At 47.2% G+C, this 137,517-nt stretch overlaps 2 protein-coding genes across 9 annotated transcripts; both read right to left on the reverse strand.

The window, feature by feature from the left end:
• Window positions 1-5,120: 5,120 nt before the first annotated feature.
• SPMAP2L (sperm microtubule associated protein 2 like) lies at window positions 5,121-64,869 on the reverse strand. 8 transcript variants are annotated; one of them, XM_084627163.1, is made up of 10 exons: window positions 64,790-64,869; window positions 61,245-61,433; window positions 53,171-53,201; window positions 49,206-49,262; window positions 44,123-44,251; window positions 40,690-40,827; window positions 36,667-36,787; window positions 31,016-31,147; window positions 19,763-19,938; window positions 17,684-18,017 (listed from the first exon to the last, which is right to left on the reverse strand). In XM_084627163.1, exons 1-10 carry the CDS (start codon window positions 64,806-64,808, stop codon window positions 17,903-17,905), a joined length of 1,107 nt encoding a protein of 368 aa, XP_084483289.1. In that variant the 5' UTR covers window positions 64,809-64,869; the 3' UTR covers window positions 17,684-17,902. The 8 variants fall into 8 exon arrangements, with proteins under 8 accessions (XP_084483294.1, XP_084483289.1, XP_084483288.1 ...); XM_084627168.1 differs by lacking the exons at window positions 17,684-18,017; window positions 19,763-19,938 and adding an exon at window positions 5,121-5,686; XM_084627162.1 differs by having other exon boundaries at window positions 17,684-19,938; window positions 44,123-44,248.
• A 12,972-nt stretch (window positions 64,870-77,841) lies between these two features.
• ARL9 (ARF like GTPase 9) lies at window positions 77,842-112,394 on the reverse strand. Its single transcript, XM_084626608.1, has 4 exons — window positions 112,143-112,394; window positions 98,826-98,994; window positions 80,383-80,558; window positions 77,842-79,291 (listed from the first exon to the last, which is right to left on the reverse strand). Exons 1-4 carry the CDS (start codon window positions 112,296-112,298, stop codon window positions 79,112-79,114), a joined length of 681 nt encoding a protein of 226 aa, XP_084482734.1. The 5' UTR covers window positions 112,299-112,394; the 3' UTR covers window positions 77,842-79,111.
• Between the last annotated feature and the right edge of the window lie 25,123 nt (window positions 112,395-137,517).

The raw sequence follows: 137,517 nt of genomic DNA on the forward strand, positions 1-137,517 counted from the left end.
CGCACTAACTGTCTTTAAAGGGTTGCTGGCCATTTTGCAGGCCTTCTGCACATGGCAGACCTTGTGGCAGTTTCATGTCCGGAAGGATTTTGTCCCATCTGTTGTATTTTTAAAAAGTTTTTGGGTATGTATTGTTTGTCCTCCAGTTTCCATGCTCAGCCCTTTCTCATGAAAGGAGCAGAAAGGGGTCCCTCCCATTATAGCCAGCAGCCAGCGCCCTCCCCTGAGCTGTGAGACACCCAGATTCAAGCCCTGCTCTGACTGATTGGAGCGGGGACGTGCAGCCAGGGCTCCCAGCTCTCAGGAGACGACCTGGGCACCAGCCTGTGGGATATTCAGGGGAGGGGATGTCTCAGTCTCTTCTGTTAAAGTCATTTCACCAGGTATAAATAGTCACCTGGCCCAGAGAAAGCAAGTGAGGGATTGACTCTAATCCAGCAACTGGGGCCCTCAACTAGAAGATGCCAGAGCCAGGTTCAAGTCCCTTCTCCAAAGCAGACAGAGCAGGGATTTGAATTTGGATCTTCCCTCTCCCCAGCAAGTACCCTGTTCACCTGGCTCCTGGGACACATCCCCACTCACCCTGGCTGGGTGAGATCGGAGCACACCTACCAGAGTGGGTCCCTCACGGGAGAGAGGCAGAGAATTGCCTGGTTGGAGCATCCTGCTGGGGCAGCATCAGGACTTAGGCATGCACAAGGTTGCCCACCAGAGGAACGTAGGTGCCTGTGGGCATTGAGGTGGTGGCTGAGCAGGGCTTTTGGGCACATCAGCGGCACCTGGCTATCGAAAGAGGCAGTTAGGTGCCCATGTGAATCCAGCCCAGAAACCTGTATCATCGAGTGGCCTGGTCCTTGACAGGCTCAGCCCGTCTGCCAGGCACGTGATGGGTTTGGACTTGGGGCAGGTGACCAGGCATCATGTGATGGTAGCCCCAGGCAAGGCTTCCTGTGAGAGGGGGCTCGAGAGCCCAGGAAGGCCCTTGGTGGCCTTTGGAGTGGGGCTGGCAGCGCTCCCCTGCTCAGAGAGCTGTGGGGGCTGAAAGAAAGAGCTGGGGTGTCATGTCCTGATACAAAGATAAAAGGGGAATGTACAGGCGAGCAGACTGGGGAAGGGGCTCTCCATGCCACGCAGAGAGAGGGCAGGTAGCAGTGCCCGGCTGTGAGGGGCAGAAGCTACTGAAAGGGCGCATTTGAGGGAAGCATTCAGGGAGAACGAGCTGGCTCTGGGGAAGGAGGTATTGAAAAAAGCCAACAGCGTAGAGGCAATTTAGTGAGGGGGAGGGGAAGTCTCCCTTCTATCACCTTGAGTTGCCCAGTGCAAGGCCCTGGTAAGACGTAGCATGAAGTTGCAGGTGTCTGTTTTGTTTAGCTGACCTGGGTTGTTTTAATAACATCTCCTGGAAGGGATATTTGACTTGTCCAAGCACCTGGGATGTGATTTGAAAGCCTGAGAGCAGGGAAATTGAGGCAGCTAGGGGGAACAGTGCTGGATGAGGCAAGATCATGTTGCTCACAGTTTTCATAGAGATTTCTAAACATTAGCTGTGCTGGCTCACAGCAACTGCGTGGGGTAGGTTTGGGAATATGGCAACAAAAGTGAGAGGGAAGAACTATTGCTTGCAGTGTCAGACCAACAGGCCTGAGTGCAATGTAAGCTTTTCTCCCTGACAGGCGGTAGTGGGATCTCTGCTGTTCCCTAATTGGCTGACATTCATTCCTTTCCTATCTCAAAGTGGACCCAATCTGGCTGCTGTCATGAGTGCTAAATATTTATTCCCCCCCAGTGCTCTGAATACCATCCCTTCAAAGGGATGTGGAATTGCTTGTCCCAGTGCTGGGATGCTTCCCATCACCATGGAGAGTAGCAAAAGGCTAGACATTCATGCAGGAGCAGAGTTACAGCGCAAACAGCTAGAATCCTAGCATCCTAGGCCCTTGTATTTAAAGCTATATCACACTTGTCCTTGCTGGAGGAGGTCTAAATGATGCAGTGGTGTCTGAGTCACTAGAGGAGAGATAAAAGCAGCAGGTTGGGTTTTTGTTGGTTTTGGTTTTGGCGGCGGGGGGGAGCGTTTAAGAACTGAGGCAAAGGAGAAACACTGAACATCCTGTGTTCAGCTTCCAAACTGTGAGCATGAGTGTAGCCCATAAAGAAGGCAATATTTTGCCCTAGATTTGAAGGGCACCGCATGGCACACTCAGCACCGGAGCCAGAAGGTGACTTAGCATTGCAGCACCTAGCGTCAGCTGGCCTACTGCTCCGTGGAACGTTCAGCCTTGACTTAGCCTCCCTGCCCAGGACGCAGGGAGCGCCACAGTGCCCAAGAACGGGATTCACGAAAGCCGGCCTGCTGAGCGGGGGAGCTGCCCAAGCTAGCTAATAGAATAGAGTGAGGAGAGGGGAAGTGGCCTGAGCCCCACCCTCTTAGGGAAGTAGGCGGGTAACTCTGGGCTAGAGGGAGGCACCATCCTCCGCTTGGGATTCATGGCTGCGAACCCTCTGCTGGAGCCAGGCGCCCAATCCAGATCGGTCCATTCTTGCAAAAAACCAAGGTGGTGGTAACGGTGCCAGGCCCATCTCACCTCTTATGCCCAATAGCCCACTGGTTAGAGAATTCAACCCAGCATAGGAGAGACTGTGATGGGGCAGCGTGCTGCACCCCCACCTCTTCCACAACACAGACCTTGCTTGTGAACCTCCCCGCACAGTTCATTTACAGTATTTAACCGCTCCACAATACACAGCAGTATCTCTACAGTTTTACACACCGCATCTCAACTTTCACACCCCTTTGCCAAAAAATGGGGGGAGGAAGGTGTCTCCTCAGAGGACCCCCTTTATCAGGCTCTCCTAGTTTTCTGTTTCTCTCCCAACCACTCCTTCCTGTCCCCTTTTATACAGCTTCCCTGTTAACACGCTAATTGTCTCATTGACTCACCAGCCCCAACCTGGCCTGTTAATCAGGTACACCTCAGTCTAATTAGACTTTCTCCAGGGGAATCTAATTAGTACTAATAGTGACTAGCATGCTCGCTCAAGTGCTAGCCGTCAGCACTCCATCACAGGGACCAAGGTTCATCTCTTCCCTCAGCCTGCTTTGGAGTAGGAATTTGAACCTCCATTTCCCACCCCTGGTCACCAACCATGTTACCTCAACAGGTCCTGCTGGGTTTGACCCCTGCAAAAGAGCACGTTTCGGGAGCCTATGATCAGCGTGAGAACACAGTGACAGAGAAGGGCTTGTTCAAAACAAAGAATGATTTATATTTCCATAGGAAAACAGACAGGAAAAGGATCAAAACAACAAAATGATTTTCCACATGTTATCCTGCCTAAACCTTAACCTCTCCTTATATTTTTCCATAGGCTCCCTTGTCTCAGACACACCCCCCAGCACTGGGTTGGGTGAGGGCCCCCCTGCAGCCTTTACTGTCAGTCTGACCCCAGTCAGTATCTCGTTCACAGGCACTCTTTTATCCATTTCAAAATCCCTGTTTGTTTGGGGACCCTGAACCTGGGCACCCCACGTAACAAGGTCACCATTCACCATTAGCACGGCTCCTTGCATTCAAGTGATGGAACTTTGCTCCTGCTGCCTCGCTCTGCGATAGCTTTTCTTCTGGTAGCTTGGCCCTCTGCCAAGGTCACCATTTAGCCCACCCCTTCCCTGGTTACAAAGTTCAACAGGACCCCTGTCCAAATGCCACCTCCAGATGGTGTTCGGCCCCAGCTAAGTGATAAGAACACACCTAAATTCTTAAAGTCTAGGCCTTTACAGACAGGCCTGAATATCTATATCCTAACACGCCACCCCTTTCTTTTCTTTTGGGATCCTCCTGCCGAGGTATCCCTGGAAAAGCATAGGACATAGGGCGACACACTTCCTGATAGGGCCAGGCATCAAGGTGGAAGGTGTTGATGCTCCATCTGTCCCACTGCCCCTTGTGTAGTACCATGCCCTGCAGCTTCTCTCGTACGGGCATACCACACCTATTCCAATTAGTGTTCCAGACTTCCCAGTCTAGCAGGCCCAAAAAGGTTGGGTCTGGGTTGTCTAGCACACTGAGGGGTGGGGAGGGCTTACTACATTACTTATCGGTTATAATTACTGGCTGTTCTCTAGGGGGTTGTGCCCACCTTGTTCGTTTTCATATGCAACGTAACACAAATACAGTTAACAATACACCAGCTGCTATGATAATCCACAGCAACACTGAGTGTCCTGACCACTGCAGTATGGTCCAACATCCCAGCCACCACCAAAAACACGGCTTCTCCTCCTGTGATAGGGTTAAGATCCTAATGTGTCCAGTTGCTGGCAGTTGCAACAAACTGCCCCTGCAGGTTTTGCGTGCTTTTGTCCATATTATAAGTCCATTGAATGTCCACAGAGAAATGGGTTATTGTCCAAACCAACTTAACCACTTGGTATGGAATCAGGCCATATGCCCTGGCTCGATTAGTTACAGCAATAGGATTTACATATCCATTTGTGTGCCAAAGTCCAGATAGCAATGTGTAGATGTATGTGGTTTGGTTATGGGCTGGTGTAATTGTGCCCCCTAGTAATATGTACATTCCCAGCAAAAAACTTCATACACAGTACACCCAATTGTCCACCCCTTGCCAGAGGCCATTGGCTGTGCTCCTCCATGGCCATCAGGGAGGGGTACATCCAAACATCTTCTCTGGATTTACACCATTTTACACACCCCTGCATTGATTCCAAGTGAGCTCCTCCCCTTCTCATTATTCCCATAGGGCTTGTGGGGACCACCGTAGTTGCCGTTCCATTTCCAGGTACCACGGTAGCTATTACACAGGTGCTGGCCTCCTCGTTGAGCATTTTGCATTCCCATACACATCTTCCCCCCAGGTCAGCCTTTTGAAGCCATCCCCCACCCACATCATGAGGTTTTGTGTTCATTGAAACAACAATGCTAGCAACAAGACAAACACCACAGATAAACAACACAAAACATAGATCATTGGCATTATGGGTTATTCTTCTACTGGCGCCAGCTTGCTTGTAGAGTGTCTGACAAAAAGAAACAATTTCCACTCCCCTGGCGGAGACAGATTATTGCTTAATAATAATACCACTTCCTTTTACAAATCTCCTTGCTAATTGCAGGAAAACAGAAGAATTACCTCCAGGCTCTCCTTATTTTGTTCTATAGTTAGGCTAGTGAATTACCCCACTCACTGGTCATTTATGAAATTCATGAGGTGGTGTACCTCAGTTTCCCCTCTTGTACAACAGACCAGGTTTGCTATAGTTTTTCTGCTGTACCAAGCTTTAAGTTTATTCTCAGATAATAGCGGAGAGACAGCTTCAGATTTTAGCACTGCGCACACACACACCCACCCTCTTAAGGTTAACCTGTCCCCCTTATTTTCAGGCTTGACTTGTTTTTTCCACCTCCCTTTCCTGAGGGCCATAATTTGAGTCTTCTAGTAGCTTGTTTGCTGATCAGATGTATTTATTATTTGCAGGTCCTTTGTTTCTTTGTGCTGCCACTTCCCTTGCCCCATCAGCTAAGTAATTTGCATCCACACAGAGGCTTTTTGGCTTGCTTTTGGATTAGCAGCCCAGAGACTGTCTTAAAAGGGACACATTTCACTTCAACCAGAGTTCTGATTACTTTCCACTTTCATCTCCTGCTCCAAAACACACACAGATCTGAAAAAGAAAGCACAAGTTATTGTGGCTCCTTTTGGAGCCCTAATAGGATTATATTAAGTGCCATGTTTTGTTTGCATTTCTTTTACCCCTTCTCAAATATACACTGCACACGTCCTGGGAAAGTGCACATTCCTTCCATAGTTTAACCTCCATAACATTATATTAGCCATATTAATTCTACACAAGGTGTAACTGCCTCCCCCGTGCCCACAGAGTTTTCATGCACCCCCACCAAAGCGACATTCCGATCCCCCAGAGCCACCCCAAGGCTTAGTGTTCCAAGGCATCATTGCTACCCTTTTCCTTTTCTTTTTCCTGTGCGCACACACAAAGTTCTCTTTTGCCTAACATCCCTTGCACTGCGATTACTCTTTTTTACACAACTGTACCCCAATTACACTCCCATCTTGTACAACTAGAGACAGCCATGGGTAGCCAAGTTAAATTCCAATAGAAACCCCTTACATTCCTTTAGTGATTTTGATTACATTACCTAATAGTTAAATCATTTGATCAGATTATCTCTCTGCCTGCTGCCTGCAGCAGCCCCTTATAGACCATTTCTGGGGGGAAAGGGCCCATTTCCCCTCAGAATAGCTGTAAAGACTTCTGGGGACAGAAGCATAGTGCTGGTAGTAGCCACTCTACCTGACCCCCTTGGATAATTTAATTACCAAGCTTTCAACCTATGTGATTGCACAGAGTCGCACATACAGTTACATTTATATAAATGGGTTTTATCATTAAACAAAAACTTCCTTCTTGTAATACCACAATTGTTACTCTTTAACATCTTCACAACTGTTACCTTTTACCATTTCCACAACTACCAAATGTTTACTTTCCTCCAAAGTTCGTATTATTAATTTTTGCAAAAGCTATTTGTAACTTTTCACTTACTTCTTTAAATCACTTACTCCTACATTTAGTTCTTTAAGATAGTGCAATTTGTATGTAACAACTTAGCCACCAAGTACAATTATTGCCACACAGCTGCCTTAACCTGTGCTGTCTTTACCTTAAGACTATTACAAAATGCAGTAAAACATTTGTCTCCATGGATGCCCATGGATCTTATACTCCAAAAAATTCCAGTGGAATACAGTAGACCTCCATCATGCTTTGTCCAGAAAACCCAAAACCTTTTACATATGTATCCAAAGTACCCTCCATTAAAACTTCAGAAAAACAAAAGTGTGGAAAGGTGGAAGAAGAGGTGGAAAGAAACTAATTAAGCCTGTCAGGTCAGTTTAAAGTACAGGCTACCAGCAGCAAATTAAGTAAACTGAAAAAAGGAAGAAGGAAAAGAAGAAAAGGATACAGTTAACTCTGAGCCAAGATTAGGCTCCCTGGGTTGAAACACTTGGGAACCCTTACTCCCAGGTTTTCATCCTGGCTCTGGGACAAGAGTGGGGGTTAGTATCTGCTCCTGCAAACCCTGCCATTTTTCACTTTGAAACCTACTTTCCTCCCCCCACCCCACTCCCCAAGGGCCAAGTCCCACCTCATGTAATGCTGCCCGTACTTCAAACCTCTCACAAGCAGGCTGAAGTGCCTCCATTCCCTGGACAGCATCTAGTCCCCATGGGCAGGGACCTTCTTCCACTACCCATATACCAAGGAGGGTGGGCTTCTCAGCCACTCCCCATACCACTGGATTCCCTAACACAACCTCCATTTCCTTTTTAATCTCATCCCACGTTCACCCCTGCACCTGGTATGGGACCTGGTTCTTCCTTATCCATTTATCAAAAAAATCCATTACCCCGGCTTGCCAGAACCCGCAACTACCATTTCAAGAGTGCACTATACCCCTCCAAGTAGCTGCGCGGACTATTGGGGTGGGGGACTTACAGGCTGCCACTCACCTACCTGATGCGATGCATCCAAGTCATGGCACCAAGATGTTAGAGAGTTTATTCCTTCACTCTCCCACTTCCCTGGTCCTTCTCGCATGAACAGAGAGCAACAATACCCGAAGTCCAAAGGTGCAAACAATTCCATGTTTATTGGGGTGAACTTCCAGCAAGCTTAAATCCAAATTCTTTTCCTTATTTTTGAATCCCAACTTACTTCCTGTTTGCCCCTAATTTATATAGTAATATTCTCAGCTATACCTTAACCAATCATTTTACTGAAATTTAACTAACCAATCCGAACATATTGTAACATGATTAGGTAACCAATTATATCCCACCACCTTAATTAGTTTACACCCAGCAAAATTAATTATACAGCAGACAGAAACTATCACAGAACCAGACAGAGACCATGCAAATAAACAATAACAAAGTGGGAACTATAATGACAAAACAATACAGAAGTGAGGATTTTACAACGACATCTATAAAGACATAAGGGTTTCCCAGCTGTGTCTATTGATAAGTGAGTTCTTACCAAACAGAAAACTATCAAACTAAATTTGCTTTTACATCCTCTAAGCTCTTCCCTTTCTCTGGAGGAGATAGATTGGATCATCTTTCTAACAGCCCCAGATTGCCTTATTTCAATATGACTAGTTTGGGATGTGACCGTTCGCTTCCCAGCTTATGGCTGCTCCCACTGCTTATCCAAAGGCCTTAGCCTGAGAAGAGGGCCTCAGACTGTCACAGTGAGAGGAGGCCCTTACACCGACAGACAGTGATTTTGATTCTTTCTTTTATACCTCTATAACTAGCTAAGTGATAAGAACAAACCATCCCGATGTGTAGAAAGAATAGTAAATATGGCAGGCGACCAGCTTGGCTTAACAGTGAAATCGTTGCTGATCTTAAACACAAAAAAGAAGCTGACAAGAAGTGGAAAATTGGACAAATGACCAGGGAGGAGTATAAAAATATTGCTCAGGTATGCAGGAATGAAATCAGGAAGGACAAATCACACTTGGAGTTGCAGCTAGCAAGAGATGTTAAAAGAAGGGCTTCTTCAGGTATGTTAGCAGGAAGAAGAAAGCCAAGGAAAGTGTGGGCCCCTTACTGAACGAGGGAGGCAAGCCTAGTGACAGAGGATGTGGAAAAAGCTAATGTACTCAATCCTTTTTTTGCCTCTGTCTTCACGAACAAGGTCAGCTCCCAGACTACTGCACTGGGCAGCACAGCATTGGGAGGAGGTGACCAGCCCCCTGTGGAGAAAAGAGGATCCAGACTATTTAGAAAAGCTGGACAAGCACAAGTCCATGGGGCCAGATGCGCAGTATCCGAGGGTGCTAAAGGAGTTGGTGGATGTGATTGCAGAACCATTGGCCATTATCTTTGAAAACTCATGGTGATCGGGGGAGGTCCCAGAAGACTGGAAAAAGGCTAATGTAGTGCCAATCTTTAAAAAAGGGAAGAAGGAGGATCCTGGGAACTACAGGCCAGTCAGCCTCACCTCAGTCCCTGGAAAAATCATGGAGCAGGTCCTCAAGGAATCAATTCTGAAGCACTTAGAGGAAAGGAAAGTGATCAGGAACAGTCAGCATGGATTCACCAAGGGCAAGTCATGCCTGACTAACCTAATTGCCTTCTGTGATGAGATAACTGGCTCTGTGGATGAAGGGAAAGCAGTGGATGTGTTATTCCTTGACTTTAGCAAAGCTTTTGACATGGTCTCCCACAGTATTCTTACCAGCAAGTTAAAGAAGTATGGGATGGATGAATGGACTATAAGGTGGATAGAGAGCTGGCTATATCATTGGGCTCAACAGGTAGCGATCAATGGCTCCATGTCTAGTTGGCAGCCAGTATGAAGCGGAGTGCCCCAAGGGTCGCTCCTGGGGCCAGTTTTGTTCAATATCTTCATAAATGATCTGGAGGATGGTGTGGATTGCACCCTCAGCAAGTTTGTGGATGACACTAAACTGGGAGGAGAGGTAGATACGCTGGAGGGTAGGGATAGGATACAGAGGGCCCTAGACAAATTGGAGGATTGGGCCAAAAGAAATCTGATGAGGTTCAACAAGGACAAGTGCAGAGTCCTGCACTTAGGACAGAAGAATCCCATGCACCACTACAGACTAGGGACCGAATGGCTCGGCAGCAGTTCTGCAGGAAAGGAGCTAGGGATTACAGTGGACAAGAAGCTGGATTTGAGTCAACAGTGTGCCCTTGTTGCCAAGAACGCTAACGGCATTTGGGGCTCTAAAAGTAGGGGTATTGCCAGCAGATCGAGGGACGTGATCGTTCCCCTCTATTCGACATTGGTGAGGCCTCATCTGGAGTACTGTGTCCAGTTTTGGCCCCACACTACAAGAAGGATGTGGAAAAATTGGAAAGAGTCCAGCGGAGGGCAACAAAAATGATTAGGGGACTGGAACACATGACTTATGAGGAGAGGCTGAGGGAACTGGGATTGTTTAGTCTGCGGAAGAGAAGAATGAGGGGGGATTTGATAACTGCTTTCAACTACCTGAAGGGGGGTTCCAAAGAGGATGGATCTAGACTGTTCTCAGTGGTAGAAGAGGACAAGACAAGGAGTAATGGTCTCGAGTTGCAGTGGGGGAGGTTTAGGTTGGATATTAGGAAAAACTTTTTCACTAGGAGGGTGGTGAAACACTGGAATGCGTTACCTGGGGAGGTGGTGGAATCTCCCTCCTTAGAGGTTTTCAAGGTCAGGCTTGACAAAGCCCTGGCTGGGATGATTTAATTGGGGATTGGTCCTGCTTTTGAGCAGGGGGTTGGACTAGATGACCTCCTGAGGTCCCTTCCAACCCTGATATTCTATGATAAGCCCTGGCTGGGATGATTTAGTTGGGGATTGGTCCTGCTTTGAGCAAGGGGTCGGACTAGATGACCTCCTGAGGTCCTTTCCAACCCTGATACTCTATGATTCTATGAATACACCTAAATTCTTAAAGTATAGGCCTTTTCAGACAGGCTTCAATATCTATAGCCTAACACATCTCTTCCTGGGTCTGGGTTTACCACTGGAGTTTACTCTACTCCCTCTGGATACTTTACCCCTCCTAGCCTCTTTCCAGACTCCTTATTCCAGGACAGGGTCTGAGAGCTTACTCTCCCCCGTACCTCTTCCTTGTCCCTGATGAGACCTCCACCCAGGGAGTGACTGAAGATTCGATTCGATCCAGTCCAATCAATCCAATCCCAGGGAGTGATTGAAGATTCCTTCTCCTGAAGCCCCTTTCTACTCTCAGCTTCCTAGTTTCATAGTGCTGTCCCAGTCCTTCCCCAGCTGGGCTTTATTCTCAATTAACCTCCTTCTCTCAGGTGATGCCAGATGACCTAATTGGCCTCTCAGCGCCTTCTTAACCCTATCAAGGCTGGTGTGGGGTGCACAATCCATCACTGTCAGGTTTATGCTTTTCCTCAGGAAAGTTGGGGGCAGACCTCCAGCAGTAGATTTATTGTGTTGTTGTTAAGCAGCAGCAACTAAATTAGAGTCATTGCCTCATTCTGGGTATGTGTGGAGAGCTCCAGCTGGAACTACCCCTTGGTGTTCCATAGAGCTGGCCACACTATGATACTCAACTAGAGATACACATAATATTAATTAAAAAATACAGATATCTCCACGTTTTTCAAACCTTTGCAGAATACACAGCTTGAATCAAGCTTTTCTGGTATGAGTAAGAGTCAAGTTTCTTGTGAGTCTCACAAACAATGGCCCAGCTTACGATGCCAGAAGTGCCATATAAACCTCTGACATGAAATCTCACATGCATTCACAAACACATTTATCAAAGCATGAGTTCCCCAAGCATGGCTGTAGAGGTAATTTATGAAGTGTGTGTTCTGTATGAGGTTTCTTTGTGGGCCCAGCACTCACACCGGAAATTCCCCTAACCTAGCAACTATCTGTAGAAACCACAGGGTGTCCCATCAGAATTCACTGTTGGCAAAAGGGCTGGCCAACTTCTGCCTCCAAAAATGCAAAGTGGGTAAATGCTGGTATCTACAATCCACTACTGCAGCTCTGATTCCCATCACAGAACAGCTGTGTGTTTGGGCCACGCCTAGCAGACTTGCCCTGAACAGGCTAAGTCCTAGAGGCAGTGTTTAGGATACTTATGCACATGTTTCATAGTTGTATTGCAAGAGCACCCAACTGAGTTGTAATTAAAGAGTCAGAATTCTAAGCTATACGCTCCCATCTATAACCATTCTGGCATCTCCAGTGGGTGTATCAGGGACAAATGACTTGCATATGTCACCACCAGCCAGTAGTTCTTATGGCTTCTTTGCTTGGTCTCTAGTTAGTACCCAAAAATCTTCCCATTCACCTTGGACTTGCAGGCCATATTACCCAAAGCTTCCTGGTAACTAGCCTGAGGCCAGCAGAGAAATGTGAAACATACACACTTCTCTGCTCCTTGGAATGAGACCTGGCAAAATGGACTAGATCATAGTGATGAGGGATAGAAAACACCTTTCAGAACACTGAGTCTTTCCCTAGGCCAGGCCTGGCAAGATATTAGGGTCATGGGTTCGCAGGGCTGAAGGCACCCTCCTTCATATAAATACAAACATTAGTTGCTCTTCATAGTCTGCTAAATAACTTTTGTTGACAGGTGCATATGAATGCAATATGAAAACATACAGCATCAGCAGACAGCACCACACTGACAGGTCTGAGCAAAGTCTTGGCTCTGAGAGTTGATGGCTCAGGCCTCATGTAGCTTGGATTGCTTGCACAAGGGGCTATAGAATCATAGACAATCAGGGTTGGAAGAGACCTCAGGAAGTCATGTAGTCCAACCCCCTGCTCAAAGCAGGATCAACACCAACTAAATCATCCCAGCCAGGGATTTGTCAAGCCTGATCTTAAAAACCTCTAAGGAAGGAGATTCCACCACCTCCCTAGGTAACCCATTCCAGTGCTTCACCACCCTCCTAGTGAAAAAGTTTTTCCTAGCATCCTAAACCTCCCCCATTGAAACTTGAGACCATTATTCGTTGTTCGGTCATCTGCTACCACTGAGAACAGTCTAGATCCATCCACTTTGGAACCTCCCTTTAGGTAGTTGAAGGCTGCTATCAAATACCCCCTCACTTTTTTCTTCTGCAGACTAAATAACCCCAGTTCCCTCAGCCTCTCCTCATAAGTCATGTGACCCAGGCCCCTAATCATTTTTGTTGCCCTCCGCTGGACTCTCACCAATTTGTACACATCCTTTCTGTAGTGGGGGCCCCAAAACTGGACACAGTACTCCAGATGAGGCCACACGAGTGCTTAATAGAGGGGAATAATCACTTCCCTCGATCTGCTGGCAATGCTACTACTAATGCAGCCCAATATGCCATTAGCCTTCTTGGCAACAAGGGCACATTGTTGACTCATATCCAGCTTCTTGTCCACTGTAATCCCCAGGTCCTTTTCTGTAGAACTGACGGTTAGTCAGTCAGTCCCCAGACTGTAGCGGTGCATGGGATTCTTCTGTCCTAAGTGCAAGACTCTGCACTTGCCCTTGTTGAACCTCATTAGATTGCTTTTGGCCCAGTCCTCCAATTTGTCTATGTCACTCTGGACCCTGTTCTCACCCTCCAGCGTATCTACCTCTTCCCCCAGCGTAGTGTCATCCGCAAATTTGCTGAGGGTGCTTAAGAACATAACAATAGCCAGACTGGATCAGACCAATGGTCCATCTAGCCTAGTATCCTGTCTTCTGACACTGCCAGGTGCTTCCAAGAGAATGAACAGAACATGGAAATTGGAAGTGACCCATTCCCTGTTGTCTAGTCCAGCTTCTGGTAGTTGGAGGTTTAGGGATATCTGGAGCATTGGGTTTTATCCCTGACCATCTTGGCTAATAGCCATTGATGGGCCTATCTTCCATGAACTTATCTAATTCTTTTTTGAACCCAGTTATAATTTTGGCCTTCACAGGATCCCCTGGCAATGAGTTCCACAGGTTGACTGTGCGCTGTGTGAAAAAATGGGTGTCCCCTAGTTCTTGTGTTAGGTGAAGTAATAAACAATAAGTCCTTATTCACTTTCTCCAAGCCATTCCTGATTTCATAGACCCCCTATCATATTCCCCCCTTGGCTGTTTCTTTTCTAAGATGAACCGTCCCAGTCTTTTTAATCTCTCCACATGTGGAAGCTGTTCCATACTCCTAATAATTTTTGTTGCATTTCTCTACACCTTTTCAGATTTTTGAGATGGGGGAATCATAGAATATCAGGATTGGAAGGGACCTCAGGAGGTCATCTAGTCCAACCCCCTGCTCAAAGCAGGACCCATCCCCAATTTTTGCCCCACATCCCTAAATGGCCCCCTCAAGGATTGAACTCACAACCCTGGGTTTAGCAGGCCAATGCTCAAACCACTGAGCTATCCCTCCCTGCAGAAACAGAACCAGCACTGCACATAGTATTCAAGGTGTGGGTGTACCATGGATTTATTTTGTGGCTTTATGATATTTTCTATTTTATTATTTATCCCTTTCCTAATGGTTCCTAACAGTCTGTTAGCTTTTTTGACTGCCGCTACAAATTGAGCAATGGTTTGCAGAGAACTATCCAGTGACTCCAAGATCTCTTTCTTGAGTGGTAACAGCTAATTTAGACCCCATCATTTTGTATGTACAGTTGGGATTATCAAAAAGAAAAGGAGTACTTGTGGCACCTATGTGGATAAATTGGAGAGAGTCCAGCGAAGGGCAACAAAAATGATTAGGGGACTGGAACACATGAGTTATGAGGAGAGGCTGAGGGAGCTGGGATTGTTTAGCCTGCAGAAGAGAAGAATGAGGGGGGATTTGATAGCTGCTTTCAACTACCTGAAAGGGGGTTCCAAAGAGGATGGCTCTAGACTGTTCTCAATGGTAGCAGATGACAGAACGAGGAGTAATGGTCTCAAGTTGCAGTGGGGGAGGTTTAGATTGGATATTAGGAAAAACTTTTTCACTAAGAGGGTGGTGAAACACTGGAATGCGTTACCTAGGGAGGTGGTAGAATCTCCTTCCTTAGAGGTTTTTAAGGTCAGGCTTGACAAAGCCCTGGCTGGGATGATTTAACTGGGAATTGGTCCTGCTTTGAGCAGGGGGTTGGACTAGATGACCTTCTGGGGTCCCTTCCAACCCTGATATTCTATGATTCTATGATTCACCTTAGAGACTAACCAATTTATTTGAGCATGAGCTTTCGTGAGCTACAGCTCACTTCATCAGATGCATGCCGTGGAAACTGCAGCAGACTTTATATATACACAGAGAATATGAAAAAATACCTCCTCCCACCCCATTGTCCAGCTGGTAATAGCTTATCTAAAGTGATCATCAGGTGGGCCATTTCCAGCACAAAACCTGGATTTGTGCTGGAAATGGCCCACCTGATGATCACTTTAGATAAGCTGTTACCAGCTGGACAATGGGGTGGGAGGAGGTATTTTTTCATATTCTCTGTGTATATATAAAGTCTGCTGCAGTTTCCACGGCATGCATCTGATGAAGTGAGCTGTAGCTCACGAAAGCTCATGCTCAAATAAATTGGTTAGTCTCTAAGGTGCCACAAGTACTCCTTTTCTTTTTGCGAATACAGACTAACACGGCTGTTACTCTGAAATCAGTTGGGATTATGTTTTCCAATGTGCATTACTTTGAACTTATCAACATTGAATTTCATCTACCATTCTGTCACCCAGTCCCTCAGTTTTGTGAGACTCCTTTGTAACTCTTCACAGTCTGTTTTGGACTTAACTATCATGAGTAATTCTTTATCATTTGCAAACTTTGCCACTTCACTTTTCATCCCCTTTTTTGGATCATTTATGAATATGTTGAATAGTATTGGTCCCAAGATAGATCCTTGGAGAACCCCATTATTTCTTTCTCTCTCCATTGTGAAAACTGATAATTTATTCCTACCTTTTGTTTCCTATCTTTTAATCAGTTACTGATCCAAGAGAGGACCTTCTCTCTTATCCCATGGCTGCTTACTTTTTTTAAGAGCCTTTTGTGTGTGACCTTGTCAAAGACTCTTCCTCAATATATCATGTCCATCTATGAGTCTGATAATTCTGTTCTTTCTATCCATAGAGCTTCTATGGGACAGTTTGGTTTATTTAACATTTTTACTTTGACTATTTGACTCGATGCTTTCTGTTACTAAGTGTGCCAGTGTGCCCATCCCGCACAAGCACAAACTCCTCTGTCATTCTGATATATTTTGTACCCTGGTGTTACCATGTCCTACTGATTATCATCATTCCACCAAGTTTCTGTTATATCAACATCCTCATTTATTGCCAGGACGCTAATTCACTCTAGTATTTAGACTTCTAACATTTGTATATAAGCACTTGTACATTTTGTCAATATTCAGTTGCTTTCCTTCACATCTTATATTTAAATGGGACTCTTTTACATTTGACTGTTCCTCACTAGCTTCTACCTGTACTTTATTAGCTTCTTTCCTATCCTCTTTACTAGTACCCCCTTTAATAACTGCATCACTAAGGGGTGCTATTATCAATGGCTATTAGCCAGGATGGGCAGGGATGGTGTCCCTAGCCTCTGTTTGCCAGAAGCTGGGAATGGGCAACAGGGGATGGATCACTTGATGATTACCTGTTCTGTTCATTCCCTGTGGGGCACCTGGCATTGGCCACTGTCGGAAGGCAGGATACTGGGCTAGGTGATAACATGATTTTGGTAATTAATTGATCTTTAAATATTCATGGTAAATAGGCCCAATGGCCTGTGATGGGATGTTAGATGGGGTGGGATCTGAGTTACTACAGAAAATTCTTTCCCGGGTATCTGGCTGGTGAATCTTGCCCATATGCTCAGGGTTTAGCTGATCGCCATATTTGGGGTTGGGAAGGAATTTTCCTCCAGGGCAGATTGGAAGAGGCCCTGGCGGTCTTTCGCATTCCTCTGTAGCATGGGGCATGGGTCACTTGCTGGAGGATTCTCTGCTCCTTGAAGTCATTAAACCACGATCTGAGGACTTCAATAGCTCAGACATAGGTGAGAGGTTTTTCGCAGGAGTGGCTGGGTGAGATTCTGTTGCCTGCGTTGTGCAGGAGGTCAGACTAGATGATCATAATGGTCCCTTCTGACCTTAGTATCTATGAATCTATGGACCTTTGGTCTGACCCAGTATAGCCGTTATTATGTTCCCTACATGTGTGCTCCTCCACACCTATCAGCATTCCATATGGGATTTTGAGTCCATGAAGCAAAGAACAGATTACACTTGAGCATATACGCATCCCTTTCACCTGTTACAGTAGCAATATATGAATAATAGTCTTCATTTACAAAGTAATCCAAGTGTAAGTATAGAGCTGGTTGAATAACTGATTTTTCAGTTCAGTGGCCAAACTGAAAAAAAAACAGAAAAATGTTTTGTTTCGGGTCAACCCAAAATGACAATTTCTCACCCTAAAAGAAAAAAAAATATTTTTTTTTGTTTCGGGTCAAACAAAACATTTAGTTCAACTCAGAATAGAATGTTTCATTTCATTTTGGGAGTTTTTTATACTTTGGGGGGAAATTAGCTAAATGTAGCTAAATTTTTAAGCAAATCATCATTTTGAAACAAAAAATCAAAATGTTTCACTTCAGCATTTTCAGAATATTTTTTCCTTTTTTTTCCAGCCAAAACTATTCACTGAATTCAACCCAAATTTGCAAATAGTTTCAGTCAACCTGAAACTACATTTTTGGTGAATAAACTATTTGCCAAAAAAAATTCACCCCCGCTCTAACAGTGAATGGAAATCGCTTACGAAAAACATGAGAAAGGATTTCTGCATTGGGTTGTAAGTACCTCCCAGCAAAGTGAAAGGCATGTCTTTGCAGACCACGGTGGTTCTGGGCCTTCCCATGAAGATGAAACTAAAACATGTTATATATGGGCAATATGTGTGGGGAAGAGGCCAAATTAAGCACAAGGCGAGTATAAAGAATTTGGAGTTGGATGGGCTAACTCATGGAAGAAATCCTCTCATAGGGCACCTCTGAGAAACAAAGGAACTCAGGGCATGGGGAGTATGATCCAGCCCTAACTGTGCAAAGAAATACTCTGAGTTTTTTTAATTTTTGGACAAATTTTTATTTGAGAACTTGGGTAGAGACGCAACTTATTTAAAAGTAGCAGCAGTTGAATCACTGGCGGGCTTTTCCCCAGATCATCCATCTCTTCTTTATTCAAACTCTCCCAAGCATACAGTCTACCTACAACATGTAATCACATGCACGGGGGAGGGGAACAGCAGACAAGACAGCCATGAATCTTCGAAGGATTTAATGAACCTAAAAGCCAAGGGGTTCAGCGCTCAATAGGGTGTGCTAGTTTTTGAAGCCTGCTGGAGCAAACTGCCTTCTTAGCAGACTCCTTTACAAAAAAGGCATCTGGATCAAACTGAGCAAGGTTTGCAGTGGGCCTGAAACCGTGAAAACACAGAAGAAGATTGGGTTAGGAGTGTCAACGTGATTTCTGAAAACTCCCTCAGTTTTAACAACTGGAGCTTAAGTTCTGAATCTATAGCTACTAAGAAAAAGAGCTTATGTTTTCAGGAGAACTTCAAACTGCACCCCTTACCCTCTGCACAAATCACTGACGACCTCTCCATGTCTCTCAGCCAAGATTTAATAGCAGGCATCATTGAGAGGTCCCATAGTACTAAAATTTCATTATTTTTGCAAAATATATCACAGAGCATTCTGTAGTACATGCTGATATATTGCCACAGATAATTAAGGCTGTGATGCTGACAGGCCAGGTGCCTGTGCATGCCAGATTCTCAAGGCAATTCACTTGTATGTGAATATCAAAGATGTTGATTATATTGTTTTCATCTGTCTATATCCCATAGTTTGCTATTACGTTACTTCTACATTATGTATACTCTGTAATCAAAGGTGTGTTCGTGTAAGATTGTAATCAGGTATTAAAACTTCATGAAAACTAATGAAGGATTGTTGTTTGCTATTACCTTACCTTTTAAATTATGTATATCCCTGTGACTAAAATGGAATCTTGGAAATGCTAATGAAAGACTTAATGGCTGTAACAGAAAATGCTAATTTCAAAGCCAGGGATCATGGAGGAATAAAGACACTTATCAGATTGCCTCCTGTGGGGGAAAGCTATAAATATGGGTTCATGGAATGATCCTGCATCTCTGGACTGTCTGGATTCCAACAGGGTGGAAATACTGAGTGAACCGACAGAGATCCCCAGAGTTCTCCTGGGTAACCCTGAAAGTCTTTTGGAGACTGGCAGATTACTCCATCTCTGCTAACATTTGGACTTACAAACTTTGACTCACCTGTTAATATGTTTTACTTGCTTTAACCTCTCAATAACTCTCATTTCTTTTTCTTAGCTAATAAACCTTTAGTTAGTTTACTAGAGAACTGGCTATAAGTGTTGTTCTTGGCATAAGATCCAGACTACCAATTGATTTGGGGTAAGTGACTTTGGGATTGGGAGTAACCTAATGTGATGTGACTTTTGGTTTCTATAATTTTTTATCACAAAGTGCAGTTTGTCTGGGTGGCAAGATGGGCTGGAGAGTCTAAGGGGACTGTCTGTGACTCCAGGTATAGTGATCCAGGCATTCACATTTGTTACTGGCTTGGTAAAAATCTAATAATAGAACACACCATGAGTTTGGGGCATCTGCCCTTGTTTTCTGGCAGTCTGCCCTGAGATAGGCACTCACAGTTGTGAGCCACTCCAGACAGCCTGACAAAGGCTACACTACGATTAACAACATAAATGAACAAAGAGCATTGTATGATACATTAGCCTTACTTTTCTTACCGTATTTACTAAGTAATGTGCTAAAATCAGTAACTCAGAGTGGTTTTCCCAGCGCTGCCATCTCAAAAAATTTCAAAGCACTTTTCAAACTGTATATACAGTCTAATATACATTCACGAGTCGCTTCTTCCAATAGTAACATGCAAACATCTCTGGGGTGCAATGGCAGCTGTTTAACAGCACAATTAGCTTTTGGGTTCCTACAAGAACTAGTTCTGCTTAATACATTTCCGCATTCTGAGCGAAATGGCCATAGAAACAGCTGGTGAGACACAGGAACGATGACAAAAACGTGCTCTCTGCACAGCTGAGCAATCTTTCCCCTCTCCTTTTAGCAAGCCCCCTCTGGTGAGCACGTACCTTTTGCACGGCTGGGACAGTTCCTCAATCCTAGGCGTAGGCACTGCATGCTTTGCTGCCTTTGTCACTGGCCATTCGGTATCACGGGCAGGCAGATACTCGTGTGGCACCTCTTTTGCTTTAGCCAACTCTAGTGTCCGAACACTTGCTACTGCTTGCTGGGCAGCCCTGGATACCTGTGGGAGGAAGCATGGGAGGAGCTCCCCTAGAGTTCTGTCCTGAAAGCACAGCTGTTAGATTGGAGCCGACAAGCATTTGGCCGTGAAGTGCTGGGCTGAATGTTAGGTAGCCCCTGGGCAGCCAGTGCCAAGCCTGCAGCCCAGTGCCATACTCTCCTGTCAGGAGACACCACTTCACAAAACCTTCTGTTCCCAAAGGAATTTAAGGTGTACCCAATGCAGCCCAGCATAGCAGCCTAGAGGTGACAAAGGCATGGATCACAGTAGCAAAGTCCACAGCCAAGAGAAAAGGCTGGAGCCTAGTGCCCAGACACTGCCTGGCCACTGCTGTTATTTGATCCGAGGGAAGCACCTGGGAGTCTACCAAGCCTACTAAGTTATACACCCAAGTGACAAATGCTGCACCCATCCCCTCAATCAGAGGGGCTGACAGTGACTTTGCTAAACCCTGCAGCTGCTTCCCCCAACCTGCCGTCATAGGCTCAGTCTCAGCAAGAATGAACCTCACGTCCAGTCCTGCCCAGACCTGGAGAGAAACACACCACCGTACCCTGTGGCCTGGGCTAGATGGCCCCATTATAATGCTGGACGCATCAAGGCGACTCGGGGTAGGGACACAAAAGGGGGCACCAGCTAAAGGGGGGGGGCACATGACCTCCCTATGTGACCCCCCCACATGACTGTGCCCCCACCCACCCCCAGCCTAGGGCCCCCGCGCTCTCCCCGTCCAACGTTACCTGTGGGGGGCGGCTCTGTCCTCCCACTGCGCCAGCTTCCCCGGCATGTTTGACCGCTCTTCCTGGCAGCCAGGGCCCGGAGCCACTCCAGACGCTGCCCGGCGCAGCGCAGCAGCTGCCTGGAGAGCGCGCGGCTGTGGCAGCAGCTGGGGACAGCAGCTGAGAGAGCCAGAGCGCCCCCAGGGGCTGAGGCTGCGCAGGGGGCAGCCAGCTGCTGCCACAGCCGCGCGCTCTCCAGGCAGCTGCTGCGCTGCGCCGGGCAGCGTCCCAGGCAGGCAGCGAGGCTGGAGGAAGCGAGGCTCTGGGCCTGTCCCTCCTCTCCCCGCCCGGGCCGGCTGCTGGGGGCACTGGACGCTGGGGAGGGTCGCTTGACCCTTCGGCATACTGCAGGTGCTGCAGATACAGCTCTGCACTGAGCCTCCCACCGGCTCCTCACACGCACGCACTGAACAAGGGTGGGCAGAGTGGAGATGCCTGACACCCGCCAGAGAGCCCCCCCAAACAGTGCTAAAGTATCCATATCAAAGCTAGCCCGCTTCCCCAGCCCAGCTGGGAATCCATCTCTCCTAGCTGCCTCTCCCGCTACCAATTCCGTTCTCATAGCACGAGATAGGGTTGCCAACTGTCTAATTACACAAACCCAAACACCCTTGCTCTGCCCCTACCCCACCCCTGCCTCAAGGCCCCACCCCCCTGCACCTTTTCTGATGCCACGCCCTGCTCACTCCATCCCCCCTCCCTTTGTCACTCGCTCTCCCCCACCCTCACTCACTTTCACCAGGCTGGAGCAGGGAGTTGGGGTGTGGGAGGGGGTGCGAGCTCTGGGCTGGGGCTGAGGGGTTCAGAGTGTGGGAGGGGGCTCCGGGCTGAGCCTGGGGCAGGGGGTTGGGGTGCAAGTTCTGGGAGGGAGCTTGGGTGCAAAAAAGGGGGCTCTGGGTTGGGGTAGGGGGTTGGCATGCAGGAGGGGGTCTGGACTCTGGGAGGGAGTTTGGGTGCAGGAAGGGGCTCACGGCTGGGGCAGGGGCTTGGGGTTCGGGAGGGGGCGAGGGGTGCCATCTCCAGCCAGGTAGCGTTTACCTCAGGTGGCTTCTGGGAGGCGGTGCAGTGGGGCTAAGGCGGGCTCAGAAGCAGCACGTCCCTGTGGCCCCTGGTGGGGAGGGGGAAGACGGCTCTGCACTCTGCCTCCGCCCACAGTTCCCAGCCAATGGGAGCTGCGGAGTTGGTGTTCGGGGCGGGGGCAGCACGCAGAGATCCCCTGGCCTTTCCCACCCCCCAGGGGCCACAAGGATGTGCCGACTGCTTCCGGGAGCGGCACAGGACCAGGGCAGGCAGGGAGCCTGCCTTTACCCCACTGTACCACCAGACTTTTAGCGGCCTAAAATCTCCCAGTTTGGCTTCAGCAGCCTCCGGGTGTTAGAAACTAATTCTGGGAGACTCGTGGCGAAATGGGGAGGGTTGGCAACCCTAGCACGAGAGCTCACTAGAGTGGTGATATCTGGAGAGAGAGCTATAGGTGTGCACGGTGAAGTGAGAAGAGAGGCCCTTGGTCCAAAGAGCTACGTTAGATAACTCCCACAAGAGGAGTAGAGAGTGGGAAGGAGACAAGAGAAAATAAGGAAAGCAGCATTGTCCAATGAATAGGGCTAGGAACCAGGAGACACAGGATCTATTCCCGGAGCTGCTACTGACATACTATGACAGGTTTCAGAGTAGCAGCCATGTTAGTCTACCTGAAGCTAATACTCTGCAGCAACCACACAGCAAAAACACTAACCCAGGAACCTATCCTTGCAACAAAGCCCAATGCCAACTCTGTCCGCATATTTATTCAAGTGACACCATCATAGGACCTAATCACATTAGCCACACCATCAGGGGCTTGTTCACCTGCACATCTACCAATGTGATATATGCCATCATGTGCCAGCAATCATAGAATCATAGAATACCAGGATTGGAAGGGACCTCAGGAGGTCATCTAGTCCAACCTGCTGCTCAAAGCAGGAGCCATCCCCAATTTTTGCCCCACATCCCTAAATGGCCCCCTCAAGGATTGAACTCTCAACCCTGGGTTTAGCAGGCCAATGCTCAAACCACTGAGCTATCCCTCCCCCCATGTACATTGGCCAAACCAGACAGTCTCTGTGCAAAAGAATAAATGGACACAAATCTGACATCAGGAATCATAACATTCAAAAACCGGTAGGAGAACACTTCAACCTCTCTGGCCACTCAGAACAGATTTAAAGGTGGCCAGAAAAGCTTCAAAAATAGACTCCAATGAGAAACTGCTGAGCTTGAATTAATGTGCAAACTAGATACCATTAACTTGGGTTTGAATCGAGACTGGGAGTGGCTGGGTCATTACACATATTGAATCTATTTCCCCATGTTAAGTATCCTCACAGCTTCTTGTCAACTGTCTAAATGGGCCATCTCGATTATCACTACAAAAGTTTTTTTCTCCTGCTGATAATAGCTCATCTTAATTAATTAGCCTCTTACTCCACCTTTTTATGTTCTCTGTATGTATATATATATTGTGACAAATCTCTGTCCTTGCCTCCGTGGGTCCCGTGTTTCCTGGCAGATTTCGCTAGCCTCAGAGGCTCACTGTGACCCTCCACATAACCCTTCTCTCTCTAGAGACAAGGGTCATAGTCTACTGAGCCATTTGCATCATAAGCCAGCGAGGGAGGTGAGGAGAAGTTATCCTTCCTTGCACAGTCTCTGTTCTCTCCCAGTATCAGTGATTAATCAGGGGGCAAAGGTCGGGGGGGGGGAGCCCAGGCTCACCCTCTACTCCAGGCTCCAGCCCAGGGATCCTAATAGCATCAGCTATAGTAGCTGACCTTTTAGAAACATGACATGTACAATTCCCTGGGCTACTTCCCCCACAGCAGCCCTCACTTCCTCAAGCTCCACTTCACCCTTACCTCAGGGCCTCCTTCCTTGTGCCTGATATGGTGTGTACTACTCAGTCTCTCCAACAGCGCAACTTCCTCCCACAGCTCCTGACATCCACACCCATCTGACTGACTGGGAGGCTTTTAACTAGTTTCAGCCAGCCCCTGATTGGCTTCAGGTGTCCCAATCAACCTAGCCTTCTCCCTGCCTTCTGGAAAGTTCTTAATTGGCCCCAGGTGTCTTAACTGACCTGAAGCAGCTGCCATTTCACTTATCCTGGTACCAGGGATTTGTTTAGCCTGGAGCTAATATATTTATCTCCCACTACTTTTCTATAGCCATCTGGCCTTGCCCTGTCGCATATCCCCTCCTCTGCTCAACACCATAGAGTTGGGCAACTTGGGACGCCAGGCAGTATGCTCGTGACAGACCATGAGCGTTGCCATGGTGGCATCCACCCCTGTGCCATATGCGGAACTGGAATGGTTGGAGGGATAAGAACCACCTGGTGTCCCTGCCACGGGGCCAACAGTTTACTTTCTGCTGTGGGCACCAGTACCATCACCTGATCCCCTGGTTGGAACTGTCGAAGCTTCGCTTGGTGGTTATAATGGGTTCGTTGGGTCTCCTGTGCTCTCTCCAAGTGCTCCCGTACATGGGCATAACTCGGGCTATCCGATCTCTCATCTGCAGTACACACTCAACTATGTTCCTTCCGGGATTTGGCTCCTCTTCCCAGGCTTCTCTGGCTATATCCAATATACCCTGAGGGTGGCGCCCATATAGTAGTTTGAATAGAGAGAAACCCGTGGAGGCTTGCAGAACCTCCTGGATGGCGAACATGAGGTAAGGCAATAGGGTATCCCAATCTTTCCCATCCCGGCTCACCACTTTCCTGATCATGGCCTTGAGGGTCCTATTGAACCTTTCCACAAGGCCATCTGTTTGCGGGTGGTATACAGAGGTCCGTAGGGCTTGTACATGGAGCAATGAACAGAGATCTTTCATCAACTTGGACACGAAAGGTGTCCCTTGATCAGTCAATATCTCCTTGGGTAGCCCAACCCGGGCAAAGATCTGTACTAGCTCCTTAGCTATTGTCTTGGAAGCTGTGTTGTGTAGGGGAACAGCTTCCGGGTACCAGGTTGCATAGTCCAGTACAAGCACATGTTGGTGACCCCGAGCTGTCTTCTCTAGGGGCCCTACCAGATCCATGGCTATCTGTTCGAAAGGAACCTCTATTATTGGAAGAGGTATCAAAGGAGCCCGCAAGTGTGGGTGAGGGCTATGTAACTGACACTCCGGACAAGAGGTGCAGTATCGCTGGACATCTTCATGTACTCCTGGCCAGAAGAACCTCCGCAGGATCCGTGCCTGGGTTTTCTCTACCCCTAGGTGTCCTCCAAACAGGTGACTGTGGGCGAGACTCAATATGGCTTTTTGATGTTTTTGTGGCACCAGAAGTTGTATCTCTTGCTCCTGCATTTGCACTATGTGGTACAGGAGATCTTTCTTCACTATAAAGTAAGGTCCGGGACCCCGGACCTTCCCATCCATGGGTATCCCATCGATCTCAGCCACCTCTTTCCTGGCGTTATCATATCTGGGGTCCTCCGCCTGGTCCCGCCCAAAAGTCTCTCTCCCAGGACTAACCTGCCTAAGCTCCCAGGGGCCGGCTTCTGCTTATTCCAATGGCTCGCCGCCGTCATGGCTGGGGGCAGCCTCTGGCTCACCTTCTGTGGTGGAAGTTTCTCTGTTGGCTGCTCGCGTCCATCTGCCTACTAGGGAGGTCTTCTGGCCCTGGGTCAGGATCCGGGTTCCCAAGGCCTTCGCAGCCTTCCTCTCTTTTTTTGTCTTCCGCGTCTTTCGGGTGGCTGAGAACAGATCTTGAGAAATCTCAGCGAACATCGGGTGTTGACATTCCCCCAGTGACAAGTTGCTGTCTCAGGATCCCCACCTCCCTCCAGCCTCTCCAGGGCGAGTAAATTATCAAACCCTGGATAGTCCCTCCCAATGACTACAGGATATGGGAGTTTAGGAACTACGCCCACGGTCACCTCAATGGGGTTTCCCTGAACCTCTATCTCCCCTGGGATGGTGGGGTAATGGCTCATGGCCCCATGCACACACGTCACTGCTACGCGTTTGGCTTGTAGCAGCTGACTACTTTTTACCAGCTTCCCCGATATAAGGGTGATAGCACTCCCGGAGTCCACAAGCACTGTAGTCTCTGCTCCATTTATCCTCACTGGCCTGGTGTAATTATGCGGGGCTAATGCGACCCCCGCGAGGTGGATAAGGGAGCATGGGACCCCCCAATCCCCCAAGTTACATTGCATAGGCTCCTCGGTGCTGGGACACTGTGCTGCTATGTGTCCCCACTCCCCACATGCATAACATCTATAATTGCTTTTAATCACTCCCCTATCCCGGGGGCTAGGGGGTTTAGTCCTGGGGTTCTCCCCACTCAGGCCAATCCCTTCCTTCTGGGGTCCCCGCTGGTTTTCAGCCCCCCCCCTTCCACCTAGGACTCCCTGGGGGTTTGGCTGCCCAACCTTCCAGGGTTGGGGTCGGGTGCTTGCTTCGAAAGGGGCCTTCCTTGGGGAGTCGGGTCAGTTCCCTGGCTGTCATCTGTCTTTCTATCAGCGTGATCATCTCGTACGTGGAAGGATCGTTCTGGCCTACCCATTTGCAGAGATCTGGCGGCAGTCCCCGCATGTAATGGTCTATGACCAGGGTCTCCAAAATCTCCTCTGGCCTGCACACCTCGGGCTGTAACCACTTCAATGCGAGGTGTATGAGGTCGAATAGCTCGGACCTCAGGGGTTTGTTCTCCTGGTATTTCCACTCATGGAACCTCTGGGCCCTTACCGCTGCCATTACCCCTGATCGTGCTAGGATCTCTGCCTTCAGACGGGTATAGTCAGTGGCATCCGTGGCAGGCAAGTCAAAGTAGGCCTTCTGGGCCTCTCCACACAAAAAAAAGGGGTGAGAATGCTGGCCCACTGCTCCTGGGGCCACTCCTCACGCTGAGCAGTCCTTTCGAATGAGAGGAGATATGCCTCTATGTCATCTCCTGACGTCATCTTTGGCAGATGAGCAGTGGCCCTCAGGGTTAGCGTCCTGTCAGACCCCTGGGCCTGGGTGGTGAGGATCTTCAGCTGGTCCACCGCCTCTCTCAAGAGGGCACGATCTTGGGTCGCCTGGCTCATCATTAATTGATTGGTTTCCTGCTGTAGCCGCATAGACTCCTGTTGTGCCATTGCCTGAACCTGGGTGGCCTCCTGCTGGGCTGCCATGGCTTGTACCAGAGCTTTGACCACCTCCTCCACTGTGGTACAAAGCAAACAAACAAAAAACAAAAAAAAAATCCAAAACCCCAGTGCACTTTTTTTTAAACCTCTTTCTTCCGCCATGCTGTGAATGAAGTCCCACTCCTGACACCAGTTGTGACAAAGCTCTGTCCTTGCCTCCATGGGTCCCGCGTTTCCTGGCGGATTTCGCTAGCCTCAGAGACTCACTGTGACCCTCCACGTAACCCTTCTCTTTCTAGAGACAAGTGTCACAGTCTACTGAGCCATTTGCATCATAAGCCAGCGAGGGAGGTGAGGAGAAGTTATCCTCCCTTGCACAGTCTCTGTTGTCTCCCAGTCTCAGTGATTAATCAGGGGGCAAAGGTGGGGGAGGAGGAGGAGGAGAGCCCGGGCCCACGCTCTACTCCGGGCTCCAGCCCAGGGATCCTAATAGTATCAGCTATGGTAGCTGACCTTTCAGAAACATGACATGTACAATTCCCTGGGCTACTTCCCCCACAGCAGCCCTCACTTCCTCAAGCTCCACTTCACCCTTACCTCAGGGCCTCCTTCTTTGTGCCTGATATGGTGTGTACTGCTCAGTCTCTCCGACAGCACAACTTCCTCCCACAGCTCCTGACATCCACACCCACCTGACTAACTGGGAGGCTTTTAACCAGTTTCAGCCAGCCCCTGATTGGCTTCAGGTGTCCCAATCAACCTAGCATTCTCCCTGTCTTCTGGAAAGTTCTTAACTGGCTCCAGGTGTCTTAATTGACCTGGAGCTTCCACCATTTCACTTATCCTGGTACCAAGGATTTATTTAGCCTGGAGCTAATATATCTATCTCCCACTACTTTTCTATAGCCATCTGGCCTTGCTCCGTCACAATATCTTCGTACTATATATTCCATTCTATGCATCCAATGAAGTGGGCTGTAGCCCACGAAAGCTTATGCTCAAATAAATTTGTTAGTCTCGAAGGTGCCACAAGTACTCCTGTTCTTCTGACGTACAATGTGATCTTGGGCAAGTCACCTCCCTTCTCTGTGCCCCAGTTACTCCTCCCTCCCCTGTCCACTTAGACTGTAAAAGTTCTCTCACTGCGTGTGTGCAGTGCCCAGCACAGCAAGGCCTGATGGCTGAGGGAACCACTGTAATACCAAAGATAAGGCCCAAGGAGCTTGGGCAAAAGAGAATCAAGTCCAGGGCCAGGGTGTTAGTAGTTGGGATGGAGAGGAAAGAGCGGATTTCAGAGCTATTGATGGGAAAGAACCAGCTGAGGAGAGGGAAATGAAGGAGAGGAATTCCCTCAACTCCAGACCCTGCCCCTTTGTTCTGGTCCATTCCACAGACTCAGACTTCAGTCTCGAGCAACCCTTGGCTAGCTGAGATCCTGCAGTCAGGCCCCCTCTCCGATGAGACTAGATCACCCCGGCCTGTCAGGCTATCCTATGCCAAAGCACTTTCATTCCATGCCTCACCTTTGCTGCCCTACATGGTGCACTCTCCATCTTAACCACTGAGTCTCCCTCTTCCCATAAGCTGGACAAGCTTCAAATGGATCTGTACTGCTGCAACAATTGCTCCTTTTTCTACTGGGGCAAGTCCAAAGCGCAGTGCCAGCCTGTGAACCATGTCAGGTGCCAGGCAAATGCATGGGTGGGAGAAAGAATCCTTGTCCCAGGCTACAGACTGGCTGCAGGCCTGTTCTGCAGCAGTTACTTCAGCCTAATGGGTAGAGCAGCTTCTCTGGGCCCTTATGCATGGAGGAGAATGAGAGGATCTGTGCAGTGATAGAATCATAGAATACCAGGGTTGGAAGGGACCTCAGGAGGTCATCTAGTCCAACCTGCTGCTCAAAGCAGGACCCATCCCCAATTTTTGCCCCAGATCCCTAAATGGCCCCCTCAAGGATTGAACTCACAACCCTGGGTTTAGCAGGCCAATGCTCAAACCACTGAGCTATCCCTCCTCCCCTTCCAGTCCCCACTGTCCTCCAGTCTGTCCATCTCTTACCTACTCACCCACCCGCCATCTATCCGTCTGCCTCGTGTTCATGCCTTGCACATCTTCAGGGTATCTGAGCACCATAAGCCAGGCACCCGGGATCCAGCGGATTGCACCAGAACCATTGCCCAGAGGTTCTCTGCGGGCAGGGAGGAGGGTACTGGGTTGTGAAGCCCTAAGCTGTTTTTTAAACACTAAAAGTTAGCAAGAGATGTCAAGAGTAACAAGAAGGGTTTCTTCAGGTATGTTGGCAACAAGAAGAAAGCCAAGGAAAGTGTGGGCCCCTTACTGAATGAGGGAGGCAACCTAGTGACAGAGGATGTGGAAAAAGCTAATGTACTCAATGCTTTTTTCGCTTCTGTCTTCACTAACAAGGTCAGCTCCCAGACTGCTGCGCTGGGCATCACAACATGGGGAGCAGATGGCCAGCCCTCTGTGGAGAAAGAGGTGGTTAAGGACTATTTAGAAAAGCTGGACGTGCACAAGTCCATGGGGCCGGACGAGTTGCATCCGAGAGTGCTAAAGGAATTGGTGGCTGTGATTGCAGAGCCATTGGCCATTATCTTTGAAAACTCGTGGCGAACGGGGGAAGTCCCGGATGACTGGAAAAAGGCTAATGTAGTGCCAATCTTTAAAAAAGGGAAGAAGGAGGATCCTGGGAACTACAGGCCAGTCAGCCTCACCTCAGTCCCCGGAATAATCATGGAGCAGGTCCTCAAGGAATCAATCCTGAAGCACTTGCATGAGAGGAAAGTGATCAGGAACAGTCAGCATGGATTCACCAAGGGAAGGTCATGCCTGACTAATCTAATCGCCTTCTATGATGAGATTACTGGTTCTGTGGATGAAGGGAAAGCAGTGGATGTATTGTTTCTTGACTTTAGCAAAGCTTTTGACACGGTCTCCCACAGTATTCTTGTCAGCAAGTTAAAGAAGTATGGGCTGGATGAATGCACTATAAGGTGGGTAGAAAGTTGGCTACATTGTCGGGCTCAACGGGTAGTGATCAATGGCTCCATGTCTAGTTGGCAGCCGGTGTCAAGTGGAGTGCCCCAGGGGTTGGTCCTGGGGCCGGTTTTGTTTAATATCTTCATAAATGATCTGGAGGATGGTGTGGATTGCATTCTCAGCAAATTTGCAGATGATACTAAACTGGGAGGAGTGGTAGATACGCTGGAGGGCAGGGATAGGATACAGAGGGACCTAGACAAATTGGAGGATTGGGCCAAAAGAAATCTGATAAGGTTCAATAAGGATAAGTGCAGGGTCCTGCACTTAGGACGGAAGAACCCAATGCACAGCTACAGACTAGGGACCGAATGGCTAGGCAGCAGTTCAGCGGAAAAGGACCTAGGGGTGACAGTGGACGAGAAGCTGGATATGAGTCAGCAGTGTGCCCTTGTTGCCAAGAAGGCCAATGGCATTTTGGGATGTATAAGTAGGGGCATAGCGAGCAGATCGAGGGACGTGATCGTTCCCCTCTATTGGACATTGGTGAGGCCTCATCTGGAGTAGTGTGTCCAGTTTTGCGCCCCACACTACAAGAAGGATGTGGATAAATTGGAGAGAGTCCAGCGAAGGGCAACAAAAATTATTAGGGGTCTGGAACACATGACTTATGAGGAGAGGCTGAGGGAACTGGGATTGTTTAGTCTGCAGAAGAGAAGAATGGGGAGATTTGATAGCTGCTTTCAACTACCTGAGAGGTGGTTCCAGAGAGGATGGTTCTAGACTATTCTCAGTGGTAGAAGAGGACAGGACAAGGAGTAATGGTCTCAAGTTGCAGTGGGGGAGGTTTAGGTTGGATATTAGGAAAAACTTTTTCACTAGGAGGGTGGTGAAACACTGGAATGCGTTACCTAGGGAGGTGGTAGAATCTCCTTCCTTAGAGGTTTTTAAGGTCAGGCTTGACAAAGCCCTGGTTGGGATGATTTAATTGGGGATTGGTCCTGCTTTGAGCAGGGGGTTGGACTAGATGACCTCCTGAGGTCCCTTCCAACCCTGATATTCTATGATTCTATGAATGCATAAGCATTGTCTGCTTTGTCATCTAAGGGAGACCAGTGACAGCCCGTCAATAGAGAGGAAGGCCCTCCACGACAAGGAGCTGCAGCCACGTTGCCTTACTGGGCGGATCGCGGACTCGGGACTTCCCCGGTTGTAGCACAAAGTATTCTTCTGAATCTTCGGCTGGACAAGACGTTGTGTTCTTGGAGGGGTGAGAGTCATCCTTGCAGTGTCTGCAATTTGTGTTTCAACCTACAGAGGACAAATAAACCAGTACACAGGTCTGTTAGGTTTCAGAGTAGCAGCCGTGTTAGTCTGTATTTGCAAAAAGAAAAGGAGTACTAGTGGCACCTTAGAGACTAACCAATTTATTTGAGCATAAGCTTTCGTGAGCTACAGCTCATTTCATCGGATGCATTCAGTGGAAAAACTTATGCTTATGCTCAAATAAATTGGTTAGTTTCTAAGGTGCCACAAGTACTCCTTTTCTTTTTGCGAATACAGACTAACATGGCTGCTACTCTGAAACCTTTTAGGGTGGGAGTTTCAAAAGTGCCTAAGTGGTTGAGGAGCACAAATCCCATTGAAATCAATGGGCCCTGGAAATGCCACTCTGACTCCACAAACCAAGCCCCACTGAATGCTGTTTGGAAGTCAGGGTGTTGGCCTTCTTTATGAGAGGAAACAACAGATGGACCGAGGATCTCACAGAACTGCTGGAGCCACAGGCAATTGAAAGGAAGGACCTTAGATAATGGTTACAGTGGTGCGTTCACAATTCTGTGCTCAAGGGTGGATAAACAGCAACCATAGGAGGAGAATACAGGGATTATAAGTGAAGAGAGAAAAGGGGAAGTCCTTCCAAAGTTTGTGTGTGCGAGTGTACCTGGTAGCCAGCCAACCTGCTCAATGGAAACTCGCCAGGGGTGCCCCAGGCACACAAAGGCTAATCTATCAGAGCCATGTTAGTCTGTATCCACAAAAGCAACGAGGAGTCCGGTGGCACATTAAAGACTAACAGATTTATTTGGGCATAAGCTATTTTGGGCACACACTAATCTGTAAGGCAAGAGAAGCAAGGGGGGAATAAAACACTTCACACAGTATAGATGGCATGGAACTGCTTAGTCTGCAGGCCTGCAGCCAGCAGGGAAAAAGCCTGGGAAAAGTGCATCAGCAGGCCCAATGGGCCCCAGGGGATCCAAGTACGGTAAAGCCATTTCTCACCAGATGTACAAGGTACTTGTCCTGACATCAGCCTTTCCACTCGCCTCTCCACCACAATGCCAAGCTCTTTCTGGTCCACCAACCGCTGTACTGTATTACTTTCCCAGAGCCTCACAGACTTCGATCCTGCTACTCTTCCCCTGGGTCCTACTCTCTTGTCCTGCACTTTACCCTCAGCATTTAACCTTTCTGGCCATGTCTCCAGGCAGGCTACAGCAGGCTTCCTGCTCCTCTCCAGCTGTGAGCACTGCTCTCACCCCTCTCGCTGTGTGTGCGGCTTGATCACATCCCAGCCAGCTCTGGCCCCCACAGTAGAGGACCTGGCAGTGTGGTGGAGGAGAGGATGGAAGGTCTGATGTCAGGCACCTACTTCGTACACCTGGTTTGAACCGAGGCCTATTGGACTCGAAGAGAGGGGGCTGACAGGACTCCCGGGAAGGTAAAGCCACCTGGCATTCACTGAGCTGCATCCATTGTCATGGGCATACATGTGCTAGTATAACTGTAGACATTGATCTGGGGGGTTAGGACTGTGCTTCATTGACAATAAACCTGACCAAGTGCCTTGCCACCTTGTCGGATCTTGTGGTCATTGAGCATTCTGCTCGAGGTCTGCTGTGCCAGCTACCTGCGCAGAGCTGGGATGGCATATGGAGGAAACACACGCAACCAAACGTCTAACTACACTGGGGACCCCAACCACTGATCTGTTAAGTAAATGAGCTGCCCTCTGTAGGAATCACGATCTAACTTGGCAGAAAGCTATGAGTTAGGGAACCCTCTAGTACCTACCCTGCAAATTCCCACAAAGTTTGATGAAATTTGGACCCGATGAATTGCCAGCAAGGGGGGCCCCATGTGAATTTTAAAAAAGAAAATGGGGAAACATGACAATAGGTGCTGGGTCACTTTTAACCATTACTTGGCTTCCAATTTGCCATTGCTTAATATCACTCTTTTCATCAAATGCTTGATTCATTTTTTGCTGTTCTGCGGCTTGTTATGCTGCAGCAGCCCCTTGGACCATACCCAACCAGTGTTTAAGATTGTTTATCCTGATTGTTGTTGCCATTGCTTTTACAGTTTCCCAATCTGGGGGGTATAGCAAGTTTCTCCAGCCATGCATCGGTCTGCCAAAGAGCACCTCAGAAGGGCTAAATCTGGTGCAATTTGGACGGCTCCGGATTCTCACATGAACCCATGGTAGCACCATATCCCAATTTGTTCCCAACTCACTGCACACTTTGGATAATTCAATTTTAAGAGACTTGTTCATTCTTTCCACCTGCCCTCAGAGGATGGTAGGGAATGTGCAAAGGTAGGGGAATACCAGCCCATGTACCCATGCTCTGGAATACTTCCCCAATGAATGCAGGTCCATTATCAGAATCAATACTGTGTGGTAGTCCCCATTTGGGGAACACTTCCGTCATCAGCATTTTAGCAGCTGCAGGGCTATCTTCCTTCCTGGTGGGAAATGCCTCTACAAATAAAAATCTGTTCTTTCTCAGTGTGGTGAGCAATGGCCCCACAAAATCCACCTGCAAGGGACTCTTTAAAGCCTGGTGCATTAGTTCTCCCCACCTTTTCCTTCTAGCAGGGCTTATCGGGAATATATCTGGTATTCATCTATTCAAGAAAATAATCGTGTAATCCCTCATATATATCCATCTATAAACCTGTACTACTCTATAAAGTATAAACACAATACACTTATAACCGTGACCAAAGCCCTTCTCATCTATCACCAATTAAGTAGAAAGGCCTTCTCATGTCACCCAAAAGTTATCAAAAAACAACTCTAAACCCCACACATCAGTCATGGTCCCACGCCTAACACTCCCAGGTCCACCATAAGGAACTAAAAAAAATTAAAAAATAAAATCTGTCTATCAGTCGTACGAGGGAATGTGCAGATTATGGGACAGATGAGGCATGAATGTGTGGATGGTAAAGTAAGGTGACTACATAACACTGTTTAGTCCAATGGGTCATCTTCAGTCCATGAATTATGCTTTTCCAGGACAATCAATGGGTGAACATCCTCCCCATAAAAAGAGAAAAAGTGGGGGCATGTGGTAGAAAGAGAGTCTGAGACATAAGCCCTTGTATCAGAAGCCTGGAATAAGGCCTGAGGCCTGGGCTAAAGTTGTGATCAAAGTCAGGCTGTGAGCTAGGCTTCACTGAATCTGGCAAGAACAGGACTGATATTGCAGAAACACACATTCCGAAGAGGTGCTAGGCACAGGACACTCACACAAACACATTCCAGAAGGGTAGTACCGGAACAGCACCTCAATACCAGCACGTTCCCTAACGAGAACAGGAACACGCTGACCCATCTTAAAGATAAGGTCAGGATGACAGCATGATGGACAGAGATGTTTTGATCGAACTGTGTACAAGGTGATGGGTGGCACCTAACTACGTCAGCGGGGCAATACGTAACTTGTTTGCATTGAGGTATAAAATGGAGTCTTGGAGGAAGTGTCTTTGGTCAGCCAAGGGGATAGTGGAAAGTCCCGCCATTCATTGACCTGGTCCATAACCACGGGGCATACATGTGCTAATGTAACTAGACACTGATCCGGGGAGCTAGGACCATGCTTCATTGACAATAAACCCGACCAAGTGCCTTTGCACCGTGATGGATCTTGTGGTCATTGGGCGGTTTGCTCAAGGTCTGCTATGCCAGCTACCTGTGCAGAGCTTTGACAGCATACAGAGGAAACAAACACAGGCAAACATCTAACTACATTTATAACTATACGTTGTGGTAGCACTGAGGAGGCCCAGTCATGGACCAGGACCCCATTGTGCTAGGTACTGTACAAACATAGAACAAAAAGACTTAATCTAAGTGTAAGACAAGAGACAACAGATGGACACAGACAGACGGGGGAGTGCAAGGAAACAAAGACAATACAGGTCAGCATCATGGACAGTGGACTTAGCACACCAGCGACCTGACCTTTGTCAGGTTTTTTTGTATGCTTCATGGAAAAGGAGGGCGGTGCAGGATGCCAGTGAGGTGGCTTGGTGGGTATTTAGGGGAGCTCCTCCCAAGAGGGAGGTACAGCATGGGAGGAAGCACAAAGAAGCTTGTTTGACAATTTAGCAAGTAGAGTTTTGCAAGATCAGCCAGGGGACTTTCGGGGACATGAGTATTGTACTTGTCTTCTTTTGCTGGCCACATTGTATCTGGGAAATAGAGAGAATGGGATCTGTCATTTCAGCCAAATGTTGTTCTTGGCATTCACAGCTGGCATGAAGTAGGCAAACACCTGCATCCAAAAATATAAACTGGATATACATGTTCCCTCCCAGACAGCCCTACTGCTACACAACAGAAGTCACTAAAGAGAGGGAGGCATTGCTTTTCTAGAATACATCTATTTTTCAGCTACGACAGGAAATACTGTGACAAAGAAATATATTGACCATCAACAATCCACCTATTGCACAAAGCATCCAGATTTTTGTGGCTAATGGGATTCATGGTTGTTATTGTTTTTTTTATTTTAGCCAGCTGATTGAAATGAAATGATATGAAATGAAATCACTGAACTACACCCAAATAAAATTCACAGAAGCTATGTGAGCAAAATGCAGAAGTAGGTTTCTCCCTGTGTTGTAATAGTGCGAGATGTGGCAATGGCCTGCAATATCCTTGGAAGACCTTACTGAATTAAGTTTAAGTATCTTTGCGGTCCATTATATTAAATGCAAAGGTTATTATCGTGGGGCAGGATAGTATGTAACCTCTCTGGGGGCAGGGCAGCTGTGATGTGAGGCGTGAATGATCAAAGGACTATACTGAACAATGTGCCAGATGAGAATGGGCAATTGTGAAGGGGATTTCCTGGGAAATGCCTCGGGGGAGGTGAATGTAAATTCCCTGTCTCCAGTTACGCAAAAACCAAGCTTTTTGAAGCTCCATGCTGAGGAGTGGGCTTTTGTTTCACCTGTTACATGAGGCCAAGATCAAAGGCCCAAGCTGTATACAGGAAAGAGTGATGACTCCCCTTTTACAGTTACAGTGTGAGACCTATAAGTTAGCCAGTTTTAATCAATTTAATGTGTGCCATGTTAATTTTGTATCATATTTTTTTTAACCAAAATGTCATGCAGTACCAAGTCAAAACCCTTACAGAAGTTTACGTGTATTCTGTCACCCCTATTATCTTTATCAACCAACCAAAGCAATAAAAAAAAGACATCATGCAAATGGGCTACCATTTAAGTCACCACTAAAATACAAGAAAAAAGACACTTTAAAAATGGCATCAGTTAGTATGGCTAAGCAGCCACGGCAGGTCTGGCAAACTTTCTTAACCTAGTAATTAAAAAGCATATCAAGCAACTTCTGCCCCATCTCCTGAACTGGTGGGACCATCCAGCTGTTTCTGTAGTGCAAACAGGCCATCGTGTCTATTCCGGGGCTAACCTCGGGCTGCAGCAACCAAAGTGAATCTGTTGCTGAAAGCTGATACAGGGAGGAGCAATGGTTCCCCTTTCCCAGTTTGGCTGAACATCACCATCACCTTTCTGTCTAGCTTGAAGCCTGGATGCACTGATTTCGGACAGGCAAGTTCTTGAACTCGCTGGGAAGCCTCACAGGTGAGCGCAGCTGTTGGCACGGGCCACTCCGGAGAACTACGAGGCCTAGAGAAAAACACAAACATGCAATATGGACAGAGCTTCAGGGCGTTCCCAGAATAGGTTTGTTTATTTGAATTAAACTAGACACATTGTTGCAGAATTATTGTAGTTGTTTGTCTATAAGGATTGTGGTGGTAATGCTGTAACAACCAGCCCTAAAACTGGTTTTCATTTAATGCCTGGTGTAAATAAAACCAAACCCATAGAGACAATGTAACTTAAGGAGTACATGAAAATATCTGGAGTAGGTGTGTGCTTGAGGGACCCGTCACCCTGCTAAGCAGTGAGCTGGGTGTGGAGGCCCCACTCCACATGGACATGGGTCCAGTGTGAAAGGTCTAGTCCTACCCCACCAGCCCTGATTGAATTGGGGGGGGGCGGAGAGGGGAGCTGGCCCCAGAGCTCTGCTGGCTAAGGGATGGCTGGCTTGACTCCCTGAAGCCAACCTACTCCCCACTGGAGGAGGGGAATGCCACTCCAGAGCAGGAGCTCTGCCTGCAGCCCTGGCAGGCTTTGGGCCGATCGGTGGGCACAGGGGTGGGGCTGGAGAAGACTGTGGGGTTAGGTGGGGAGCACATGTTGCTGCGGGAGGGAGCAGGACCATGTACAGCCTGGCCCTGCAGGCTGGGGGTCAGCCCAGGGAGCAGGTTGGGGGCATGGGCACAGCAAGGCTGAAGGCACAACCTGGATCCAGCGAGGAGCCCAGTGACATGGAGATGGACACCAGGCAATGCAGCAGAAACCAGGATTCACCCTCCCAGCTCACACCCAACCAAGACCCTGGCCTGTGCTGCCAGGGGCAGGAGGTGCCTGTCCTGGGACTGGAGCTGGAGGTCAGATGGACTCTTATTTGGGCTAGTGAATGCTGATCTGTATTCTCAAGTTGCAGTGGGGGAGGTTTAGATTGGATATTAGGAAAAAAATTTTCACTAAGAGGGTGGTGAAACACTGGAATGCGTTACCTAGGGAGGTGGTAGAATCTCCTTCCTTAGAGGTTTTTAAGGTCAGGCTTGACAAAGCCCTGGCTGGGATGATTTAACTGGGAATTGGTCCTGCTTCGAGCAGGGGGTTGGACTAGATGACCTTCTGGGGTCCCTTCCAACCCTGATATTCTATGATTCTATGTCTGGGCTCTGGGGACTCAGTACTCCGTGCTCTGGCTGGAAGCAGGATGAGAGACTCACCACGGGCCCACAAATGGTCTCTTGTGCTATTTCAGGGTTTGTCCTGCCCCCATAAAGCCACTGACGTGATAGCTGAGTGCAGCCTTTATTTCCGGCTGCCTCCCCGAGGGCTGTTGAGGGACCCAGGGGTTGGGAGATTAGCAGGGTTCTCTCAGGCATGAGGCTTGGGATCTGGGGTCCACATGATGAACCAGGGGTGCTCCACCCTGAGACTGAATTGCCTCACATTACAGAACTGGGAAGCAAAGTGATTTGTTGCTCTCTTTGTTACCTACGTTACTAAACCCTCCATCACCGCGTGCCTCGCCATGATGCAAAACCATCAGCTCTACACCAAAATGTGGTCTAAGCCACTTTGTACATGAATATTTAGCTGCTCTGGTGCAGAACTCCAGTGGTCAAATGAACGAAGGGAACTAGGGTGACTGTGCAAATGAGATCAAAAGAGCCAGGGAATTACAATGAGCTGCTGTGTGGACGAGGGGAAACCCTGCCATCTCATTCCTCTCCCCGTCACAAAGCAAGGGGGACACACTCCATGTTTCAGGTCAAAGGCTGGGAACATTTTTTAACGAAATGGGGGAAGGGGTGCATTTTCACTCAGTGAAGAAGCAAAAGGCGGCAGCTGAAAATAAGGAATATGGGCATTCGAAATAGACCTGAAGTGGTGCCCAAATCCCATTGACTTTCACCTAACGACTCCAGCTCCCAGCTTAAAGGTGCATGCAGTGTACGACCTGGTGCTGCAAAGTTGGTGATGGACAGTTGCTAGTAAACTGCCTTCTACTTTTGATTGTCTGTTTCCCTAGCACACTCTGCCTCTGCTTCTCTTGGGAGACCCCATAAATAGGGCCTTCCTTTTTTTACACTGCAAATAACTTGCAGCCTGGTTAGCCCATCTCTCTGTGCTGAAAAACAGATAAGCCATTCAGGACTGCACTTTGCAGGGGAAAGCTCTTAAGAATTCTATACCTGTCCCCCAGCTGCTACCCTAACTGGACCCAAAGCAGAGAATTCTTATGATCAGGTTCACCATTTCTGATGGTTTCTGTCTACCCAGAGCTTGATAGTGGGGCCATCACAGCAGAATCTGTCTCTCCCCAAGAGTTATAACCAAGCCCAGGGCTTAATTTGTTTCCCTACTTCCCCAGAGGAAGTCAGGCAGTTTCCTTTCTTCTTTCCTTTTCGTCTTTTCTCCTCCCCCTACCCACCCCTGCCCCCCCTCCACTAGCTCTTCTCCCCTTTCTCTCTTCACCTCATTTTCCTCCTCTTCCTCTTTGCTTGAAGTTATACCAAACAGGTGAGTTATACCTCTTCCTCTTTGAGGAAGTTATACCAAACAGGTGAGTTTCACATGTCCTTCTGAAGGCAGCCAGATTAGTGGTCACTCATCTCCTCAGCCCTGCTCACACCATGTCTCCCACTCTCACCAACATCACCCTCAAGCCTGACAGCTGCACAGATGTTGAGGAACGCAGCTGCTAAGGGAGGTTATGGTCACACAGGGTTTGTCTAGACAAGGAAAAGAAGTGGACATTAGGCCAGGGGAAGAGCTGTTTGGAAAAAAGGAGGTTGTCTCCCCATGGAAAGAACATTCATTTTCATCTAATTTTCCATAGAATAATTAGATTTTTTTTGTCCAAAACTGAAAAAATTCTATATGGAAATGTGGCCACGGCACCCCATGGGAGGTGTAGTTCAGATGCCTCCTGCTCCCTTTCTCCTCCACTAGTTGGGCTCCTTGGTTGCACCAAACCTCCCTTTTTGGAGGCGGGAGGCAGTGTACCATGGAGTCCTTGGCCATGGTACACCTTGGGAGATGCAGTCCTACCAGGGCGCCTGGTAGATAAAGAAGAATGGAGACATGAGGGAACAGAACTACAATGCCCATGAGGCACCACTGCAACATTTCCAAATTGAAACACTTCCACTTCCGCCATTCTGGTTTTTGGCAAAACAATACATTTTTTCAGTGGAAAGCTTTTTGCAAAAAACTTCATTTTGTCAAAAACCCATTTTTATGTAAAAAAACCCAACAGTTTGGATTGACTATTTTCAGCCTGCCCTAGTCAGGGGCAGCTAATATTTGTTAGCTAAGCCTGACCTATCCTCACCTCTTTTCCTAATCTAGCCACGCCCAGAGAGAAAGGCACTCTCTTAGACCCTATGGTCAGTACTATGGAGGGTCTTTTCCATCAGGATTATGCTTTGAATATGACCCAGTGTTCTATTCTTTTCATCAGATGAATACGTGTTTATGGTAAATGTATCCTTGTCTCACATTTATAACCCTTGCCTATTCCAAGTACACCACCTATTTTGCCCTTGGAGTCATCATAACATAATGATGTGCTCTCTAGGATGGTTCGCAATCATTTTCAAAGTGTGGAGTTTGTTGGCCACACAAATACAGAAACTTTCAGCCCTCCCATTCACATCTATGCAGGCAATGTGAGGAAAGCACTGCATGTAACTTATATGCTTAGCTTCTTTCAACCCAATTTGGCAGCTGGAAGGAGGCAAGTCCACACGATGATAGCAGCCAGCTAGCTGCAGATCATCAGCAAGTGCCACACAGAGCACAGCACCTCTGCTCTCCCCCTTTTTTGGTTCTGTTCGTTTTGCTCCTACTCCAACCAGACAAACTGCTTTTGAATGCTCATTATGCTGAAAACCCACCTGAAACATGTGTAGCACAATAAGAGCTGTGTCATCTTTTACCTTTGTTTTAAGTACACTGTTTGGTATTTTTTAGGTTCTGCCAACTTCAATATTCGAGGCGACGGTAAAGCTAAATCCATCAACGGTGGGCGCTGCCAGATCTCTGACATCCGGCCACAGCTGTACAGGAAGAGGTGCCTTTGGGAATGTCATGGAAGAAGTAATGAAGAGAGTCAGCCAGGACCATAACCTCATTAAAACAGTGACAACAAGCATGCATGGCCAAACCAGGATAACTTAAATCCATACGCAGACATTCCACATGCAAAAATCCACATTTCTGTACTCAAACTAGGTACAATGCATAAACAAATGGGTACTTGCACATGGGATTACCTGATTTGGCCATGCAAATACCTGCTTGCTTGCATGCACAAAGGAGTGTGTGTGGGAGGAGTGAAAATGTAGTCCTTTCTATGGGCAGTTTTAAGAAACTACTTCATAATACAAATCCCACAATATCTCTGAAGCATGTAAATTAGAATCAGTCTAAGTATAACATTTAATAACATATAGAACTGTTATAGCTCCTTTCATGTCAGGGTCTCAGAAGCACGGAATTAATTTAGCCTCATAACAATCCCCTTGGCAGGTGGAGTCAGGATGATTATCCTCACTGTACGGATGGGGAAAATGAAACACAGCGAGGTTTGTTCAAGGCCAGTGGTGGAGATGGGACTACAATGCGGTAGTCCAGATACCCAATTGTTTCTCTGTAATTCTCACCTCACCTACCATACCCACTTTACTTAACACTGGCATTTTGTTTTGTATTTGTAAATCAGTGTTTTATATTAACTCTGAGTAGGAAAGAGACAAGAAACTAGTGGCAATGGCAAGAGAGAAACAAATACAGTTGTATTGTCATGACATCCCCAATCCTTATTCTGGCTACTGAGCATTATATTCAACAGCACAAGAAATGCAGAGACACTTTCTCATGGGTGTAATGGCTCCTCAGGGGCTAGAAATCTACTCTACACCCTGACAGAGCTTTGACCTAGTCTCCTCACCAAAACCACCCCCTCCAGTAATTATTTCAAAAATGAATTGAGACTTATAAGCACTTAGAGAAACCTTCCGCTAAAAAATCTCCAGTTATCCCCCTGGGATCTACAAAGCATCGGGGACAGTGAATCTTTAGGAAGGGACTGGTGAATTAATTCAATGATTAGCACCTGATAAGCAAAAAATATTGTTTATTCTGCTGTGACTTTATTGAAACTGCTACCAGAGAACTGCAAATTTGGGCATTGTCCCCCTGGAACAACTTTGAACTACATAACCGTACGGCCAGTTTGTCCCCGGCTTTGCCTTATTCCATCAAATCCATAAGTTATGAAAAACAATGATCATCTGGAGAAGGGAGTTTCCATTGGTTTTTTATGACAAATACAATTGGCAGATGTTAATGAAACTGAAGATTCATTACCTCAATATAACCAATAGTGATAATAATCATTCACCTACACCTCAAGATGGGCATTTTAAGTATGTACATGGCTTTGTGATCAATCCTATTTTGAAAGAGGAACTAAATAACACTGCTCAGTAATAACACTTGTTAGGGCCTGTTTTCTTCTTGCAAGCTGTTGGCAGTGGGTTGGTTAATTTGTTGCCTTACAGCCACATTCCTTGGACAATAGTGTGCTCTCATCTATGCCCTCATTTGGTGTACTGGCTCCTCTTTGATATCATCACACGCAGTCTGGTATGTTAACAAAACTCCATGCTACAAATTCAACCCTATTAATTCATATATCTTTCCATTCTCTTCATCAGCATGTGACACAGGGATGTTTGTTGAACACAGGGGGAATTTACACAATGTAGACGATTTGCTGAAGGATGCATATGCCATTATCTAGCATTATCCTTCTTCTCATGGAAGAACAGGGCCATGAAGGAGAGAGGGCTATGGTCTAGGAAAGCACACAGGGCCTTGCTTCCAAGGGTCTCAGCCATGGGGCATCAGACAGCATGTGCAAGACAGGACAGTTGTGGCTTGCTGAAGGCTATTGGGTACAGGGGCCTGCAGACCAGGGGAAATGGAGAGGTCAAAGACAGCGCCAACCCTGTGCAACTTAGCAAGTCACTATAGAGAACCCTGGGCTCTTACAGTGGTGGGGAGAAGGAAGGGGGAGTGGACAGCAGGTCCAGAGCTTCTGCCCAGGCAGTCCTCCCACCTGGCCCTGCAGACCAGCTAATGAATGATGCAGCAGGACTCTGCTCCTTCTACCCTCAAGCTGCTGGATCGTTATGCCTTTGAAGTGGCAGTGCATGTGGGACAGATAGTTGAGTAAATGGGTGAACAGTGAAGGGGTGATAGGTTGGGCGGAGGACAGTGCCACATAAATCCAGGTCTAATGCTGCATAGGATACAGGGCCTTGCATTGGGGCCAGGGTGTAACAATCCACACCCACGCACATTACACAGACACAACCACCACCAGTCAAATGTCATACAACACCCGGCGTTCCGTTCCAAAGCCACACGCCATGTGGAAACCAAGATCAAATTGGCACTAGACTGAACCTGGTGTCACTGGAATTCTAAGATGACAAATTGTTGCTCCAGCAACAACAGCTTCCCTTTACGTGAGTCATACCCTTCTCACAGCCCATCAGCAGCTCCACCCTTCTACCTAATCCCTGTATTGCCTGCCAGGTTTTGGAGGGAGCCTGAATTAAAACTGAAATACAATTTAACCTTCCCAATTTCCCTTTGGAAATCAACCTGCTCCCAGTTTTTGGAACAAACATATATTTAGGAGGAGACTATATTATGAAGAACCAAGATTTTCTATTATGAAAAATCGGGATTTTTCAGAAGTGACCAGTGATTTGCTGACTTGTGTTTGGGTGCTCAACCTGAGAAAACCTTAAAAGGGGGGCTTGATTTTCAGAAAGTGCTGAGCACCTGCCCTCTGAAAAAATGAGACTCCTTAAAGTGTCTCAAATTGGCCACCTGAAAATGGAGGCACCCAGAATCATTAGTCCTATGTTGAAAATCTCAGCAACATTTAGTGACCAGAACAACCACAAAGATGAAATAGATGGGAGCCATTGAAAAAACATTCTATGTAGAGACATTTATAATAAATGCTTTACACTTCTGCAGCCCCTTTTCATCCAGAAAATTGCAGAACTCAGCCAAACGTAGAGAGACCTTAAGATGGCAAAACTGAACAACTGCTTTACTCAGTAGCAGCTCTGCTGAGCTGATCTCAGAGGGAAGCTGTTCATGGTGGATTGGACTACAGTCATAATGTGAAAGTGCAGAAACTTCTGCTTTCTTCTCCTGTTCTAGATTCACCTCTGTACAGTTGTCATGTCTTTATTTGTATTGATTATTATCAGTAAACCCTGAGCTGTTGCATTCATTAGTGAATGTTTTCCAACAGAAGGAAGAGCGCTCCTGAATACAACCAACCTGCGCTGAAGGTTACCATCGAAAATTTTCTTGGGTTTGGCCAGAGACACAATTCTTGGCGTTGGCTGAGCCGTCAAAGCACTCAGGGAGAGGGGCCAAATTGTCTGCTGGTTTCCCCATTCTAACCTACTGTTAAAACAGGGAATAAAAGGGAAACAAAATTCACGGTTAGATGATCACTAAACTAAGCTTTGCATTGAGCCTCTGATGCTCTTCCAAATTTGCAAAACAACTGAGGAGCAACGTGCATGTTTATTGGTTTCAACCACTGTCGCTGCACAATGTGAGCAGCCCTCTCAATGACATTCCTGAGGAACAGCATGACCTGCTCCATCCCACCATCCCCAGCCAGGTCCACTTTCAGGAGAGGCCATCTTCCATCTCCCAGACCTTAAACACACTGGTAAGGGTGGTTGATAAGTCTCCCTTTGCTCTCCTCCCAACTGTCCAAAATGTGCAGGGGAACAAGAACTGGCCAGGCATGACAAGAACTGGCAAAATGCACAGCCACCCAAATGGCAGGTGAAACTTGAGGACTACTGTAATCCTGACCACAACCGGAGCTAAATTAACGTGTAGGCACTACATATTCAGGGCCCTGGATTGTCTTAGCCTGACCACAGCTGCTGTGGGTGAACTTTGGCCTGGTCTACAGTACGTGGTTATTTCGGAATTAGCCGAGTTAATTCGAAATAAAACTGATTCCGTCCACACGACCAAACCAGTTTTTTTTATTTAAAGGGCTCTTTAATCCGATTTCTGTACTCCACCTCAGCAAGTGGAGTAGCGCTAAAATCGAGATCACAGTTCTGGGTTACAGGTACCGTGGACACAATTCAACATTATTGGCCTCCGGGAGCTATCCCAGAATGCTCCCTTGTGACCACTCTGGACAACACTCTCAACTCCGACGCACTAACCAGGTAGGCAGTAAAAGCCCCAGGAACTTTTGAATTTCATTTCCTGTTTGGTCACCATCAGCACAGTCCACTATCACAGGCGACCATGCAGAGTCCACCATCACAAGAGACCATGCAGTCCCAGATTCGCAGACTAGCTCCAGCATGGTCCGAATGGGAGGTACTGGATGTCATCACATTTTGGGGAGACAAATCTGGTTTTTTTCCAAAAAAAAAAAAAAAAAAAAAAAAAAAAGCAAATACTTACGCTGCAGTCTCCAGGGCCATGACAGAAAGAGGCTACTCCAGGGACAAAGAGCAGTGTCGTACAAAAATCAAGGAGCTCAGGCAAACGTACCAAAAAGCCAGGGAGGCGAACGGGCACTCTGGGTCACAGTCCCATACATGCTGCTTCTATCGTGAGCTGCATGCAATTATGGGGGGTGACGCCACCACTACCCCACCACTGTCCGTGGACGTCTGCAAGGGGGGAGTTGCATGGAGCGACGAGGATGAGTTATTGGAGAATGAAGAGGAGGAGGACAGTACACAGGGGGCAAGTGGGGAATCTGTTTTCCCCCCTAGCCAGGAACCAGTCTTAACACTGGACCCAATAGCCTCCCCCCACTCCCAAGGCGGGCTCCTGGAATATGACCCTGGAGAAGGCACTTCTGGTGAGTGAGAGCCTGATCGGAGCCACGCAGTGGGGGGAAACCCAGCTGCGCTGGGCTGTTCGCATTTAGTTTAAAGGGCTCATCGCTGCTCAGAGCCTCATCGGAGCCACGCGATGGGGGTGTGGGGGCAGCTGGGGGGTGTTGTGTGAAGCAATCATCCCAGAGAGCCCGCAGGCCCTCCTTTGATATGGCAAACCCACCAGGCATTGCTTGCTATGGGAAAGGGGGCCTGGCAGTTTGAAAGCATTGAAATGAATGCGGAAGAAGCAGAACCCTGTGTGCCCCTAGGGCTTACCATGTCTGCCTTCAAGCTGAATTCTGTTGCCCAGCCACATGTGATGGCTTACTCACACCAAAGTGTCAGGCACTTCAGCATAAGAGGCAAAATGCGACCTTGTACAGAAAGAACATGTGCTGTGTACTATGAATTGCTTGTTTCGCTGAGAAAGAGTGTCCCCTTTGTTCTCTAAAATGTATCTTTTAAAATACTACCCTCCCTTTTTCTCCTCCCGCAGGTGAAAATGTTTCGACGCAGCCCCTATCTACTCCGTCCCAGAGGCTGGTCTAGATTAGAAGGTAGAAAAAACAAACTCGGGACGACATGTTTGCCGAACTCATGCAGTCCTCCCGCACGGACAGGGCCCAGCTGAATGTGTGGAGGCAAACAATTGCAGAGTCCCATAAAGCGTTAAATGAACACGAAGAGAGGAGGGACGTGCATGATGAGAGCAGGCAGGATGCTATGGTCAAGCCCACGGGGGAGCAAACTGACATGCTCCACTGTATGGTGGATCTAATGCGGGAAAGACAGTAGACCACAGACTGCCACTGCAGCCCCTGTATAACAGCCCTCCCTCCTCCCCAAGTTCCATAGGCTCCTCACCCAGATGCTCAAGAACACGGGGCGGGGGGCGGAGGCTGCGGGGACCCACACACTCAACCCCAGAGGATTGCACAAGCAGCAGAAAGCTGGCATATCCAAAATTTTGATTTGCTTTCCGGACTTGTCCTTCCCTCCTCCTCCACCCCCCTCCCTCAGTACCCCCTTCCCCAGTCTATCTTCTGATTTCTCTCAATGTGTTGTGCAACAAATAATAAAGAACGGTTTTTAAACAATTGTGACTTTATTTCCTTTCATATATATAGGGGACAGGTAACTTGAAGAGAAACAAACACAACTGTCATGCCGTACCCTGGCCAGTCATGAAACTGGCTTTCAAAGCTTCTCTGATGAGCAGCGTGCCCTGCTGCGCTCTTCTAATCGCCCTGTTGTCTGGCTGTGCGAAATTGGCCACCAGGCGAGTTGCCTCAACCTCCAAACCCACCATAAACGTCTCCCCCTTACTCTCACAGAGATTGTGGAGCACACAACAAGCAGCAATTACAATTGGAATATTGGTTGTGCTGAGGTCTAACCGAGTCAGTAAACTGAGCCAGCGCACTTTCAAATGTCCAAAAGCACATTCTACCACCATTCTGCACTTGCTCAGCCTATAGTTGAACTGTTCCTTACTACTGTCCAGGGTGCCTGTGTACAGCTTCATGAGCCATGGCATTAAGGGATAGGCTGGGTCCCCGAGGATAACTATAGGCATTGCAACATCCCCAACAGTGATTTTCTGGTCTGGGAAGTAAGTCCCTTCCTGTAGCTGTTCAAAAAGACCAGAGTTCCTGAAGATGCGAGCATCATACACCTTTCCCGGCCATCCCACGTTGATGTTGGTGAAACGTCCCTTGTGATCCACCAGTGCTTGCAGCACCATTGAAAAGTACCCCTTGCAGTTTACATACTGGCCGCCCCAGTGTTGCAGGGTCAAGACAGGGATATGAATTCTGTCTATCGCCCTGCCGCAGTGCATTAAAGCCATCCACTATGACGTGCACATTTCCCAAAGTCACTACCCTTGATAGAAGCTGGTCAATGATTGTGTTTGCTACTTGCATCACAGCAGCCCCCACAGTAGATTTCATAGAATCATAGAATACCAAGGTTGGAAGGGACCTTAGGAGGTCATCTAGTCCAACCCTCTGCTCAAAGCAGGACCAATCCCCAATTTTTGCCCCATATCCCTAAATGACCCCCTCCAGGATTGAGCTTGCAACCCTGGGTTTAGCAGGCCAATGCTCAAACCACTGAGCTATCTGTCCCCCGCTCCATTTGCCCACTCCAAACTGATTCCCAACTGACGGGTAGCTGTCGGGGGTTGCAAGCTTCCACAGGGAGATGGCCACTCACTTCTCAACTGGGAGGGCTGCTCTCATTTTGGTGTCTTTGCGCTTCAGGGCAGGGGACAGCAAGTCACAAAGTTCCATGAAAGTGGCCCTACGCATATGAAACTTTCGCAGCCACTGGGAATCATCCCATACTTGCAACACTACGCGGTCCCACCAGTCTGTGCTTGTTTCCCGGGCCCAGAATCGATGTTCCACGGCATGAACCTGGCCCAACACCACCATAATCTCCCAATCGCCACATGCTGTGCTTCTAGGAATGTCTGCATCCCGGTCCTCATCACTATCGTAATCGCGCTGCCGTCGCTTCCTCGCCTGGTTTTGCAGGTTCTGCACATACTGCTGGATAATGCGCAAGGTATTTACAATGGCCAAAACTGCAGCGGCGATCTGAGCTGGCTCCATGCTTGCCGTACTATGGTGCCTGCATGGGTAATCCTGGAAAAAGGGCGTGAAACGTAGGAGAGCAGAGTGGCAGCGGAAGAGGTGCTGTTCAGTTCACGATAGCGGAAAAATGCGGGAAATGGTTGTCTTCTGTAGCTTTCATAGAGACGGGAGCCCAGGACAGACAACATGGAGAAGCTTGGTAGCGCGGCAAGAGCGGGAGAGCAGAGTTGGCAGTGGAAGCTGTGCTGCTCAGTTCACAATGGCTGAGCAGAGTTGGCAGCGGAAGTGGTCGATGAGGAAGAGAGAGTGTAGATACTTATAGAGATTACATAGAAAGACGAGAGGAAATGCGAGGTGGATTCATAGTACCAGAAGAGAAGTGGTGCACCATACTGCACCATCTGCCGAAAGCAGTATGGCGTCTGCACGCCAAAAAGGCACAAAACGATTGTCTGATGTAGCTTTCATGGAGGGAGGAGCAACTGATGACACGCACCCAGAAACACCTGCAAGAATGTTTTTGACCCATCATGCACTGGGAGCTTAACCCAGAATTCCAATGGGCAGCAGGGACTGCGGGAACTGTGGGATAGCTACCCACGGTGCACCGCTCCAACATTCAATGCTAGCCTCAGTACTGTGGCCATACTCCGCCGAATTCACGCGCTTTAGTGGGGACACACAAGACCGAATGTATAAAGTCACTTCAGAAAATTCAAATAGAATAATTTCGAAATAATTTTGTACTGTAGACATACCCTTAGACTCTCTAGCACTGTAAACAAAAAGTCATATTCTTTTGTCTTTCCCAGATGTCAGATGGAGACAGCTTACCAGTGTAGAAGAAACCCAAAGCCCATACAGCGTAAGCTTTGTACTTTTTCCACTAACCTACTATAGTTCTCCCAAGCTGCTTTAGGCTTCTTTGGTCTTGCTAGTTCTCTGATCCTAGTAAATGCAAATCAAGGTTACATAAGCAATTAAACTCAGAGGCTGTTAAAACAAGCATAGAGCAGGCGTTACAGTATTCTGAACCTTAAATAATTCTTGAGTCACTCAAAGATTTTCATCATGAAGCCAACGTGACAAAAGAACATTCATTCATTTTTTTAAGTAATGGGCCTGGCTAATCATTGTCTCTATAACTTTACCTATCTTTTCAGTACATATATTGACGTAAGAATTCTTTCCCTCTCAGTCCAGTTTCTCCTTTGCTCAGTTCTCTGGTGAACTCATAATCCAGTTTTTTTCTGTTACAGTAGTCTGCTGTCTGGGCCAGAATTGCGCAGAAAAATTCAGGATTAAGACTTCAATGCAGAATCAGTGTGAGATGGGCCGATGTGGAAGCACTTTTTATTGTTTTAATACTGTGATATTAATACACAAGGACTAGGAGCTCAGAGATTCTCCCAGCCAACACAAAAATAAACAGAACAAGCACCACACAAATGTGCATGCATTATTATCATCATGATTATTAAATAACACCATTCACACAGTGCTTTACAAGTATAGATTAGGTCACATTCCCTGCACTAAGCTGCTTACACTTTAAGATCAATTTATTACATTACTGTTAATATTAATGTTGTTTGCTTGTTTCCGCTAGTACCTACAATGTGCAAGGCACTGCAGAAACACACAAAATGCATGGTCCTTATCCCAAAAAGCTTCACTGTAAAGAAGGTAAGATGGTTACATTGAATTATCAAGAATTCCCAACAAAGTATTGTCTGTCTCTGTTTATACAGTGTCTGGAGCATGGGCAGGCACACTTGACTGGTGTTTGCGGTTGCAAGATTAAATATTCAGACTGCATATCCAATCAGGGGAAGGGATACAAACAATTGATTTAGCAGTTCAATAGTATTTGCAAGGTCTTTGAATTAGAATCAGACTAAGTCCTCTGTCAACAACCTCTTTGCTTGTTGGAAGTTAGTGGCAAAAGAGTCTAATTAAATAGATGAAGTGCCATCAAATTCTTCCTCCTTCTCCATGAGTCCCATATTTCATATGTTGACATCCTTGGTGTCTATTCAACACTTTCTCCAGGCAGGAAGGGGGCTGGTGGCTTCCCTTTACTTTGTGACACTTCCCTTAGCAATTGAACAGAAATAGGTGTATAAATTATGCACTATGGGCCTGATCCAACACCCACTAAAGTCAATGGTGTCACTGGGCGTTGGATCAGGCCCTCCATTAGCCTGGCAATGGGAACACAGCCTGGTGAGGGGGTGGGGCTGGAGCAGTGTCTGAGAGATGCTGGTTAAGAATGCATGTACTATGTGATTATGCTATTGGGTTCTCTTAAGGGCACGTGGCCTGTCAGGGTTCCTTCCCCACTCTGAACTTTGGGGTACAGATGTGGGGACCCGCATGCAAGACCTCCTAAGCTTATTTTTACCAGCTTAGGCTAAAAACTTCCCCAAGGCACAAATTCCACCTTGTCCTTGAACAGTATGCTGCCACCACCAAGTGATTTAGACAAAGAATCAGGGAAAGGACCACTTGGAGTTCCTGTTCCCCCAAAATATCCCCCCCAAACCCTTACGCCCCCTTTCCTGGGGAGGCTTGAGAATGATAACCTAACCAAATGGTTACAGAGTGAACACAGACCCAAATCCCTGGATCTTTGGATACTGAAAAAAAAAATCAATCAGTTCTTAAAAGAAGAATTTTATTTAAAATAAAAAAGAAAAGGTAAAAATCCCCTCTGTAAAATCAGGTTGGAAGATAACTTTACAGGGTAACAAAAGATGCACAAAACACAGAGGAAACCCCTCTAGCCTTAGTTTCAAAGTTACAACAAAACAGGGATAAACCTCCCCCCAGCAAAGGGAAAATTCACAAGTTGAGAAAACAAAGATAAACTAATATGCCTTGCCTGGCTGTACTTACAATTTCTGTAATATGAGAGACTGGTTCAGAAGGGTTTGGAGGACATGGATTGATGTCCAGTCCTTCTTAGTCCCAAGAGCGAATGAACACAGAAACAAAGAACCCAAAGAAAAGCGTCACCCCATCCCCTCCCCCCGATTTAAAAGTATCTTTTGTCCCCATTGGTTCCTTTGGTCAGGTGCCAGCTAGGTTATTTGAGCTTCTTAACCCCTTACAGGTAAGGAGGAATTTTAGGCTACCCCTATGGTTATGACACAGCCTGATTTGAAACTGCTGAGAACTTCTTGCAAGATGCTGAGCACAGTAAATTCTCCCTGAAGTCAGTGGGAATGGGGGAGCTCAGCCTCTTGCAGGAAGTTGGAAAGATGCCTGCAATAGCAGATTATCTTTTAGGCAGTCTATTGTTGTTTACTTGATGCAAGAGGCAAGATAATGGACTGTGCTAATTATACTTAAGCTCTACCATCCTCACATCATGTACAAACTGCTTTCAGAAAGATCAGCACAACTCCCATGAGCTTCAGAGGGATTTGCTCATGAAACTCTGGTCCTGTGCCTTCAGCTCATGGCAGAACATGTCCAGGTATGGCCTTGTCTTTTAAGGATCCGAGCATCAGTTTCATTTTTTAACTCCCAGTCAAGTTGTTCTACAATGGTCTTTCCCTGAGAAGCAGCAAGGGGCCAATTAAAATTTTATATAGAACTATTTTTAGTTCCAGCCTTGTCACAGCATAAATTTAACAGTAGATAAAATCGTTTACTGAAAATGAGATTATTACTGGGCATCCTCGCAGCAGAAGAGGCTCATTAGTATCTCTCTAATCTTTACTCATCCACAATATAGTACGTTGGCCTAGATCCATTTTCTAACTATGTCCAGTGGATTATAAGGAAAGTCTGACTGTAATACTTTATGTTTTCCTAAGAATCAAATCACCTCACAAAGTATGTTCTGTGCAAAGATTCTTCTCAAGAAGCATGAAAAACACCAAGATGACCTTCTGCTTGTATGCTGTTTGTTAAAAATGACAGAATGGCTGTAATTTACATCTCACCTTCAGTTTGAAATGTAGACACTTTAAAGAAATAAGTTAAAAGTATTTTCATGTCCCACTCCTGCCCCTGAATTCCACTCACAATTTTTGTGGTTTTTATGAATCACATTTTCCTGTTTTTAAAAAAATGTCATTCTCTCCTCTGCTGTCACGTGAAAGACTCCCACAAACAGGAGAAAATGACTCTCTGAAGTCCCAGCCCAGCAAATGATTTAAATAAGTCTGTAACTTTAAGCACATGAGCAGTCATATTGACAGGAGAAATAATGAATTTGACTATACCGGTCTAGTATTTGGGATTTTTTACAAATTAAAATAAATAAGCCCAAATCCTCTGCATACAATGAATGCATTTCTATTCTTTATGTGGGCATTATAATCAAAACTAGCACATCTCCAGTTTTGTATGCATGGGAATTTCTGGTAAGAGATTCTTCTAGTTGAGACAGAATAGTCTTTTACATTAAACCTCCTGGATTCACAGGTTGCTCTTTCACAAGGCGCTCAGGGTCAGCGCCACATACCTGCACACTATTACAAGCATCTATATCATGGAATGGATTTATTTTTTGCAGGTGATACACTGAAATAATGTGAATAATTTCCCCTACATTATTTCTTGTAATAACCAGTTGACACAGACCTCCAAAAGCACATCAGCGTTGTAAGAAATGTTGTTGTGCCATCATAACTGATTTACTCATTCAAGTTCCCTCATCTGCAGGAGACATTTCCTCCTGATATTTATGACATTAGCCCCAGCCCCATGAATCCCCTTGGAGCCAGGCCTGCAGTCCACACTCAGGCAAAGCTCCCATTAGGTATGCTGGGAGCTCTGTCTGAGTGAGGAAGAGGACTTATGTACTTGCATTTCCAGATGCCTGCCAGGTTATTTTTTCTTACCTGTCACTTGAATATGAACAGAAGTAAGAAACTGCAAAGAAAACAAAAACAAAGTGGGTATTAAAAGGCTGGATAATGCCTGCATTCTGTGCTATCATTTATTTGCATTCATTGTAAGTAGATGACTATACTTTATTCTCTATAAAATAACTGGCAAGGGAAAAGAAGCATGTCCAACTACTTAAGCCTTAGTTATCGGACAGCTTTGGGTATGTTTTCCTAGTAGTTATCCTGAATGTAACTACAGTGCAATGTACACATCATCTCTCACACTTCCCTGTGATTAATTGTTGTAACAAAAAACATTCACATATTTCTTTGAACCATGCAACTGTAAGCAGGGTCTGAATGAATACTTCCCTGACAGCTAGCTGGGAGAGGAAGAGACCATGGATATGTTTATGTAAATACAGTTTGCTCCTGTTCTGTTTACATATTCATCATTTACAGCTGTGTCAAAGGATCAACTTTGGCTGGTGTTGGGTACAAATGATCTTAGCACTGAATGCAGGGGTAGTGAAGTATGGTTACCAATGTGGTAATTATTATAGGAATACAGGAAAGCAGGACTGTGCTTAACCCAGTGGTTCTAAGACTTTTGTATTGGTGACCCCTTTCACACAGCAAACCTCTGAATGCGACCCCCCCCTTATACACTAAAACTTTAAAAAAATATTTAACACTATTATAAATGCTGGAGGTGAAGCGGGGTTTGGGGTGGAGGCTGACAGCTCGCAACCCCCCAGGTAATAACCTCGTGACCCCCTGAGGGGTCACAATCCCCAGTCTGAGAACCCCTGGCTTAACCTGTCCCAAATGAGGGGGGGCACCCTCAGTTGAAAGAACCTCATTAAGCAGGGGCTCGAATGTCAGAGCCCTATGAAAGTAAAAGGGGTGGGGACAGGAGTCCTGGTGTCATGGTCAGGAGGCTGCACAACTCCCCACCACATCCCAGGGCTCCTCTCTAAACTGGCTTAACCTGTTCTTCTTCACTGTTCAAAGAATAGAGCTAAATAGGCTTCATTAGGAGCCTCTTTTTTTATTTTAAATGCTCAATCAGAGCTGAAACCAGTTGAGGTAGGACTATGTTTCTGCCCTGCCTGCTAACAGCTAAAATCACTGAGAGCTGAAATCACTTGAGATGGGGCTGTGTTTCTGCCCAGTCTGCAAAAGAACCAAAAATCACTGAGAGACTGATGTGCAGAGGTCACAGCAGAGAGGCAGAAGGTGACTTACAGTCAGCTGGCAAATGAGTGATCAGCAGGGTGGCGGCAGAGAGGCGTGACAAGCGGCCCACAGGGGGCGGTGGAGGGGCTTGAAGAGCGGTTGGCAGGGTGGCTGGTGGAGGGGTGCGGCGAGAGCAGGTTGCCAGTGAGTGGAGTGAGTAAGATGCCTCTTTACCCCCACCCGGGGGGGAGGTGAACTCTGCAGATGCACCTCTGAACTCTGGTCTGCACTGACCAAGAACAGCAACTGTGAGTGGGGTGCAGAGAAGGGTCGGGAATTTGAAAGGTACTTTTGGGTTGCTGGACGTAAGAACCTGAGGAGAAAAGGACACTGCCCAACTTACTTGGGGGTGGGTCTTTTATTCATGGTTTATGTTTATGAACCCTGTTTGCGGTGTTTTCCCAAATTAACTCCTGAATTACTTCCCTCTTTTTATTAAGTTTCTTTTCTACACTCAGACTCTGTGCTTGCAAGAGGGAAAGTATTGCCTCTCCGAGGCACCAAGGATGGTGTGTAAATTTCCCAGGTTAAGGGTGGGGGCGCGAGCCGGTTCTGTGTTGCATCAATGGAAAGGAGCCCCGAGATATTGAACCCAGCCTCGGTTGCTGCTGGCTCCACCTAGCAAAAGGGTTACATGCAGGGGTGAAAGTAACTCAGGACACTTACCGGAACGGGGCCAGGGCGGGGGGGGGGGGCAAAAGGGTGGGGACCTCAAAGCGCAGCAGGGTCCTTTGCCGCTGCTGCGCTTTAATGTCCCTGCCCCTTTTGCCTCCCCTAGCAGCAGCTCTGCCAGTACGGACCCTACCAGCAGGGAGAGGCAAAAGGGGTAGGGACATAAAAGTGCTGCCATGGCAGCGCTTTAATGGGGGCTGGGTACGGGCGGTGTGGGTTCTTAATGATAAGCCGTACCAGCCCGTTCCGGCTCACTTTCAACCCTGGTTACATGAGCAACAAGGGGAAATTATCATTGGATGTAACGGTAATGTACAAGTCCTTCTTTGGCTAAGTCTAATAATCTATTATGTGCTTTAACTAAAACTTCAAGGGAATTTTTCAGAGCCTTAGGTAAGCAGTATTATATAAACTGTACAAGACAAAGTACAAAAGGAATAGTGCCATTTTCAGAACTGGGATGCTTGAGAAACAGGAAAAATCCAGGGCCAATGATGTATGTTGTAAAGGCAGAAGTGAAGCAAATGATACCATACTTGTGTAATTATTGGGAAACAATGCATTATGAGGACCTCAACAGAAGCAAATCTGCAGATGGTGTGAGTTGTTATAATTAATTTCTTCAGACACTATTATTTCAACACCACTACTGGAGTCTTTATAGCTGAGGCTCTCATTTGTTCCACATCCTTTTAATCTGCTACCAAACACTATTTTTTACAAACTGATAAATATCAGCTTTAAATATTCATTCCAGGCAGTAGCCTGGCATGTAAGAAGAGCAAAGCAGGAGAAAAGAGCTCTGGTATTGCAATGGTGGGATTTCTTTGCAATTCCTAGCTGATTTCTACACCATTTAAGCTGTACGTTAAAAGGAAGTTGCTAACCCTTTCTTCTACAAAGACAACTTTCCAAATGCACTTTTGCACAATTAAGCCAGCCTTGCAGAATCTGTGCCCAGCTAGACAATTGCAACAACAAAACATGTAAACTGTTCCCCCACTTCACTCAAATGAGAGGTTTACTTAATTATTTTCCTGAGATCACTACAGTGCTGGAATCAGGTGTTTTTAAAAAAACACTTACCTTTCCCTTTGGAGACCAACAACCATGAATCACTGCTTGGGAGGCATGAGTGCCATATCACTCTCCCTGCTTCTTCCATCTACGCTTGTGATGTCGTACTATTCCCTGTAGCCCAGAGACTTGGAAAAGTGATGCCTAGGTTATGACCACAGTATTAGCAGACTAGTTGCAGACAGAGCGTTGTGATATCCAGTCTCACAGGCTTGGAGAGCAGAACTGGGTCAGGATTTCCTCCCACTTACATGAACAATGATGATTATTTCTATCGAGGTGGCACCAAAGGACCCCAGTCAAGGATCAGGGCCCCGTTGTGCTAGGCGCTGTACAGGTGAATGACTGCATATGTGTTCCATGTGGCCCAAAGACAACTGATATGGACGTAGAGGCAAAGTGAGGACAGACACATGCATGGAATTAAACGGCAGGCCGCAACTTTTATTAAACAAGAAAGGGGCGCTACCCACCCATCACCTATACCAGGCATTAAATTGGGGGTTACAGGGCTCCTTACCATATAGCCCATAACGAGGCTCTCCTCAGCCCACTCCCCAGGACTCAGTTCTCTGAGTCCTAGCACCCTCCCCCGCATGAGGGGGACAGATGGTGCAGCAGGATAAGGATCTCGGCCCATGTCGGCCACAAGTCCTGATCTCAGCCCACAAAGGCCACAAGGACTCATCTTATCACATAAGCCCATCACCCAAATCCCAGATATTTTACCTCTAGAAACCATTCATTTTGTTCTATTAATCGCACTGGAAACCAGTCGCAAGTTGTGATGAGTAAACACCAGCACCTCAGTACTGCAGTTAGGTGCTAAGCACGTTCCTATTCAACCCACTGTGGCTTGCAGGTGCTGCAAAGAAGGCCAAAAAAACCTCTCTGATCCTCTGCCAATTGGCCTATGGGAGAAAAATTCATTCCAGACCCCCTAAACAGGCAATTGGCTACACCCACAGCATCGATCAGGCCAGGCTCCCACTCCTAGTTCAGGGGGTAGGGTGGGCTGCTGGAACGGAGCTCAAAGAGGCTCCACGTGGCTCCTGCACCCTGGGAAGTGGGGAATGCTGGCCAATCAGCACCCCTCTCCTCCAGCTGGCCAATAGATGGCAGAGACTCCGGGGGAGGGGCTACCTATCGTCCCTTGGCCCATCAAGTTCCCCCACCTATTGTTGTGGGTGGTGGCATTTCACACCATCAAGGAAACCTAAAGTTCAGAGAGGAGACTCGTCCTTATTGCACCTTGTTGGCCACGACGTATGCATTATCCTAGGGAGATGAGGTCCCTAGACTTGCTTTTGTGGCATTCAGCATTAATGTCCCTTTTTAATTAATTTATATAAGCGGTCAACCCTCCCGTCAGAGAATCCTCTTACACCTGGGGAATTCTCTGCCAGTCCTTCCCAGCCAGAATCTGTTTTCTCTGCTGAGCAGCTGGGAGTAGCCAGAGCTATATGTTTTACCTAGAAACTGAGGACAATTGATATGGAAATCAGAGAGAGATAATCAACAGGGAGGGAGCCCTGCAGAGGTTCTCTCATTTCTGCATGGTCGCGTTCCAGAGCAGAACCTCACTTCAACAGGGAAGTGTGTTGTTGAAAACAGATTCTGGCTGGGAAGGACTGGCAGAGAATTCCCCAGGTGTAAGAGGATTCTCTGACGGGAGGGTTGAGGGAGGCAGAACCGTTCCTGCACCAGCTGACCTTGTTAAGAACTTTACGTAAAAGCTGTAATGCTTGAGCAAGCCCCAAGCAGCTATAGCTTCTGCTGGGGCTGGCTGGCACTGGGCTAAGACACCACTTGGGCCCCATTCCCCCCTGCACTCAAGCAAAGCTTAGGGGCCGGGGAGGGGGAGAGAATCCTGCCAATTGTTTTTCTAACTGCCAGCTCTGCACATTCCACTCGGATCCTAAAGCCAAAGTGGGCTCTTTCTGACGGCTGCATCATCCTCAGTCAGCCTCTGCTGCAGGGAGCACGACCAGTGTGCAAGTAAAATCAGCCAGGTGCCCAATTCTGTGAGCAGGGCCATCCCCAGGGTGGGGGCGAAGCTGGATGGTCCAGCATGGGTGAGGAATGAGTGGCAGGGTCATGCTGGATTGGGGAGTGTCCTGTGACTGAAGAGATGAGGGTCGGTGACTGGAGTGGGTTGAGAGTCTGTGAATATGGAGGTTGAAAGAAAGGGCACCTGGCTTTCACAGAGTGATATCTGAGAACAGGGTCACATAATTGTGATCAGCCTAAGGCAGGTACTGGTGTAAAGACAGGCTTCCTCTTCACTGGAGGAGAGGGTTAGGAGCGGCTTTCTGGCTTTGACAAGCACCGAGCCAAGGCCCCTGCCCTTAAGCAGAAGCCAGCTTCTCTGGTGCCTGTTTCCATGTGGTGAGCACCCCCCTCCCCACTTCCTTCAGGTACTCAGCGGAGACTGTAGCTCCAGCCAACAACCTCACAGAGCTCCCATCATCCATCAGCTGAGTTTGTAAGTTACACAAACCATGGCTAAGGCTCTCATGGAACCTGCAAACACAATAGCCACTATACATATTACTCCTAATGGCCACAAGGCTGGATTCTCCTCATGCTTACACTGGTGTTATGCTGTTGTAACTCCACTGACTGGAATGGGGTTTCTCTTGACTTAGACCCATGGAGCAGGAGAAAAATTAGGCCCATAATCTCCACAGAGACCTTAGTATAACTTCCAGAAATAAAAAATGTGGGATTGCCTTGCATCTTGAGGAGTCCTTTAGCCTTGTGCAAAGTGTGTGCAAAGCACCACCAGTCTGAGCTGGGAGCACTTCACACCAGTTCTGCACAGGAATAAATAACTCCACAAGGTGAAACAATAGAGAGAATCGGACCTAGCTCTAAAATTTTCAACGCAGCCTTAGTAAAAATAGTCCTATGCCCAAAGTCTCAAAAGTACTACTAAATACATTCCTAAATGTCCTTCTTCTCTCAGTTATTCTATTTTGTATCTATTAAGTAAACAAATGCATGCTGGAAGCTTTTACAAAAAAGGAAAGAACGCTTTTTTTAAAAAGTCTCTTATTGCAAAAATGATGAGCCTCCAGCTCCTTGGGTTAGAAACCGAACATGAAAAACGTGAGGAGGAAAGAAACATCTTCTGAAGAAGTTACACAGTTGTTTGTGTGCACATGGAGAACTGGGCTTACAACCTTAGCTGTGGAATAATGTAGCTCCACACCTCAGTGTCTAGTATCTGATGGAAAAGCTTGCCCTCTGCTGGAACGCTTTCTCAAAAGTCATGGTCAATGTAACATTGTACCAGACGTGATATAGGACAGAAATGAACACTATTTACTGTTCAAGCAGAAAAGGAGAGAGAGTCAAGACAGTGCAACATTCAGGCGTTATTCCTTCTTCTATGTATGCTGTTTTCTCATCAAACACTTCCTGTGTAACTCACCTAAAGGTTTACCATCCCCTGATGATAACCTAGGCAGGCCTAGTTTCTTCAGATACCTCAGCAAGTGCCTGGGCGTTAGCCTGGCTCCCCCAAACAACTCCCACCTCTCTTTCGGGGGGGAGGGATAGCTCAGTGATTTGAGCATTGGCCTGCTAAACCCAGGGTTGTGAGTTCAATCCTTGAGGGGGCCATTTAGGGATCTGGGGCAAAAATTGGGGATTGGTCCTGCTTTGAACAGGGGTTGGACTAGATGACCTCCTGAGGTCCCTTCCAACCCTGATATTCTATGATTCTTAAGAGAGTGTTCCTTTTTAAACGTCAGGATCCTTTTGCTCTCCTGGGTCCCTAGGCTTTTCCCCATTCTGGCATGGTCTCTTGGCAACCCTCAAATGCTTGCTGAAAAGTGCCTTACCGTGAGCCATTTTTTTTCCTTCCTGACAACCCCCTAGTAAACTAAACCAGAATATTCGCACAGCAAACATCCTGCTAACCAGACCAAGACACATTCATTGCTGCAGGCGCCACCAATTTGGGAGACTTAATGTACCTTTCTACACACAATACACTATTTGAAAGCTTATTATGTCCACTCTAACATGAGCTGTCAAGTGGTGCCATCACCATAGAAATAGGGATAAACAATGGTATCATCAACGTGTTGAAATATTAGCATTTGTTTTTGTTAGTTTAATGACTCTATGAATTATTTTCAAGACATAAAATTAGATTTCTTTGTGACCTCAAAGCATCATAACAAAAAGGGTAAAACAAAATCTAATAATAAATGTGTACAGGTACCATTAAAACGTAATCACGCTTGTGACATTTCTAGTCATTATCTAGTTCATCATTATGGTCTCCGTGGAGAGTGCATGGGATTCGAGAGTCTTCCTTGCTGTGGCAGTGTGCAGTTCTGTGCAGGGAAGATTGCGCCTGTAGTCAGAACAGATGATTGTGGAGTAACCTCTACTGGCAGAGGCACAAACAAGGTGTTGTAGAAGCTCAGATGCCATCGGGCCCTTGAATTCAGAAAGTAGTTCACTATCTCCATTTTCCCCATCCATGTTGCACTGGTGATCCAGTATCTGGCTTACCTATGTGCAAAGGTGTCCAAATCTTTGTTTGCCAACATGCTCTTTTGACTTGTTCTTCAGAACTATCCTCACATGGTGGGAGTCTGGCCAGTGACCTGTCCTTTTTGATGGCTAGATTGAGGCGCAAGCAATGTAGGTCTCAGGGTCTCCTTTTTCGCTCGCTCTGGTCTTACAGCACTGCTACCAACTTCCTTGCTGCAGAAATTGCAGCTTGTCCATCACTCTCACAATTTGACAAGATCTCTGAAGCAGTAAGCTCCCTTTCTTTTGACAACATTAAACAGATTTTTTTCCCCAATACCAAACAGGGATAACACAAAATCACAAGCTGTTAATGCATGTATAACAGGAAATATGCTGCAGAAATCAGGAGTGAGTGCATCACAGATTGCATGTACAGGCATGAAGCGATGCTTGTCAGTTGTACTGCTAATGGTGCCTGTTTCAATCCACACATTATCTCTGTGTTCCATTTTTTGAAAGCAGTGAACAGCAATGACCAAAACATCTCTATCAGGTCACTTAATTACAATGGTTTCTTTGACATCAAGAGACCCAAAAGACATACCTGGGAAGAGTTTTGTCTGCATGAAGTGCCGTCTGATTGAGCTGATGGAAGAAAACATCCGAGGATTGGAGATGCAGGTGGAAAGTCTAATTGAGTTTAGAAGGGGGTTCGAGTGGATTATGGAGCAAAGACATGAGGCGGCTGAAGGGAAAAGCTCAGACTTGCAGATGGAAGCAGGACCGAAGAACTCTGAGGTGAAGAAAATCGACAGTGGAAGCATGTAACTAAGAGAACCAGGCAGAGGAAAAGACGGGCTAGTGAAGGAGAAATAGAGCTCAAGAACAGGTTTTCAGAGTTGGAAAATGAAGAAGGGGCTCAGCAGGTGGTCACTGAAGATGGAAGGGCAAGGAAGAAGAGAAGAGCGGCTAGTCCTAAAGGAAAAGGGGAAGAGTCAATGGAGACTACACCAAATATGAGCCCCAGAAGGATACAGGATGGGTTGAAGAAGATTACAAGGGACAATAGGAATGGAAAGAACTTGCAGCCAGAGGGAACAGGGGATAGACCGGAGAATCGCACCATCACCAGGAAAAGGCAGGTCTACATGATCGGGGACTCCTTACTGAGAAGAATGGACAGGCCTGTAACCAGAGCTAATCCAGAGAATAGAAGGGTGTGCTGCCTTCCAGATGCTAAGATATGGGATGTGGACCTGAGGTTGAAGAGGATCCTAAGGGGAGCGGGAAAGAATCCACTGATCGTCCTTCATGTGGGAACAAATTTTACAGGTAGATTCTCACTTGAACAGGTTGGGGAAGATGCTCCACCAGCGGCGAGTGCACCCCGTAACAAGTAGGCAACCCCATCATTTCGCCAGATTGGCTTAGGAAAGGAATTTTGACCATCAGCCAATTTAACATGGCACTTTCCTCCCTTTTACAATATTAAAATTGAGGTCCAATCTAGAGCCTAAGAAGGAGTGGCAATATTCCCAAATTAGACATGCCCTCTCCCATCTGTTTGGCCCCATGCCTGAGCTAACCTGACTCACCTGAACTGCTTTCATTCCTCCAAATATTATCCAGATTGCCAAGATCTATGGCAACACTATATGCACACAGGGCCAGCAAATTTGAAATAAACATGAAAACCCCAAAAAGAAATGAGAGGAGGAACTAGGATTGAAACCAATTGAAACAAAATTTAGCCAGTGCTCCTTAGATCTCCATTTAAGCTTAATCCATCCGAAAATCATATAGAGTATGCATTGGACCCCTCTCCAACTGATCGAAACAGCTGCTGCTAAGGCAGACAAAGGTTGGTGCCATGATTCAGCAGGTGCTAACTTAACACATGTACTCTGGGAAGGCTCCTACACCAGGCAGAAGTGAATGGCAGAGTTAATTTTTTCCGATCAAATAAAATTTGTTACAAGCTAAACAGGTAATTTGAAACCTAATGGATGTTAATTGGAAGCTGAATAAAGTGAAAAACTTTGGCTAAGCAGAGTGTTAATAATTGCTGAAAGACTAGCACTACAAACATGGAAATCCAAAAGGGGACCAAAGACTGGAGCACAGACATGGTAAACTGGGCCCCCATGGAAAGAATCGTACACACCTTAACAGCAATAGCCAAGAACAACTCTCCGCCATGTGGGATGCTTTCCTGCAAGTAGCTGGATGATCTTATTAATAGGGCTGTCGATTAATCACAGTTAACTCACGTGATTAATTCAAAAAAATTAATCGCAATTAAAATAATTTACTGTGATTAATCACAGTTTTAATTCACTGTTAAACAAGAAACTACCAATTGAAATGTATTAAATATTTTGGATGCTTTTCTACATTGTCATATATATGTTGTATTCTGTGTTGTAATTGAAATCAAAGTGTATATTTTAATTACAAATATTTGCACTGTAAAAATGATAGAAGAAATAGTATTTTTCAATTCACCTCATACAAGTACTGTAGTGCAATCTCTTTGTCCTGAAAGTGCAACCTCCAAATGTAGATTTTTTTTGTTTGTTACATAACTGCACTCAACAACAAAACAATATAAAACTTCAGAGGCTATAACTCCACTCAGTCCTACTTCTTGTTCAGCCAATAGCTAAGACAAACAAAGGTTATTTCATTTACAGGAGATAATGCTGCCCTCTTCTTATTTACAATGTCACCAGAAAGTGAGAACAGGCATTTGCATGGCATTTTTGTAGCTAGCATTGCAAGGTAATTACATGCCAGATACGCTAAACATTCGTATGCCCCTTCATGTTTCAGCCACCATTCCAGAGGACATGCTTCCATGCTGATGATGCTTGTTAAAAAAAATAATCTGTTAAATAAATTTGTGATTGAACTCCTTGGGGGAGAATTGTATGTCTTCGGCTCTGTTTTACCCGCATTCTGCCATATATTACATGTTACAGCAATCTTGGATGATGACCTAGCACATGTTGTTGTTCGTTTTAAGAACACTTTCACTGCAGATTTGACAAAATGCAAAGAAGGTACCAATGTGAGAATTCTAAAAATAGTTACAGCACTTGACCCAAGATTTAAGAATCTGAAGTGCCATCCAAAATCTGAGAGGGACAAGGTGTGGAGCATGCTTTCAGAAGTCTTAAAAGAGCAACACTCAGATGCAGAAACTGCAGAACCCAAACCACCAAAAAAGAAAATCAACCTTCTGCTGGTGGCATCTGACTCAGATAATGAAAATGAACATGCGTCTGTCCGCACTGCTTTGGATGGTTTTTGAGCAGAACCCATCATCAACATGGACGCATGTCCCCTGGAATGGTGGCTGAAGCATGCGCATCTGGCACGTAAATATCTTGCGACGCCGGCTACCACAGTGCCATGAGAACACCTGTTCTCACTTTCAGGTGACACTGTGAACAAGAAGCGGGCAGCATGATCTCCTGCAAATGTAAACAAACTTGTTTGAGCGACTGGCTGAACAAGAAGTAGGACTGAGTGGACTTGCAAGCTCTAAAATATGACATTGTTTTATTTTTGAATGCAGTATTTTTGTACATAATTCTATATTTGTAAATTCACCTTTTAAGATAAAGAGATTACACTACAGTACTTGTATAAGGTGAATTGAAAAATACTATTTCTTTTGTCTTTTTACAGTGCAAATACTTGTAACCAAAAATAATAACAAGTGAGCACTGTGCACTTTGCATTCTGTATTGTAACTGAAACAGATATATTGGAAAAAGTTGAAAACATCCTAAAACCTTTAAATAAATGGGATTCTATTATTGTTTAACATTGTGATTAATTGTGCAATTAATCACGATTAATTTTTTTAATCGCTTGACAGCCCTACTTACTAATGCCGGGGTTTGGCGGCCCGTGAATGGCGCTCTGCAAAGCCCTGCCCCAGAGCTCCGCACGCGTCGGGGGCCAGCCGAGCCCGGCCCCGGTGCGGGCGGGGGTCAGGCTGGGCACGGCCAGTCGCTGCCGCTCTCCGTACAGCGGCACCCGGAGCACCAGCGCGGCCGGGGGAAGGTGCCGCTCCCCGGCAGGGCGGCTGCACGTCCCGGTCCCGGTCCCGCCCCGCCCCGCGCAGGGCCCTGCACCCACCTGGCTGCCGGCCCGCCATGCTGAGCGCCGGCCCCGCTCCGCGCCCGCCGGCCCGGGCTTGGCGCCGCCCTTTGTCCCGGTCGCCAGGGCAACCGCGTTCTCAGCCACAGAAATGGGGCGGCGCGCGCCGCTGTAGGTGCGTGGCTCGAGGGCAGCTCGCGCGCTGCAGCGCCCCCTGCTGCTAGAAGCCGGCTTGCAGCGCCCCCGCGGCCAGGGCTGGGGCCGGGGGCACCGGCTGGGCTCAGAGCCCCCGCGGCCGGGGCTGGGGCCGGGGTCCCCGGCTGGGCTCAGAGCCCCCGCGGCCGGGGCTGGGGCCGGGGTCCCCGGCTGGGCTCAGAGCCCCCGCGGCCGGGGCTGGGGCCGGGGTCCCCGGCTGGGCTCAGAGCCCCCGCGGCCGGGGCTGGGGCCGGGGTCCCCGGCTGGGCTCAGAGCCCCCGCGGCCGGGGCTGGGGCCGGGGTCCCCGGCTGGGCTCAGAGCCCCCGCGGCCGGGGCTGGGGCCGGGGTCCCCGGCTGGGCTCAGAGCCCCCGCGGCCGGGGCTGGGGCCGGGGCACCGGCTGGGTTCAGAGCCCCGCGGCCAGGACTGGGGCCAGGGGCACTGGCTGGGATGGGTTCAGAGTCCCACAGCGGGGGCCAGGGGGACTGGCTGGGGCCAGAGACCCCTGACCATGGCTGTGGCCAGGGGCTCCGACTGGGTTCAGAGCCCTGCGGCCAGGGCTAGGGACTAAGTTGTGATGGGATGCCACCTGGAACTGGGGTACCACTGAGCCCTCTGATCCACCAGCCTGTGCTCCCTTTCCCACTGTACTGCTGTGAGAAGCTGCAAAGCTCTCCAGCCTGCACTTTCACCAGCATACATACAGGCAGGAACACACCCAGCTGCAGTTACATGCAGGCTCTCTAACCGCCAGCTTCCCAGCCTAGGGCCACAGAGCAGTACCATCCTGCCCTGGTCAAATCTGGCTAGTATATGGGTTTAAATACCACATTTGCCTCTCCCTCAATGTGAAGAAAACAATGCACATTTGTGGTAACCAAGCAGAGCTTTTCCTCAAGCACTCCAGTCAAAGCTCACTGGTTTAGATTAAAACAAAAATAAATTTATTAACTACAAAAGACAGATTTTAAGTGATTATAGCAAACAGATCAAAGCAGATTACCTAGCAAATAAACAAAAATCACAAACTAAGCTTTATATACTAAATAGATTGGATATGAATTAGCAAATTCTCACCCTGAGTGATAAACAGGCTGGCAGATTCTTAAGGCACAAGCTACCTTTGCTTTGCAGCTTGGGTTTCCCAGGTTTTCATACACAGGCTAAAAATTAGGACTTTCAAGCGATTAAAAAAAATAATTGTGATTAATCGCACAATTAAAAAAAATCATGATTAATTGCGCTATTAAACAATAATAGAATATCATTTATTTAAATATTTGTGGATGTTTTCTACATTTTCCAGCATATCTATTTCAATTACAATACAGAATACAAAGTGCACAGTGCTCACTTTATATTTATTTTTATTACAAGTGTTTGCACTTTAAAAAGACAAAAGAAATAGTATTTTTCAATTCACCTAATACAAGTACTCTAATGCAATCTCTTTATCATGAAAGTTGAACTCACAAATATAGAATTCTATACAAAAAAACTGCATTCAAAAATAAAACAATGTAAAACTTCAGAGCCTACAAGACCACTCAGTCCTACTTCAGCCAATTTCTCAGACAAACAAGTTTGGTTACAATTTGCAGGAGATAATGCTGCCTGATTCTTGTTTACAGTGTCACCTGAAAGTGAGAACAGGCGTTCTCATGGCACTGTTGTAGCCGGCGTCGCAAGATATTTATGTGCCAGATGCACTAAAGATTCATATGTCCCTTCGTGCTTCAACCACCATTCCAGGGGACATGCATCCATGTTGATGATGGGTTCTGCTCAAAAACCATCCAAAGCAGTGCGGACCGACGCATGTTCATTTTCATTATCTGAGTCAGATGCCACCAGCAGAAGGTTGATTTTCTTTTTTGGTGGTTTGGGTTCTGCAGTTTCTGCAGTTTCTGCATCTGAGTGTTGCTCTTTTAAGACTTCTGAAAGCATGCTCCACACCTTGTCCCTCTCAGATTTTGGATGGCACTTCAGATTCTTAAATCTTGGGTCAAGTGCTGTAACTATTTTTAGAAATCTCACATTGGTACCTTCTTTGCATTTTGTCAAATCTGCAGTGAAAGTGTTCTTAAAACGAACAACAACATGTGCTAGGTCATCATCCAAGATTGCTGTAACATGTAATATATGGCAGAATGCGGGTAAAACAGAGCCGAAGACATACAATTCTCCCCGAAGGAGTTCAGTCACAAATTTAATTAACGCATTCTTTTTTTAATGAGTGTCATCAAAGCATGTCCTCTGGAATGGTGGCCGAAACATGAAGGGGCATACGAATGTTTCGTGTACCTGGCACATAAGAACCTTGCAATGCTAGCTACAAAAATGCCATGCAAATGCCTGTTCTCACTTTCTGGTGACATTGTAAATAAGAAGAGGGCAGCAGTATCTCCTGTAAATGTAAATAACCTTGTTTGTCTTAGCAATTGACTGAACAAGAAGTAGGACTAAGTGGACTTGTAGCCTCTGAAGTTTTACATTGTTTTGTTTTTGAGTGCAGTTATGTAACAAAAAAATTCTACATTTGGAGGTTGCACTTTCAGGACAAAGAGTACAATACACTACAGTACTTGTATGAGGTGAATTTAAAAATACTATTTCTTTTGTTTATCATTTTTACAGTGCAAATATTTCTAATAAAAATAATAATATAAAGTGAAAATTTTACACTTTGTATTCTGTTTTAATTGAAATCAATATATTTGAAAATGTAGAAAACCATCCAAAAATATTTAAGAAATGTCAATTGGTATTCTATTGTTTAAGACTGCAACTAATCATAATTAATTTTTTTGAGTTAATCGTGTGAGTTAGCTGCGATTAATCGACAGCCCTACTAGAAATCCCTTAGTCTGGGACCATCACTTCCCCCAGTTTAGTCTTTGTTCCTTAGATGTTTCCAGGTGTGTTGTTGTAGGGAGAGTGAGGTCCCATCATGATGTCATTTTCTCCCTTTTATATCTTCTCCCCACTTGCTGGAAAGCTCTTTTGCTGTGACCTGGGTCAAACAGTTCCCATTGTGCAGTGCTATCTCTGAGAGGTTTGTGTTGTACACAGTTCCTGGGGTAATCCTGGTGCTTGTGTGCATTTCCTCAATAAGCCATTCACATTGTTTGGCCTTTTTACTGTTGTACCTGGCAGGCTGCTTGTGGGTGATTTCAACCTCACAACAGGTTTCAGTAACACATACAGAGCCAAACTTCATAACTTCTCATACGATGATAGCACGTACCATCCAATGAGCTATTACTGTCTAGCGGATCAAGACATTTTGAAAGATACCTCACAAGGCATACTTTGGGCAAAACATATCTTAATTGTATGACAGTGGTGAATAAGGGGGTGCCAGGGTGTCACCGGCCAGGTTCAGAGCCCTGTAGCCAGTGCTGGGGATGGGGCACCGGCTGGTCCAGAAGCCCCAGGGGTAGGGACGGGGTCACTGGTCCGGTTCAGAGCCCTGCAGCCTGGGCTGGAACAGGGACAGGGGCAGCGGCTGGTCCAGAGCCCCCTGGCCAGGGCTGAGGACAGGAACCAGCTGGGTCCAGAGCCCCCGTGGCCGGGGCTGGGATGGAGGCACTGGCTCTGGACAGGGGCTCCTAGGCAGGCTCACCAAGCTCTTACACTCTAGCTGTGATGCTGCCCTAGGTGTGGGTGGCACATCCAGTAGAGTTCAGAGGTGCCCACCCGCATACAATGTAAGCCCATCACCCAAGGTCATGACCAGAGGGAGCGGCGGTTCCAACACCTTATTTGCCCAACACTTATTTCTTCTTCTCCAGCTCCCTGCAGCCAGGCCCAGTGCAGGCTGCTGGATCCTGCTGTGTGCACTGCCCCAACAGTTTAAACCAGTCCACAGCACAGGTAGGTCCTGTCTGCACTGGCCAGGGAACCTGTACTTAAACCTGAATAGCTAGAGAAGCCTTAACATGGGGCCTGATCTTACCAAGGACTGAGCATCTCCTGCAGTGTGCTGCTCAGCTTATGGGAAACAAAGGTGCTCAGCACCACACAGAATCAGACCCCCAGTTTCCCTGGCTATGTAGACTGGGCCTATGGGAGAATGAATCCAGGAAGTGCAGATCTGGGCTGTTAAACATTTTGGGTCGATTCTCCACCCTTACAACATCATTTGTTAAGGAAAGGTAAAGCACCTGTTATGCTGAAAGTATTTAAATCTTGATTTGAGAACTTTAAAATAACTCAGCCAGAGGTCATGGGTCTATTACAGGAGTGAGGAGCTGAGGTTTTGTGGACTGCAGTGTGCAGGAGGTCAGACTAGATGATCATCATGGTCCCTTCTAGCCTTAAAGTCTAGTCTATTAACCTACTAACAGGGAGAGAATTTTAAAACCACTTTACTGACAATGAGTTAAGATCAAGCATAGCATCAGCTTGCTATCAGTTATGCACCCTGTCTATAGATCATAAACTGTATTTACAGAGAAGGAATTCTTTGCACTGGCATTTTTTCCCTACTCTCTCAACTCTGATCTTATATTAAAATAATGTCAAATATTATTTTAAATTAGCAGATGGCATCAGGGCTCTGCCCTGTCTGTTAGGAATGGCATATTTTTTTTTCTTCTGACAGTATTGCAGTCCCAGTGTTGCCAACTCTCACAGCTTCAACAGGAGTCTCATGATATTCAATGCTTTCTTTAAAAACCCAGCTTCTGGAGTCATGATTACTTTGAGAATCTCAGCATTCACTTTAAAAATAAGTTTATAGCCCTCATGGATGTGAAGAAAAGCTTTAAAATGTGACCCCTAAAGCCTATGACACCAGAAGGCAAAGAAAAGGAACCCAAAAGTTATTTTTAAAATCTTGTAATTCTGAGTGCTTGGGATTGATAATACTGCATCCCCATGGTCTTCTCTTTCAACTCCTTCCAATTTGAGCATTTTCTTTTTAAAGATTTAAAAAAATTCTCTTGTAGTTGTCTATGAATTTGTCATGGCTATGGCTGCTGTAGTGTTTGCCCCTTGTGCCTGCCCTAGCTGGAAGAAGACGGAGTCTCCGATTCATAGATTCTAAGGGTACGTCTTCACTACCCACTGGCTCAGCGGGTAGTGATCGATCTATTGGGGATTGATTTATTGCGTCTCGTCTAGATCCACCTCGGCAGGAGGAGTAAGCAGCGTCGATGGGGGAGCTGCTGCGGTCAACTCGCCGCTGTGAGGACGGCCAGTAACTCGAACTAAGATATTTCGACTTCAGCTATGCGAATAGAATAGCGGAAGTTGCGTATCTTAGTTCGAACCCCGCCCCCCAGCGTAGCCCAGGCCTCAGGCTAGCGAACAGGAGCGGCTAATGGGAGTGTTGCAAGGGAGTTCTCCAGGTGAAGGAGGAGCAATTACATGACCCTTGGGGTAAGTTTGGCGTCTGTTGTGTGTGTGTGTTGTGGTGTGCTTGCTGCTGGACTGAAATATACCATGTGTTCTGTTTGTTTGGGGGACCGTGTGCTGAGCCTAGCAGCCTGCTAGGCAAAGCTGAGAGCGTCTTAAGGAGGCTTTGATCCCTAAGCCCTTTAGCACCCATCAACCCTTAACCAGGGGGTGGGGCTTCTCAGGAAGACCAGTGCTTTAAAAAGCCCACTCCTAAAACCAGAGGAGCTAGCGAACAGGGGAGTCTTGTGAGGGACTTTAGAGGAGTGTGAGGGGGGGGCTAGATACACTTAACATTCTTTAAATTTAAAGCCCAAAACACCCCCTGACAAAAATCAAAACAACAACAAAGGAACAAGCTGCAGGAGTAAAAAGAGAATGCAGGCAGAAGTCAAGCAACAGAGTGGGGGCTATCCAATTTATTGCATCCAATGCAGCTCTCTATAAATATATCAGAGGGATAAATACCACAGAGGGAGAAGAATTATTTAAGCTCAGTACCAATGTGGACACAAGAACAAATGGATATAAACTGGCGATCAAGAAGTTTAGACTTGAAATTAGATGAAGGTTTCAAACCATCAGAGGAGTGAAGTTCTGGAACAGCCTTCCAAGGGAAGCAGTGGGAGCAAAAGACATATCTGGCTTCAAGACTAAGCTCGATAAGTTTATGGAAGGGATGATATGATGGGATTAATTAATTGCCAAAATTAGGTTATCTTCAATTATTAGCGGTAGATATGCCCAATGGCCCGTGATGGGATGGGATCTGAGTTACTACAGAGAATTCTTTCCTGGGTGTCTGGCTGGTGAGTCTTGCCCATATGCTCAGGGTTTAGCTGATCGCCATATTTGGGGTCAGGAAGGAATTTTCCTCCAGGGCAGATTGGCAGAGGCCCTGGAGCATTTTTGTCTTCTTCTGCAGCGTGGGACACGGGTCACTTGCTGGAGGATTAGCTGCACCTTGAAGCCTTTAAACCACCATTTGAGGACTTCAGTAGCTCAGACATAGGTTAGGGGTTTGTTACAGGAGTGGGTAGGTGAGATTCTTTGGCCTGCTTTGTGCAGGAGGTCGGACTAGATGATCATAATGGTCCCTTCTGACCTTAAAGCCTAGGATTCTATGAATGATTACCTGCCCTATGGGCAGGAGGTGTATGTGTGTATTCGGTGCAAGGAGTTCCTGGCCCTCAGAGACCGTGTACGGGCTTTGGAGACCAGGGTGGCTGAGCTGGAGGAGCTAAGGGAGACAGAGAGGTACATAGATGAGACTTTCTGGGACACAGTAGAATGGTCCCACCCCCAGTCTGACAGCCTCTGTGCTGTTGAGGAGGATGAAAGTCTCAGGGAAGGAGAACATCCAACTGGAGCCAAGGGAAACAATCCCATAGTTGTGGAAGTCCCAGACGATTTTGTGTTATCCTCTTGCACTGATACCTCTCCAGAGGGAACTCCAGTTATTAAGAAGAGACAGGTATTAATAATGGGTGATTCAATGATTAGAAACAGATAGCTGGATTTGCAATGACTGCGAGAACGGCCTGGTGCGACAGTAAGTGCAGATCTCTCAAGACACCTAGATAGACTTATGTGTAGTGCTGGGGAGGAGCCTGTGGTCGTGGTACATGTAGGTACCAGTGACATAGGGAAGGTTAGGAGAGAGGTCCTAGAGGCCAAATTAAGCTGCTAGGTAAGAGATTGGAGTCCAGAGCCTCTATGGTAACATTCTCTGAAATGCTCCCAGTTCCATGCACAGGGCCAGTTAGACAGGCAGAACTGCAGGATCTCAATGCGTGGATGAGATGATGGTGCATGGAGGAGCAGTTGAGATTTCTTAGAAACTGAGGAAACTTTCGGGAAAGGGGGAGCCTATGCTGGAAGGAGGGGCTCCACCTAAACCAGAATGGAACCAGAGGGCTGGCACTTCACATTAAAAAGGTTGTAGAGCAGTTTTTAAACTAAGGGCTGGGAAACGCCGACAGGTGCGGAGGAGCACGTGGTTCGGACAGAGACATCCCTTAGGGGAGGCTCTATTAATAGAAATTCTCTATGTCCTAGTAAGGAGGAGGGGATGGAAGATGATAAAAGACTGGTAGGATCTGATAAGAAACAGTTAAATGAAAAAAAGCCCCATTCAATTACATCATGTAATCACAAACAGCTAAAAAGTGACAAGTTTTTAAAGTGCTTATATACCAATGCTAGAAGTCTAAATAATAAGATGGGTGAACGAGAATGGCTCGTGTTAAAGGAGGATATTGATATAACAGGCATCACAGAAATTTGGCGGAATGCGGATAATCAATGGAACACAGTAATACCAGGGTACAAAATATATTGGAAGGACAGAAGAGATCGTGCTGGTGGGGGAGTGGCACTATATGTGAAAACGTAGAATCAAATGAAGTAAAAATCTTAAATGAACCAAACTGTACCATAGAATCTCTATGGATAGTAATTCCATGCTCTAATAAGAATATAGCAGTAGAGGTATATTACCGACCACCTGACCAGGATGGTGATAGTGACTGTGAAATGCTCACGGAAATAAGGGAGGTTATTAAAATAAAAAACTCAATAATAATGGGGGATTTCAGCTATCCCCATATTGACTGGGTACATGTCACCTCAGGACAGGATGCAGAGATAAAATTTCTTGACACCTTAAATGACTGCTTCTTGAAGAAGCTAGCCCTGGAACCCACAAGAGGAGATGCAATTCTTGATTTAGTCCTAAGTGGAGCACAGGATCAGGTCCAAGAGGTGAATATAGATGGACCGCTTCGTAATAGTGACCATAATATAATTAAATTTAACATCCCTGGGACGGGGAAAATACCACAGCAGCCCAAATATGGTAACATTTAATTTCAGAAAGGGGGGGCTACACAAAAATGAGGAAGTTAAATAGAAATTAAAAGGTACAGCACAAAAAAATGAAATCCCTGCAAGCTGCATGGAAACTTTTTAAAGACACCATAATAGAGGCTCAATTTAAATGTACACCCCAAATTAAAAGACATAGTAAGAGAACCAAAAAAGTGCCACTGTGGCTAAACAACAAAGTAAAAGAAGCAGTGAGAGACAAAAAGTGAAAGTTAAAGTGAAAGTTAAATCGTAGTGAGGAAAATAGAAAGGAGCGTAAAGTCTGGCAAATTAAGTGTAAAAATATAATTAGGAAGGCCAAAAAAGGATTTGAACAGCTTGCCAAAGACTCAAAAAGTAATAGCAAAAAAAAATTTTTAAGTACATCAGAAGCAGGAAGCCTGCTAAACAACCAGTGGGGCCACTGGACGATCGAGATGCTAAAGGAGCACTCAAGGATGATAAGGCCATTGCGGAGAAACTAAATGAATTCTTTGTATAGGACTTCATGGCTGAGGATGCGAGGGAGATTCCCAAATCTGAGCCATTCTTTTAGGTGACAAATCTAAAGAACTGTCCCCGATTATAGCAGAACTACTAACTATAGTCTATAACCTATCATTTAAATCAGCTTCTGTACCAAATGACTGGATGATAGCTAATGTGACATCCATTTTTAAAAAGGGCTCCAGAGGTGATCCTGGCAAATACAGGCCAGTAAGCCTGATTTCAGTACCGGGCTAACTGGTTGAAACTATGGTAAAGAACAGAATTGTCAGACACATAGATGAACATAATTTGTTGGGGAAGAGTCAACATGGATTTGTAAAGGAAATCTACTAGAATTCTTTAAGGGGGTCAACAAGCATTTGGACAAAGGGGATCCAGTGGATATAGTGTACTTAGATTTTCAGAAAGCCTGTGACAAGGTCCCTCACCAAAAGCTCTTAAGCAAAGTAAGCTCTCATAGGATAACAGGGAAGGTCCTCTTATGGATTGGTAACTGGTTAAAAGATAGGAAACAAAGGGTAGGAATAAATTGTCAGTTTTCAGACTGGAGAGAGGTAAGTAGTGGTGTCCCCCAGGGGTCTGTACTGAGCCCAGTCCTATTCAACATATTCATAAATGATCTGGAAAAGGGGGTAAACAGTGAGGTGGCAAAATTTGCTGATGATACAAAACTACTCAAGACAGTTAAGTCCCAGGCAGACTGCGAAGAGCTACAAAAGGATCTCTCAAAACTGGGTGACTGGGCAACAAAATGGCAGATGAAATGTAATGTTGATAAATGCAAAGCAATGCACGTTGGAAAACATAATCCCAACTATACATATAAAATGATGGGGTCTAAATTAGCTGTTACCACTGAAGAAAGATCTTAGAGTCATTGTGGATAGTTCTCTGAAAACATCCACTCAATGTGCAGCAGCAGTCAAAAAAAGCAAACCGAATGTTGGGAATCATTAAGAAGGGGATAGATAATAAGATAGAAAATATCATATTGCCTCTATATAAATCCATAGTACGTTCACATCTTGAATACTATAGGCAGATGTGGTTGCCCCATCCCAAAAAAGATACATTGGAATTGGAAAAGGTTCAGAAAAGGGCGACAAAAATGATGAGGGGTATGGAACGGCTGCCATATGAGGAGAGATTAATAGGACTGGGACTTTTCAGCTTGGAAAGGAGATGACTAAGGGGGGATATCATAGAGGTTTATAAAATGACGACTGGTGTGGAGAAAGTAAATAAGGAAGTGTTATTAACTCCTTCTTATAACACAAGAACTAGGGGTCACCAAATGAAATTAATAGGCAGAAGATTTAAAACAAACAAAAGGAAGTATTTTTGCACACAATGCAGTCAACCTGTGGAACTCCTTGCCAGAGGATGTTGTGAAGGCCAAGACTATAACAGGGTTCAAAAAAGAACTAGATAAGTTCATGGAGGATAGGTCCATCAATGGCTATTAGCCAAGATGGACAGGGATGGTGTCCCTAACCTCTGTTTGCCAGAAGCTGGAAATGGACAACAGGAGATGGATCACTTGATGATTACGTGTTCTGTTCATTCCCTCTGGGGCACATTGGCCATTGTTGGAAGGCAGGATACTGGGCTAGATGGACCTTTTGTCTGACCCAGTATCGTCGTTCTTATGTTCTAAGGCCAGAAGATATCATTATGATCAACCAATCTGACCTGCATAGCTCACCTGCCAGAGAATTTTACCAGTAATTTCTGTATTAAGTCCATAACCTCTGTTTTGAGCTATCATCACTTCTTTCTCAGCTTAGGGCAAAGGGCAAGGAAACAAAGCAGTAGTGGTGTCACCGAATTTGGTTAAAGTTCTGCTCCAGTAGTCTATCTGGCAGAAAAATTAGTTTTGGTCTGTTCTTTCAGTCAGTAAAGTCCAATATTTTGGGTCAGATCTGCTCCTGGAGTAGGGTTCAGCACTATACAGGCGGAATGGTGAGGCTGGAAACTGGACACAGTCGGAGGTTTGAAATGAACACACTTTCTCTCTCATGCTGCTTGTTTGGGAGGGTGTTTGAATGAACACCCCCTTCCTTTCCCCAGCCAATCAACTAACAGGAGTGGCCCAAGCAACGGTTGCAGGCAGTCACTGTTAACCAGGGGGAGAGTGCTAGCTGCCTGAGCAGAGTCCAGGAAGTGGGAGGTGAAGCAGCAGCCTGGAACAGGAAATGTGTTCGAAGCAGAGGAAAGGAGGTCTTTGGAGAAAGAGTGGGAAGCCTGGGACCAGGATGGGGTGCAGAAAGGGAGGGGGAGAGAGAATGGTATCTGGGGCTGCAATGAGGAATTACAAAGAATCATAGAATCATAGAATATCAGGGTTGGAAGGGACCCCTGAAGGTCATCTAGTCCAACCCCCTGCTCAAAGCAGGACCAATTCCCAGTTAAATCATCCCAGCCAGGGCTTTGTCAAGCCTGACCTTAAAAACCTCTAAGGAAGGAGATTCTACCACCTCCCTAGGTAACGCATTCCAGTGTTTCACCACCCTCTTAGTGAAAAAGTTTTTCCTAATATCCAATCTAAACCTCCCCCACTGCAACTTGAGACCATTACTCCTCGTTCTGTCATCTGCTACCATTGAGAACAGTCTAGAGCCATCCTCTTTGGAACCCCCTTTCAGGTAGTTGAAAGCAGCTATCAAATCCCCTCTCATTCTTCTCTTCTGCAGGCTAAACAATCCCAGCTCCCTCAGCCTCTCCTCATAACTCATGTGTTCCAGTCCCCTAATCATTTTTGTTGCCCTTCGCTGGACTCTCTCCAATTTATCCACATCCTTCTTGAAGTGTGGGGCCCAAAACTGGACACAGTACTCCAGATGATGCCTCACCAATGTCGAACAGAGGTAGACGATCACGTCCCTCGATCTGCTCGCTATGCCCCTACTTATACATCCCAAAATGCCATTGGCCTTCTTGGCAACAAGGGCACACTGCTGACTCATATCCAGCTTCTCGTCCACTGTCACCCCTAGGTCCTTTTCCGCAGAACTGCTGCCTAGCCATTCGGTCCCTAGTCTGTAGCGGTGCATTGGATTCTTCCATCCTAAGTGAAGGACCCTGCACTTATCCTTATTGAACCTCATCAGATTTCTTTTGGCCCAATCCTCCAATTGGTCTAGGTCCTTCTGTATCCTATCCCTCCCCTCCAGCATATCTACCACTCCTCCCAGTTTAGTATCATCTGCAAATTTGCTGAGAGTGCAATCCACACCATCCTCCAGATCATTTATGAAGATATTGAACAAAACCGGCCCCAGGACCGACCCTTGGGTCACTCCACTTGATACCGGCTGCCAACTAGACATGGAGCCATTGATCACTACCCGTTGAGCCCGACAACCTAGCCAGCTTTCTACCCACCTTATAGTGCATTCATCCAGCCCATACTTCCTTAACTTGCTGACAAGAATACTGTGGGAGACCGTGTCAAAAGCTTTGCTAAAGTCAAGAAACAATACATCCACTGCTTTCCCTTCATCCACAGAACCAGTAATCTCATCATAAAAGGTGATTAGATTAGTCAGGCATGACCTTCCCTTGGTGAATCCATGCTGGCTGTTCCTGATCACTTTCCTCTCATGCAAGTGCTTCAGGATTGATTCTTTGAGGACCTGCTCCATGATTTTTCCAGGGACTGAGGTGAGGCTGACTGGCCTGTAGTTCCCAGGATCCTCCTTCTTCCCTTTTTTAAAGATTGGCACTACATTAGCCTTTTTCCAGTCATCCGGGACTTCCCCGGTTCGCCACGAGTTTTCAAAGATAATGGCCAATGGCTCTGCAATCACAGCCGCCATTTCCTTCAGCACTCTCGGATGCAACTCGTCCGGCCCCATGGACTTGTGCACGTCCAGCTTTTCTAAATAGTCCCTAACCACCTCTATCTCCACAGAGGGCTGGCCATCTCTTCCCCATTTTGTGATGCCCAGCGCAGCAGTCTGGGAGAAGCCTAGACTCTAGATGTCTGTGAAAGGGTCTGATTTTGACATTAGCAATACCAGAGTGTAATGAAACCTCAGACTAACTCTACCAGACCATCGTGAGGTTCTGGAATATCAGCTGAGCAGTCTGGTCAGATAAATGAAACTCAGACATGTGACTAAGATAAAATGTTCTGCTTTATATAACTGTTTCAGTGGACAAATGGAAAGGCTGCTGCTACAAAACCTTTGTACAGTATTTGCTGTTACAAAACCTTTGCTTGGTATTTACAGTATTTTCTAAATATTCTTATTAAGGAGATACATTCTTTAAATTAAAGAGACAATGGCAAGATGAACATAATGAACAAATTGTTTTCCTCATCTGTAAATAACCAAAGTAATTTTTAAAATGTGATTTATTTTTCATCTTTGATACTGTGTTTACTTTTTGGCATTTGACTTAGTTCAGGGCCGGTCAATTTGCCCTGAAATAACTTTAATTGTCTTTAAAACCAATATAGTTAAACTAATGCAAAGAGGGTGTCTGGACAGTCTTATCTAGTATAAGAATGGCTAATTTCAGTTTAGCTTAAATGAGTTCCTAACTGAATTAAAATAAACCAAAATAAGCCACTCTTAAACTAAAGTAAGTGTCCCTACAGCCGTCTGCATCACTTTAACTAAACAGATTTAAATTCACACCGTAAATTATACTGTTGAAACTATCTTCTATAGGCAAAGAAACCTTTAGACAGTGGTTTCTACCATCTCAGTTTCACTTCCTGGCTTTCACACACCCAACAAAAGGCTGCAAGCCAAGATTTTCAAAGGGAATTAGTGATTTTGGATGCCCAACTCAAGACTCCTTAAAAGGGCTCAATTTCCAGAAAGTGACGAATGGCCACCCTCTGAAAAAACAGCCCTTCTCAAAGGTGTCAAGCTGACACTCAGAAATTGGGGCATCCAAAATTGCTAGTCACTCCTGAACAATCTTATTCTTCTCAACACTGTGGGGGAATGTTTTCATATTTTTAAGTGCAGAAATCATTGCTATTAGGATTTTGTAAAACATAAAAACAAAAACTAAATTTCAGGCTTAGTTCCTCAGCTGGTATAAATCAGTGTCATGTAACTGAAGTTAATGGAGTAAGGTTGATTTATACCAGCTGAGGATCTGGCTCAGTGTGTCTAAACTGCATCTCCTATTAACTCTGTCTTATTGAAACTTCCCCTGCCCCACAAATACTAAAAAAAAAATACACTGCTTTTCAAAGATATTTTAAACCGCAAACCCTAAATAAAATAGATGTTCGTAACAAATTGACATCATTTTCATATAAACTCAATGCATTAGGAAAAATAAAGCCACATATTTTGATTTGAAAGTGGCTGCAAGCTGGCAATACAATAGTACAGTATCCCATTACTGCTCCCAGGAGAACAGTTGTCACTGAGTTTCTGAAACCAGCTGCGCAATCAGTTCCTTGGCATCCTTCATGCTGGAAGAGATCTCGGAGCCATCCTCTGCCACGTGGGTTCCAATCAGGAACATCTTTCTCTCATCTCCCATTTGAGACAATGCCAGAGCATCATGAATGTCTGTGATGCAATATGCACCTTTGAGATCCTGACCAACAAAGACAAAACAACTCTGTTACTTGCATCTCTTATAAGCACCAATTACACCATTCAGTCTCTGAGGCAAAGACAAGTACATTTGGATAATTGAGAGCGAGTACTGTGAATTGAGGGGAAGATTTTCAAAAGCGCCTAATGGATTTCGGAGCATAAATTCCTATTGACTCAGTGAGATCTGTGCTCCCAAACCCTTCAGCCTTTTGAAAATCTGGCTATCTCCGTTTTAATTTTTCTCTAGCATATAATCCAAGGGCATGATCCTGTTTTATGCTGTTCCAATGTCTCTGACACCAAGGCCCATCCCTGAACTTGAGAGTCCCCACTGGTAACGTGACCCAATGGATTTCTGGAAGTGCACACCCATCAGACAGATACATGACCCAAGTAAAAGTCAAGTCATTAGAAAATCTGAGGCAAAGCAGAAGAAACAAACAGGGTTTTATTAAGATAAAAGCATCTTGTTTTAGAAAAGAAAAGGCATTTTCTTTGTCATATTGATATAATATGGGTATGATTCAATTCAGGGTGCAGAGTAGCCAAGGAATACAAAGTTATCTTCTGTATTTTAGTGCATTAGGTAGAAGAAAATGTGCCTAGTTGAGAGAAAGCATATCGCAGTTTCCACGTTCCTTCAGCTATGCACCCATTCTATGACACAAAGTACCTAATATAAAGAATCATTTGGGATTCACCAAGTGGATGCTAGTAGGTAATGTGAAACATATAGATAAATGCCACCCAGCCCCTAAATTAAATAATATTTTCCCATGACACTGTACAGACACATTGCTGAGCCTTCAGATCCAAACTGTCAACCAGGGTTAGCCAGTTCTCCATTTTTGCACCTGCAAATTGCACACACAATTTCACATGTGCAATTATTTACACCCCGACTTAGGTCATATGGATATATAAGCACCTGACCTAAGTGCAAAACCAATCCTTGGATTGTTTTCATCTGCAATTGGGAAGCACAGAATTGAAGACCAATTTCTGAAATACCTGGCCTTTAAAGATTCAGATGTGCTTGGAGAGGTTTATTCTTCCCCTCCACTTTGAATGGTGAAGTTTCCCTTTTACCTGTTTATTGGCTAGGATCACTACGGGCAGAGTGGAGTCATTTTGGATCAGCTGATGAAGAAGCTGTTTAGCCAAAGGGAAGCGCTCATGATCTGCTGAATCCACAACGAATATCAGCACCAGAACCCTGGGCAGGTACATCTTCCAATAGGAACGCAAAGATTCACTGCCCCCAACTGGAAGAGAACAGTATAGCAGAGCACTCTGTTAGTAACCCTCGCAATGCAGCTACAAGATATGCAATGTGAACACAAGATATTCAGATGAGAGAATATTTGATTTTATGTACTTTTGTTATCCGTTAACAATTCCTAAATATAAAGGCATCTAATCAAAATACCATCTCCTTATTTTTCAAATGTTAAGCTGTCCTTAGTCTCTCTATGTTTTGCGGGGGAAGGGGAGTGGAGGAAGCTAGCTTCGTGCTACAGGATAGCAGATTCTCTCCCTGAAAACATTCCTACAAAAGACTACATCCAAGTGCTTGTTCTTTTATTAAGGTCTAACATTTTCAAACATTTGAGAAGCTTACTCACCTTGCAGTAACTGAGGTTCTTCGAGATGTGTCCCTGAGAGTGCTCCACTCCAGGTCACGGTGTGTCCCAGCACCATTGATCGGAGATCTTTGGCAGTAGTGCCTGGTCGGGACGAACGCACTCAGCTGCTGTCTCGCATCGTCGTTAGGATCTGCCTGAGGGTGCGCGTCCCGCACCCCACTCAGTTCCTTCTCTACCCGTAGAGTTGTCTGATTAGTACTCCAAAGTAGAGGGGAGGAGGGTGCGTAGTGGAGCACCCACAGGGGGACACATCTCGAAGAGCCTCAATTACTGCAAGGTGAATAACCCTCTCTTCTTTTTCGAGTGCTGTCCCTGTGGATGCTCCATTCCGGGTGACTGTGAAGCAGTACCCACTATGGTTGGTGGGATTTTGGAGTTGCGGCTGTAATAATGGTAGACAGTACTGTGTGGCCTACTATGGTGTCTGCCGTGGTATCCTGTGTGATAGCCTAATGTGTGGCAAATGTGTGGTCCGATGTCCATGTGGCCACCTTGCATACGTCAGTAATAGGTAAGTTGTGGAACAGATGTTGACATCACCCAAGTAGAATGAGTTCTGATGTCTTCGGGTGGTTGAGCATTCTGAGTCTGGTAGCATGACCTGATGCAGTCAGAGATCCACTTGGAGAGTCCTTGCTTAGAGATAGCATCACCCTTTGATCTCTTGGTAGTGGAGACCAATAGCCTAGGGGATTTTCGAAATGGCTTAGTTCTGTCAAGATAGAATGCAATTGCCTGCTTCCTGTGGAGTCTTATGAGGTTTGGGATAGAATGCAGGTAAGTGTATTGGCTGGTTAAGGTGGAAGATAGACACCACCTTGGGGAGGAATTTGGGGTGGGGACGCAACATAACCTTGTCTTTAGAGAAAATCGTGTAGAGAGGGTAGGCCATCAGGGCGCTTATTTCACCAACCCTTCTCACTTACATTATGGCAACCAAGAAAGCTACTTTCATAGACATGTGGAGCAGGGATGAGGTAGCCAGGGGCTCGAAGGGAGGTTTCATGAGTCCTTGGAGAACTAGGCTGAGATTCCAGAAGGCTGCTGGTGGATGAATCTCAGGGTAGAGATTTTGCAGGCCTGTGTAGAAGCGTTTTATGTGGGGGGCGCAAAAAATGAATATCCATCCAGCCAGTCATGGAAGGTGGTGAGGGACGCAAGGTGTACTCTGATAGAACCGAGTGAGAGCCTGTCCTGTTTTAGATTCAAAAGGTAGTCTAAGATGTCAGGGAGGGTTGCGGTCTGGGGTGTCAAGCGTCTGTGGAAGCACCATACAGAGAAGCGTTTCCACTTTTGCAGGTAAGTCTTACGAGTGGAGTCTCTTCTACTGTGCAGGAAGACATACTGGACCTGCTCCGAACAGGCTAATTCGTGGGTTTGAAACCATGAAGGAACCACGCCATCAGATGGAGTTTCTGGAACTGCGGGTGGAGAAAAGCTGACTGTTATCCTGGGAGAGCAGATCTGGTCTGTTGGGGAGAGTCCTTGGAGGACAGATGGACTTGCGCAGCAGGTAAGGATACCATGTCTGTCTGGACCAATATGGGGCAATAAGTATGACCCTGTCCTCGTCCTCTCTGATCTTGCGTAGAATCCTGTGTATCAGTGGGATCGGTGGAAAAGCATACATGAGGGATTTGTTCCACAGAATGAGGAATGCATCCCTTAGGGATGTGGTCCCGAGTCCAGCTCAGGAGCAGAAGAGATGGCATTTGCAGTTTTGAGTTGTGGCAAAGAGGTCTATGGATGGCGTGCCCCAGTGGGAGAAGAGCTGTCAGAGTATCATGGTATGTAATTCCTATTTGTGTTCCTTGGAGAAGTGTCCGCTGAGTGTATCAGTGGTAGTGTTGTGACACCCAGGCAGGTGGGAAGTGGTGATTTCGATGTGATGTTGTATGCACCAATTCCATAACCGGATGGCTGCTGTGCCTAGGGAGTGCGATTGTGCTCCCCCACGCCTGTTGCTGTAGAACATACATGCTATATTGTCCATCAGGATCCAAATTGATTTGTTCTTTATGATGGGGAGAAAGTGAAGGCAGGCATACCTGACTGCTCTGAGCTCTAGAACACCGTGTGTTCCCCTAGGTGCACTCCCCAGCCTATCAGGGAAGCGTCCGTGGTGAGCATGAGTACTGGGGAGTGTGGATGGTGTGGAAGAGTGTTGGATCATATTAAAGAAGTTCTGTATTAAAATCACAAATGAGTTTAAATTCCCCATAGTTTAAATTCCAGGGTATTACTAATTAAGAGGTCTGTTGGTTTTTGGTACTGTTTCTCTCCCTCTATGTGTGAAACTTGCCAACTGCTAATTGTGTTAGTACATTCTAAGACAGAGTCTGTTCTCAAAGCAATTCTTTGTAACAACAACTACTCACACAGAGAGAGACTCAAAGCAATACTCTGTAACAACAGAAACAGCACTCAGAGACTCCCCACCCTTTTGTTGTATTCATCTCGCTTTGTTAACAATTGTGATTAAAATAGAGATAGAGGATGTACATGAATGGATGCTTGGTGTGGATAATAACTGAATGATCAGGGAGGTGCCAGCCTAAGAATCCAGTGTCCATTGGCTGAAGAAGGCATCAAGTGGAAATAACCAGAGGACCCCCGGAGGGCAGACTGGGAATCCACCCAACAGCCTCAAGAATGGGAGAACCAAAGAACAAGATAACAGCTGGCAGCACGGAGCCGTCAGTAATGTGCCATATGCTGATTGATTCAGCAACAGCATGATGAAGCAATTCCCATAGACTGGCATAGGAAGAAATTCCTATAAAAATGGACTCTAGAAAGTGAGAATTTTGGGGTCTAATTCTGCAAACCAACTTTCAGGAACATCAGATGAGCATCTGACAAGGCCCTGCTCCCTCCTCATGTCCAGGCCACCTGGCCAGTGGCTTGGCATGAGCAACTCTAAGGCTGGTAACTATGATAACAACCTTGCAGAACCTGTGTGTGTATGAATGAATGTGTGAATAAATATGAAATTGAATGGAATGTTATAGCTATAACTAACAGCTTACTATGATTCTTTCTGTATTCACAATAAATGTGGCATTTTACCTTTTCCCCTTTAATAAGATCCGGCTGGTTTTTATTTTATTGGTATAACAAGAGGAAGATGGTAAAACGTGTCGCTTTTAATGTCTCGTTGTACGTGCCACCTTTGATAAGGCAGTCGTCTAAGTATATCCCGTGTTTGCAGAGGTGGGCCACGACTACAGCTAGGGTCTTGGAGAATACTCTTGGTGCTGTGGAAAAACAGAATGGAAGTACTCTGTATTGAAAGTGGTCGTGTCCGCGTGAGAATCGCAGGAAGCGTCTGTGTGCTGGATGAACGGATATGTGGAAATAGGCATCTTGTAGGTCAAGGGCTGTGAACCAGTCCCTTTGTTCCAGCATAAGTATTATTGTGCCCAATGTGACCATCTTGAATTTCTGTCCGCGTACAGATGTGTTGAGTGGGCGTAGGTCTAGTATAGGTCTCCATCCCCCGCCTTTCTTTTGGGTCAGAAAGCAGTGGGAGTAGAAGCCTTTTCCCCGACGTTGTCTTCGTACAGACTCCACTGCACCTAGCCGGAGAAGATGAGCCACTTCCATGCGAAGTAGGTGCTCGTGAGAGGGGTCCCTGAAGAGGGAGGGGGAACGGTGGGCGGGTGGGCAGGATATGAAAGGGATGGAGTAACCTGACTGAACTATTTCCAGGATCCAGCAGTCCTGGGTGACCCGTTGCCAGGTATGGTGGAAAACCTAGAGGGGGTGGCCAAACGGGCAAATAGGTGGCGGAGTCAAGGGGTGGTTGTGCAGACCCTCAACCAGCACTTCAAAATTGCTGTTTGTTTTCCGATGGGTGGGAGGTAGCTGGTTGCATGTGGTTTTGTCTGCGCCTAGGTGTATTGCGGTTTCTCCCAATATCATACAGTCTGGGCTGGGGCTGGTGATATTGTTGTGTGCAGGGCCTCTGATAAGGTTGATACCGTTGTCTCCTGGGGAGGGACGAGTATATCCCTAGTGTGCGCAGGGTGTCTTTCATAATGTGAAGGACTTCGTCGCTTTAGTTTTTTGTTGGTCTGCAGATCTTTGGGATTCCGGACGCAGACAACCAGGGAGACCTGCGCATCACCACCGCAGTCGCAGTAGTGCGGGCTGCTGGGTCCGCCATGTCCAGGGATGCTTGTAGTGCCGTCCTGGACACCAACTGACCTTCGACAAGGACTGACTTAAAAGTCCACTCTCCTGTCCTTCGGGATATGGGAGGCAAAATCAAAGAGCTTGTTGTAGTTGTCATAGTCATAGCTTGCGAGGAGGGCGGAATAATTTGCAATTTAAATTGTAGAGCAGAGGAGGTATAAACCTTGCAGCCCAGGAGGTCAAGGCATTTGAGGTCCTTGTCTTGCGGAATGGGCTGGTATTGTGGCTGTTTTGTTCTGTGTATCGCTGCATCCACCACAAGAGAGTTGGGTTGTGGGTGGGAAAATAAGAAATCTACCTCCTTGGTGGGAACATAATATTTACATTCAGCCTTCTTGCATGTTGGTGGGATGGAGGCAGGGGTCTGCCATAGAAAATCAGCTGATTCTAGGAGGAATTTGTTTATGGGTAGCACGATCTTTGAGGGCGCAGAGAGTTGGACAATTTTGAGGCATCTGTATTGTGTCTCCTGGACTTCCTCCAAAGGAATGTCCTGGCTGAGTGCCACCCTATTGAAAAGTTCCTGGAATTGCTTAAAATCATCCACATTTTGTGGAGGTGGAGGCATGAGGGCTTCATCTGCAGCTGATGGAAAGGCAGGAGCCAGTAAATCCAGGAAGGGTTCATAGCCCACATCTTCAAGAAGGGGTTCAGGAACTCTAGATGTAGATGTTGCTGGAGACAGAGGCGCAGAACGGGCTTGCGGTCTGGTGGAAGGGGCATGAGGAGGAGTGGTGGCAGGAGCTGATCAAGGGCATACCATGCCACTGAGGCCAGGGCATAGGGTAGGAAAAGTGGGGCCCCGCCCACAGGGGGACAGAGTAGGGAAACTGAGGCTGGTTCTTGTGAAGTGCTGTGTCTTGAGACAGATATGGCTCCGGTGGAGGAGGAGAATCAGGCGGGGAGAACTCTGCCTGCTGCTGCATGTTGTTCTCGCTGTCAGTGAAGGCAGCCAGGTCGGGGTGGTGAGAGTGGGTGTTCAAACAGTGAGTGCTCCATGTCGAGGAGCGGAGAGTCAGGCTCAGGGGCCACGGAGATATCCCGCTGATGCTCCCTGGGCTGCGGTGCTGCGGAGCACGAGCGGCAGCCCGCAGTGACTTTTGTTTAGCTTTAGTGGGAGCCACAGGCCATTTGTAGGAGCCCTGCAGAGGTTCCGCGTCTGCTGCGGGGGTGATGGGCAGGCTCGGTGCCAACGTTCTTGTGGGCACCGGGGTGAAATGCGCTGCCAGCACCGGGTCTATCGTCGGTGCCGGCGGGACCGGTGCTGAGGAGAACTTCCCGCTGTGGAAAGTCGGGTCCCTGCTTTTGTGCTCGGCGTGAGCCACGGCCGAGGTGCTGGGGCGGTCGGAAGCGCCTGCTCTTGGTGCTGTCAGCACCGAGGGTAAAGATCTCAGAGGAGACCCTTTATCCTTTTGAAGGTCTCTGCGTGGAGACATTGGGGCTTCCTGCCTCTTCGCCTGAGAGGGTGAAGCCACACTCCCGATCGGTTCTGACTTAGCCCGGGAGCGTGAGGGAGAGGGTTTACTGCCTGTCTCCACAGGCAGCTGTACACTAGGTAAAAATCCTTGCTTAGGATACATTTTACTGACCCCGGTATCTTCTGGATCCTGAGTAAAGCTGTCTGCAATACAAGGGCTGCAATACAGTACTTCCCAACTACTCAGCTGAGTCACCCACCAGTAACATAACTGAGCTCAGCCTGCTCCTATCTGCAAAGTGGACTTTGCATTGCCTGTGGATTTCAGTGGGAGCAGCTGCCCAGTACAAGGCACAGGTGTGATCATGCACTGCTACTCTGCGCAGCTCGCCTGATCCACTCTTTTAAGCGACCAGAGGATCAGAATGTACAAGCTTCCTCTTAGGCAAACTTCAACGTCAGTGCAATACTCTAGTGGAGGTTGATGTATATATATTAAAGGACAATTAGAACATCTAGTCTGATCTCCTGTTTAACACAGGCCATAGAATTTCAACCAGTTACTAACAGTGTGCTGTACAACAGAACGCCTTTGTGGATTATTACAACAATACATATGTTGCATTTATAGCATGCTTTGCAAACATGGGGGCCAAATACTTCCCAAATGGTCACTGAGTTGGGCCCCTCCCCTTCCAACGGAAGACATTTAGGGCTTGATTTTCAGAGGTGCAAAACTCCAGCTGATTAGAATGGAGGCTGTGGGTGCTTCGCACCTCTGCAAATCAGGCTTCATGGTGGCTACCTAAAGTGAGCTTGCACATTTGCAAACGTAGGCCTGACAATCTCACAATCACTCTCAGAGGTAATACACAGATGAGGAAGTTACTCACCTTGTGCAGTAACGATGGTTCTTCAAGATGTGTCCCCCTATGGGTACTCCACTATAAGTGTCTGAGTGCCCCTGTGCCTCTAGTCAGATATTTTTGGTAGCAGTGTCCCATTGAGCCCGCGCATGTGCCCTCCCTCCCTCATGGTCTGCCTTGAGGCTATTTAGCCCTGCACAGGTGAACCCCCCCTCACTTCCTTCTCTACTGCAGAGCCCTATAGAGGGCTCTGAAGTAGAGGGGAGGAGGGCGGGTTGTGGAGCACCCATAGGGACACACATCTCGAAGGACCATCGTTACTGCACAAGATGAGTAAATTCCTCTTCTTCGCGTCGTGTTCCTATGGGTGCTCCACAGTAGGTGACTCCCGAGCAGCACCCACCACTGAAGGCTGGGACTCTGAAGTGGAGTCTTTTACTACAGAGAATACTGTGGAGCCGAAGATGGTGTGAGCAGCCAAATCTTCAGTGATCGCATAACATTCTGCGAAAGTATGGGCAGAGGTTGGGGTACCCCTATGGAATGTGATTGAGGTAAAAAATGGCCTCGTGGAGTGCATATGGTCTCTGGATGGAAGCAAGTAGCACCCTTGATAAGTGATTAATGCAACTAGAGTCCCATTTGGATAGTCTTTGAGCTGATATCACAGAGACTTTGGATCTTTCTGTGGACAAAAGGAAGAGTTTAGGGGATTTCCTGAAGACCTTAGTCCTGTCCAAGTAGAATGCTAATGTCCTTCTAATATCTAACATATGCACAATTGTCTCCCAGTTGTCACAATGTGGCTTTGGGAAAAAACAGGGAGACGGATCTGTTGATTCATATGGAAAGTGCAGAGAAAGTAGGGAGAAACTTGGGATATGGTCTTAGAGTTACTTTGTCTTTTTTTTTTTTTTTTATTAAAGGCTGTGAATGATGGATTTCTCCTATGTACCTAGCTGAGGTGATGGCAATTAGTAATGCTGTCTTCATGGACAGGTGTAAGAGAGAACAAGTTGCCCTGGACTCGGAGGGAGGTCTAGTCAAAGCCCTGAGAACTAGGTTAAAGTCCCAGGCTGGAGCAGGTGGTGTCACCTGTGGGAAGAGATTCCCAATGCCCTTAAAGAATCTACACATTAGTGGGTGAGCAAACACCAAGTGGGAAGCCGATTTCACCGCAAGATGAACCTTAAGGAAGCTGAGTGAGAGTTTAAAATGTAGTGCAAAATCAGAGGGAGGAAAGATGAGGTTGAGTCTGTGTGTTTGAAATGACACAAACTTGGAGTCGTTTCCATTTTGTAGATAAGTATGTCAAGCAGTCAACTTTTGGTTGTGTTGCAACACGTTCAGCTTGTCAGAGCATTCTGCCTCTAAGCCTTGGAACTAAGAAGGAGCCAAGCCTGGAGGTGAAGGACCCGCAGGTTGGGGTGAAGAGTTAGCCCATTGTTTTGAGAGAGTGGGTGAGGGATGGGCTGAAGAGAAACAGGAGGGCATATTGCCATCTGTGTCAGGTAAGGGAGCCAGACTTGTCATGGTCAAGAGGAGCAATCAGAATAACACTTGCTTTGTCTCATTGAATTTTCAACAGAATCTTGGATAGAGTAGGAAACTGGTAAGAGACATATAAGTGGGCCCTGTCCCATGGGAAGATGAGGGCAACTGCCAGTGACTGTTTCCCCAGGCCGGCCCTGGAGCAGTAACAAGGGCGGCTATATCTTGGAGCACCTCTGAATTCAGTACACACTCATTGTTGTGAGAAAATTGCAACTGAGGCTGTTGGTTGTGACATTCTGTATCCCTAGTAGATAGACAGCTGAGATGAGCATATTGTGATGGGTGCATCAATTCCAAAGTTTGAGTGCTGCCTTGTAGAGGGAGGGAGATCTGGCAGCTCCTTGGCAGTTTATACAAAACATACAGGTCACATTAAGCCCATCATGACCTTTGTGTGTTGTTTTTGATGAAAGGCAGAAAGCGTGCACAGGCACTCCCGACAGCCCTTAGCCCCAAAAGAGTGATATGGAAGCTCATTTCTGTGGACGGCCATTTGTCTTGAACCTTGTGGTTGTGTAGGTGATTTCCCCAGTGTATTAGGGAGAAGTGTCCCAGGGTGGTGAATGTGGGTAGCGAGAGGAATGCTCTTGCTTGTACTGCATAAAAGTTGGTGCTGATAAAGTCTAGTCACTGTACCGGGGTTAGCATGCCACTACAATGAAGAGAACCTTGGAGAATACCCTGTGTGGAGCAGCCTGTGCTGAAAATGATCCTGCCCCAAAGGTAAGCAGTAGGAAATCTGTTGTACAATGGTTGTATTGAGATATGGAAGTAGGCACCCTGTAGGTTCAGGGCTAGAAATCAATCTCCTTGCTTTAGAGCTGGTCCTAACTGCTGCGAAGTAGGGCAAGGTGACTTCTGAGTGGTGTGACAGGTATACAGATGGCAGCTGATGTGTAAGGTATCACTGTTCAGGCCCTCGACCAGCTCATCAAAAGTGCTTTTAAGAGGCAGTTTGAGAGGTCACAGACTGGGGTGCTGCCTGTTCCCACTTTTGAGCCCTGGTCCTCTTACACTGTGGCTCATAGCACTGAGATGGTGGGTATTGAGAAGATTGTGACCTGTGGTGTGGTTGAGAGGTATATCTTCTCTTCTGTCTCACAATTTAGATTCCTAAGGGGTGTAACGTGGTCTGAGAATCCTTCAGGATGCGGAGAGAAAATTGGTCTTCTTCATAAAGAGTTTGGCCCTTCAAACTGGAAGTCTGTAGCTCTTTGGGCAATCTAGAGAGGCGTAGCCCAAAAAACAAAAACAACACAACCTGCCTCAGTACCACTGTCATGGAGACTGGGCGGGCAGCTGTAACAGCTACATCCAGTGCTGTCTCTGGGACCAGTCTGGCTATTAACTGACCATCTCTAAGAATGGTCTGAATCTGTTCTTTTTGTGTTTCCAGTAATGTTCCAGAAACACATTGGGTTTCCCATAATTAATAAAATTGTATTTGGCCATGTCAGTTTGGTAATTTATGACTCTAAACAGTAATGTTGTCAATGAATAGGCCATCTTGCTAAGCCTGATCGTATGGAGTTGACTTGGCATCATATTGCTTGCTTCGTGCATTAACCACATCCACTATGATGGAGTTGGGTTGCGGATGTTGAAAACAAAGTCTGCCTCTTTGGGTAGAGATGTAGGGTTTTTGTTTTTTTAAAACACTCTGTTGCTGGATGGTGTGATGGAGGCTGGTGTCTGCCAGATGACTTTGGCAGGATCTAGAATCGCCTCATTAATTGGGAGGACAATTCTAGATGAGAAGTTGGTGTGCATCAATGTCAGAGCCAGCAATAGTTCTGTCCCATGTTCATATCCCACCTTTCTACTCTGCTTGACACTTCCCAGCCCCAGGTGCCTGTCGCAGCACCAACCCCTCCTTGCTCAGAGAAGCCGCTCTCCCGGGGGAGCCCAGCTAGACAAAAGGCACTGCTGCAGGGCTAGTCTATACCACACTATATCCACACAGCTGCGCCGCTGTAGCACACCCGATGAAGACGTGCCATGCTGACAGGAGAGCGCTCTCATGTCAGCATAATTACTCCACCTCAATGGTGTGGACACTGCTTTACGTGGATGTAACTTGCATCGCTCAGGGGGTGGCTTTTTCACTTAAGTGGTAGTGTAGACAAGTGCTAGGTCTGGGCATATGGCTTCCAAAGCCCCTCCCGTATCTGCTCCGCAGGGCAGTGACACGACAGAGCTAGGAATAAGATCTGGGTTCTCCCGCATGGCAGGACACAGCAGTATGTGCCCTGAGTAAGCACAATCCTGCACCCACTGTCCATGCAGATTTCCACAGGATTTCAACTGGGTGTACAACGGGGATACAGGGTTAGGCTATTATGCATATTACTACACAGGTAGGCCTGGACGATAAGGCTAAACACACGGTCACCTTACTGGCTTCTAACGGCATGTGTGTGGTTCACGTGGGTTGTGGTATCACCACAACCCCTGGGATGCGCCTGGCACCTTGGCAGTGGTTTTGCTGCATTGTATTTGTATATCTGAATTCACAGGGTATTCACACAATTGTGGAACAAGAGTCAGTTCCCTTTACACATGAGACCAGCCATCTTGGGTACTACTGTGTAGTAACTGAGGCCTGGAAAAGGCAGCTTGTTTTTACTTGTCTTCGCCAGACCTTAGACAGTCAGTTAAAGGTACAATTGACCTTAGTTAGCTTGAGGTACAATTAACTCGAGGTACTTTAACACACTGAGCATTTGTAGTTTGGCAGAGCCATTTTCCTGGGACAAATGACAGTTGTTTGTAGCCTAGAACAAATGAGCCTTTCAAAAGGGGTGCCTTCACTAGGATAAAAGGTGTATTCTTAACTCAGGTGTGGGCTACACTTATAGGTTCTGCCAGTTTAACTCACCAACTTAGTTAAACTGGCAAAGCCCTCTTGCTGTGGGCACAGCTATATTGGTATAAAAGTGCTTCTACTGGTATAGCTTATGCCAGTTCTGAGCAGTGGCGTGGCTAGGAGTGAACGTTTGGGTGGGCCCCGACTTTTGGGTGGACGGGCAATGGCAGATGGTGCTAGCTTAGCTTCTTCCCCGACGCCACGACTATGCCTCTGGTTCAGAGAACGAACACAAGCTACTTCAGCATAAACACTTTGATCCCAGTATGACTGCCTCTACACGCGGGTGTTTACTGGTCTCGCTATGTCAACAAAGCCACACCCCTCATTGACACAGCAGTGCGGGTAAAGCTTTTAAATCTACACTAGGCCTAACATGAAGTAAAATCTTGGGCTCTCTCTTCACTGCATAGTTAACCTGGATGACTGGCCCCCCAAGCCTGAGCAGCTGGATTAGCCTAGTCTGGGTGTGAGCATCCCCACAGCAAAGCCTTTCCCACGTTCATGAGTCCTCGCTGTTTCTGCATTCACCCGTGTGTGTGACGGGGGGCACAGCCCCTGGCTCTCGGTGCGGTGACACACTAGAATGCCCATGTGACGGGGGTCACAGCCCCTGGCTCTCTGTCCTGCCCTGTCAATTGTGGGAGCACTTGTCTATCCTTCGGAGGACACTGTAGGAAGGCAGCAAAGGACTATAAGCACTTGGGGGATTTAAACTGCATGCTCACGGCAAAGTGGAAGAATTCTAGCCTGAGTTAAACTGGAGCCCAGGTTCTAGCCTGTACCCTTAAGGGGTCACCTAGCCCAGGGTCCAAACCCAGCTCAGAGGCTTTTGTGTGTGGCTGATAGGGATTTGGGCTAACACCCAGGTAAGAGCCCAGGTTAACTGTGCAGTGAAGACAGACTAAAAGTTAGCTTATTCAAGTTAAGAACACACCATTTCTCCTACTGAAGACCAGGCCAATATGTTCACAATCTTGAGTTAACTGGCAATTAACTCAAGGTAAAAAAACCACCAGTGCAGACCAGGCCTGTGATATCAGCATACAATTGACTTCAAATCCTTTGCATAATGCTCGTATTGGTCAAAGTGGTGCACTTCATGGCAGTGATATCAGTGCCAGGAAACAGAAAAGTCAGAGTTATGATTATGGAATTCTTCACCAGCTGGCTGCTTGTTGCGGGGGAAGAGGGGGATCATGTCTGCTTAAATGCAGGGCCCTGTCTGTGTATTGGGCACCAAGCTGGATCTAAAATCTGCGGTAAGGGCCAGGGTCCAGTGCAGGCCAGAAATACTGGAGCAGCTTCAGGTATATTCGAAAAAGGAGGATTCCTTGAATTAAACACAAACACAGATAACACCAGCCACGAGAATATCCCTGATTTATATTGATTTGAAAGTCAGTCTGTTGCAGCTTCTAGATTTCCAACAAGCCCTGGAATTTTGTTCTGAAAACACAGACCTGGCCACAGAAGTTGTGGAGGGAGGCTGGAAGGTTTGGGAACTGGGATTAGGGCACCCAGGAAGCAGTGGAGACTCTTTGCCCCAGGGAGGAGACTTCCCTGTTTTAAGGAGGGGACAGAGGTCCCTTGTTCCCCAGCCCAGAAGCTTTTCACCAGGAACCACACTGCCCCCAAATTCCCCACTGGAGTTTCACCAGACTAAAGTGGCAAACCAGGCCCTTAATCTTAATATGTTTTATTTCCACTAGGGGAAGCATTGCACATGCTGCAAGGTTTTTGCAGCTAGAAGCTTATTTTTAGTTCCCATCAGCCTCTTCTGAGAACAGAGACCTCAGAAGGAGAGTCACCCTAGCCGTTTTCAAAGCTCCAAAGGGAAAGCTTAGAAGATTTATTCTAATTGTGTCACTAAAAATTATGTGTCTTATACAGGATACGTAATCAGTTATGAAGCTGTTATCTGAGAATCCGATAATGTATTTCAGGACTGAGAGGATGCAGACACATAGGAAAGCAAAGTTATTACATAGAAAGTTCCGGTTTTTTTCCAGTGTATGGTACTTACCTGGTCCCAATTATCACAGTACCTGAGCACCTCTCCCCTCCATCAGGTAAGGAAGTGCTACTGGTCCAACTTTTTATAGGCCGCGAGGCCAGAAGGGACCACTGTGATCATCTATTCTGACCTCCTGTATAACACAGGCCAGAGAACTTTCCCTAAATAATTCCCGTTTTACAGATGGGGAGCCTAAGTGTTACACACACAGAGCCTAAGTGGTCTGCCCAAAGTCACACAGAGAGTCTGTGTCAGAGCAAGGAATTTACCTAGATAGCTCAAGTCCAAGGCTTGCCCTAGCCACTGGGCCATCCTTTCTCCCTATAAATCCCTTCTTCCTCATGAATGTTAAGGACTGCTGCATCCTTAATCCTACTCTACCACCAGGAGTCAGATGCTCCCAGTCTGGAAATATTACAGTGGCCTCTCCCACAGACACACCATTCATTGCTATGGAGATAGTGTCACAGTGGCACACAGATTTTAAAGGTATTTAAGCTCCTAGTGGTATTTTTGAAAGCACCTAAATGCCTAAAAAGCCAGGTGGATAATGAGATTTAAATATATATATCAATATATCTCGATTTTTTTATTGAAATTATACTTTTTCTTTTAAAAAAATGATCTGTTCAAACAAATCTGAAATCATGAAAATTTCTGTTAAGGCCTAAACTTTACTATAATCTATTTAAATCATTTTCATTACTTAAAAAAAAATAGTCAAGCAATACCTGTTTGCTGCCAAGTTTTAAAGAAAGTCAAACTATGGAACTGGTGCAAGTCTCTGGCCAAGCAGAGTTTGCTGACGTGCTAGACAGCAGCAGCCTCTTCTGCCGGTGCAGAGACAATATTTTCTTTCAGTTTATTCAATTAGTTCAGTTAAATGACTAGCTCATTCAAAGTGAAAAAACCAGTTAGGAGCGGAAAAAGCAGGAAAGTTTGTTGACCAATCTATGAATAAAACTGAAGCATGAGAGACTGAGATCTGCTAGTTCTAATATCTTGAAGGACATAGAATCATAGAATATCAGGGTTGGAAGGGACCCCAGAAGGTCATCTAGTCCAACCCCCTGCTCAAAGCAGGACCAATTCCCAGTTAAATCATCCCAGCCAGGGCTTTGTCAAGCCTGACCTTAAAAACCTCTAAGGAAGGAGATTCTACCACCTCCCTAGGTAACGCATTCCAGTGTTTCACCACCCTCTTAGTGAAAAAGTTTTTCCTAATATCCAATCTAAACCTCCCCCACTGCAACTTGAGACCATTACTCCTCGTTCTGTCATCTGCTACCATTGAGAACAGTCTAGAGCCATCCTCTTTGGAACCCCCTTTCAGGTAGTTGAAAGCAGCTATCAAATCCCCTCTCATTCTTCTCTTCTGCAGGCTAAACAATCCCAGCTCCCTCAGCCTCTCCTCATAACTCATGTGTTCCAGTCCCCTAATCATTTTTGTTGCCCTTCGCTGGACTCTCTCCAATTTATCCACATCCTTCTTGAAGTGTGGGGCCCAAAACTGGACACACTACTCCAGATGAGGCCTCACCAATGTCGAATAGAGGGGAACGATCACGTCCCTCGATCTGCTCGCTATGCCCCTACTTATACATCCCAAAATGCCATTGGCCTTCTTGGCAACAAGGGCACACTGCTGACTCATATCCAGCTTCTCGTCCACTGTCACCCCTAGGTCCTTTTCCGCAGAACTGCTGCCTAGCCATTCGGTCCCTAGTCTGTAGCTGTGCATTGGGTTCTTCCGTCCTAAGTGAAGGACCCTGCACTTATCCTTATTGAACCTCATCAGATTCCTTTTGGCCCAATCTTCCAATTGGTCTAGGTCCTTCTGTATCCTATCCCTCCCCTCCAGCGTATCTACCACTCCTCCCAGTTTAGTATCATCCGCAAATTTGCTGAGAGTGCAATCCACACCATCCTCCAGATCATTTATGAAGATATTGAATAAAACCGGCCCCAGGACCGACCCTTGGGGCACTCCACTTGATACCGGCTGCCAACTAGACATGGAGCCATTGATCACTACCCGTTGAGCCCGACAATCTAGGCAGCTTTCTACACACCTTATAGTGCATTCATCCAGCCCATACTTCCTTAACTTGCTGACAAGAATACTATGGGAGACCGTGTCAAAAGCATGGTGACCAGAAACAATCAGTTCAACGCACTAGCTTCAGATCACACTTCCTTTGTTTATTAAATCAGTTTTAAAAACAAAATATGTTTTGATCAGCTTAATTTTTTTCCCTCATGAATCTAGTACATTTAAGGTAGTTTTATTTAGCTAATAGAAAACAATTTTAAAATGCAGATTTTGTGCATTTAACTGAATTCCACTTTCCATCCAAATGCAGCCTGACATAGATCACAAGTAAACGAATGATTATCATCTAGTAAAGAAGAAACGTGTCCGTATTTTCTAACATGATAAAAAGAAGTAAAAATTAAGAATCTGAGTAAATGTAAGCAAAGCTATATAATTGCTTAAATAACTATGTATAGCGATGGTATATTCCCCAGGTTAGCAAAAAAGTACCAAAATATACCTCAGCATCTCTTTAGGAATACAACTAAAAAGTACAAATACAAAATAAAATTAAAATTGATTATTTAAAATCAAAGCTTCCTGCTTGCTGATTTAAATCGCTGATTTAAAAAATCAACCTACCCTTCACAGACACTTTTGAAAATCCCACTAGGCACCCGAATACTTTTAAAAATCTGGGCCTATATTTTCTAAATACTGGATTTCTGTTTTCTTGGTTCCTTTTAGTTCTCATAAAAGATGGTGGCCTGACAGAACAGCAAACTTCTATTTATCCAAGTAAACAGGCAACACTATAAGTTCCTATATATTGCCCTGCCAACACGCCCCACTCCTACTCTAGAGAGCAGAACCCTGTCTCTATGTACATTCAGTTATTATTAGAGGTGGAGCATGAGCAAAGTTACATAAGGGTTTCCATTCTGTTGCTTACAATTTGTCAAGCTTTTCTGTTCTGGCTGAATATAGGGAGGGTTGTTCTTCATCTGGGAATGATGTTGTTCCCCTTAAATTTTAGTCAAAACAGATCAGTAGTTTCCAGAACAAAGAACATGGGGAAAAAAATACACCTTTTCAATTATCAAGAAAAGAAAGTGTAACTTTTCTCTAACAGCTCTAGCACATCCACGGTACATAGTAAGAACTAGACATTTGGGGTAGAGATAATCCTGTGGTTACAGCTGGGCCTGCCTTTTGGTGGTATGACCTGTTAAAGTATTTTTAAAATGTGCTTGGAACACGCGTACTGGATTTGGTAATGCCGTTTTAATGGTTTGCCAACATGCATGCATAACACAGAAAATACCACAGGCCAGATAAGTAAATAGATTAGATAGGGAGGTACAGATTTGACTGACAGAAACTGAACTAAGACATCTCATTTCACAGAGGTCACTAAAGAGCCACCAGTTAACAACAAACTTCGGTTACTACCAGCCAGGCCTGGATAGGAAAGGACAACTCTGAAATGAAAGGTTCTGTCAAGTATTGCCTGAACCAAGCAGTTCTACTCTACAAAACTGCTTTGGATATTAATATAATGCATGCTTTGGGCTCAGCCAGAGCATCCTCCACTTCCTTCCAAGTCAATGGAAGGTGCAGGTGCTAAATACCTCTCAGTGGATGCTTTGAGGATCAGGGCCCTGTTAAGGAACTGTTTCAGTTGGATATTATAAATAACCCAAATGTACTATAGCCAGAAACAAAACTGGTTTTAGACTGTTTTCATGCATTGAACTAGTGTATATTTTTCCCAGTGAAAATTAAGTTTTTAAGACCTCCAAAGTGGTCACAGCGGCTTCTTGTTTGTAGACTCAGTCAGCATCCAGAGTCCACCCCAGGAACGGTCTGGAGGAAGGAAGGGATTAGCCAGAGTTCAAAGGGACACCAGCTTAACAGTAATTAAGAATTAAAACAGTTAGCGTTCCTGTGGTTTTTCAACTTTACAAACATCAGAAGATCCTTATTCTTTCCTAGCCTTAGAGCGATTACCCAGCCCTCGAGCCAACGCTATACTTAGCTAGACACGTTCTCTAGTGAAAAACACTGATTCATAGCTGTAAAACACAACTTTCTTCAACAGTGTCACTGTTTTGGGTTATGTTAGCATTCTCTCACATTCAGCAAAAGTCATCCCGAGTGTAACTTCACTGGAGCTATGCCAGAAATGACTTTGGCTCCATGTTTCCATTTAGCATATGTGCACACATGCATGCACTTGGACGCCAATTTATTTTCCTAAGCAAGAAACAATGCAGAAAGATGTAATCCGTTAATAAGCACCATAGCCGTACAGTCTTCACAGTGGCCCAGAGGACAGTGTGACAGCACATTCCTGAAATTGGAAGGATTAAAAATGGTGGGTCTATAGAGGGATGGTTAAAAAAAGGGAGCTTCTGATTATGAAAAAATTAATACACCAACTATGTACCCAGCAAAATAGACAGGACAGATATAGATTTGGTTACCTTTTACGTTATACTCAGAAAAACTACTGTAAAAAAACCAGCACCTCTATCCATTTTTTTTTTTTTGAAAAGTACCATTTGATAGACATGCCTGGTCTGTTAAATACGTGTATAGAGAGATTTCACTCAATTTAATAAAATCACCAGAAATGACATATTGTTGGTGTTGTAATGATGCTCACACTTTATACGGTACCACCCTGTTAAACAGAAAGATCTGATGACTATATTCCTGTATAATGTCTCTTTAGACAAAACCTCTCTGTTGTAATAATTATTTTGTTTCTGATACTTACATGGCAAGGATCTGTAAACTTGTTTAAACTTCCTAAATAAATAAATAAATAGTTTAAAAAATTAAGGGTCTAAGTGTTCTACCTAAAGCAAAGCTCCCATTAAGTATAATGAGAATTTTCCCTATGTTACTTATTAAAATGCACACACTTACTTTCTAAGAATTCCATCTTCGCCTCTTCGGTGTTGATGCAGACCGCATTGATGCCCTCTGTGGAAGCTGTACTTCGCTTCACATGGTTTGTGGCCAGTGAGTGGAGAACGCTGGTCTTCCCCGCTCCGTCCAGGCCCAATACTAATATCTGTTTGCTTTGGAGCTTACCCTGTGAAATAAGAATGAACATGTTCACTAGTGCAGCAGGAAGAGGGTGAGTAGGCTGGTCAGCATACAGGTCTGCAGAGAATCACACTATGAAGTTTTATAGGACTAGCATACAAGGAAGCAAGAGAACTGATCTGTCTGTGTGTGGCTAAGAGAAAAAAACTCAAATATTAGTCAAATTCTAGCAAGATGAATGCAGTAGGGGCCTATGCCTGCACTGGGAATAGAAAGGCTTAGAAATGTATCAAATTAGAGCCTGATCCTGCAAATAGCTAGGAATACGCTTTCTTTATACACTGAATAACCCCACTGCCTTCAATGGGACTACTCAAAGTGTGTGAAGTTAGTTCGTTGCAGGGACCATCATCAGTTTGTTTGGAACGACTTTCGTTGTCCAATATCACAGCCATTCTGTAAAAGAGAAGCCTCCCCACCTGCAATGTGAGTGGGACACACTGGAGCTCCTGCAGTTTTCCCAGCCCCCATTAACAGAACACTGCCATGTCTTTTGGGAAAAAAACATCTTAGTCTCCTTTATTTATAGACACCCTTTTAGAAGCCTGAAAATAAGTGTTTCTCTACAAATACCAACACGTTCTCCTTGGCAAACGCCTGTTTCTTCTGAGCTTTGAATGCATCTGGATTAATATATTTGCACCTGATTAACGACCTTCAATGCACACCTCATATCATCAAGCCAAGACTTTGTCGCCTGTGGCCTAGCATTATCAGTTAGCCCACCACAGCTATTGGAATATCGTTTGTCACTTCATCTCTGCAGCAAGAAGCAGAAAGAACAAAGGTACATTATGTTCTTGCAGAATCTGATTTATTTGACTTGGCAGTTAGTTTGTTTTTACTAGCTATTCAGAATTGGACAGGGCTTTCGCTAGCTACTCCCCCCCCCCCCTTTTTTTTTTTTTTTTTAAAAGAGGGACATCAGCATTTTTCTTCCACTGTAATGCAAGTGACAGCCTCACAAACTGTTTACGTGATGTGAAACCCTGGTGTGTGTTATGAATAACTCCCAAGGGGGTCACCACCAGTGATGGGATGGGGCGGGGGGACATATGATCCTGATCCTTACTCTAGATGGCAAGGATGGCATGCGTGGACAAGAGCGCTATGCACTGCTTAGGGCTATTGCTACAGGGTTATTTTTAGAAGGGGAGGCCATACCCATCCCCCCTTCTGCTCTCCCGCTGGCGCGTTTCCTCAGCTGGTCCTCAGACTAGGACCCCCAAATAAACCAATGCCTCTCCCAGCAGCTCCCGTGAGGCTCGGCAAGAGCCAAGACCAGTGCCCAGGATTCTGGGGGCCTGTCGCGCCGCATGTCATGCAGCCCCACATGGCTCATTTCTCACTGATGAGAAAACACATCGGACCCGCCCAGCACATGGTGAGAGCAGGCAGAGCCCGTCCCCCCCATCCAGGCATGTGGGGACAGCCAGGCGGACGGGGGAAGGCCTGGGGCTTTGGTTGGGAGGTTAGGACAGGATGACGGAGGCTACCCAGGATGGTTTGATCTCCATCAGCCTCCTGGTTCCAGCCCCCAGCTGTTCCCCATGACCCCTCTCACCTCCCGCTCTGGCAGGGCACCGGGCACCCAGCCACCTCCCTCCAGCTGCGCCATGCGGCCTGTTCCCAGCTGGGGCCAGGGGATAGAGGGCCCAACCAGAGAGGCAGTTTGGTCACCCGCCATTCCTCGGCAGCGCAGCCCTTTGCTGGCCCGGAGGAGCAGCTGCAGGAGGCTCCGTGCCACCCCACCACACGGGGCCTGTCGAGCAGGGGCGAGGGGCCACTGGGTGCGTGAGCGTCACCTGGGATGAGCAACACCGGTTGGCGCTGGATGTGGGAATCACACCATCCCAGAGGTGTAGGCACACTGTTGTGTATTACGGCTAGCAGTGCAAAGCCCAGCGTGCCATGCACCCCGCCATACTCATTCTCCGGTGCTGCAGCAGCTGGCTAGCTTCATTCTGAAATGAGGGGTCTCTATGCGGGCATTAAAGATCCCATGGTGATTTTGTTCAAAGCAGGGGATTGAGGCACTGTCCTTAGCCACAACAGCACCTCCCTGCACTGCTGTGCAGCATGCTGCCTGCACAACAGTGTGTTGCAGACCTCCCCTGCACAAGTGGGTCCTATTTATATAGTTTCTTAAGGGCGTTGGACTCTGTCTAGTGTAATTTGTTTTTTGCAGATTGGGCTACAATCTAGCATTGAGCCTATGAAATCTGTTTTGGTGCCAGCTTTCTGAGCTCTCTGTGCCACTCACACAGCTTTTAGCTCTAAAATCACCCTTGTATTGCAAGACTTCTCTTTACCACCTGAATTTCTGTCACTAGATTCTCCATCACTATTTAAACCAATGATCGCTAGCACAGTTTTGTTGCTAATGTAGGTGTTTTGCACCCACAGTTGGCTTTTGGATACCCACAGAACTCTGTGTATATCTCATACCAAATAGCACAGAAAGAATGCAAAATTCGTACCAGCTATCCCAAAGCACAAGAGCATAACAATGACACTTAGACCCAGATTCTCAAAGGTATTGGACACCTAACTCCCATTGCTTTCGCACTTATCTGGACCTTAGCTCTTTTCATTCACAGATCTCAACGCGTTTTACAAAGGAAGGGACATATCCTTATCCCTGTTCTGTACAGACAAGAGAAATGAATGATTCATTTTTGGTAACGCAGTTGGTCTGACAAAGCTGAGTCTAGAAGCCAGGTCTCCTGACTCTCAGTTCACTGCCCTCCCCACTAAGGGTGACCAGATGTTCCAATACTATCGGGACCTCTGGATATTTGGGGCTTTGTTTTATACAGGACCCTATTACCACCCCCACCCCGATTTTTCACACTTGCTACCTGGTCAGTCTATGCCCACTAGACCATGCTGCTTCCCTACCTTTTAAATAGTAGAATACTTAATAACATTGATGAAAACATTGAAAATATAGGACTGTATCAGCTCTAATGGAGACAGCCACAGCTTCTATTTATTTCAATGGGAGTTGAGCCCACTTATCCAGCCCAATGAGGCTCATAGCCTTCCGAGTGTTATATGCATGGGAGTAAATAACTGACCCTGACATTACCCTGGTCTTTGCTCCCAACAGCACATCAGCCTTGAGTTCATTGCTGCCAGCAGAGGCACCGATTGCCTGGATGACTGGTTACTGCAGTAAGTCCTCAACACCTGATTTGTCTATTTAATTGCTACATGGCACAGAAAGTCATTTTAGGAAATCTGCACTTAAAAGGATCTTGACCTGATAAAAATGCAAGGGAGTTGGGAGCTGGAAAGATCAGCCTGGTATTTTGCTCCTGTCATAGAAACAAAGGATTGGGAGGGACCTCAAAAGGGTGTCTAGTTCCTCTCCCAAACTCTGAGGCAGGAGTGAGTATTCCTGGACAGGTTTCAGAGTAGCAGCCATGTTAGACTGTATCCGCAAAAAGAAAAGGAGTACTTGTGGCACCTTAGAGACTAACAAATTTATTTGAGCATAAGCTTTCGTGAGCTACAGTTCACTTCATTGGATGCATTCAGTGGAAAATACAGTGGGGAGATTTATATACACAGAGAACATGAAACAATGGGTGTTACCATACACACTGTAGGTGTTTGTCCAACAGCGTCCAGTGCAGGGATCCCACAGCCTCCCTCCTGTTCCAGTGCTCAACCATCCTTAGAGTGAGAACGTTTTTCCTAGTGTCTAACCTAACCTCGCGACAAACTAAGCTGAGTACTTCTTGTCTTACCCTCAGCGAACACGGAGAACAATTCAAGCCATGTAAACTGCCGTCTAGATTCCCAGTGTGACAGGGGCTTTACAAATGCGTGTAGCAGATGATAACCTCTGCAAGCCAGTAGCACTAGCCATCCATATCATGCAGAAAAAGCATACTCAGGCCACCGAAATAAAGAACCGCACACTATTTGCATATGAACCATCCCCCAGCCAGCAGCTGAAGTCATCAGCTATCCTGCAGATTTGTGTGTATATTTTGCTGCCATGATCCACAACATAGAAGAAAGTGGTAAGAGTTTGATCTCACAGCTGCTCACTACACAGCAGCGCGTTTACTACCCAGCACTCAATATTTGCAGGATTAGGGCCTACGCAGGTATAGGCTGTGGTTCACTAATTTAGAAAAGTTAATTGCTTGTGATATAGAGATATACTGTATATTAGCCACTTAATTGCTCTCCAGACTCGTACTAAAATTGATGGTGACTCAGTTACATGGCCCCGTCCCTAAGGGCCACATTTTTAAAGGTATTTAGATGCCTGAAGATGCAAATGGGCACCTAAATACCTTTAAAAATCTGACCCTAAGGGCATGCTAAAATTCAGCCCTGAAGAAACTTAGAAGAAGAAGAAACTTCTTCTGACATGACCTGCCAGGAATGGGACATGGGGGATGGGAATTGGGGCTGCATCCTCTTTCTTGCTTCTTAATGATGGGGGAAGGAAGCTTTGAGGGTGTTGTCAAACATAAATTGTTTTTCCTTTGCCTGAGAGAGAGCAGGATTGTCAAGCCTGGTCTTGCCTGGTTTTGTAGGAGAACTCACTTGAGGTCTCAGCCTGAAGGGGTTGGGTGTGTAAGACTTCAGCAAGTTTCTGGGTCGTGGTTAAAAGGTAGGTCAGGTCCCATCTGTGCTACAGACTGGACCTGGTGATGTAACTAAGTGCCCTGTTGTGGCTGAAGTCATAGCGCAGACAGGCTCAGGGGTTTGACTGTCAAGTAAAACAAGGGATTGATAATCTAGATACACAGCAGGAGGCACCAGCTCACAACAGCATGTACGACAGATTAAATAGACCAGAAATGCCGCTCAGAGTTTGCAGTAACTAGGAGATGACTTTTCAGAGCTGATGTGGCGTTCTCTAGTTAAAACCAGAGAACCTCAAGCAGTCAGTCATTCAAGCCAGGTTATCCACAGGGCTCAGCTCCCCTTTAGGCACCTACACACAATGGTTGGATTTTCAAAAGGGCCTGGACCCCAGCAGCTCTCAGAGAGCAATGGTGGACCCTGCCCCTCCAGCCCCTTTGAGAACAAGAGGGGCTGCTGAGCTCTTTGGAAAAGGTGACTATTTATTTAAGTGCCTAAGTGGGAGCTGTTGGGGGCTGAACTCTTAAAATCCAGCTCTGGCTTTTTTTATTCCTTGTCTCCACTGTCTGTTACATGAGCAGGTGCCATTTGGGGGTTCCCAGCTCCATCGCAGGCTCCACAATCGCCACTAGGTAACAGACGTGGCAGAGTTCACTGCTGATGAACAGAGCTCAGAACTAAACTACAATAAGCAGATGCCAAGTTGTAGGCTTAGTGAGGCTAAATATCAGCTCAATCTCTCGCTCTCCTCTCTTTTAACGGGTACCTCATTCATAATCGCTGTCGTTTCTAAGGAAGGAGCAGCCTGCAGCCAGCATTTCACCAGAGCATTAGCATTCATAACGGGTTACCGACTCAATTCAGGGGAGGCCTGACAGTGGGGGGAACAAGCGGAATCACAGCTTGTTCGGCTCAGGTCAGACATGAGCATCTGGACTTGTACACCCCCGTTATACTGTGAGAACAAAAGTTGATACAGCAGCTGGATAAGTTCATGGAGGGTAGGTCCATCAGTGACTATTAAGCAGGATAGTGAGGGACGCAATCCCATGCTCTGAGTGTCCCTAGCCTGTTTTTGCTGGAAGCTGGGAATAGGCAACAGAGGATGGATCATTCAATCATTGCCCTCTTCTGTTCATTTCCTATGGGGCACCTGGCATTGGCCGTTGTAAGATGACGGAGTACTGGGCTAGATAGACCATTAGTCTGACCCAGTCTGGCCGTTTTTATGTTCAGCTATTGCATTTGCAGGTGGCTGACTGGGATAGGATGTGATGTAGAGGAGGCAGAAGAAACCTGAACTGAAGCACTAGCTTGGTGTGGGTTATTTCTGTAAAGCAGCCTCTGACCCAGTTCTACCTAACACTGGCCAAACCAAACCACTTCAACAACTAGTTAAGCTCTGCTCTTTGGGGTAGTAAGAGGAGATCACAGAACTCTGCCTGCTTGTAAATGGGTGATATTGCTGAAGACAGCAATACAAAACATTTCATGCCTTTACTTCAGTGACCATTACTGCTCTTGGAAGTGATGAGTCAGCAATCGCAAGAGCTCGGCGCTATCCCAGCTCTCCCACAGCCGGTCTGTCTGAACTAGGAGGTGGGTTTTAGGCAGCGTATGTTAACTCACCCGTCTTTCCTCTCGCCGAGATGCAAGTTAACTAACACCTTCCACCTCCATCGAGCAGGTCCAGGTTGATCCCTGGGGGTAGCCATGCATCTCAGAGGCACCATCACAATCCTGAGCCCCTCCTAAATGTGCTGCCAACCAAGCCAAGCTGTGTGGTGACACACATACATTCACAAGAGACCACTGGTTGAGCTCACAGGAGCCATCTGGCTGGGAATCATGGCCGGATTATGGCCCAGAACTGCACAGTAGAACAATTACTACTGTACGAGCTGCATGCATTAACCCACAGTGCCACCTATACGCCAGCCTCTACACAATCATCAGAGCTGCAGCCTCTCCTCTGCCTTCATTCACTAACCCTTCCCTTCCCAGAATGGCTACTGGCCTTGTTCTTGAGGCATTAGCCAAGGTGTTTCTGTGTGCACCCAGCCGAGGCCCCTATGCAGGCAAGTCTCCCATTGGCTTCAGTGCGAGTTCTGCCCAAGACCTAAACAAGGATGGGCCTTGTGGGGTTTCTGTGGCCAGACTGCCTGCAGCTTTCAAAGGTGTGTGAACCAGTGTTCCACCATATATCCAAGTAGGCAAGGACTGAAGAAACTCTGGACAGGAGGGTTCTGCTTTATTACACAGCTGTATCCAGAAAACAAGAATAGCAATTGCCACTTGATTAGTCACTGTGCATCTGTCCAGAGATCTTAATGTGGATGGAGCCTGGGGCTGCTAGAATGAGGAGGGAAGGATGCACCCTGGCAATGGCACCGAGGTAGCACAGCCCCTTAGACGGGACTATGATGGCCAGGCAGGCAAGGGCGATGCAAACACGGCCTTGCAGGAGCAGAAAGAAGGCACGGCAGCATCGATTAGACACCCAGGTGAGAAAAGCCACTTGTGCACACAGAGGTTAAGCCGCAGAGCTGTGGGGTTCTTTGTCCAATCAAACCTCGTGTGAATGGTAGTTTCAATCTTATAGTGTATTCAGGGGACACCCCAAAGCACGTGAGAGATCTGGAATGGACACAGGTGCTGAAATCTACAGCCCTCAAAGCTCTGCCAGCTACCTCTAGAATAGGGGTCTCAAACATGCAGCCGGCAGGGTTATTTGCTGCAGCCCGCCAAGCTCCCCGCCCCCCCGGAGTTATTTCCTGTGGCCACCAAGCTCCCCTCACCCGCCGCCCTCCCTCCTCCCCAGTGCACCGCGTCTCCGCTCCTCTGCCTACCTCCAGGCACTTCCTGCCACCAAACAGCTGTTTGGCAGCACTTAGCGCTTTTCAGGAGGGAGGAGCAGGGAGCTGCGGGCTCACGGGAGGAGGCGGAGAAGGGGTGGGGATCTGAGGAAGGGGTTGGAATAGGGGCCGGGAATGGGTAGGAAGATGCAAGGCAGGGGCTCATGGAAGGGGTGGAGTGCGGGTGGGGCTGGGGGCAGGGTGGGGGACTTTTGTATCTTTATATGAAAAAGGTGTCAGTGATGCGGCCCTCGGGCCAACGTACTAGTCCTCATGTGGCCCTCGTGGTGATTTGAGTTTGAGATCCCTGCTCTGGAAGCTGTTGGGATGATTAATTACAGAAATAGAATTATTTATAGAAAAATGATCCACACTCCTCTCTTACTGCTGGCTCATGATAGCTGGATGACAGCTTGCAGAAAAGCAGTGCAGAACAAGGGTTAGTGCATGCAAGAGAGAAGACGGGGGCCAGTCAGCCAGTCACTTACAGGCTCTGCAGCTTTGGCGCATACAGTTTCATAACATGGCAGAGTGTAGATGGAAGAGTGCCTCAGGCCACAAGACACAGCAATGAATCCTTCCCCCGCTTCTACAGTCTCATCTCCACTCCTCACTTTGTATTTCTGGTTGCTCTCTATCACCATCCAAAGACAGGAGCTCCTTGCTCATTTCATTGCATCTCAGCTCTGCATGTGTTAGTCTTGTGGGTGGAGAAATTTCTTCATGATCTATGTTCCCAGAATGGTTTTCATCAAATGGCTGATCGGTTCACTAGCCCCCGGCCAGCTAACTACACACGACAGCAAACCAGCTCCCCAGCAGTGACAGCACATGGGCTGCAGCAGATGTCACTGTATCATCAGTCCATCCTTTCATTCCTAAGCAGGCAGAGACGCTTTGAGCAGGTTCACATGATGTCCTGGGCTAGTGGCGATGCCACCAGACCCTTGTATTTGGGGGGAGAAACAATTTCTATCTTGCAAAGGGAAGCTCTAGTTATCCTCAGCCTCCCCCTGAAATGTGCTGGGCTCGGGGTCACCTTTTGGAATATTTCAGCCTTCAAGGCTGAGTGTCAGGCCCCTCTATTCAAGCCAGCCCATCATTACCCCCGTGGAGCTCCCTTTAATCAGCAGCTCTTCCTTTCTTTCCCCTGCAATTGCCAGAGTGCCTATCTGAATTATTGCGTTTACCTTCTGCACAACACACAGATCCACCGCGATGGAATCCATATGAACATATTCAGTTCACGCACAACATGAAACCAGCAGTGTCTCCATGACTGTTAGTGGGCCAGTTTTGATCTCTATTACACAAGTGTAAGACTTGATTAACACCAATGACTTAAAAAACAAAACACAAAACCAAAAACCTATTGACTCCTCTGGAATTCCTCTGGTTTAAGAGAAGTTAGAATTGCACCTTGGATGTCAGGGTGAGCCAAAGCTGTGGCTCTAGGGTTACAGGTAATCCCCTGAAAATGTAACAAGTGCTCTCTTGGACTATGGTCAGTTTCAGCAGTCAGTGCAATCAACAGGCAGAGGCACAGGCAGTTCATAAATGAAGAAGGAGTTTTATTTGGGGTGTGTTTTGGGAGGCCTGCCAAACAATCAGTGGGCCAACGAGATGCTAAAGGAGCACTCAAGAAAGAAAAGGCCGTTGCACAGAAATGTGAATGAATCCCTTGCATCAGTCTTCACTGCAGAGGATGTGAGGGAGATCCCCACAGTTCTTTGTAGGTGACAAACCTGAGGAACTGCCCCAGACTGAGGGGTCGATAGAGGAGGTTTTGGAACAAACTGATAAATTAAACAGTAATAAGTCACCAGGACCAGATGGTATCACACAAGCGTTCTGAAGGAACTCAAATGTGAAATTTCAGCACTACCAACAGGGACATGCAACCTATCACTTAAATCAGCCTCTGTACCAGACGACTGGAGGGTAGCTAATGCAACACTGATTTTTAAAAAGGGTTCCAGAGGTGATCTTGGCAATTACAGGCCAGTAAGCCTGAGTTCAGTACCAGGCAAACTGGTTGAACTACAGTACGAACAGAATCATCAGATGAACAAGGTATGTTGGGACAAATCAACACAGCTTTTGTAAAGGGAAATCCATGTACTTGTTTGGTGAGGTGTGACAAAGTGGATATAGTGTACTTTGACTTTCACAAAGCCTTTGACAAGGTCCCTCACAAAAGGCTCTTAAGTAAAGTGGGCAGCATGGGATAAGAGAAGATTCTCATGGATCAGTAACTGGTTAAAAGATAGGAAATTGAAGGCAGGAATAAATGGTCAGTTTTCACAGTGGAGAGAGGTAAATAGAGGGGTCCCCCAGGGACCTGTAATGGGACGCGTGCTGTTCAACATATTCATTGATAATCTGGCAAAAGGAGTGAACAGTGAGGTGGCAAAGTTTGCAGATGATAGAAAATTTCTCAAGATAGTTAAGTCCAAAGCAGACTGCGAAGAGTTACAAAGGAATCTCACAAAACTGGGTGACTGGGCAACAAAATGACAAATTAAATTCAGTGTTGATAAATGCAATGTAAATGCACATTGGAAAACATAATTCCAACTATACACAATGATGGGGTGTAAATTAGCTGTTACCACTCAAGAAAGAGAACTTGGAGTCACTGTGTATAGTTTTCTGAAAACATCCACTCAGTGTGCAGCAGCAGTCAAAAAGCTAACAATGTTGAGAACCATTAGGAAAGGGATAGAAAATAAGACAGTAAATATCATAATGCCATGATATAAATCCACGGGACGCCCACACTTTGGATACTGTGTGCAGTTCTGGTCACCCCATCGCAAAAAAAGTTATATCATCATCTGCAAAGGTACAGAGAAGGGCTACAAAAATATTTAGAGGGATGGAACAGCTTCCATACAAGGAGAGATTGAAAAGACTGGGACTTTTCAGTTTAAAAGAGAGAGAATTAGCGGGGATATGACAGAGCTCTAGAAAAGCATGTATAGTATGGAGAAAGTGAATAAGGACGTATTATTTACTTTCACATAACACAAGAACCAGGGGTCCACCAACAAAGTTAATAGGCAGCAGGTTTAAAATAAACAAAAGGAAGTATTTCACATAACAAAGCAGACCAGGGGGTGTTGTGGAGGCCAAAAGTGTAACTGGGTTGGTTCTAAAAAGAATTAGATACATTCATGGAAGACAGGCCTATATTAGCCAAAATGGTCAGGGACGCAACCCCATGCTGTGGGTGTCCCTAAACCTCTGACTGCCAGAAGCTAGGACTGAACGACAAGGGATGGATCACTTGACCATTGTCCTGTTCTGTTAATTCTCTCTAGGGCAGCTGGCATTGGCCACTGTTGGAAGACAGGATACTGGGCTAGATGGACCATTGGTTTGAATTAGTGTGGCCGTTCTCATGCGTGTATGTATTTATTTAGATTGTTTTAGTGTCTAATGTAAGGAGACTAGCCATGAGAATTTAAGTCCCCTTTCTATCCAGATGCTGGGCATGTGCCTCCACTCTTCCCTTCCCCTGACTTCACACCTGAGCTGGAGCCACTTCCCTCTCCAGGCATGAGTGCCGAAACACATCTATAAAGCCTCTCCTGTGAGCCTGGGTCTCAGCTGAGCAGAAACTCTCAGTTCCACTAATTTGTGAATGAAGCTTCTGTGACATGGATTTTAGCCCGCCAAACACTGTAGAGTGGAGCTGGGTCTGAAAATTGAGTGCAGTGGGTTGTGCTCTCTATGGTTACATTATGATATATAAGGAAGGCAGGAATTTTTTCTTTAAATGAGAAGTTCAAGAACTGTCTGCCCTGAAAGCCTCTTTGGCGATCTAGTGAAGCAGTAGGATTATGAAATCCTAACGCACCAAAGAAGAACAAAGCCCAATGCTTTTTCTACATGTAAGTCACACTTACAAGTCTAACTGAAAAATCACAGTGGCCAGTTAACTCAAGAGCTGTCTCTGCCCCGAGACCACCAAGTGCTCCACTAACATGAACCCACAGAAGCACATGGAGTCTTCCCAGTGGACTTGGATCAGGCCTTCCCTGGCTTTACATGACCACATGGGTCTGCACTTACAGATCCTGTTGTCCGAAATTACTCTAGTGTTTACTAAGTGCAGGATTTGATCGGGGGGGGGGAGGGGGGAGAGAGGGGAGGACATTCAGAAAAGAAAGAAAGAGTAGATCCCACAAATGTGAACTTTACAATGATGGGCTTTTCCATTTCCTAGCCCCCATCCACTGCTGGGGAAAGCAAAGTTCAACTCCACTGACTTCAGCGGGGTTGTGCGATTTTATGCCAGTGATAAACTGGGCCCAATAACCTTCTTTATTTTTTTTAAGGCTTTTCAAACATCATTGTGGGCAGGTGGGAACAAGAGCCTGAGATTAACCTGTCAGATTCAAACCATGCTAATCCTTAACCTCTGAAGAATGCTCTCCTGCTCTCTGTGAAAGTCAGCCCTGCCTCTTCCTAGACAGGCAAAGCTGGGTTACCCTGGAAGAAATAAGTAGATACAGGATGGAGACAGCATATTGCTTATGGGTGAGATTTTCAAAAGCAGCCAGGGGAGTCAGGCACACACCGGTCCCCAGTGGTCAATAGGAACTATATGCCTAAATCACATAGGCCTCTCTGACACTCCCAGTCTGCATTTCTGTGTGAAGAGTTTGCTCCTGTACCAGAAATCAAGAGAGCAGCAGAAGTGTCTATGGTTTAACAGGTTTCAAAGTACCAGCTGTGTTAAGTCTGTATTCACAAAAAGAAAAGGAGGACTTGTGGCACCTTAGAGACTAACAAATTTATTAGAGCATAAGCTGTCCTGAGCTACAGCATCTGAGGAAGTGAGCTGTAGCTCAGAAAGCTTATGCTCTAATAAATTTGTTAGTCTCTAAGGTGCCACAAGTCCTCCTTTTCTTTTTATGGTTTAACAGGAGCATAAGAGTGAACTTGCAGCCACCTTGGCACGGAAGGATTTGCATTTGATTAGTTCTGAAGCTGTGAACGGTGGGTCTTACATAGATAAAGCCCCTGTGGCTTAGTTACTAAAATAAAAGTTTAATCTGTTGCCCGTCCATTACAGCAGGGCAGCTCCTCAATCCAGTACAAAGGGGACACACGAGCTGTCCCAGCGAGAGCCAAGCGAAGACTGTCCCGACGCGGAGCGAGCCCGCTGAAGTCACCAGCGGCAGCACGCCCTTTGCTGCGCCTGGCCCCAGGCCGCCCCTGGGCCGGGCAGGGCGAGCCAGCCCCCGCGGGAGAGGCGCTCCAGGCACCTCCTATTCTGAGCCGTCCTGCCACTCGGCACTAACAAGATTTCCCCCAAGGCCGCTCGGGCTTATCCTGCCTCGGCCTCGATAGCCCGGGGGCAGGCAGATCTCCTGGCCTGGCTGGCTCCGCTCGCCTGTGCCCGGGATTGCAGGGAGGCCTGGCCACACTCCCCCGCTCCGCGCGGCCCAGGAACGAGCTCTTGCCCCACACGCCCCGGCCGGTACCCCGGGGGCCGGGAAGAAGGGCAGGTCCCGCGGCTCCGGCCGGTGACCTCCGAGCGGGACCCCTACGTCCGTACGGCCCTGCCCGGCCACGGAGCAGCCGCCCGAGGGGGCGCCCGGGCCCCCGCAGAGCTCGCAGCCCGGCGGAACCCCGCGCCCGGCTCCCTGCCCCGTACCTGCTCTCCGCCCGCCCGCGGCTCCAGCGGCGGCTCCGGCGGCAGCGCTCGGCCCCCGGGGTCCCGGGCCAGGTAGCGCCAGGCGGCGTAGGCCCCGCCCGCGCCGAGCGCCAGGACCGCGCCCGCCAGCCCTGCCCGCCGCAGGCTGCTGCCCATCGCGGCTCTGCCCCGGGCAGGGCGGGACTCCCCGCCAGACGCCTGGGCGTAGCGCCGGGCTGCGCGTTCCCCGGCCGGAGCCGAGCGGGAAGGGGCTGTACCTCCGCCGGGCCCGCCCCGCGCCCGCCTTCGCCCCACCTCCCCCGCCGGCTGCTCGCTCCGTCCGGCCCCGGGTCCCCGCCAGCGTCCCCACCTCCTCCCCCGCCTGCAGCGCGCCCTTCGCCTTCCTCCTCTCGCCACCCGGCCGCCGACCCCGAGCGGCCAGCTGCGAGCCGGAACCGCTGCGGGGTGCTGCAGCAATCCCGCTGTGAAGGGCTGTCGTGTATTTTACAAGGGGGCCCCGGGGGTGTTTTCTTCATTCTCACTCCCTGTCACACCCAAGGGCAATGCCCAAAGCAGCTTTCAGTCAGGTCCACGTTCCCCGAGCAAACCCCGTCCCCAGCCCCAGCCGCTGCTTAAAACTTGACTCTGTTTCCCCGGGCGTGAACTGTGCTCTAGTGACACCATGGACAGGGGCGCCGGAACAATGGGGATCCTGGGGGTGCTGAGAGCCCTTGAACCAAATTATAAACCCTGTGTGTGATCGAAAGGACTTCAAACCAGGGGTGCTACCGCACCCCCCCCCGCACCCCTAGTTCCAGTGCCTGTGACCAGGGCCAGATTAAGGCAGGGGCTTTAAGGGCTGCAGCCCAGGGCCCCAGCTCAAGGGGGGCCCCGCAAAAATAAATCACAGGCAGCAACCTCCAAGTCCAGGCCACTAAAAGCACAGTGGGGCGCTCAGGCTGCCTGCCTGCCATAGCCCCACGCGGCCCCCAGAAGCAGCCGGGCGCTAGCATGTCTCTGTGGCCCCTAGGGGGACAGGGGGAGGCAGCTCCATGAGCTCCCCCTCGCCCCCAACACCATCCCCACAGCTGGGAATCAGTTAATGGGAGCTACGGGGGCAGCACTTGCAGGCACAGAGATACACCATCCCCCTCCCTCCAGGGGCCGCGGAGATGTGCTAGCAGCCGGCTGCTTCTGGGAGCCGCATGGGGCTATGGCAGGAAGCCTTCCTGGGAGTCGATGTGGTAAGCGCCTCCCAGCTAGAGCCTGCAACTCGCACCCCCTCCTGCACCCCAACCCGCACCCCAACCCCCTGCCCCAGATCAGAATCCTCCTCTGCACCCAAACTCCCTCCCAGACACTGCACCCCCTCTTGCACCCCAATCCCCTGCCCCAGCCCTCTCCTGCACCAAACTCCCTCCCAAGAAAAAGACAGGGGCCTCACAAAATCTAATCGCGCTGGGCCCACAGGAGAGTTAATACGGCCCTGCTTATGACCATGGACAGCAATGTAGCTTGGCAGACAGAATCAAACATGGCTAATGCTTTAATAAGAACACTGTGGGCCTGATTTGCAACAGTCAGTACGCAGCTGCTCTCCTGTAGGCACTTAAATGAATTGGCCAAATTGTCTGGTGCCTACAAGGGAGTAGTGGAGGGAGGGGCAGGGCCTGGATTTTCAAATTCCACAATTAAAAAAAAATCGTTTGAGAAGGAATGAAACCATATTCAAAATTTCTCCCCCCCCCCCCCAAAATGTATTTTGGGTCAATTGAAACATTTTGTTACAATTTCACCCTTTTAAACTTTTTAAAAATACTTTTATGCATAAACAATTTTCTTTCAAAAAGTCATTTCAAAACAAAAGTGTTCCATTTTTAAAATGTCAAATAGGATGTTTTAACATTAAAACACTTTATTTTTTCCCCTTAAATGAAATTTCATCAAAATAGACACCGTTTTTCCAAATAATTTCAACTGACAAAAATGGCATTTTTCAGTCAAACTATTATCACCAACAAAAATCTGACCACCTCTGCATACATAAAAAAGGGGAAATGACTGCCTAGGAAGGAGTACTGTGGCAAGGGATCTGGGGATCATAGTGGATCACAAGCTAAATATGAGTCAACAGTACAACACGGTTGCAAATAAAGCAAACATCATTCTGGGATGTGTTAGCAGGAGTGTTGTCAGCAAGACATGAGATGTAATTCTTCCACTCTGCTCCATGCTGATGAGGCCTCAACTGGAGTATTTTGTCCACTGGGCACCACATGTCAGGAAAGATATGGACAAATTGGAGGATGTCAAGAGAAGACCAAAAATGATTAAAGGTCTAGAGCAGTGGTTCTCAACCAGGGGGACATGTACCCCAGGGGGTACGCAGAGGTCTTCCAGGGGTACATCAACTCATCTAGATATTTGCCTAGTTTTAGAATAGGCTACGTATAAGGCACCGCTAGCGAAGTCAGTACAAACTAAAATTTCAAACAGACAATGACTTGTTTATACTACTCTACATACTGTTGGGGACACTGGGCATGGCCACTAGGTAACTCGAGGGGATGGAAGACCACGAGTGTCGATGAAGCCCCCTCACACTAGGCCCAAGTGACCTTGGCCTCCCCCGCCTGGAGGCACTCGCAGCAGTTATGCTGAGGATCTGCAACAATATGTTGCAAAGTTAGACTGCCTGAAACTAAACAAGGCCAAACAGGGCAGATATGGCAGAACAATGCTGAACAAAGCAGCTTTATATCTATAGTTTAATAGATGGTACAGAGAACAAGGGAACTAGCTGGTAACTGGATTGGCTGGCTATATGGATACTTAGGGCAGCTTGCTATTGGATAAGTACGCTGAAGAAAGGATGTATAAAAGCCTGTGTAACTTCCTGCTTGGTGTGCAGGATTTGAGATTCTATTCTCCCTGTACCTTCTTTGAAACTTCAAATAAACTTTTCCGCTTCTCCATCCCGTTGTGATTATTGGGTGACGCACACTGGGCAACGAACCCCTGCTGTTGCTTGCCTCTGGCACTGGGTGCCGGCAACAGCTTTTGGCATCCCTGGGTGGGCTACGAGGCCACTGTTGAGCCTTGCCCGGACCCCTCCTGGAGGTCGAGGATTGCGGTGAGAACCGACGCCCAGCGCGCACTGGTGAGTTCATCGGGGGCCTTGGAGGAGATGCGATTTGATCGACCCTGGAGGGCACAACGGTGCAACGCACTCATATAGTGGAGAAGCAGCTGCGGGCGACGGTGGAGAACCGGTCCCTTGGATAAGGTAGGAAACTTTTGAAATCCGGATTGTATGCTCTGTCGGAACCTGGCGATGCCCAGAGTTACCCTGTAGGTATGGGACAGGGACAGAGCTCGGGGGGTAGGGCACAGTGTACACCCTTAGCCCTGGTCTACACTAGGACTTTAGGTCGAATTTAGCAGCATTAAATTGATGTAAACCTGCACCTGTCCACACGATGAAGCCCTTTATTTCGACTTAAAGGGCTCTTAAAATCGATTTCTGTACTCCACCCCTGACAAGTGGATTAGCGCTTAAATCGGCCTTGCCGCGTCGAACTTGGGGTACTGTGGACACAATTCGACGGTATTGGCCTCCGGGAGCTATCCCAGAGTGCTCCATTGTGACCGCTCTGGACAGCACTCTCAACTCAGATGCACTGGCCAGGTAGACAGGAAAAGAACCGCGAACTTTTGAATCTCATTTCCTGTTTGGCCAGCGTGGCAAGCTGCAGGTGACCATGCAGAGCTCATCAGCAGAGGTGACCATGATGGAATCCCAGAATCGCAAAAGAGCTCCAGCATGGACCGAACGGGAGGTACGGAATCTGATCGCTATATGGGGAGAGGAATCCGTGCTATCAGAACTCCGTTCCAGTTTTCGAAATGCCAAAACCTTTGTCAAAATCTCCCAGGGCATGAAGGACAGAGGCCATAACAGGGACCTGAAGCAGTGCCGCATGAAACTTAAGGAGCTGAGGCAAGCCTACCAGAAAACCAGAGAGGCGAATGGCCGCTCCGGGTCAGAGCCCCAAACATGCCGCTTCTCTGATGAGCTGCATGCCATTTTAGGGGGTTCAGCCACCACTACCCCAGCCGTGTTTGACTCCTTCAATGGAGATGTAGGCAACACGGAAGCAGGTTTTGGGGATGAAGATGATGATGATGATGATGATGAGGTTGTAGATAGCTCACAGCAAGCAAGCGGAGAAACCGGTTTTCCCGACAGCTAGGAACTGTTTCTCACCCTGGACCTGGAGCCAATACTCCCCGAACCCACCCAAGGCTGCCTCCTGGACCCGGCAGGTGGAGAAGGGACCTCCGGTGAGTGTACCTTTTAAAATACTATACATGGTTTAAAAGCAAGCATGTGAAAGGATTAATTTGCCCTGGCATTCGCGGCTCTCCTGGATGTACTCCCAAAGCCTTTGCAAAAGATTTCTGGGGAGGGCAGCCTTATTGCGTCCTTCATGGTAGGACACTTTACCACTCCAGGCCAGTAACACGTACTCGGGAATCATTGTACAACAAAGCATTGCAGTATATGTTTGCTGGCGTTCAAACAATATCTGTTCTTTATCTCTCTGTGTTATCCTCAGGAGAGTGAGATATCATTCATGGTCACCTGGTTGAAATAGGGTGCTTTTCTTCAGGGGACACTCAGAGGAGCCTTTCCTGCTGGGCTGTTTGCCTGCGGCTGAACAGAATTGTTCCCCGCTGTTAGCCACGGGGAGGGGGCAGGGTTGAGGGGGTAGCCACACGGTGGCGGGAGGCAAAATGCGACCTTATAACGAAAGCACATGTACTATATATGTAATGTTAACAGCAAGGTTTACCCTGAAAGACTGTAGCCACTGTTTTATAAAATGTGTCTTTTTAAATACGGCTGTCCCTTTTTTTTCTCCATCAGCTGCATGTGTTTCAATGAACACAGGATCTTCTCCTTCCCAGAGGCTAGTGAAGATTAGAAAGAAAAAAAACGCACTCGTGATGAAATGTTCTCTGAGCTCATGCTGTCCTCCCACACTGACAGAGCACAGACAAATGCGTGGAGGCAAATAATGTCAGAGTGCAGGAAAGCACAAAATGACCGGGAGGAGAGATGGCGGGCTGAAGAGAGTAAGTGGCGGGCTGAAGAGAGTAAGTGGCGGGCTGAAGACAGGGCTGAAGCTCAAATGTGGCGGCAGCGTGATGAGAGGAGGCAGGATTCAATGCTGAGGCTGCTGCAGGACCAAACCAGTATGCTCCAGTGTATGGTTGAGCTGCAGCAAAGGCAGCTGGAGCACAGACTGCAACTACAGCCCCTGTGTAACCAACCGCCCTCCTCCCCAAGTTCCATAGCCTCCACACCCAGACGCCCAAGAACGCGGTGGGGGGGCCACCGGCCAACCAGCCACTACACCACAGAAGATTGCCCCCAAAAAAGAAGGCTGGCATTCAATAAATTTTAAAGTTGTAAACTTTTAAAGTGCTGTGCTTAAAGTGCTGTGTGGCCTTGTCCTTCCCTCCTCCACCACCCCTCTTGGGCTACCTTTGTAGTCATCCCCTATTTGTGTGATGAATGAATAAAGAATGCATGAATGTGAAGCGACAATGATTTATTGCCTCTGCAAGCGGTGATCGAAGGGAGGAGGGGACGGTGGTTAGCTTACAGGGAAGTACAGTGAAACAAGGGGCGGGGGTTTCATCAGGGAGAAACAAAGAGAACTTTCACACCGTAGCCTGGCCAGTCATAAAACTGGTTTTCAAAGCTTCTCTGATGCGTACCGCACCCTCCTGTGCTCTTCTAACTGCTCTGGTGTCTGGCTGCGCGTAACCAGCAGCCAGGCGATTTGCCTCAACCTCCCACCCCGCCATAAACATCTCCCCCTTACTCTCACATATATTGTGGAGCACACAGCAAGCAGTAATAACAGTGGGAATATTGGTTTCGCTGAGGTCTAAGCGAATCAGTAAACTGCGCCAGCGCACCTTTAAACATCCAAATGCACATTCTACCACCATTTTCACTTGCTCAGCCTGTAGTTGAACAGCTCCTGACTACTGTCCAGGCTGCCTGTGTACGGCTTCATGAGCCATGGCATTAAGGGGTAGGCTGGGTCCCCAAGGATACATATAGGCATTTCAACATCCCCAACAGTTATTTTCTGGTCTGGGAATAAAGTCCCTTCCTGCAGCTTTTGAAACAGACCAGAGTTCCTGAAGATGCGAGCGTCATGTACCTTTCCCGGCCATCCCACGTTGATGTTGGTGAAACGTCCCTTGTGATCCACCAGTGCTTGCAGCACTATTGAAAAGTACCCCTTGCGGTTTATGTACTCACCGGCTTGGTGCTCCAGTGCCAAGATAGGGATATGGGTTCCGTCTATGGCCCCACCACAGTTAGGGAATCCCATTGCAGCAAAGCCATCCACTATGACCTGCACATTTCCCAGGGTCACTACCCTTGATATCAGCAAATCTTTGATTGCATGGGCTTCTTGCATCACAGCAGCCCCCACAGTAGATTTGCCCACTCCAAATTGATTCTCAACTGACCGGTAGCTGTCTGGCGTTGCAAGCTTCCACAGGGCTATTGCCACTTGCTTCTCAACTGTGAGGGCTGCTCTCATCTTGGTTTTCATGCGCTTCAGGGCAGGGGAAAGCAAGTCACAAAGTTCCATGAAAGTGCCCTTACGCATGCGAAAGTTTTGCAGCCACTGGGAATCATTCCAGACCTGCAACACTATGCGGTCCCACCAGTCTGTGGTTGTTTCCCGAGCCCAGAATCAGCCTTCCACAGCATCTGAACCTGCCCAATTAGCACCATGATGCATGCATTGGCAGGGCCCATGCTTTCAGAGAAATCTGTGTCCATGTCCTGGTCACTCACGCGACCGCGCTGACATCGCCTACTCGCCCGATATCGCTCTGCCAGGTTCTGGTGCTGCATATACTGCTGGATAATGCGTGTGGTGTTTAATGTGCTCCTAATTGCCAAACTGAGCTGAGCGGCCTCCATGCTTGCCTTGGTATGGCGTCCGCTCAGAAAAAGGCGCGGAACGATTGTCTGCCGTTGCTCTGACGGAGGGAGGGGTGACCGACGACACGGCTTACAGGGTTGGCTTCAGGAGCTAAAATCAACAAAGCGGGTGGCTTTACATCAAGGATTATTTCAGGCAGGACTTCACGGCGGGTTCCAATAAGAAATGGTGCACCTAAGTTATTGTTCTTATTGGAACAAGGAGGTTAGTCTGGCCTCTGATTGATATGTGGCTAGATTTACCTCGCTGCACCTTCCCTGTGAGTGACTGCAGTGTGACCTAGAGGAATGAGTCCCCTAGACGGGGGAGGGAGGGGAAGCAAATGAGTACAAAACAAATCTGGTCTATTTCTTGTTTTGATCCACTCCATCTATCTTTTACATCTTTAGCTGGCAGCAGACGGTGCAGAAGGATTGCATGCCATCCACATCTCAGGGCTGCTCGGCAGAAGATGGTACAATACGACTGCTAGCCATCCTCATCTCTTGCCTGCCTGGCAGAAGATGGTACAATACGACTGCTAGCAATCCATATCGCCTGCCTGCTCACCATAAGATGGTTCAATAGGACTGACCGCAGGACTAAAGAGAATGACTTGATCAAGTCACTCCAAATTTAGTCCCTGCGCCCATGTCTGTCCAGGCACTCCCGGCCGACGCGGCCAGGAGCACTTCGGACACGACGATGATGGCTACCAGTCCTATTGCACCGTCTGCTGCCACAAGGCAATGGGTTGCTGCTACTGTGTAGCAATGCCGTACCGCGTCTGCCAGCACCCAGGAGACATACGGTGACGGTTACCTGAGCGGGCTCCATGCTTGCCGTGGTATGGCGTCTGCACAGGTAACTCAGGAAAAAAGGCGCGAAACAATTGTCTGCCCTTGCTTTCACGGAGGGAGGGAGGGAATGGGGGCCTGACGATATGTACCCAGAACCACCCGCGACAATGTTTTAGCCCCATCAGGCATTGGGATCTCACCCCAGAATTCCAATGGGAAGCGGAGACTGCGGGAACTGTGGGATAGCTACCCACAGTGCAACGCTCCGGAAGTCGACTCTAGCCTCGGTACTGTGGAAGCACTCTGCCGAGTTAATGCACTTAATGCACTTAGAGCATTTTCTGTGGGGACACACACACTCGAATATATAAAACCGATTTCTAAAAAAACGACTTCTATAAATTCAACCTAATTCCGTAGTGTAGACATACCCTTAGAGTGTATCCTAGCAAACTGGAAGGTATTTGGTGCGGATCCGATGACTAAGAGTCAATTTAAACGATTCTGTACAGTTGACTGGCCTCAATATCAACTAGAGGACTAGGAGTGGTGGCCACCAGGAGGGTCAATTAATTACAACACGATCCTCCAGTTACTCCTGTTCTGTCAGAGAACAAGGAAATGGAATGAACATATGTATGCACATTTGTTTTTGGCTTTATGTACTCGACCAGATATTTTACAGCAATGTAATCTGACTCCGACTGGTTCGGTAACAGCTAATGTTAGTCCCCAGACCCCCACCCCACTGTAATGGCAGAGCAGGTGTCCCCTTCGGCCCCTACACCCACACCTTGTAAGTCCCCAAGGTTGGCTTATACCCCTTAATCACCGAAACTAAAGTCGCCCGGTCTGGATTGGAAAGGCGTCCGGCCACGACTATGCAGGTTTATACTCATGTGCCCTTTAACCCTGTGGATTTGGCTGCTTTCAAAGCACAAGCAGGGGAGTTTTCCACCAACCCAAGCAGGTTTATTTCAGTTTTTGAGGGATGTCTTAGCAGCCACAAGCCAGACTGGGATGATTGTAACATCCTCCTGTGAACCTTACTGTCTGAGGTTGAAAGACAACAGGTTGTGTCCAAGGCAAGGGAGGAGGTGCAGAAACGGTACGACTGGGATGGTATTAATGTCCCTGACCCGGATGCACAAGTCCCCCAAGCAGACCCCAGGTGGGATCCAAATAATTATGGGGATATGACCCGCCTTACCTCCTATAAGGAGTTGCTTTTGCATGGACTCCGTCACTCGGCTGTCCAACATAATAATTGAGCAAAGCCATACGAAGTAATGCAGGATTTAAAAGAAAGCCCAGGGGCCTTTCTACAGCGTATTCGGAACACGATTCGACAGTACACTAATGCAGATCCCGATGATCAGGCAACTGAGTCAATTATTAAGGGAATTTTTATGAGCAGAGCAGCCCCTGATATTAAGAGAAAGTTACAAAAAAAGGAGGATCTAATGGGCATGACCATGGCATCTTAGAGACTGCAAACCGAGCTTATAGTCTGAGAGAGACAGAGAAGGAGAGAAAGCAAGTGAGACTGATGGTAACAGCGGAACAGGCCGGCACTAAGGGAAGTGGCCGGGAGGAAGGAGCTGTGGACGCGGACGTCCGGGCTTGCAGGAGAGACGATTGGGTCGCAACCAGTGTGCCTTGTGTCGACAAGAAGGACACTGGAAAAATGAGTGCCCAAAGAGGAAAGAAAAGGGGGGTGCCTCTATGATGGCGATGGCAGAGCAGGAATAGGGGTGTCAGGGGAGACCGGCCACCCTACCCCCGGAACCCTGAGTAAAGATGCGGGTGGGGAGCTCAGAAATAGATTTTTTAGTGGACTCTGGAGAGGCACGAACTGCCGTAAATCAGCCTCTTCAGTTGCCAGTAGCAGATTCCCTTACCGTAGTGGGAGCCACAGGCAGAGACACCAAGTGCCCAGTGTATGCCCCAGCGGAATGCGCTTTGGGAAACAGGACTATATCCCACAAGCTGGTATACCTCCCTGAGTGTCCAACACCTCTGCTGGGACGGGATTTGCTTTGTCGCCTAGGTGTCACCCTGCATTTTACTGAGGATGAAATAACCCTTACCTTACCCCCTGAGAATGCATGGATCATGACCCTTGCAGTTGAGCCCTCAGCCATGCAAGCCCCAGAATAGAGCCCGTGGGAAGACCAGGTGTACCCCCTCGTGTGGGCATCAGGGATCCCAGGAAAGGCCACCCACCAAACCCCCATTACTATTCAGCTCATACCAGGGAAAGGCCTGGTGCCAGTAAAACAGTATCCAATCAAGAGGGAAGCCAGAGAAGGTTTACAGGAAACTATAGATCGATTCCTAATGTATGATATTCTCCGGGAATGTCAGTCAGCCTGGAACACTCCCATTCTACCCGTACGGAAGCCTGATGGCACATATCGGCTGGTACAGGACCTAAGGGCAGTCAATGAATGGGTTAAGACTCTGTACCCTCTTGTCCCTAACTCGTATACCTTATTGGCTTCTATAGGGGGACAGGTTTCAGAATAACAGCCGTGTTAGTCTGTATTCTCAAAAAGAAAAGGAGTACTTGTGGCACCTTAGAGACTAACAAATTTATTTGAGCATAAGCTTTCGTGAGCTACAGCTCACTTCATCGTATACATCCGATGAAGTGAGCTGTAGCTCACGAAAGCTTATGCTCAAATAAATTGGTTAATCTCTAAGGTGCCACAAATACTCCTTTTGTTTTTATAGGGGGACAGTATACCCATTTTTCAGTCCTCGATCTGAAAGATGCTTTCTTTACCATCCCAGTTGCCACCCCATCACAGGAGATCTTCTCCTTTGAGTGGGAAGACCAAAATAGGGTTAAAAAGCAACTTTGCTGGACTATGTTGGCCCAGGGATTTAAAAACTCCCCCACACTCTTTGGCCAGGCTCTGGCCAGGGACCTAGAGGAGTGGGATAATGAGGAGGCCCTCCTTCTGCAGTATGTAGATGATTTGTTAATTGCCACTGTGGGCCAAACCCCCTGCCTTAAAGCCACCGTGAGCCTCCTGAATTTTATTGGACTCCGGGGATATCGGGTAGCACGGAGTAAGGCTCAAATTGCCCTCCCAGAGGTACGGTACCTCGGGTTCCACATACGGCAAGGGGAGCGCCAGCTTTCAAACCAAAGGAAGGAAGCTATATGCCAAGTTCCTACCCCAAGAAATCGTAAGCGGCTCAGGGCATTTCTGGGTATGGCAGGCTTTTGCAGGCTATGGATCCCAGAGTTTGGACTATGGGCTAAACCACTGTACGACTGTGTAAAAGGAGCAGATCATGACCCCTTCTATTGGACCCCACAGGCTGATGGCATTTAAAATCTTGAAAAGAAAGTTAATGGAAGCCACGGCTCTGGGCCTGCCGGATCTCTCTAAGCCATTTCAGTTGTATGTACATGAACGAAAGGGGGTGGCCCTAGGAGTGCTCACACAGCTGTTAGGAGCATGGAAACGTCCTGTGGCTTATTTTTCTAAGCAACTGGATCAGGTTGCAAAGGGTTGGCCGGCATGTTTACGGGCAGTTGCAGCTACTGCCCTAGTGGTTGAGGAAGCTGAGAAGCTAACATTGGGAGGGGTTATGCAAATCTATACTCCCCATATGGTCTGAGCCCTGCTAGACACAAAGGGTGCGCTCTGGCTCACCCAGGCTCGGGATTGCTCGGTACCAGGCTAAGCTGTTAGAGAACTCTGAAGTCACCTTACAGCCTTGCCCCTCCCTTCACCCAGCCACTCTCTTGCCAGAAACAGAGGAACAGAAACATGACTGTTTAGAGATCATAGATGTCCAGTACTCCAGCCATCCGGATTTAAAGGATGTACCCCTCCCAAATGCAGATTATGAGTGGTTCACTGATGGTAGCAGTACTGTAATAGATGTGCAAAGGAGGGCGGGTTATGCTGTTGTGACCCTCCACGACACTGTGGAAGCTGAAGGTTTGCCTGCTGGGACCTCTGCCCAGCTTGCCGAACTAATAGCCCTGACCCGTGCACTTGAACTGTCAAAAGGAAAGCGGGTCAACATTTTTACTGATTCAAAGTATGCTTTTGGTGTGCTGCATGCTCATGCTGGCCTATGGAAGCAAAGGGGAATGCTGACAGCCCAAGGCTCCCCAGTCAAGTACGGGCCCCAAATCCTCCGGCTCCTAGAAGCCGTACAACTTCCCTCGGAAATGGCGGTGCTACACTGTAAAGCCCATCAAAGGGAAGATCGAGATGTGGCCAGAGGTAACGCCCGGGCAGATAGAGAGGCTAAGCATGCTGCCACCCTGCCATCCCCTCAGGCTGAGAACGCCCATATGCATGCCCTTATCCCATCAGTAGGGGAGCTTCCAACCCCTCAGTACTCTGGGGAGGAGAGACAGCTAACCGATAAACTCAGCCTCTGGGAAAAGGAGGGATGGCTCCATTCCCCGGAAGGAAAGGTCCTCTTACCAAAGGGCCTAATCCGGCCGGTGCTGCAGAAACTACATCAAACCACTCATGCTGGCAGGGAAGCACTTATCCAACTAATGGGAAAATACTTTATCACTTCCGGACTCTGACCCCTGGCTGCCCAGGTACAAGCGGACTGCTTAGTCTGCCAAAAGAATAACCCCCGACCGGGACATCCTGTGCCACCAGCTGCCCTAGAACCCACTCCGGGCCCCGGACAAGTGTGGCAAATAGACTTTACTGAGTTTCCCCGACCCAAGGGTTCAAATATCTCCTTGTTATAGTGGATCAATTCAGCGGATGGCCAGAAGCCTTCCCCTGCCATAATTGCACTGCCAGAACAGTGGCCCTCAAGTTTGTTAGGGAAATCATTCCCCACTTTGGACTCCCCCAGTGGATGGAATCTGACAACGGGACACACTTCACGTCAAAAATCATTCAAAGCATCTCACATGCCTTACAGATCCCCTGGAAACTCCATACGCCCTGGAGACCGCAAGCCAGTGGGGTAGTGGAGCGGACCAATCAGACCCTTAAACGGCATCTCTCAAAAGTGTGCCAAGAAGCCTCACTGTGATGGCCTGATGCTTTGCCCCTCGTCCTACTCCGTATCTGCATTCTCCCAAAGGGTAGATTAGGGCTTAGTCCCTTTGAAATTATGTTTGGAAGGGCATGGCCTATGAATGGCACCCCGGTTCTGTCAGGGGAATGGGAGTTGGGTAATGTTTTTTTGTCACAGTAGATGTGTTCCCTATCTGCTGTTCTCTTGTCTCTTCACAGGTATACCAAGGATTCCCAGCCTCTCCCCTTAGACTCTCCCGTCCACTCCTTACAGCCCAGCGACTCCGTGCTTGTTCGTACCTGGAAAGACGAGCCTCTCCAGGAAAAGGACCCTATACCGTCCTGCTAATCTCCCACACAGCGGCAAAGATCGAGGGACACAAGAATTGGATCCATCACTCTTGTCTGAAGGCAGTACCCGCCCCCTCGTCAGCAGAACAGTGGACCGTCCAACCTGCTGACTCCTCATCTAGTGACGATCTCGGGCTAAAGCTACTGTTTAAGAGACACAAATAGTGGGCACCTTAACGCCAAAATGGGCCCACCCAGGTACTGGAGACCCTGGGTTGGAAAGACTTTGGTAATAATTAATTGGGTAACATTGTTATTCTCTTTATTGTTATTTCCAAACTGTGCATATCGGGAGCATAACTCCTTTGTTTCGCTTGCGCACCATGTTGCTACTTTAACAAACCAGACTGATTGCTGGGTATGTGCTTCAACTCCACTGTCCCCCAAAACGGGAATGCCCCTTGACATGCTGCCCCTGACCCTAGCAGAATTAGCCGCCACCAAAGAGCAGGAAAGAACGGACTCGCTGTTCTGGAACAAGACCTCTTTACAGCAAGCCACCTATCAGGACCAGGAGTATTCAGTTCCGGTACTCACTGAGGGAGTGTTATGTTTTACCCGAAGCCAATCTGATCACTACGGGCATCCTGTGGCAAAGAGCTCCTGTGTTATTACACAGCGGGCTAATGGGTATTGGATAAAGACCAAGAGGGGAGGTCAGCAGTGTGGATGTAATGGTTCCTCCCCTTTTGGGGAAACTCTTACAAATAGTCTTACCACAAAAGGAGGATTTGGAAATATAACTTGCCGTCCAGTTAATATCTCCAACGTAGCAGGCCAATGGTGGGTTTGCAGTGGTCCCTATGGCGAGTGTAATTTGAACGGCACAATAAGAAACACTCCCATTTGTACCCAATCAGGAGGATGGGATGCCCCCTTAGGGGCATATGAACTGTTTGGAAAAGCAGCCTTAAATATCCCAGGAATCCCCTTAAGAAACAGTCCTTACTGGGCCCTACAGGGTCACTATTTTGTATGTGGCAGAAAGGCTTACAAGGTGCTACCAGCCAACTGGACAGGTAGCTGTTATATAGCTTATGGAGTTCCTCATCTGTCAATAACTGCCACACTGCCCAAAGGAAAGATTAGAAATGCCCGAGATACCTCTGTTGAGTCATGAGAAAAGACCCTGTGGCGACTGACTACGGCATTGGAGGGCAATATAAAGAATCCCCTCACAACCCAGAAGCTTGTAGGGTGCTCTGTACTGGGAATAGCGCCACTGTTTACCGGGCCAGCCATGGCATGCATAGGCCGCTATACTGTAAGGGTGCAAATGGTACTTGAGAAAATTGCCTTAGAGTTAGAGGACTCAGTTAGTGATTTACGGACAACAGTAAAAACATTAAATAAAGAGGTACAGCAGCTCAGGACGTTTTCCCTCCAAAACAGGCTGGCTTTGGACTATCTCTTGGCATCCCAAGGGGGGGGGGTTGTGCCCTTGTCGGGCCCCGATGTTGTGTATATGTAAATGATAGCAGTTATGAGATCTATGAAAAGGTGGTACAGGCTGAGGCCCATGCCCGAGCCAGAGCACAGGTTGCCTATACTGCCCCCGAGAGCGATTGGTTGCGAGCCTTGTTTTCAGGCTGGGGTTTGTCGTTTTCGCTTGGTGGTTTATTTAGCTTGTTACTGAAACTTCTCTTTCCTGTATTGCTTGTATTAACGGTATTACGCTGTGCAGTATCATGTGTCAGGACCCTTTTGCAAAGGTTAATAAGTCATTCTCTTCAGGCCTATCACAAAGTGCTTATGCAAAGTCCTATTGTAAAGAAATAAGTAGCCCAAGTGAGAAAACTCAGAGCCAAGGCTGTTGAGTGTTCTCAAAGGAGGGAGTTGTTGGGGACACTGGGCATGGCCACTAGGTAACTCGAGGGGATGGAAGACCACGAGTGTCGATGAAGCCCCCTCACACTAGGCCCAAGTGACCTTGGCCTCCCCCACCTGGAGGCACTCGCAGCAGTTATGCTGAGGATCTGCAACAATATGTTGCAAAGTTAGACTGCCTGAAACTAAACAAGGCCAAACAGGGCAGATATGGCAGAACAATGCTGAACAAAGCAGCTTTATATCTATAGTTTAATAGATGGTACAGAGAACAAGGGAACTAGCTGGTAACTGGATTGGCCAGCTATATGGATACTTAGGGCAGCTTGCTATTGGATAAGTATGCTGAAGAAAGGATGTATAAAAGCCTGTGTAACTTCCTGCTCGGTGTGCAGGATTTGAGATTCTATTCTCCCTGTACCTTCTTTGAAACTTCAAATAAATTTTTCCGCTTCTCCATCCCGTTGTGATTATTGGGTGACGCACACCGGGCAACGAATCCCTGCTGTTGCTTGCCTCTGGCACTGGGTGCCGGCAACAATACCATACACTGAAATAGAAGTACAAGAGTTATACTTCAATTCATTTATTTTATAATTATGTGATAAAAATGAGAAAGTAAGCAACTTGCAATCACTGCAATGCTTGGGCTGCTAATACCACAGGGTAATAGCACACACAAAGATATCCCAGTTAAAATATTAAAACATTTCTAATATTACGTGTTATTGCATTTATATTTTTGGCCCAGTCTCCCTTTATATCCTATGTATTTGCATATAACTAAGAGGGCTGTTGTTTTTTTTCGTTTCACATTTTAAAAATGCAGGTGGTTAGCCCAAAATCACGGCCCAGTCTTTATGTTTACACATATAAACATATTGTAACTTTACTCATATGGGTAATTCCACTGATTTCAGCAGCACTGCTCTGGTAAGTAGCTAAGCATGCACCTAAGTGTCTACAGGATCAAGTCTTTAGCTTTCTTTCTTTCTGATCTAGCTCTAATGTAAGGTGTGGTCCTCCACAAAGTTTTTACCTATGTTTCTTTGAAACTAGTTCAGTGCTGCAACCCTTAATGTGGTAGCAGATAAACTGGTATTAAGGTATCTTCTAGCAGCCTATCTTATTCCTATAAATTTATTACTTGCAGCTGAGGAAAAGAAGGGTGTACTGCAATGTGTTTTAATAAGGCAATCCTACAATTTATTGGGGGAAATGTAAAATGGTGTTATGTTACAGGATTTGCAATGTTTCCTGGTGAGGAACTCATGTTGAAATGTCCTAGTTTGGCCACGAGGTGGCATTTAGTACACAAAACTGCCTAGAGGTAGTAAGGCTGGTCAACACATTTCCGAATGAATAGCCTAGTCACACTGTGTGTTGTGGCACCAGGCTAGGGCACTTATTTCAGATTGGTTCAGGGCAGCCACATGAAGTCACAGTGCACATGGCATGCTCTCCTGTTAGCCTCTCTGTTCTGTATGTGGGGGCAAGGCTCCTCTTCGGCCACAGGAAGAAGGGAAGGCCAGGGACTCTCTCTCTCTGAGCCCTGGTCTACACTAGAAGTTGAGGTCGAATTTAGCAGCGTTAAATCGATTTAACCCTGCACCCGTCCAAACGCCGAAGCCCTTTTTTTTTACTTAAAGGGCTCTTAAAATTGACTTCCTTACTCCACCCCCAACAAGGGGATTAGCACTGAAATCGGCCTTGCTGGGTCGAATTTGGGGTACTGTGGACACAATTAGACAGTATTGGCCTCCGTGAGCTATCCCAGAGTGCTCCATTGTGACCACTCTGGACAGCACTCTCAACTCAGATGCACTGGCCAGGTAGACAGGAAAAGAACTGCGAACTTTTGAATCTCATTTCCTGTTTGGCCAGCGTGGCAAGCTGCAGGTGACCATGCAGAGCGCATCAGCAGAGGTGACCATGATGGAGTCCCAGAATCGCAAAAGAGCTCCAGCATGGACCGAACGGGAGGTACGGGCTCTGATCGCTGTATGGGGAGATTTCAGAGCAACAGCCGTGTTAGTCTGTATTCGCAAAAAGAAAAGGAGTACTTGTGGCACCTTAGAGACTAACCAATTTATTTGAGCATGAGCTTTCGTGAGCTACAGCTCACTTCATCAGATGCTGATGAAGTGAGCTGTAGCTCACGAAAGCTCATGCTCAAATAAATTGGTTAGTCTCTAAGGTGCCACAAGTACTCCTTTTCTTTGTATGGGGAGAGGAATCCGTGCTATCAGAACTCTGTTCTAGTTTTCGAAATGCCAAAACCTTTGTCAAAATCTCCCAGGGCATGAAGGACAGAGGCCATAATAGGGACCCGAAGCAGTGCCGTGTGAAACTTAAGAAGCTGAGGCAAGCCTACCAGAAAACCAGAAAGGCAAACAGCTGCTCCGGGTCAGAGCCCCAAACATGCCGCTTCTCTGACGAGCTGCATGCCATTTTAGGGGGTTCAGCCACCACTACCCCAGCCGTGTTGTTTGACTCCTTCAATGGAGATGGAGGCAACACGGAAGCAGATTTTGGGGACGAGGAAGATGATGAGGTTGTAGATAGCTCACAGCAAGCAAGCGGAGAAACCTGTTTTCCTGACAGCTAGGAACTATTTCTCACCCTGGAGCCAGTACCCCCCGAACCCACCCAAGGCTGCCTCCTGGACTTGCCATGCGGAGAAGGGACCTCTGGTGAGTGTACCTTTTAAAATACAATAGATGGTTTAAAAGCAAGCATGTTTAATGATTAATTTGCCCTGGCATTTGCAGCTATCCTGGATGTACTCCCAAAGCCTTTGCAAAAGGTTTCTGGGGCGGGCAACCTTATTCCATCCACCATGGTAGGACACTTTACCACTCTAGGCCAGTAGCATGTACTCGAGAATCATTGTAGAACAAAGCATTGCAGTGTATGTTTGCTGGTGTTCAAACAACATCCATTCTTTATCTCTCTGTGTTATCCTCAGGAGAGTGATATCATTCATGGTCACCTGGTTGAAATAGGCTGCTTTTCTTCAGGGGACATTCAGAGGTGCCCGGTCCTGTTGGGCTGTTTGCCTGTGGCCAAACAGAAATGTTCCCCGCTGTTAGCCATGGAGAGCGGGGAGGCAAAATGCGACCTTGGAACAAAAGCACATGTGCCATGTATGTAATGTTAACAGCAAGGTTCACCGTGAAAGAGTGTACCCATTGTTCTATAAAATGTGTCTTTTTAAATACCTCTGTCCCTTTTTCTTTCTCCACCAGCTGCATGTGTTTCAAGGATCACAGGATCTTCTCCTTCCAAGAGGCTAGCGAAGATCAGAAGGCAAAAAAACCACACTTGCGATGAAACGTTCTCTGAGCTCATGCTGTCCTCCCACACTGACAGAGCACAGACGAATGTGTGGAGGCAGACAATGTCAAACTGCAGGAAAGCACAAAGTGTCCGGGAGGAGAGGTGGCGGGCTGAAGAGAGGGCTGAAGCTGAAAGGTGGCGGCAGCGTGATGAGAGGAGGCAGGATTCAATGCTGAGGCTGCTGGAGGATCAAACTAATATGCTCCAGTGTATGGTTGAGCTGCAGGAAAGGCAGCAGGAGCACAGACCGCTGCTACACCCCAGTGTAACCAACCGCCCTCCTCCCCAAGTTCCATAGCCTCCTCACCCAGACGCCCAAGAAAGCGGTGGGGGGGCCTCCGGCCACCCAGCCACTCCACCCCAGAGGATCGCCCAAGCAACAGAAGGCTGGCATTCAATAAGTTTTAAAGTTTTAAACTTTTAAAGTGCTGTGTGGCCTTGTCCTTCCCTCCTCCACCACCCCTCCTAGGCTACCTTTGTAATTATCTCCCTATTTGTGTGATGAATTAATAAAGAATGCATGAATGTGAAGCAACAATGACTTTATTGCCTCTGCAAGCAGTGATCGAAGGGAGGAGGGGAGGGTGGTTAGCTTACAGGGAAGTAGAGTGAAACAAGGGTCGGGGGGTTTCATCAGGGAGAAACAAAGAGAACTTTCACACTGTAGCCTGGCCAGTCATGAAACTGGTTTTCAAAGCTTCTCTGATGCGCACCGCGCCCTCCTGTGCTCTTCTAACTGCCCTGGTGTCTGACTGCGCGTAATCAGTGACCAGGCGATTTGCCTCAACCTCCCACCCCGCCATAAACGTCTCCCTCTTACTCTCACATATATTGTGGAGCACACAGCAAGCAGTAATAACAATGGGAATATTGGTTTTGCTTAAGTCTAACCGAGTCAGTAAACTGCGCCAGCGTGCTTTTAAACATCCAAATGCACATTCTACCACCATTCTCACTTGCTCAGCCTGTAGTTGAACAGCTCCTGACTACTGTCCAGGCTGCCTGTGTACGGCTTCATGAGCCATGGCATTAAGGGGTAGGCTGGGCCCCTAAGGATAACTATAGGCATTTCAACATCCCCAGCAGTTATTTTCTGGTCTGGAAAGTAAGTCCCTTGCTGCAGCTTTTGAAACAGACCAGAGTTCCTGAAGATGCGAGCGTCATGTACCTTTCCCAGCCATCCCATGTTGATGTTGGTGAAACGTCCCTTGTGATCCACCAGTGCTTGCGGCATCATTTAAAAGTACCCCTTTTGGTTTATGTACTGGCTGCCCTGGTGGTCCGGTCCCAAGATAGGGATACACATTCCGTCTATCGCCCCACCACAGTTAGGGAATCCCATTGCAGCAAAGCCATCCACTATGACCTGCACATTTCCCAGGGTCACTACCCTTGATAGCAGCAGCTCAGTGATTGCATTGGCTACTTGGATCACAGCAGCCCCCACAGTAGATTTGCCCACTCCAAATTGATTCCCGACTGACCGGTAGCTGTCTGGTGCTGCAAGCTTCCACAGGGCTATTGCCACTCGCTTCTCAACTGTGAGGGCTGCACTCATCTTGGTATTCTTGTGCTTCAGGGCAGGGGAAAGCAAGTCACAAAGTTCCATGAAAGTGCCCTTATGCATGCGAAAGTTTCACAGCCACTGGGAATCATCCCAGACCTGCAACTCTATGCGGTCCCACCAGTCTGTTCTTGTTTCCCGGGCCCAGAATCAGTGTTCCATGGCATGAGCCTGCCCCATTGCCACCAGGATGGCCAAATTGCCGGGGCCTGTGCTTTGAGAGAAGTCGGTGTCCATGTCCTCATCACCGTGCTGCCATCACCTCCTTTTGCAGGGTCTGGTTCTGCATATACTGCATGATAATGCGCGAGGTGTTTACAATGCTCTTAACTGCCACGGTACTCAGGGTACTTTTCAATAGTGCTGCAAGCACTGGTGGATCACAAGGGACATTTCACCAACATCAACGTGGGATGGCCGGGAAAGGTACATGATGCTCGCATCTTCAGGAACTCTGGTCTGTTTCAAAAGCTGCAGGAAGGGACTTTATTCCCAGACCAGAAGATAACCGTTGGGGATGTTGAAATGCCTATAGTTATCCTTGGGGACCCAGCCTACCCCTTAATGCCATGGCTCATGAAGCCATACACAGGCAGCCTGGACAGTAGTCAGGAGCTGTTCAACTAAAGGCTGAGCAAGTGAGAATGGTGGTAGAATGTGCATTTGGACGTTTAAAAGCACGCTGGCGCAGTTTACTGACTCGGTTAGACCTCAGCAAAACCAATATTCCCATTGTTATTACTGTTTGCTGTGTGCTCCACAATCTCTGTGAGAGTAAGAGGGAGACGTTTATGGTGGGGTGGGAAGTTGAGGCAAATCGCCTGGCCACTGATTATTCACAGCCAGACACCAGGGCGGTTAGAAGAGCACAGCAGGGTATGCTGCACATCAGAGAAGCTTTGAAAACCAGTTTCATGGCTGATCAGGCTACGGTGTGACAGTTCTGTTTGTTTCTCCTTGATGAAACCCCCCACCCCTTTGTTCATTATACTTCCCTGTATGCCAACCGCCCTCCCTTCCCCTCCCCCCTTTGATCACCACTTGCAGAGGCAATAAAGTCATTGTTGTTTCAAATGCATGCATTCTTTATTAATTCATCACACAAACAGGGGGACAGCTGCCAAGGTAGCCTGGGAGGGGTGGGGGAGGAGGGAAGCACCGGGTGGGGTGGAGAGGAGGGGAGGAGGGAAGGACAAGGCCACACTGCACTTCAAAACTTATTGAATGCCAGCTTTCTGTTGATTGGGCAGTCCTCTGGGGTGGAGTGGTTGGGTGCCTGGAGGTTCCCCCTCCCCCCGCATTCTTGGGCGTCTGGGTGAGGAGGCTATGGAAATTGGGGAGGAGCGTAGTTGGTTACACAGGGGCTGCAGTGGCGGTCTGTGCCTTTCCTGCACCTCAACCATACGCCGGAATATTGGTTTGATCCTCCAGTAGCCTCAGCATTGCATCCTGCCTCCTTTCATCACGCTGATACCACCTCTCCTCTCGCTCGTCCCTCCTCTCCTCACGTTCATTTTGTGCTTTCCTGGACTCTGCCATTTTCTCCCTCCACGCATTGTGCTGGGCTCTTTCAGTGCGGGAGGACTCCATGAGCTCAGAGAGCATTTCATCACGAGTGCGTTTTTTCATCTTCTAATCTGTGTTACCCTCTGGGACGGAGATGCTAGTCACAGCATTGAAACATTTGCAGCTGCGGGAGAAAAAAAGGGAGATTAAAATTGAAAAAAACACGCACTGGCCATTTAAAAGGAGGGGCTGAAGTTTTTGGGTTAACGTGCAGCACAAACCCAACTAAACTCCCCCCACACCCAATTCTCTGGGATGATCACGTCACCCCTCCCCCCACCACGTGGCTAACAGTGGGGAGGATTTATTTTCAGCCAAGGCAAACAGCCCAGCAGGAACGGCCACCTCTGATGTCCCCTTAATAAAATTCCCCTATTTCAACCAGGTGACCATGAATGATATCACTCTCCTGAGGATAACAGAGAGAAATAAATAACGGATGTTGCTTGAGTGCCAGCAAACACCAGGACCACACGCTGCCATGCTTTCTTATGCAATGATTCCAGACTACGTGCTACTGGCCTGCCGTGGTAGTGTCCTACCATGGAGGACGCAATAAGGCTGCCCTCTCCAGAAACCTTTTGCAAAGGCTTTGGGAGTACCTACAGGACAGCTTCATTAAGATGTCCCTGGAGGATTTCTGCTCCATCCCCAGACACATTAATAGACTTTTCTAGTAGCTGTACTGGCCGCGAATGCATCCCAAGTCTTCAGGGCAAATTAATCATTAAACACGCCTTTAAACCCTGTATTATATTTACAAAAGGTACACTCACCAGAGGTGCCATCTCTGCCTTCAAGGTCCAGGGGCCCGGGTTGGGAGGGTATTGTCTCCAGAGTGATAAACAGTTCCTGGTTGTCGGGGAGAACGGTTTCTCTGCTTGCCTGGTGTGTGCTATCTTCCTCATCCCCCAAATCCTCATCCCTGTTGCGTGAGACTCCTTTGCAGGAGTCCATGTACAGGTGTGGAGTAGTTGTAGGGGTACCCCCTAGAATTGCATGCAGCTCATCATAGAAGCGGCATGTCTGGGGCTCTGATCCCGAGTGGGTGTTTGCCTCTTGGGTTTTTTGGTAGGCTTGCCTCAGCTCCTTTAGTTTCACGTGGCACTGCTGCGGGTCCCTGTGACAGCCTCTGTCCTTCATGCCCTTGGAGATTTTTTCAAATATTTTGGCATTTTGTCTTTTGGAACGGAGATCTAATAGCACTGATTCATCTCCCCATAAAGTGATCAGATCCAGTACCTCCCATTCAGTCCATACTGGAGCTCTTTTGCGACTTGAAGTTCACAGCCTGGAGGTATTTTATTTGCACTATGCATTGGAATTTAAAGGGAACACAAACAGTTTTTCAACTCATGATCTTGCTTATTAACCATACTTAGTGGAAGAGGATTAAAACAAAGATTTTTAAAAATCAAATTTAATTTTCCTGGGTTATACTGTTCACTTTCCACATTTATGGTCACTGTGATGATGAAACAGACTAGTCAGTGTTTAGTCAGTTTCAATTCTCATGCTGGGTAGTGCATAAAGCAGTGGTTCTCAACCTATTTACCATTGTGGGCCGCATCTGCAGCTTTCTGTGTTATGTGAGCCGCAGCCAAACATTATACTATCTCTAGGCCCCGAGGATGTCAAATGGGCCAAAGCTGTGTGCTGAGTGAGCCGCAAGTGGCCCGCAAGTTGAGAACTACTGCTATAAAGGCTGGGAAGCAGATTCTGCAGGGCAATGTTTGTTTCCATTGACAGTATTGCGTTTAGTCTTACAAGTCTCTAAAAGACTGTTTTTACAAAGCCTGTAGTCTGTGCCAAACTTTGTCCACCTACCCCTTTACTAGTGCAATTTCCACCCAAGTTCGAAATGCCTCAGTCCGAGCCAGCACTCTCTTCCCCTCTACCTACCTCTTCCCTTCCCAATTTCCTTGAAAAATTATTTTGCAACATTTACCAAACAAAAGCAAGAGGAGCATGGAGGAAATTGCCAGGGGGATTACACAGAAACTGATCTATTTACATAGTCCAACTGCAAACTTCCACTCAAAAGAATGTATTAAACCTCCCTCTAGCTTTAATATAGAGCTTAGTACGACTACATTTGGCTGGCACAGGGGGTGGGGGGTGGGGTTTGGAGGAGAGAGAGAAATAAACGATACCGTATGAACACCAGCATTTTCTGAAGGGCTTTACAGTTAAAGGAGAAGCAACTGTGATTGGAAGAGGAGTGAAAACAGCTCTCCCCCCTCCCCTTCCTCCTCCCTTCGGCAGCCATCATATTCTGTATACAGCCACTACAGATCCTGGCACCAACCCAATCAGTACATACTGTCCAAGAGTGTATTAGAAAGATGGAAACACTGGTCATGCCTCTATAGTTGAAGTCAACAGGAGCTGGGATTGCTCAGCAAAAAATCAATCCATTTTTTATTGTGGTGTCTGAACTTCCAGTCTTCACATTTGACAGTTTTGGCCATGATGATTAAGAATGTAGAGTTCTCCAAACTAGACTGCAAACATCTAAATATATACACTCGAAAGATGAATTCACAGTTGTTGTGGCCAGAGTGAAAGCTGCTTTATGTGTTATGATTTACTCTTCAGAGTTCTAGTTAGAGACCATACATGTGATAGACAAAGTGATTTCTAACACTGCATTCAGGTTCTTTCTGTGAAAAATAATTGTGTTTTGTTCAATTACCCCGTTCTCAGCCCATTCCATTGTGCTATACAAAACAGTAGCACAAAAATGTGTTTTTGTGCCTGATCTGCCTGCCATCCAAAGCACAATACTCACTGTAACTTGGTTTTGGAGCCAGCTGCTGCTAGAGAATTCCTTCCAGTCCACACACACTTCCTTTTCTACCGTGATTGTTGCTACCTGCTAGCAATTGCCAAGCAACTGCCCCCCGCACTTTAACACAGGAGACATGCATCCCTACAGTGCTAAGATGATAAGATGGTGCAAGAGTTGAGACTGAGACTGAAAAGCAGTGTGTCTGACATGCTGGTAGCTGGAAATGCAAGTACGGATGTTCCTCTGCTTATGGTTTTTGTCTGAAGGGCTCCAGGAATTTCTGCTCAGTAAGAAATACTGTTCCTGTGCCATGCAATAAATCCATCCCAGCTTAGCGAGCCTGGCCATCTGAACTGCAGCCCGCAGTCCCAGTGACTCTTGTGCACCAGTCTATGTACAGCGTGCTGTCTGGTAAGGCAGTCTGGCATTGGAAGGCTTGGTTATTTCAATCATTTAGAGTTAGCGGCTACCAAAGGGTGGAGGAAGCAAGACTCCCATCCTTGAAGAGGTACCATCAGAGCAGTTCGGAGAAAGCCTAACCAGCCCAGGGGCCTCCAAGAGCCAGCTCCTATGCTCATTTCTTCGCACGGAGCTGAGTGTGACTGGTGCCCCCGTTAGTACACTATCCCTACAAATATCGGTATAAAACCCCAGACACCACCTTATGATTCAGGGGCTTTAGGGCTGGCACAGGAGTGTGCATCAGTAAGACAGCATGAACATCCTTTGTGAGGAGAAGCAGGGCATGAGGCATTGTCTACATCATCTTGCTGCAGCAAAGACTTTTGGAAAATATTCCTAAACCCCTGAAGATCGCACCCAAACAGGTCATAATATATGTGAAGGCTGAAATCTGGACTGTGTCCCTTGGGCATGGCCAGATCCTGAAAACAAAGTACTGAATGCCAGACACCACAGAGCAGATGCTCAGAGAGCTCAGCACCCAGCACGCCGGCCCCAGAGGAGAAGTGTGCCATTTCCAATGCTCTGCCTCATTCCAGAAGGATTTGTTCCTCACGGAACCCAGAACGTGGGCTGCTCCCCCACAGCACGCTCCCAAAGGCCAGTGTTGTCCACTAACAAAGCAGCATTCTCACACACTGCGTTTGGCTAGA

This window comes from Lepidochelys olivacea, assembly GCF_965140295.1.
Source record: "Lepidochelys olivacea isolate rLepOli2 genome assembly, chromosome: 4".
Classification (NCBI taxonomy): Eukaryota; Metazoa; Chordata; order Testudines; family Cheloniidae; genus Lepidochelys; species Lepidochelys olivacea.

Coding starts and splice junctions, on each gene's coding strand:
- SPMAP2L (XM_084627161.1), bottom strand. Junction 49,263..53,170: donor TGTTCATATTCAAGTGACAG/GTAAGAAAAAAT, acceptor TGCATTTACTAG/GATCAGAGAACTAGCAAGAC. Junction 40,828..44,122: donor GATGGTAACCTTCAGCGCAG/GTTGGTTGTATT, acceptor ACATTCCCAAAG/GCACCTCTTCCTGTACAGCT.
- ARL9 (XM_084626608.1), bottom strand. CDS start 112,298: ATGGGCAGCAGCCTGCGGCGGGCAGGGCTGGCGGGCGCGGTCCTGGCG. Junction 98,995..112,142: donor CGCGGGCGGGCGGAGAGCAG/GTACGGGGCAGG, acceptor CTTATTTCACAG/GGTAAGCTCCAAAGCAAACA. Junction 80,559..98,825: donor GAAGATGGAATTCTTAGAAA/GTAAGTGTGTGC, acceptor GTTCTCTTCCAG/TTGGGGGCAGTGAATCTTTG.